We start from the raw sequence: 144179 nt of genomic DNA, 5'->3' as shown, positions 1-144179 counted from the left end.
TAAAAGTAAGATTTCGTAATTAGACTAAGCAAGTTCGTTCGAGTAAATTTATTTTGAGAAACTTAAATGCTAATATTATTATTAACACAAGTTCTTGCATAATCTATACTCTAGAGCCTTTTATAAGAATTTATTAAAACTTTAATTATATTAAAACATTCCAAAATCCATTAAATTCGCCTAACAAAAATATTGTCGTTCTTTTAATTCGTTGTTACGCCCAAATACTTTAAATTTATCCTTAATTAGAAACAAATTACCTTCAAACACAGTAGCTTTTTTTTCTATTTTGTTTCTCCTATTAAGCAAAACTGTTTTTTTTTTTGGCATTATTTCAATTTTGCCCTCTCTTTCTTTTTTTTTTGGCTAACACATCCTCGCAATTTTTGTTTTGAATAAAATCATAGCCTATAAACATTCCCAAAATATTCGAAATAATTTAAATTTTTCCTAGATTCTTTAAATTTAAATGAAAATGTGTAGATTTTTATGTAAATTTAAAATTATAGTGATAACATTGAAAATCAATTAATATAATGGAATTTGTATACTCGTATGTGTTATGAATTCGAACCAGTGGCTTAAAAAGTTGCACATTTCCCTTAAATAAGTGAAAACAAAATTATAAAATAGGTTTTAGTTAAATACCTTGCTAGTTTTTTTAATATTACAATTCTTTTATTATTTTATTAAATATGTCTTTTTTGCATACTTTTAAGGAAGAAAATTAATTAGAGTTTTAGAGTTAATATTTTCCCATATTAATTTTTATACAAATTTTGCTATTAAACAACGGACTAATTTCAAAAAATTAACTTCAAACAAGGAGCACAATATATCCTAATATGCTGGGCGCGGTGCACTGTTACCTCATTTGTAACATCTAGAACTTTAAACCATTCTCAATATAGTAAAGCAGGAGATGTATAAATTTCCTCCTAAAAAAATTAATTTTTAGCAAAAATGTAAGTAGAGGTAAATTTGGTTTTCCACTTAGAGAATGCTGAAGCTTCACAAACAAACGATTGAAGAACGATGGGACGGAAAGAAACTATTAAACACATTTTTATATTTTTTCAATTTTTTTTTTTTTGTGGAAAATTTTCTAGAACATTGAAAAATTATTTATTTTGTCGCCAAATATATTTACTTTTGTTTTCAATATTATTTGCAATTATCATTGGAAAAATTCATTTTAAATTTATTGAAAATTATTACTTTTGATAGAAAAATTGAAAATTTAGGAAAATGGGTAAATGCAATATTTTAGTATTTTAATAAGTAAAATATTTTTAAATATTTTGGAAACAAAAAGCTGATAAACAATTAGGAAAATAATGAAAATGGAAAAGTATATTGAAAGTTATGATAATTTAATATTTTATATCGGTATTTTGATCTTGGGTTTATGCACGACCAGAAACTCGACTTAAAACCCAACTTAATTTGCTTGCAAATAGGACGAATTCTAAATTAGGCTTGGCTATGAGTTTCCTTCTACGTTGGGAAGCATCTTTATTTGTTATATGTTAGGCCTATTTTGGAAGTTGCGTGTTAGATTTGAGCCAGTTGTTGTTCTATTAATATTTCTAGGATCGATTCAGTTCAGAGGAAATTTCCTCGTTTCGCATTGAGTGGTTTAAGTTGGTCTCATCCTCTCAGGGTGGCGCCATATAAAAATAAGCTATTGTTATGAGTCTATAGCAGACGTTGTAGAACCTTGTAGGATAATCGCCGACGTGGTTTTTATTCACCAATTGTTTTCGGGGAACATTTTTTCGATATTTTTATTGTAACAGGTGTCTTTTAGAGAGAACTGTAGGTCGGTAGAACTTTTTAATGTTCGTCATCACAATACGATTTAGGGTAGGAATGAGTCGTTTCCTAGCATGTTGCGTGTCGTTAATTCTTACTCCGATTTTTTTTAATTTGCGTGACAATTGTTGCTTGACCTAAGCAATTACTCTGATTTAATTGAAATAATTTCCCTAATATTAAATTTTAAAATATTGAATTAATAATTTAATAAAAAAAATATAACAGATTATTGAGACCATTTTAAATATACTTTCAAAATTTATGAAATTTAAATTTTTAATATTTTCATATATGGTTCAGTAGTTCCTTTTAACAAAAACACTCATCATTTACATGTAATATTTTTTTACATAAATCTTAATCAAATAAAATTAATTTTATTTAAAAAATTTTGCATAATTCTTGATTTATGAATTCTAGAACTTCTAAATACTAAATAAATTAATATTATTGTGCAGTAGCATCTGCATTCAAATTTTTAATTAAAAACAAAATTATTTTCTGAATTTATTGATTTTCAATAGATATTAAGATTTGATGTTGTACAAAACTAGATTAACACTGCAGTTATCCAAAATGTCATAGCCATGAATGAATAATTTTCATATCAATTTGAATTTATTATAAAAAATTTTATATTCCCTAAGGAATAGACATAGATTTTAACGATAAATTTTTAATATTAATCTTATAAAATTAAAATATTAAAAATATTATATTATTTTATTATAAGAAATCATAATTATCCTTTTCAATGAAAAGAAAAATTTTGAAAATTTCGAGCATAATTAATAAAGTACTGCAACATTTTCCTGTATTAAAAAATTCTGGGAATTATTCGGCTAAATTTAAAATATTTTCAATCGAATTACTAAAATTTTCAACGCAAAATTTATTAATTAATCGTATATTAAATAAAAAAAGAAATCTGCTGCATTACACGAATATATATTAAAAGATTATTTTAAATTTTCAATAATATTCACATTTTCAACGTGAGCCCCCCCCCCCCCCCAACTCCATCCTCCTAATATAAATAATAGAGCTCAGGAAATATTAAACACGTCATGATAATACCCATAGTAGTTTAAGGCTGCCAAAATTTTGTTAACCATTATTAATAATTTACACATTACCATATAGATTACAAGGTAACTTAGTGATTTCCATTGCTTTTCTTATAATTTAATATTAAAGCATACTAAATTCGGTCGATCATTTTGAATTTCAATTTATCTGTATTGTTTGTTTTTTTCTTCCTTTTCTTTTTTGGATAATCCTTACCCTTAATATAACCTTGAACGTGATATGGAAATTTAATGAAAAGAAATTTTTTCATTTGATTTTTCATTTTTGAAATTTCCTCCGGTTTTTTGTTTTGTTATCCCATTAAATATGAACTTAGGTCAGTTTTACTTATTTGTTATAATATGGCAAAAAATTTTGTAATATGACCTTTAAAGAGAAATTATATTGTATATGAATGTATATGCGTATATCATAAATCATAAATATTATGTAATATTAAAATTTTTTTTTTTTCTGGTAAATCTAAAAGCGCGTGCTGTGCCAAATATTTTATTAATGGAAAATATTTTCCATGTTATTTAATATTAATTTAAAATTTATTATAGAATTTTGAATGAAGATAACCATTATTATCTTAATTATCTTATTATATGTATAAATAATTGATGTGCCAATTGAAGGAAATTCACCGTTACATTATAATAAATGGTTAATTTCAATAATAAATGGTTAAAAGAGATTTAGTTGCCTTGAATTTGTGCATTGAGCTCCGGGATTTAGAAATTTTTATATTATAAATCTGAGTCCCCGATTTTGAATATATTAAATATAATGACAAATTTATTTCGAAAATCAATTTGGAAAATATCGAAATAATTTTTATAGCATTTTAATTTATCTAGCACGTAAATTAAAAGTAATACTATGAAACTACAATAGACAAAAGCAGTACCTTTTCATTTTGTTCTATTGTGTTTTTGTGTCTATATTCCATGAAGGAAGACACCAAATTTCTACCACAACACTTTAAATTAATTTGAGAGTACTCGTTCTCTTCAGTCTTTTTGTTCAAACTCTCTCCGTTTTAAGGCATATGTAGCATTTTTCCGAACTTCGGTCACTTGAATCAAAAAAAAAATATAATAAATTCTTTTATTTCTTCTACTTTTTACAAGAATCTTTCAGAGTTTTACACAAAATAAATCTTTCTTTTCCCAATTAACACTTTTCTTTTTTGAAAACATTTACAGCGTACAAATTTTTTCGAAATTTCACAACTTGCTAACTCAGAAAATAGTACGCGAATTAAAACTCGTCAATTTTAGACAAAATGGAGGGGAAGCGGTTGCCCGAATTTCCAAGGTCATTCTAAAATTTTGATAATTTTCTTCTAATAAGTGAAATTTAATATGCCTTCTTCTTAATGAAAATGAAAAACATATTATTGAAGTTCTACCGAATATTTTAAATCAAAGCAAACCATCTACCACAACATTTACAATTCTATTATGAACCTACTTAAACACATAATATAAAAATAACCCTTTTTTACGAAAAAAAATATCACACAACCGACCAAACATTTTATAATAGAAAAATATTCTTATCACAATTTAATAATGGTAATAATAAAGCATGTAATTGCACGTTATGCCTACGTTATACCATATACCTATAGAGTAAATTTTCCATATAATAAAAACAATAAAAAAAAAACGAAAATAACAAAAAAAAAATAGACACTTCACACATTTTTTTTCGGAATGTAGTGTCAAAAATATATGTAAGTACATTTATTATTCTGACACCAATCAGAAATTACAATCCTTGTATCTTAATAAAATGTTTCTAAGAAAAAATAAATATAAAGTTAGAATGCTATATTGTAGACCCACACCAAAATCTACATTCAAAAGAAAAAAAAAAAAAAATTGATAAAGCTACATTTAAACTCCCTGTGTGTGTGTGTGTTTGTATACAATCGAAAAATAACCAAATACTTGTATACATACATTCATGCACGTGTATATCTTAATTTACTTTCATCGTTCAATTTTGATTTGAATCACACCTTCTTATTATATTATACACTTTCCGCACTAAAGATTCTTGTTGAAACCCCAAAGCTATATGTATGTACCGAATGTTTATTGAAAACAATATTATTTTTTTTTCGTTGTCTTTTCCTTTTTTTCATATTCCTTCACTTGGTTGTTGATTTTCTGTTCAATTTTCTATGAAATTTCATAAAAGAAAACTCTGCGGGAAATTTGTAAGGCAAAAGTAAATTTGTACATTTTTGTACCAGTCATTTTACCAAAAAAAAAATAAAGAGTAGAAGCAAAATGTATGAAAACAGAATCCTAAAAATTCCAAAAAAAAAAGAAAAATTGCCTTATATTTACAACTAAATCAGCAAATTTTGCAGTAAAGAAGAAACACTGAAAAAAAAAAGGATTCTTGTAGAAATATTTTTGTTACATAAAAACGAAAAGGCTTTTTTCACTACAAAAATAAACAAATAAATATGAAATTGGTATGTCTAACCTTGGGATATTAACCATGTTGGCAAGTAATAGTAAAAATTATATTCAAAACTTGAATGGATAAATGCTCCAAACCCTGGTCGTAATTTAATCAGCAACTAGTTAAAATTGTAATGAATCACAATTTCAAAGAGCCACTGTACTTTACCTTGACTGCCACTTTGGGAATGTTGCTTGTAAGAAAACCTATAATTTACCCTTCCTTAACCTTCTTAAAGACCTTTTCCTTGACAAGGTCGTAGAACATTTTGTGACGAGAAGAGCCCTGCTCAGAGTATATTCATTCGAAAAGCGTACTTCCCCGTAGCTCATAGAATATTTCATATATTTCATTACAACAACTTCCATTTTCATTGTTTTTCATATGGTAAGGTCACAATATAACATTCAGCAAAAGAAACTCACGTGATATGACTTCATAGTATACATATTTCAAACTTGTTTGAACATATTTGAACCTCAAAACATTAACTAATTGGTCTTATTGACCTAACTAATTGCATTGACCTAACTAATTGGTCTTACATGAACGGATTAATAATATTGGCCTTTCCATTTTCATTTAAATTTTGTGTTAATTCTTCTGAGGCAACTTTTCAGTTAAGCTACTAAAAGACAGTGTCATAACATAAAAGTCATATCTGTGAAGATTACAGATAGTATGTTTTATGAAAACTAAGCTGCCTTTAATTTTAAATATAAAAATGGTATGAAAATGAAGCTGTTCTGGACTTCACTTTATACTGAAATGGTTATAATCTACACAATAACTACAAATTTATGTTTTTTGATATCGAACCAACTAGAATTGCAATTAGTATAGAATCCAATTAGAAGACTACAGCAATATCAAAATCACAAACTTTATTAAATTAAAAGTTTGTGTTGCATTCAACCTCATAATTCCATACAATTTGTAAAGAAATATTAATAACTTAAACTATATTACAAATTTATTACATACCTTCTCTAGCGTAATATTTTGCCATAACACCCATATGAAACAAAACTAAATTAGAAAGCAAAACCACAACAAAAAAAAATTTAACAACTGAACTGTGTATAAAAAGGCTTTTTTAGTCAAGACAAAATTTTACAAAATACATGAAACTTTTGCTTGCAAAATGGCAACAAAAAACACAACTCAGAAGAAGAAAAAGAGAATATTTTGCTAAACGTTTTTATTACATAAAATGAAAAATGTTACTCTTATAAGCTAGAATCCTTAAAGAAAGAAAAAACTAGAAAAACGTTTTTTTTTTTGCTGTTATTAAAAAATATTGGTAAAAGAAGAAGAAGAGGAGGAAAAAAAATGAATAATTCTGAACTCAAAAAATTCTATTTTTGTTATGTCATTTCAAATGGGTTAAAAAATATTAGATTTCTAGATTCTCAAATCATTTTGTCTCAATTTACTTCAGATTTAGACCAGAGATATTATGTATACTTGTTCTGCTCTCTCTTGTTATATAGTAAACTTTTTATACTAAGTATATTTGTAGTAGTTGCATAAATTTATTTTAAGGAATAATAGAAATTTAACGCCACATTTCAAATATCACATGTACAATATATACACATACTACATAATATTTTTTTTCCTTCAGATATCTTTTCAATTCTACCGCAATACAAATTAATAATTTATTAGTTTTATATGCAGATAGTTAAAGTTCAAAGTATTTTAAAGAAAATTGTTACTGATAAATAATCTAAAGAGAATCTGGAGTCAAATATTACAAATGAGTAAAATTTATATTTGAGAAGAATGAAGATATCAATGTCACTCTTATGTCATTTTTAAGTAAGTCTTATGTCAAATCAATATTAAATAAATAAATAAACAATATTTTTTGTGGGTTACTGCTCATTATTACTTATGAGTTGTTGTGAGTTGTTACATATTGTGAGTTTTTACCTTCATGCATATGAAATAGAACAAAGGCAATCCCAGTTCTCAATTTCAAATGAATGAAATTTTTTGAAAATCTAAAATCAAAATAATAAAAATTTCACTTTCACAATTGCAGTTTGTAAAATTTACAAATTCATTCGAAAATATAAAACCTACTCATACCAAATTAGCCTAAAATTTTATTCAAAATAAAATTGAAAATAAAATAAATACTTGAATAAAATCTTACTTAATTTTTATATAAAAGATACAAAAAATTTATTCTAAGTATTTTACTATATTATGAAGCATTTACATATGTTACATTCCTTAGAATTTTTTACAGAACAAAAAAAAAATTTAATCATTGGCTCAATGGGTTTTTCAAACCAAAATCCCCGCGGCCCTTCTGTTTTATGATTCGCGATCCAATTACATGATGACTATTTTTAGACCGCTGACGAATCTCAGTATTGTGTTCACAAGGAATCGTAAGACGCCCGAATAGGTCACAAAATCCTGCCTGAAGCACTTGAGCCGGGCTACAGCCTTACGCTGTTCATCTTCTCTCCTTTTTTCGTTCTTTTTATATGAACCATGGTGAGACAATGACCAATAAGCGCCCCATCCACAAAGAAATCAGCTCTCTCCTCCGCTCCCTGTGAGACCTCACAAATTTCTTTGAATGCATCATTCCTGGAAAACAAATCTACCAGTCAATCTTTTACCCCCCACGCCCCCCCCCCCCTCCATCAGTCAATCTTTTACCCCCCACGCCCCCCCACCCATCCATCAACAATATTAACGCTTATCACATTAAAATAGCAAAATTCTTACTTATATTAAAATATTTTCGATAAAAATTTACTGATTTTATGCCTGTGTAGAGTACCATAAACATTGTCATTTGAATCAAAATTCATTCAATTACGTTTCAAACGCATTTCAAATCAGATTACTTGTTAAAAATTTTCAAAAATAATTTAAAATATTTTTGAATTCAATAATTTTAAAATTATTACAAAAAAAAGCAAAAATCTCTCTCTCTCTCTCAGTTTAGTAAATGAACAATATTTCTTTCAATTACACAGAAAATATTACGACTATGAAGTCACAATAAATGAAAGATTTTTTTTTAAATATTTTTCAAATTTATTTTAATTTTCAGAAACTTTTCAATTTTAACTTATTTTTTTCAACGAAATTCAACTTGAATTCATTTTATGTACAGACATACATATAACATACATATTATTTTTGTATCCAAATTTTAACTATGGATGCATTCAAAACATCATAATATTTTTTTACAAAAAAATATAAATTACAAACAAAAATTTGTATGTAGTTATGTGCAATAAAATTGAAAAAAATAAAAAACAAAAAGTAGTTCAACACTGTTTCTGACATCTTGATATACAAATTGTACAAATTTTAACACATAAATTTTAGACATCGGTTTTATTTGCCAACGAAATTTTTAAAAATTTCTAAAGCAAAAACAAGATTTTCATATATATATATATATATATATATATATATATATATACATATATATATACATACATATATATATATATATTTGTTGGAATTGCATCTGACATTTTGGATTTTCATTATTAAGTATATATAATGCAGAAAATAATAATAAAGAAGAGAAATGTAATATTCTTTGTGTAAGTATGCGTAATTTATAAAAAAAAAATTAAGGCCACGCTGCATATAAATAAATTTGACTGAAATTAGCCGTTATAATACAAAAATTTTTAAGAACCGCAACAAAATTTATTGAGCGCAAACAAGAAGAACACGATAAATGAATGCAATATTTCATATAAGATTTAGTTTTCCATATACGGGTATATTTACATGAGAAATTTTAAGTTCTTTCATAATTAATTTTTAGTTTTATACTAATATAGTGTTATAAAATTCCGACATTTAACAAGAGTACATTGACTCTTATTCGAACGTTGAGTACATTGAGCTCATTGAGCCTTATCGTGTTTGTGTGCTGCCATCTTTATGTCGTGTTTTTGTTGAAATAATAAAATTTTCTAAAATTTCACAAAAATAACACTGTAATAAATATTTTGTATAAAACTTTATTAAAATACACTTTGAACGTAATTTTATTTGTTACGTATATATAAAATTTCTGCTTTCATATTTTCCAATCTAAAGACCTTATTTAAATAATTTTGCTTTAAGCAACAATAAAATACTTTAATAATATTTTTTTGTGTTTAACTAAACTTTTAAAAATGTATATGTACTATAGAACAGGAAAATATTATGTTTATTCTGACGAATCTATGATATTGGCACTTTTTATAAATTTTAAAATATAATAATAAAAATGATGGGCACTTGTTTACATTTTGTGTTTTCTGCATAGAAAATTTATTTTCGAATTCTATAGGGAGTTGAGAAAAATAATATGCATTTATTATCCATCGCTTCTTCATAAATAATGATATTCTTGCTTACCAAATGATATTCACTTATATTAAGTAAATGACGTCCTATGCATACGCCTTGTGACATGATTACTGAATGCGTGTTCTGAGCAAATACTAATATTTATTATAACCAAAAAATCAAATTCTTCGTTTACTATTAAAAACTCAAACATCGTTAGATCAATGTAGAGCAATTAACTGAGGATTTTCTCACTTAACTGAAAAGTGAACAGAATAGGGAAAAATCCAAAAATGCTTTTGAAAAGCAGATCTCGCATCCCTTATTATTTTAAAATAAATTGAAACTCAAACCTCTTTAATAAATTTTATTTTTTACTTCAGTCAATTTCAAACCTTTTTTATTTTAATATGTCATTGGTATGTCATTTTTTATACCCTGCACTTCGTGAAGGGTATATTAACTTTGGTATGGAGTTTGTAACTACTTGAAGGAGTCATCTGCGGTATGGACATATATATATATTCTTGCTCAGCGTAAAATTCTGTGTCGATTTAGACATGTCCGTCCGTCCGTCCGTCCGTCCGTCCGTCCGTCCGTCCGTCCGTCCGATCGCACGATAACTCAAAAACGAATAATGCAATCGACACCAAACTTTCACAAGTTTTTTCTTTTGTGCCAAGGACGAACCCTATTGTTATTGGACTAAGTCGGACAACGGGTTCGGGTAGCTGCCATACAACTCCAAGAGTTTATTTTAAATATTTCAAAAACTAATAAAGCTACAAATATAAAATTTTGTATACATGTGTCCAATTATATTCTACACATGCTCTAAAAATTATAATGGGATAGCCGCACCGGTTCGGGTGGCTGCCATACAACTCCAACAGCAAATTTTTTATATTCGGCAAAATAATAAAGTCAGATTCATGAAACTTGGCAGTCATGTGTCCAATTATAGGTCAAATATATTTCCGAAGTTTTGGAGGAACTGCTTGACAGGTTCGGGTACCTGCCATACAACTCCATAAGCTAATTTTAAATATTTGGAAAAATAATAAAGTTAGATTCATGAAACTTGGCAGTTGTGTGTCCGATTATAGATCAGATATATTTGTGAAGTTTTAGTGGAATTGCTTGACAGGTTCGGGTACTTGCCATACAACCCCAAAAGCTTATTTTAAATATTTGGAAAAATAATAAAGTCAAATTCATGAGACTTGGCAGTCGTGTGTCCAATTATGGGTCAGACATATTTCTAAAGTTTTGATGCGATTGCTTGACAGGTTCGAGTAGCTCCCATACAAGTCTAAAAGCTTATTCTTAATATTTGGAAAAATAATAAAGTCAAATTCATGAGACTTGGCAGTCGTGTGTCCAATTATGGGTCAGACATATTTCTAAAGTTTTGATGCGATTGCTTGACAGGTTCGAGTAGCTCCCATACAAGTCTAAAAGCTTATTCTTAATATTTGGAAAAATAATAAAGTCAGATTCATGAAACTTGGCAGTCATGTGTCCAATTATGGGTCAGACATATTTCTGAAGTTGTGGTGGAATTGCTTAACAGGTTCGAGTAGATCCCATACAAGTCTAAAAGCTTATTCTTAATATTTGGAAAAATAATAAAGTCAGATTCATGAAACTTGGCAGTTGTGTGTCCGATTATAGATCAGATATATTTGTGAAGTTTTGATGAAATTGCTTGACAGGTTTAGGTACTTACCATACAACTCCAAAAGCTAATTTTAAATATTTTGAAAAATTATAAGGTCAGATTGATGAAACTTGGCAGTCGGATGTCCAATGATAGGTCAGACATGTCCGTGAAGTTTCTATAGAATGATCTCACAGGTTCGAGTAATTGCTACACAATAACGAAAGGTGCAGGGTATAATTCAATCGGTTTATACCGACTGAAACGTTTTTACTTGTTTTTTAATAAAAATATCAATGCTCTTATCAAGGTGATTTTTTGATTAATCTTTCAATACTTTAAGTCATAATTCCAGACCTTCAAATATTTAAACAATTTTGAGTTAATAGACGCATTCTTTCTTAAAATAGGCGATGAGCCTACGCGTGGAAAAATATATATGAATAAGAAAATTTTCTTGAAATTTTTGGTACATTTTCAAAAAAATTTTAGAAAAAATATACGACTAAGTTTGACTTTATCTGTTTATCTATTCATTTGTGCATTGTTATCTATGTTCTTTATCCAATCAAGGCGGGAAGTATAAATTTACTATAAGTTTACCATTTTAGCCATTTGATATAACAAACCATAATTTTACTTAAACAAAACTTTCCCTATCAAAATTTAATATAAGCGTCTTTTTATCGTAAAGTATACCTTTTTTCTTATCGTATTTTTCACTTTTATTGTTCCTTACCAGCTCATTAAATTAGTAAATTTCTACAATGTTTTACCGTTCTGGTTATATATGATGTTATGGTATTATTCTTTTAAAAGTTAGTACGGATTATCGTTTTTTTATTCACCTGTTTCTAAAACTAGAAATTAAATCTTGGGATTCTAAGGCTTCAAGCAATCTTTAAATATGCCCGAACTACTTCCAAGTTCTTCATCTTATATCTAATTTTCAATCTAATTCAACAATATTATCCTAGTACTAGGCTCTTTTAAAAATAATATTATTATTTTAATATGTCTCCTAAAGGTATGCAATATAAATGGCGATAGAAAATTATTTCAGTACTCCATAGTTTTCATTATATAGACTTAAAGCCAAAAAACATCAAGTTTTAGATTTAATGTGCTAGCAAGAAAAGTGCTATTTTTCAAACCTTTAATCAGCTACTAATATTTTCAAATGTAAAGAGATTTTTTTTTTTTAAAAAACTTCAAAAATTTTATTTAATTTATTTTTTTTTTCATTCCATTAAAATAAAATTAGTAGGTATGTTGGCTTCAAGGTTAATTTACTTCGCTTATACTTATGTACAACAAGTTCTAAAGTTATTAAATTATAAAATGAAGGAAAAATATTGAAGAAGAAGAAAAAAATAAAGGGAAAATTTTTTACTGGGAGCCAAGTTGAAAAAGATTCCTTAGAAAGTTCTTCAAGAAGTTTAATCTTTTTTTTTAAAAAATTGACCTCTAAAATATTTTTTTTTAAGTGATTTAATAACTAGCAATAAGATTCGTAAGGATTCATTCTCAAAGTTTTTTTTTTTCTATTTTTATCAAAACAAATAAATTAAAAAAAGAAATATAAAAATAAAATGAAAATTTTTTCTTTGATTAACAATTTTTTAATATTTTTTTTCTTTCGAGTCAAAAATTCTTGAGAGTTCTAGGAATACGACTTTTTTTTTATCTTGATTGAAGATTGTTCTTTGAGGAGTTGAAATTTTTATGAAGTTTTGTAAGAAGTTTTAATAGAAATTCTTAAAAATTGAAAGTAGCTGATGTAAAGTATTTTTTTTTATATAAAAACAATGTTAAATTGTTCAAATTAATTTTTTAATTGTTAATCTATACTTAAAGAAATATTTTGTAATAACTTAGATGCATTGTTTAGATTGTTAATGTCATAGACAGAATTAATTTTATTAATTTGTTTTTAATTACAGCAAAAATTCTTTGCTTATCATAAATATTTTTTAGGTTGTTAAGTAGAATTTTAAAATTTTTATAATTTTAAAGCAGTTTCTAGGCTTAGACACATTCTTATCTGTTATTACTTACTATATTCATTGTTATTCGTAACAGCAATCGTTATGTGTACCTGTTATTCGTAATCCCAATCGTTATGTCTCGCCTTTAACTTCTCTTCGTATTATAAATTGTAGCTATAAAAAGCGAAAGAAGAGGAAGCTTTATTATAATTACTTAAGGATTTCAAACCACGATTCAATTGGAGAAAGAGAGAAGAGAAAGAAAAGAGAGAATCAACAACATCTTCGAAATAATAGGTCAACCTTTTCCACTTGTTTGTGTACATTTTTGGTCAATTATTTTGTAAAGAATTCCAGAACAAAAATTCCATCATTAGAAGAATTTAGAAAAAATTCTTTTCTGTAAACAAACAAATCTTTAATATAAATATTGTTATACAGATTTTTTACAAATTTTAATATTAAAATCAAGGTCACAACAAAAACAAAACTTTAAATCATTTAAAATTAGTTTTTTTTTAACTCTCTAAATTTATAAAACTCTGAAGTGACTCAAATTATTTATGTAAATAATTTCTAAGCTAAAACTCACTTATTTTTTTTTTCTTAAATACCAACACACATAAATCTCATTAGCGTTTTGTTATCCCTGCATTTTAATAATTATAATCTAAAAATATAATTTCATTATTATTATATAACTGTAGGTATACTGTGTAATATCATATTATTATTAGAAACTTAAGATACCTAAGCACGTATTTTATATATATTTTCTCACCGGTAGCTTCTTTTAAAAGTGTTTTTGTTAACACCAGTTTTTAAAGTAAATTATTCCATTGTGAAACATTATAATGATTTGATTTTATTTTTTTTTTTCTTTTTTATTCTCAATTCTCACCTCCCCACTTTATATTTTATTGTTTTCTCTTAGAGTATATCTACTACAATACCACATACTTGCAAAAATTCAAAAAAATGAGTGTCTACATTTTTTTTTTTTCTTAATGGTTTTGCTTTTTTTTACCATCATTTGTATACAAAAATTTACTGTTAAATTTTAAGAAATTATCACTCAAAATGTTAATGAATTAAATAAACACCTGATGCGACTCTATTATAATAAATACAATATTGTTATAACAGAAAATATTCTCAAGTAGGTATGTGTTCACGGAGAGAGAATATATGAGAAGTAGGTAGGTATTAACATCAAAAGAAAATAAAGTAAACTCAAGAATGGAAAAGAGAAGGAGAAAAAGAAATCGCTCGTTCTACTTTATATAAAGTGTGCTCTTTATAATTACTTTTAAATAAATAATTACGTATGCAAACAACCTGTATAATGAACATTAATACATTTTATAAGTAAATGGTAAATAATATAATACTATACATATAATTATTATGCATGTATATAAATGTTTGTTGATTTTCACCCTGTAATTTTGTGTAAAATAAAATGAAAAAAAAAAAATAACAGTGTGTTGGGAAATGAAACAACAAATTATTTGTTGTAATATAACGAAAATAACAACAAAAAAAATGTAATAAATCTAAAAGAGAAAAAAAAAGTTTGTAGTTAAATTACCGTAGGGAATAAATTAATAATGAAATCCGAAAAAAAAATTTTTTTGTTAAAAAATTAATTAATTTTTATAATATAAAATATTTAATTTGTATGTCTAGATTTTGTTTTATTTTTTTAAATGTTCTTGTTATCTTATATATGTTAAAATTGTGTGTGTTCATTTTACGTGTCATTATACACCATGCAAAATCTAAAGAGATTCCTTTTTAATTTTAATTGAATATAATTATTATTGTTATACGGGTATAGTTATTTGTAATGTATCGCGTAAATTAAACGATATGGTAAAAAAAAAAAATCTATAGTACATAAATTAAATTTTAGTAAAAAAAAAATAAATTTGGAAAATAATTTTGGGAAATTTTTTTTTCCTGTTGTGTATGACGCGCGTGTTTTAATTATAAATTTAAAATAGTATTTGGAAATGAATTAAGAATTTTAATTTAAATATTTATATATTTTAGTAATATTATCAGTCTTGAAAATGAATTATTTAATTATTTTTTAATTTAGTAATTTTTGATATCTTTAGGCATTATTATGATGTAAAAATTCAAGGATAATGAAAAGAAATCATGTTATAATTATTATTCGAAATTTCGTGCGTGTTATAATGTTTGTAGTTTTAAAAATAATGGGGAAGTATTTAATGATTTTGAGATTTAATTATGGGGAATTTCTTTAAACACCCATAAGCTACTGCTCAGATAGGTAAATGGAAGAACATGTAACGCAAAGAGTTACAAAACAGTTTCCAAAGCTAAGACTGGTTTCGCACAAGATACCTGATATTTCGCTGACGGTAGGATTTCGGGGCTGTAATAGGAATTCCGACAAGCCATTGTCTGATTGGCGAACATTCAAATAGAACGGGTCGAATCGCAAACTATTTCAGTAGAAGTTGCTGCGACGAAGAGGAGGAGGATATACAGTCAACCACATACTATTCTCATGTCCAATGCTAGCGAACTCCAATTCGATACCGGCCTACTTCGGTCGGACCACGGACTTAGCGGATATAAATATTAGGAATCTTAGCTGATTTGTGAGGAGCTCGGGCTGGTTCGAATGAGGGGCGGAAAAGAATAGATTCGGCGGTATCACAACGGCCCTGAGAGACCTATATGTACCTTTCAGGTGGCTAAAACTAACCTAACTAAACTATCCTAATTATGGGACGTACCTTTGTATCTATCCAATTGCCCTTTTTTAGTCTTAAGTAGTCTATAAGAACATTAGAGCATGACGTATTCGATAATAGACCTTCAAAAATTAGACTTTATTATACAAATTAGTTCTACCATTTCCTGGTTAATCCAGGAATGGTAGTGCAGTGTTTTTCTTGTATTTAATGTGAATTCAGATCTTGCTTCAGGATTTGTACATCACATAAAATACATTTCCATATTCCTTTACTATTAAAACTGGTCCCACAATTTTATAAGCCAATTGTAAAAGTATTATTATTTCATTTTCAGGCGTTTGTGACAAAAACAATATTAATTGAATTGTAAATTTTAATGTGTTATTGAAAATTGTCAACAAATCTCAAGTCCTGCGAGTTGACGTAAACTGAGCCTTGAACTAACCATTAGTATGAAAAAAATACCATCAGACAGACGATTTTATTAATTCTCATCTTCCTTATTTAAGTAAAATGACGGTAAATTAATGAATTCCGTGATTTTACAAATATTTAATCACAGTCACTTTTTATACACTTTTAAAATGAAAAACTTTTATTCTTTTTTTATACCCTGCACTTCGTGAAGGGTATATTAACTTTGGTATGGAGTTTGTAACTACTTGAAGGAGTCATCTGCGGTATGGACATATATATATATTCTTGCTCAGCGTAAAATTCTGAGTCGATTTAGACATGTCCGTCTGTCCGTCCGTCCGTCCGTCCGTCCGTCCGTCCGTCCGTCCGTCCGTCCGTCCGATCGCACGATAACTCAAAAACGAATAATGCAATCGACACCAAACTTTCACAAGTTTTTTCTTTTGTGCCAAGGACGAACCCTATTGTTATTGGACTAAGTCGGACAACGGGTTCGGGTAGCTGCCATACAACTCCAAGAGTTTATTTTAAATATTTCAAAAACTAACAAGTAAAAACGTTTCAGTCGGTATAAACCGATTGAATTATACCCTGCACCTTTCGTTATTGTGTAGCAATTACTCGAACCTGTGAGATCATTCTATAGAAACTTCACGGACATGTCTGACCTATCATTGGACATCCGACTGCCAAGTTTCATCAATCTGACCTTATAATTTTTCAAAATATTTAAAATTAGCTTTTGGAGTTGTATGGTAAGTACCTAAACCTGTCAAGCAATTTCATCAAAACTTCACAAATATATCTGATCTATAATCGGACACACAACTGCCAAGTTTCATGAATCTGACTTTATTATTTTTCCAAATATTAAGAATAAGCTTTTAGACTTGTATGGGATCTACTCGAACCTGTTAAGCAATTCCACCACAACTTCAGAAATATGTCTGACCCATAATTGGACACATGACTGCCAAGTTTCATGAATCTGACTTTATTATTTTTCCAAATATTAAGAATAAGCTTTTAGACTTGTATGGGAGCTACTCGAACCTGTCAAGCAATCGCATCAAAACTTTAGAAATATGTCTGACCCATAATTGGACACACGACTGCCAAGTCTCATGAATTTGACTTTATTATTTTTCCAAATATTAAGAATAAGCTTTTAGACTTGTATGGGAGCTACTCGAACCTGTCAAGCAATCGCATCAAAACTTTAGAAATATGTCTGACCCATAATTGGACACACGACTGCCAAGTCTCATGAATTTGACTTTATTATTTTTCCAAATATTTAAAATAAGCTTTTGGGGTTGTATGGCAAGTACCCGAACCTGTCAAGCAATTCCACTAAAACTTCACAAATATATCTGATCTATAATCGGACACACAACTGCCAAGTTTCATGAATCTAACTTTATTATTTTTCCAAATATTTAAAATTAGCTTATGGAGTTGTATGGCAGGTACCCGAACCTGTCAAGCAGTTCCTCCAAAACTTCGGAAATATATTTGACCTATAATTGGACACATGACTGCCAAGTTTCATGAATCTGACTTTATTATTTTGCCGAATATAAAAAATTTGCTGTTGGAGTTGTATGGCAGCCACCCGAACCGGTGCGGCTATCCCATTATAATTTTTAGAGCATGTGTAGAATATAATTGGACACATGTATACAAAATTTTATATTTATAGCTTTATTAGTTTTTGAAATATTTAAAATAAACTCTTGGAGTTGTATGGCAGCTACCCGAACCCGTTGTCCGACTTAGTCCAATAACAATAGGGTTCGTCCTTGGCACAAAAGAAAAAACTTGTGAAAGTTTGGTGTCGATTGCATTATTCGTTTTTGAGTTATCGTGCGATCGGACGGACGGACGGACGGACGGACGGACGGACGGACGGACGGACGGACGGACGGACGGACGGACGGACGGACATGTCTAAATCGACACAGAATTTTACGCTGAGCAAGAATATATATATATGTCCATACCGCAGATGACTCCTTCAAGTAGTTACAAACTCCATACCAAAGTTAATATACCCTTCACGAAGTGCAGGGTATAATAAAGCTATAAATATAAAATTTTGTATACATGTGTCCAATTATATTCTACACATGCTCTAAAAATTATAATGGGATAGCTGCACCGGTTCGGGTGGCTGCCATACAACTCCAACAGCAAATTTTTTATATTCGGCAAAATAATAAAGTCAGATTCATGAAACTTGGCAGTTGTGTGTCCGATTATAGATCAGATATATTTGTGAAGTTTTGATGAAATTGCTTGACAGGTTTAGGTACTTACCATACAACTCCAAAAGCTAATTTTAAATATTTTGAAAAATTATAAGGTCAGATTGATGAAACTTGGCAGTCGGATGTCCAATGATAGGTCAGACATGTCCGTGAAGTTTCTATATAATGATTTCACAGGTTCGAGTAATTGCTACACAATAACAAAAGGTGCAGGGTATAATTCAATCGGTTTATACCGACTGAAACGTTTTTACTTGTTTTCTGTTTTCATTTTCCCTCACTTTACACGCACATTGAATTACGAGTTTGTTATTAAGTCAATATTCTTTACAATTAAATCAGTAATTTTTCTCTACATATTTTATTAATTTGAATTGTATACGAATTGTATATACAATAATATTGTAATTTTACATATACATAACACTATGTATACTACTTGTCTTTCAATTATTACACGAAATCGAAATACTTACACACATACATAAATATACCATATAAAATTTGTCTTAAATAAATAAATTTTTCACTTATTTCCACTTCATTTCAATTTAATTTAAAATTTCAATTTACACAAAAAAAATTTTCAAAAATATTAAAAGCCAAAAAAGAAAAATAAAAACGAAGATCACAAACTATTAAATATTCATCTTGATTCTCCATAAGAATCAATATTACTTCCATATTTACATGTGCGTGAACATTTACTCAGAAAGAAAAATAACAAAACAAAGAGAATAAAAAAATTTCAAGTGAAAGAAATTACATTTTATTTAAATATAAATCAGTTTATTTTATCCTCAAGGATAATAATGATTTTTACGTTCACGCACACACACACACACACACACCCATTTGTATCTTCTGTATATTACATGAGTCTCACAGCAAAAAAATAAAAATCATTTCTGTATCAATTTAATTTTTCTCTATAAAATTACAACAATAACCAGTTTTCCTTTAAATGGGGATATTCTTGCCATTTAATATTTTAAAATAAAAAATTGAAACACTCTTAAATCACGAATTCACCATGAACACATGAACAGTAAATAAATAAATAGTGTGGCAATGTACTTGTGAATTCTACAAAACAACTCACTTTACTGCTTTCATTTCATTCATTCTTTATCACTTTGCTCGATTGTATATTTAAGTACCAACCTAAAATAAAATCATTTTTATTGTAATTTCGTATAGTTTGCATGGCAAATAAAATACGTCCAAAAATTTTAAGTCATTCTGTCAGAATACAATAATAAAAAAAAACCTGTCAACTCTTCTACTGTACACCCGCCATAATACAACATTTTATAAAATAAAATAAAACTTTTTATTTTATTTTGTTTTATTAAAAAAAAAATTTTACGCGCGGTAAAATGGTTTGTCTTTTGTAAGAAAAAAAAATTTTTTTTTTCTTCCTCTTCTTTTTCTTTTTTTATATACTTGCCAACTTCAACCAAATCAAATATTTAACATGAAAAACATTACCGAATTTAACTTTAACATGCGAAAAACAAAACAGAATTGAAATAAAAAAGAAAATAAAATGGAAAACGGAGGTTATTTTAATATTATATTTGTAAGGGTCCGGACATAAATTCGAAAGAGAAAATTTTAAATTTTAATAGGTCATAGAGGCAAATTAGGACATAAATAATGTGGTTGACTCAACTCTTTCGAATAGACTTGAATATTACAAAAAGAAGGTACTTTAAGTTATACAATGATTTGAATTGACATATTAGAGGTTTGAATTGTGAAAGGCCAAAATATAATATGAATAAGTTGAATATGAAAAATTAACCCATTTGTTACCACTGTACTAAATTATGGTATCAACTTATACTAAGTGTATACTAGTTTAAGAAGCTATTACGGTCACTGCCCTTCAAAAGTCTCTGGTAATATTTAGCCCACTGGAAAAAATTGGCTTTAAATATGTATTTGAGAATTCAAACAAAAATTATCAATAATTGATTTCTCTAGAGCCAAATATTAAAATGAATAATCTTTTCTCAAGTTGAGCCCTGGTCTTCTAATTGAAACCATTATTATTGTTACAAATATTAACAAATTCAGTAATGTTAAATTTTCAAAATTCTAAGCAACCGCTTCTAATACGATATAATAGAACCTAATTAATTCTTCTAATCTAAATTCTAAAAATCTTTAAAAAAATTTTATGATGAAAACATTTTCCAGACAGATATTTCAATTTTATAAGAAATTTTTATTTTCTGCATAATTTCTTTGAAAACCCTTTAAATGCTGTTCATTAACTTTGTGTTAGGAAAGGCACGTTTCTATACCTTAAAATGCAAAAAAATATATATATACTTAATTTAAAAGTCATAAGCCTATATTCATTATTAACTTTATATGACCTTGGGCCATTCAACTTTACGCAATATACAATATATTTTATGTTTACTTTATTATGTGTGTTTTATTAAGGACTTCAAAAAATTTTCTTTTAATAAAATTTTCTTCATCCTTTTTAAAGGATTCATTCGTTTTACTTAGGAACATTTTTTTTTTATTTGTAAATATTTAATTATACACGTTTATCTGTATATATTGTATAAAGAGAACAAAAAGGGACTTCTCTTAAGAAAAATTTTTCAAAAATTTAAGTGAAAAATTTAAAACAATTTTTAAAATTATTCTCTTTTTAAATTCATTAAATTTTATATTTCCACACTCATTTACTTTTTTTTGATTACCTTTTTTCTAATCTTTCAATTCAGCCCTTTAGTATTCATTTCTAATTCTTTCAGTTTATTTCAGTTTTTTAAAGTAAAAATATTATATTGAATTTTTAAAGAATACGAATTTTATGTACATATATAGCGCTAGTACATACATAGTTGCAGCAAAATGGAACAAAATTTATTTAAAAATAATAGAAAAAGGGGAAGTCATACGTATATGACTTTTAAGAGAAATTAATAAAAAAAAAACAGAGATATTTACCAGTAAATCCATAATATCGACTCACTTTTCGAATATTTTCAGCACTTTTCCAAAAACAAATTTTGAAAAAAAGAGATTATTAGTTTTACTTTGTTCATCCGTCCGTCCGTGGATCCGTTTACAAAAACTGTACACCCTTGAAGATAAAGAGCTAAAATTTCATATACACAGATCTTAGAGAAATTTATTTCCGCAGAAGGAAAGTTTAAGCTATTTCCTCCCCCCTCTCCAAGAGATAAAGCAACTCAAAGACATAAATATGCCATTTTTTGACTACTTATTTTAAAGAAACCATAAACACTTTTCAAATTTTGTTAACTCAGAAAAGCGACACAGCATACCTGCACTTTAAAAAAAAAAAAATTGCCATCAAAATTAACCGTTACCTAAAATTCGTTTTTTACAAATTTTTGATATTGTTTTCCTTCTAGACCTCAGTTTGCAGGGGTCTGAAAATTTTGCAGCTTTTAGACCCTAATAAATACTTTGTTTCGTTAGAAGAAATTTTTTTCACATCTCCATCAATTCTCAAGTTATCGCCTCTTGAAATTTAAATCCTTGGCACCTTGTATTTGTGAAACTGCAAACTTTTCCAAATTTCCGTAATGCTAACAATAAATTCCATGTCATTTAATGAAAAATATAATTATTTTTGTTAATTCTTTCAATTTTATTTTTATCTCATCCTAAATGTATGCAATATTTATAATATTTCAGTATATGAATGGAATTTGTTCACTTGTTCAAGAGAAAAATGCTACTTAACAAATCATTGGTTAGACACAACTTTATATTTTATAAGCTCCAAAGAAATGATAAAAATTTTAGCCAAAATTTTTGACATAAAACAAAATATTTTTTAACCTTGGAAAAATTTTCTACATACTTTTTAAAACAAAGTAATATTTAATTGAAAAAATATGGAAATTCCGTAGAGAGCAATTTTTTCTCAAAATTTTTAATAAATTCTCACATACGAGTATATGGAAGATAATTTAATTATGTATAATTTTAAATATCACAATATGTTAAAATGTTTTGAAGTACACAATAAATTTTTAAATTTTAAAAACGTATTCTATTAAACTTTTAAAGAAATCATAATAATGGTATCCTTTACTCGAGCCTCTTAATTTTTAAAACTTTAAAGAAATATAATCACATTTTCCGACTAAATAGATTAGTGTAGCATTTTCAAGCCCCACTTTCCAATCTTCAGTTATAAATGGCACCCTACAAAGTTTTGAAAAGAAATTTACTTGAAGTATGAAAAATCTTATACATATAAAGCCAAGATCTTATTAATCCCTAAAATCTCTTCGTTACCTTATCACTTTTCACTAAATTTTCTATTAACTTAAAGTAGCTCAAATAAACCCACAACACAATATGCAATCATTTATATATCAATTCAATTTCTCTCATGACATTCTAAATTGCCTCTTTAAAACAAAATTAAAACGCAAATCACAACATGACAGTAAACAAGCACATACAATATTCGTTTGTTTCTCTCCTTATTCCTAACAAAAATAAATTGTATAAAAATATAAAAAGTTATTTTGAGAATATAACAAATACGAGTATAACAATAAAAAAAAAATTTTTTTTTTGCAAAACGATTCTTGTCAAAAGAAAAATGTGTTTCTTTCAATATTTTAAATAAAATTATTTGATTTCAATTTATCTATTCTGGTAACATTGTAAACATTTTTATATTCAAAAATTAAAAGAATATTTGAATGGAATTCCAATCACTCCACAATTTAACCCACGTTTATATTATAGATATGTGCATAAATTAAAATAAAAATAGAGTGCATGAATTCAATAAGTATAATATTGAAAATGAGATGTTAATCTAAGGGGAAAATGTAGTACAAGCTGCAACCCCGGATATATTCAAGGGCGCTGCTGAATTCCATTAAATTTAATAAAGAAATATATAGATATAATTCAAAAATTTAACCCTTTCGATTTGGCTTTCGAATAGTGTGGAATCAATTACGTTTATATAAAACAAACTGTCTGTGATGAAAAAATTCGCGTTAAAATTTAGTGCGCCAAATCAGGGATGATTCAAGGATGTTTGGACTTTACTGCTACATATGTGTACTAGCCGAGCTGAAAGGGTTAATCAGAAACCATGAAAAAGGATTTCCTTTTATGCAATAAAGCTTCTATTCAAAATTATTATCGTAAAACTATCATAATTAATTTTTAATTTTTTTTAACTCGGTTTACCAGGTCACTTCTTCTAAAAGTCTTGAAATTTCTCCTCCATTTAATTAATATCAGTCTACGAATTCTCTATACCCGTAAGTAAAATTAATAATCAGTTAATATTTCCTTGAAAGAACAAGAAAACACTTGTTTATTAAAAATATTATATATATTCCAAAATCTTCACCTCGCTGAAAAGTTTCATAAACAGTCAATCAGAATTCCTCTTTCTCCTCTAAATTTCTCAAAAACTACTTCTGAATTTCTGAATAATTGATTGTTTGGTTCAAATGGTTTATCTACTTAGACTGGCTAGAGGGAGACTCTATTGGTATCATACCGTCCTGATGCCACTATGTCACTAAATTAGAGGCTTTCTTTAGGTTTTCTTATCATAAGTTTATTTTTTAAAGTTGCCATATTTTTGTGAAAAATTGCTATATTCTTATGAACCAACTAATTTTTTCCATAGTAACGGGTAATTACTTTTAAAGTGATTCTGCTTCACATGGTCTGGAGTAATACCAAAGCACCATCGAAGCAATTTTGAAGTAAATTCACGGTCTATACTCCACTTATGCCTTTTCTTTTCGATATTGTATAAAATTTCATGATAATCTTGTAAAAAGACATTATTTTTGTTTTGTTTAAAATATTTATGTCTTTACATTTTTGTATAAAAAATATTTTATTATTTAGATTTCATTTTAGAATTTATAACATTCATCTTAAAATATAATTCAAAATATCTATTTGAAAATAATTTATTTTCAAATATACGAGTACGACTTATATGCATATCCGCTAACATGAACTTAAAAAAAAAAAGAAAATTTATTCGTACTTGATAGGGATTTATAACGAATTTTACGCAATTTATTTCTTTAGATTTTTCTTAAATTTTCTTCTTTTTTTTGTTTCTGTTTTATTAAGATTAGATTTGTACATAAAAGAATAAAATGTAAGTGTATTTCATCGCGTTGAATCTAAAATATTTCTGTTTTCGTATATTTTCTCAAATATATAATGTATAACGTAAGTATAACGATTATGTACTTATAAAATATGCGTATGCGTTTGGTCTCATATTAAAATTCAGAATAATAATAAGATAAAACGTTCTATGAGTCAAATTAGAAAATTAAGGAAAATTTTAAAACTATTGTAATTAATAACGCTTGAAAAAATCTGGAATAAAATCGTAGCAAACCAAATAATTCGATATTAAAAGTTTTATGATATGGAAGTGTTTCTGCAATTCCCTGTACGTGGTGAAATGGAAAACGAAACGAAGTTGATTTCATATTAACAAGTGTAATGAGTTGTATCCCAAAAAATGTGCACAAGCCAAGCAACAAAAGAAAAACGCTTCTCTGAGAATAATCTATTAATTAAAATTCATACTGTAGTGGAAGTCTTTTAAACAATAATTTTGATCCATAAAATGCATTCATTGATATCAACATGTTATGTTTATTATCAATTTATTATCAATTTTCCAAAAATTCAATTAATACACTTAAAACATTTTAGTTTTAAGAAAAACTTGTATTAGAATAGAAATAATATAGATAAAAAAATTTTTTTTACCATCATTTTTCTTTGTCATATTATATATAAAACAATATTCTACAAGAGCATATTGACAACAAGATTATAAGAAAGAAAACAAAAACGAACAATAATAAAAAGAAATTGTAATAGAAAGAAGGAAATAGCTTTCATTCTCATACCTACTTTTCTTATACTCAAATTCCTGCCTCTTATATAACCTCTTAAACATTCGACTTCCTTGATATCGTAAAGGAAAAGCAAAAACAAAAATAAATATACATAAATAAAACCATCATTCTCTACTCTTAATAAATTCCCCACACTTTACATTATCATTTCATTCTGCCTTTCTTCTCACTCTCTCTCTCTCTCTCTCTCTCTCTCTCTCTCACTTTCACTCCTTTATATTTTGGAGTCATTTTCGATTTGAATAGCAATTTATAAAATAAAAGAACCGATAAAAGAAAGCAAAATTTATGTTGAGTGTTGAAATTGAAATACAATTTCAATATTGTGAATGAAAAACAATCGCATTTGCAGATAATCTTAGATATGAGAGAGAATTATATACATTGATAAATGTACTCTATATACACATAACTGTATATATATATAATTTATTTAATATAATATATACATTGAAAGTATTAACGATATTGGTTACTAAAATTCATAGTTAATATGAAAATTAGATCAGGGTAGTAATAGATATACCTAGATACATCATATAAGGATATTTTGAAATTGGATTTAATATTAAAGTATCAATTTAATAAAATATACTTTTATATACAATTAAATGAATAAAAATTTTAAGGAATTTAATATAATAATAAAGATAGCTATACAAAGATTAGATTTAAAGAAACGAGAAATAATTCTGAACGTGCTAAGATTATTAAAGCTTGATGAATATTAAAAATAAGCGGATGTTATATCTTTGTTCTTCCTGATTTAATTTTAAAGAAATATAGTCAATATAAGAGCCACCATACACTGTTTTTATCGAAAATATACTGCATATAGCTCAAGAAATTCGAAATTATTTTCGAGGACAGTTCTTTCAGACACATGGTCCAGTACAAATTCTTAAATAATTTGAAATTGTGGAATCACATTTAGTAATGACTTAAAATCACTAAATTTTAGAATGTAAAAACACTTCCTTTTCCATTTCCTTTTATCTTCGATATAGGAAACGAGAATTGTATAGACAACTTAATCTCAGAATTTTTCTGAAACAAAATTTTCATATATTCCTCTACTCTAATCACTTATTTTATTGTTACTTAAACCTAATGTACTCTTAACGGCACTAGATTTTTTTAAAATTATTATTTTAAAATTCCTCCTAAATGTATGCACAAATTTAATGATAGTAAGATAACTACTTTAACACAACAAAAACTATTATGTTCGTTTAATTTAGAACTCTAATTCTTTCTAAATGAATTTTAAATATAATTTTTTTTGTAGTGTATATTTTAAGAACCAGGAATCTAATCAACTGCATCTTTAATCTCGAATTTTTTAATTTTCATTATTTTAAAGTATAATATGGTATAATAATAAGAAGCAAAATTCTTAAACTAAATAAATTTAATTTAATATTAATTTTTAAATATTATTCTTTATAAAACTGTTAATCAAACCAACATAATAATTTTAATTACCCTAAAAGTAGGCAATATTACTTATTATCTCTGTTTTTCATCTTCTTCTTCTTCTTCTTTCTCTTGGTGTAGGCTTGACAGCCTGTTTGTAACTAATTAGCCTCCTGTGAGGTAGAAGTCCAGCTATCCATCCACCTTTTGGGCGGTCGTCCTGGAGGTCTGTTGGTGCCCGGTATTCCTTCTTTGGATATTTTTACGATCCTGCTGGTATCCATTCTAGATATATGATCGTTCCAAGCACGTCTTCTTTCCCTCACCCATCTAACCACATCTTGGATTTCTAAAGATTTCCTTATATCAGAACTGCGGACACGATCTCGCAATGTAGAGCCATTAATATTACGTAGAATCGCCATTTCTGCAGTGCGTTTGTTAGTTTTGGTTCTATATGTTTCTGATGTTGTTTCTGCTGCATAAGTCATAATTGGTCTTACACATGTTTTGTAAATTTTGACTTTTGATGTGGGGTTCATGTACTTATTTTTCCATATAATATCTTTCAAACATCCGGACACTCTTGCCGCCTTGTTTACTTGTGCGCGGTTGTCTGCTTCACGGTTTTGGTTTGAAGATATTTCCACTCCAAGATATCTGAAGGACATAACTTGTTCTATTATAATGTCGTTGATGGCTAATTTACATCTGATGGGATCTTTCGATACTACGAGTGATTTTGTTTTTTCCGTTGAGATCACCATGTTGTACTTTTTAGCAGATAAATAAAACCGATGTAATAATCTTTGTAGCTCATCTTCGTTTTCGGATATCAATACAGCGTCATCAGCGTAACATAATATTTTGATTTCACCTTTGTTTGTTCTGAAACTTTGTTTTTCATATTCAAGCTAAATCTGTGTTATATTGTTTTTTCTGTTAATGTTATATAAATTTTGAAAATAAGATACCAATAATATTAGCAATTAATCTTTGTTATATTTATAACTTGTGTGCCAATAACACAAAAAAAATATAACGTAGATCATATTCTATTCTTAGAAAATCGGATATTAATGATAAGAAAAAAAAACGGAAGAATTCTATAATAAATTGAAAGATTTATAGGATAACTGGGCGGCTATCCTTTTTTTTTCTTGTATATTCTATACATTATGTAACATTATCTTTTATGTAAAAATTTTTCATTCATATTGTATTGAATATCTTTTTATACTTTTCATTATATTTTTTTCTTTCATATTTTTCTGTAATATTGTTATATATACATCTCATTCATACATATACATTTCTATGCTGTTAGATTAGCTGTTTTGAGTATATGTGTTGAATTTCATATTTCTATAAGAATACATACAATTATACATATCATATTTTGTATACTGTATATAAATTTTGTATATCAACATATTATATAAATTCTTCGAAAACATAACCTAGAGTAACTGAAAAAAATTAAAAAGTTATTCTCATTATAAATTTTTCTTTTAAACTTAAAAAAATATTTCAAAACAGTACATTTCAATGTTGAGTATTTAAAACTTTTCTAAATTTTTGATACCGTACAAAAATCCGACATAATAGGCAACAATATTCGGATAGCTTTTAAATTTTGAGAAACAATTCCAAATTCTAATGTTGTGTAAACCATCAAAATAGAAAAATAATTTAAAGATAATTGGATTTATTTTGAGAAGTCTATCGCTCATATTAGTGATGTATATCGTAAAAAATTACATACATACTATTAAGTAAATGGTTCGTGTCTATAATAAATGGTTAAAAAGATTTTATTATCTTCGAAATCAGCCTTTATATTTGATTAAAACTTAATTATACTGAGACAAACGGTCAAAAAGGCATATCGTAATTTGTAATCATTTACGATATGTCTCTTAATTTGAGCAAGAATACCATTATCATCTTTAAAATAATCTGGTCACTATTGTAAAAAAATTTTTCATTATCGAACATAAAAATTTCAATATTCCTTCAAAAAATGAATTTGGAGGATTAATTTTTTTGTTCATTTACGGTCTATATGACAACCGACTTGGATAGCAGTTGAATTTTTAACGATTTCATGTTAAAATTTCAACTGTTATCCAAGAACCGATATTTAAGTAAAGAGAAACCGATGACTACCGGGGCTAATAAAACCAAATGGAATCAGTTTATAAATTTATAAAATTTTATAGAGGTAAAAATTTTTGAACAAAAAATATAACTTTAACTTTTACACAACATTTTTATTATACATATATAACAGTAATTCGAGTACAAATCAATAATATTATTACTTAAACAGATTTTATATGGATCAGTTACATTACTAATATAATTCACCTCAATACACACATAAAATTCAGTATATCATGAATAATAGAGTATATTTATAATCTATATATACCTACATTATTATATAATCTTTATTCTTATCTTCTCTGCTTCTACTTAAAAAAATTCCTTAGACTCTTCTATTATCCTTATAAAATTTAAGTTATTCAAGTACCAGAAATTTCTTCATTTTACCATTAGGAAAAAACTAAAATGTGTAAAAATTTTTTGAAATAGGAAAAATAGAGAAAAATTTAAGAGTAAGGAAAGTTCTTTTTTTTTTTGATAAATTTGGGTTAACCAACAACAAACTAAGAATCTAGAATAATCTATTTTTTCTATCATTTTTCTGTTTCTGTATAGCTTAATAATTTAACAAAGAAAACTCTAATATATCGATGAATCAAATTAATTTTCTATAAATTATTACTATTCTTGATTTTCTTTTAAACGCCTATTTTTGAAATTTATCGAAAAAAATACTTATAATGACAAAAATTGGGAATGATTCGTTCGATTTTCGAATGATAGTAGGATGAGAACAGCACAAAACTTACAATTGTAAAAGTTGGCATGCCTGAGTATAAATTAATCACTTCTTAAAATGTGACTTAAAGGTTATTTAGTTATTTTTGTAAACAGGGAGTTAAGATTTTGTTTTAGAAAAATATTTTGAAATTGTTGAAGCTATGTAATTTGGGTGTTCTTTAAGATTCTGTGAAAGAAAATATAAAGTTAAGCAATTATAAATTCCACACTCAAATAAATATTCTTACCATCTAATATTTCATAATAAGTCACAATACCGAGAATTCTAAGTCCTTAAATAACATTTCCTTAACTGAACTACAGTAAAAATCCAATAAAATTTCTATATGCTATTGTTTCTTTTGTGAAATACTTGGGAGAAATTAGTAAGTTAAATTTCAGAGAGAATAGAACAAAATTATTTTTCAAAAATAGCTACTCTCTATTGTAAACTTTATATATACGAGTATTATAAAAATTGTGAATTATAAATTTAATTTTGTATTTCAAAAAAATTCAAAACAAAAAAAAACTCAAAAAATTATTAAAATTACATTTAAATAAACCAAAACATAAAATATGACAAAATATAAAAAAAAAAAACACATAATGCATTTTTTTCCCACCAGCATTTCCCCCTTGCCTCTTCTTCCTCCCACCCTTTCCACACTCCGTCACATAAATTGCAAATCTAAAATTATTTTCTTCTTCCTTATCACATTTTTGCTTTTTTTCTATATTTTTGAAACAATTGTTAGAAAAATTTCCATTTTCAATAATTGAAATTCTAAAGAGAATTATCTAAAAGTAGAGTAGAGTGGCAGGAAAAAAAAAACATAATCTTTTTAGAGGAAAAGCATAGTAAGCACTCAAAATAAAGGACATTTAAAACACTTGTTATTATTATTACACAAGGAAGTAAATAACCGTTATTTGAAATTTTTTTTTTTAAGTTTTATTTTTTCCAAGTCTTTAAATTCTACTCGTATTTTCTATTTTCATAAGATTCTTGGTTCTTATATTCTTCTTATACCCTCCCGTTCATCCTGTTTATTTTAATAATATAAAACTTATATAGTGCTCGGAACCGGAGAGGGGGGGGGGGGAATATTGGAATTTTATTCCAAAAAAAGAATATTTTTCATTATGAAAACGTATACACAGAGCACTTAAACACAAAACAAAAAAAAATCTTATTTTCCTTTGTTTTTATTTTAAAAATATTAATAAAAAACTTTTCTTTATTCTCATCACCGCTTGGTGGAGCTACTATATAGTTGTTTTAGTTTTCTCTCAGCAACTTAGTTTTTTAGTTTTAAAATATTTACTAGACCAATACACACAGACACACATACACACATAATCAAGAAGTAATTTTAATATTAAAAAATAGTAGGGAAAACGAGTGTAGTCTCTACAATAAAAGAAAATTGAAGAGAATAGAGAAAAGATAAGAATTTTATTAAAGGATATTTTCTAAGATTCTTACATATTTTAAAGTTTGTTTTTTTCTTCTTTCGTTCTACTACATTTTTATGATAAAAAAAAATGAATTTAAATAAAATAGTAAAAAAAAAAAAAATAAGAATATTACTTGTGTGTCCTTAACCTTCACCAACAATGTATATGCATGGTTTAAGGATTTAAGGACTATTTTTTTTTCGTTTTATCTTCCTTTCGAAGAATTTTATTTGAGGGAAGAAAGAAAAAAATACAAAACTTTTCTGTTCCTTTGTCATTTTTTACATGTCCCTTGAGGAAAACTATATGCCTTTTTAGTGTCACATTTAAAGTTGAATTGGAAAAGTTTATTCTATTCTTTTTTTTTCACTCTATCTCTATGTTTGTTTTATAATTTCAAAAAAAATTTTATAATTTTAAAATGGGTAAAGAAAAAAGTAAAAAAAAAAAAAAAACATTTTCCTTTTACACAATTTTACTTTTAATATTTTTTAAGAATTGAAAGTTTTTCCTTTCAACTTGTGCTTTAAAAAAAAAAAATTTGAGTTTAAAATTTTATACTTGATATTTTTAAGATTTTCCTCTTGTGAAATTAAACTTAGTAGAAAAATATAGAAGAGAAAAATTGCTGTTGAAACTTTAAAATTTTCCAATATTCTAGACTCGGTACCTTGTACGTCTAAGTATTTTATGAGAAAATTCTTTATTCTTAAAAATACCTACTAAAATAATCTAGGAAAATTTGTTCTTACTTTAAAAGAAAAAAATACAATTTTTTTTAATATTTAATATTTTGTCAACAAAACAAGTTTTCCCTTTAATATTTTAGTTTTTAAATTTAAAGGAATTGATGCAGAAATTATGATATAAATTTTGTATATGAGATTTATCTATATAATAAGGAATTTATAAATCATAAGTGCCTGTTACACAAACGATTTATGGTGAATTATCTATTTTGTCAAATAAAATATTAAAAAATTTTAAAGTGAATCCATTAAAAATCTTTTTTTAAACTTATTAAAATTGAAATAACTTGAATTTATTAAAGAGAGCACAAATTCTTCTTCCAAATACTTTAAATAAATGAAAATTTTCTCATACAAGTACACATGAGAAAATTTTAATATTGAAAATATTCTAAAATAAAAGATGAGGAAGAAAATTTAATGAAAAAAATTTATTCAAATTTTCATATTCTTGAGAGAATTAAAAATATTATGTGTATACAAAGTGAAATTTTTCTATTAAGCTTAAAAATTTAGTATTATATAAGATGCACGTTGGGAAAAGAGAGAGAGAAAATTTATAAGAATAACTAGCAGAAAATTTCATCAAATAACGTAAACAATGGAGCGAGCCATGGCAGAATCTTATGTCACTGGTTCGATATGGAATCGAACCAGTGACATAAAGCGCTCTACTAACTGAGAATACCTACAGAGGTATAAAGAATTTTACGGAAAATTGTTCATTACATTGCGTTGTACTGTAATCTATATGATTTTACCTAGTATTTTTTATATAAGATGCTACATACATCTTCTATTTTAAAGACACAATCATAAGAATATATAAATAGATATTGTGCCTATTACACTAATGGTATTACTAATTACCAATACAATGGTGCAGTTGTTTATCTTTTTTATTAATTCTTATAAAAATAACTGATGGAAATTACTTCGAACAACTGCAGAACAGAGATGGATGATGTAATCAATAGAACGAGCTATTGCAGAGAAATTAATTAAAAAATTTTTTCTTCTTGAACTATACTCGAATCAGTCATATATTGCTTTCTAGATATGTGGTTGGTTACCGCGAATGCTCTACCAACACACAGAGCTGCAGAGGTATGAATTTATTTAAATTTTTATTTCATCTAAATAAAGGCAGAACTCTAATATAAATTACTATAATACGAGAAATTTTATTGCACAAAATTTTAAAGCCTTTTTCTTGACAACACCCTGCAATTTGTTGTTATACATCCATATTAATTTACTTAAAATACTCTTATAATCTTTGATACTGTATTCTAATTTCTCCTGAACCCATTTGTATTAACATGCTTCTAATAAGAGCATCTGGCCATGAAAAGGACAACACACTGTAAAAACAAATCATACCAGTATTTTTTTATTTTTCAAATTACTTTTAACAACCAATAGACATTCCGACAATTTAATTCCGATAATTTAAAAAAAAAAAACTAGAAATTTCTCCCTAGCCTACAAAAATTTTCTAAACATTCAAACATTTTTTCCAAATCAAACAATTTATAAAAAATGAACAACTAAATTTTTAAAATTAAAATGAAAGCAATTTAAAAGTGTTTCAATAAAATTAAAGAATTTGTTGATTGAGATTTTTTTACTATTATTTGCTTCTCCGGGATACAGGAGCCAAAAAATCACACCAAAAAATAAAATTATAAAAAGACGGACAAAAAAAAAATATAAAAAATTAATAAAAAATGAAAATATAAAAAAAAAATTTTTTATTAAAAAAAGTTAAGGATATGAGATCCTTTTTATACGGTTACACATTTATCCAGTAAGTAAAAATTCAATTGGATCACTTTAAAAAAGACCGGATTGTCAAAATAAGAAAGAATAAAATGTGTTTTTATCATTATTACCATTGTTAAAAATAAAACGACAAAGTTGTTCGACATTATCAAAGCTGCTATCCTTTTTCTGGAAATTCCTTTTTTTTTGAAAAAATTGAATTTCAATTGGAAAAAAAGGCAATAAAAGAAGAAAAGTAATAAAAGAAGAAGAAAAAAAAATTTTACAGAAAAGGTTACAGTAAGAATGGAGGGTTGAACAGGAATGTGGAAGGAAAAAAGAAAGAGCACAAATTTAATTTTAAAGTCTTAGAATTTCTAAAGTCTTAATGTTTTTGTTTCTTTACTTCTTATTATTTTTTTTCTTCCTTTAAATCTTTTGTTGTCTCAAAATATCATTTTTAAAATCAATTTTAATTTTCGTCTCTTTTTTCTTTTGTTCCTAGATGTGACAATTTTATTGAAATTTTGGTTTTTCTTCTTCAATATCTAATGCATTTTATTGAAATCTCTAAGAAGAGATGGGGAACCAAGAAAAAATTAACACACCTATTTAAGAAATATTTGAAAGTACTTGAAAAAAATTATCATTTATTGACAAGAAACTCTAATGTCATTTTATAGAAAAGATTTTTTTTTTATTTTTAAAGTGAAGTTAAAAATTTTAAGAATAAATGGGAGTTACTTTTACAGAAAATTTACTGGACAAAGAGTTGGACGCTGTTTGATTGCAGTTAATATTGAGTGTATCTACTGCTTAAAGTATTGCTTGTGCATTCTACATTGGAATAGGTTTATACTCGTACAAACTTCAGCAATTTTTTCAAATCTCTGTAGCTCTGTTGGTACAGCGGCAGTTGGTACAGGTATACAGTTGGTATACGGCACTTAAAATCACTCATTCGTACAGGTACAGACACAGACACGTTTAACTCTACCAATTCTAGTTTTAAATAGAATTCATTCAATTTTCATATTTTAATAACAATGCATTTTTGTCGGATTAAGCCAAGGTTTTCTTAATTCCATAAAGTGAATAACTTTTGATTCAAGTCAATAATCTTAGAATTACTCACATATTTTCATAAAAGAAAGGATATGCGTAATATGGGAAATAATATGAGTAATACAAGTAAATATGTGTAATAGGTTAAATTGAACTACTGACTGCACAGTAAATTCTTAATTTAATTACAATTACAATTTATGAAAGTAAAATATAATTTAAATGCCAAAAATGTGTAATGCATGTAAAAATAATAAAAAAAAGTATGCAAAAAAATGTTATATAATAGGTCACATACATTTTTATATTGATAAATTTTTAATAAATTTGAAATTTTCGCATAAATTTTACTAATAGAATTACACAGTTTTCAATTAACAAAATTGGTTGAATACAAATTTAGCAATACACAAAAATATTATTGAAAAATTCAGAAAAATATAGGTTAAACCTAAAAATATGCAATAATTTTTGTTTTAATTTTTTTTTTTTTGGAATAATATTTTAATTTAATTCATTTTATTTAACATTTAGGTAATATAAAAAATATCACAAAATTCTAAATGGAAAAAATTTTAAAATATTTTATTTTTATTGAATAATTAAAAAGTATTTTATGCAATATTTTAATTTTTATCAAATTATAATATGCAATATAAATAATGTACACGTAATTGAGGAAAACATACAAAAACTAAAATCAATTATTTTAATTACATAAAATAATAAAGCTCCAATTGAATATTCGAACACTAAAATTAGCCAATGAAATATATAAGAAATGCCAAATTAAATTGCAATCAATGAATTCCATGGGTAAATAAAATACACATTTCATTTTATATTTTATATAGCTAAGCTAAGGTCCAAGTAATGTACTGTTTAGTATAATTTTTTTTTTCTTACTCTCCTTGGGTGTGCAGGGCTTCCACTTGACATCCCTATCTAGTTCTATTGTGGGCTACTTTTTTAACTTAACTAGAAACTTGCGCTTTCTAGTTTTGTTCTTACAAGTCTCCGACAAGTGTTTCTGGGGTTACCGAGCTTTTTGATCCTTGTGGATTCCACTCTATTCGTGGAGCTTATTCCTGTCCGGCAATGTTACTTATAGGATTCTTTAGGGGATGTTCGATCCAGCTACACTTTTTCCTCCTCCTACATTCCTCCTCATTGCTAATAGTTTTCGACCAGTATATTCGGCATATTATTTTGAGGCTTTTGATTATATTGATGAAAACTTATAGCCTCTGTACGATAGCTTTTGATGTTAGCTAAATTTTTTATTTGCGAAGCAATTAAGAGTTAAACTTAAGAACACTTCATTCACATTATTCATTGTTATTTCTTTAATATTAAATGCAAAGGTTTGGTAAACTGTTGTAATACTAAGCTCAAAACTTTTGTATTTAAAATAAATTCAAAAATATTATTTTTTAATATCCTTTTTTCTCTGTTATCATAAGCTTAATAAATTGTACTAAAATTTAATTTTCTTAAACTTTACCTATTCCATGTATTTGGAATTTTTGTTTTAAGTTTAATATCGTATTTATTTTTTTATACACGATTACAATGAATAACATTGAACCATTAATAATGGCCCCTACATTAAATGAGACTTGCATTTTGATCCTGCTGTTTTTTTTTTTCTCTCATTTTTTTTATTTATTTTTTTCACCATCGTTTACATTTTGAACAATTATTGAAATGGAAAACTGCAATTAATTTAAATTTAATTTAAAAGTAAAATTGCGCGTATATTGTCAGAATATTTATGTTTTGTTTTGATTTTTTTTTCTCATTTTCCAGTTAAATCATTCGTAAATTTCCAATTTTTTAATGTCTTGTTTTTTATTTTGTATTTTTTTTTTGTTTTAATTAAAAAAATTGTATCGGAGAAAGCAAAACATAATATGCAACGAAATTATTTTGTAATCGGACGTAAAGTAACACCAATGTTATTTTTTCTTGTGCTTGTTTTTTAAATGTTTAATAAAATAAACTGAAATTAAAAAAAATAAGAAAAAAAAGATAATAAAAACAAAGTTAATTTTAAAAATGTAATTTTATTTTGAATGATTTATTTAATGTTTCTGTTCCACTTAAATTAAGCCAATTTTAGAATTTTATTTGCAAAAAAAAAATAAAGTTGTGTCAAACCAATGATTTGTAATGTAGCACTTTTCTCTTCAACAAGTGAAAATAGTGCTTTTAAAAACAATTTAGCTAGACATTACATTATTAAAATTATTTTCATTCATATACCAAAATATTTCAAAAAGTGCATACATTTAGGATGAACAATGTGCCAAAATACCAAAATATTTCAAAAATTGCATACAATTAGGATGAACAATGTATACAATCTTTGAAATAAAACAAAAAAAAAATTGAAAGAGGCGTTAACATAATGCTCGAGTTTAAGGGTCAATTGCGTGAGTTGAGAAAAGTAATCTTATTTTTTTAATGGCATGGAATTTACCGTTACCTTTATGCATTTACAGAAATTTGAAAAAGCTTGAAGTTTCAGAAATATAAGTTTGTCAAAAACTCAAATTTTACAAAATTTGAGCGGGGATAACTTGAGACTGGATAGTGATGGAAAAAATTTTCTTCTAACGAAATTTACTATTTGTAAGTGTCTGAAAGCTGCTAAAATTTCAGACTCTTACAACATGCGGTCTAAAAGTAACACGATATCAAAATTAAAAAAAAAAAAAACAGATTTTAGATAACGGTAAATTTTAGCATTAGTTTTTTTCAAGCTTTAAAACTATTTTTTCAAAGCGTTTGGAAAATTTGAAAAATGGTTATGGTTAATTAAAAAATGGCATTTTTAGGGTTTTTTGGGGGGTCTAACTTTTTGGAAAGGGCTAATCTCCCTAATAAATAAATATTTGCTGTATTAGACTAAAAAACGATTAAACTAAAATTAAAAGGATACGATTAAACTGTAAAGTAACACACGATGTAGGTTGTAGATTGCAAAGAAAGAGTAACAGTGCACCGAAATCAGAAAATATATAAATCTATTGCACCCTCAACTTGGTGTGGAACAAAGCCCTACAAAATTCCTTCGAGACCCACACTCCTGATAAATTCGAGCAACTTTTAAAGCTCGGCAGACTGTAGTTTCTCACGAGCCCTGCATTCTCACCGTAGATGTGTTGAGTGCAATGCCGAACAAGATACACACGATCGAATACACATAAAATATTTTCTTTAACAAAAATCAAATTTATATTGCACATTCATGACCAGTATTATCAACAATAAATTTCAATTACACGCAAAATGTACGAAAAATTCAAATTAATTTTCTTCTAAAAAAAAATTTTTATCAATATTATAATATACGAATGGAACTTGAAAAATAATTACACTTCCCAATTTACATCAAAAGTTCATCTAAAATAAACACAAAAATACTTTATTCTCTTATGAACGACATATTCTTAATTAATATTATGAACAAAATTCTATGGTTAACGAAACAAAAGCAAGAGAAAAAACCAAACTATCCTTACTTAACTTACCACAACATCAAGAAAACCAAACTAGGAAAAAAAATAAAAATTCAATTTTTTTTTTTAATTATTTTCAACATCTGCACTTGTAGAAAAATCTATCAAAAAAAATTTTTTTATAACTTTAGCAACTCATAAATATTATTATCGTATAAAAACACCATAATAACACTAAAAATCTAAACAGTATATAAAAATTTATAATAGTAGTATGTATACAAGAACATATAATAGTATAATGCCTGACGTAAATGAGCACACTTATACACACACACACTCATACAGAATATAACACTTAATTTAAGATAAAAAGTAAACTCTATTAATTTTTTTTTTTGTTCTTTTCGTTATTAATATTGAATGTCCTTTTCATTTATAAAATAAAATTAAATGTATATAGTAAAAAAATTTTATATACAAATATTGTATATTATGTGTATATACTCTAAAAATAATAATAAGGATTTATTGAATACGAATATAAGATTTATAAAAGGATATAATAAATATTAAATAAAAAATATTGTTTTTGTTTTTTTTTTGATATTTTCCCCCCCTCCAATTTCATTAAAGTCAATATTATAGCATTAAAAAAAAACTAATAATATACTAGTTTATTAATATAACATATATAATATATTATGTATGTAATAAACAGTTAATATATACAAGTATATACATAAATACATATTTTATGTCATATACCAAATTATCATAATATACTCGTATTGTATGCATATATTATATACTATGTGATATACAAGTATAGAATATATGAGATTGGACATAATATAAAATTTGAAATTCATAAACGGATAATAATAATGATCAAAAATCTTGTATGTCAGTATGTATAAATGTATGTGCATGTATATAGGATAATATTATAAGAGAAAATAATATCAAAAATCAAAATTATTTTGAAATAAACAAGAAAAAAAAAAGTATGCATACAATGTATTCCAGTTTAATTTTGAGAAGAGAAGAATAAAATAACAACAAAATGTTGTAATTTCAATGTAAAATACAAACTGCAATAATGAAATAAAATTAAAATAACATACTAGGGTAAAATATGCACTATTGAGCCCCTCCTTCCCCTCCGCACCAATAACGAGCCCTTATACTGCTTAAGCCGCTTTAATTAAGCTACATACATTTGTAAAAATATATTTTTTTAATTTTTTTTTTTAGTAAAAAGGGACATTCCCCTTTTCATTTTGATATATAATATGCAGAATAATTCATTCAGTACGCAATTGTAATTCAAAGTAACAAATTTTTTTTCAGTTTTGCGGAGTTTTTTTTGTTAAAAGCTGTATAATTTATTTTTTAATATTTTTGAAAAGGTATACCTAGTTTCGAAGATATATAAGAGTGTTAAGAGAGTAAGCGGAACAATACAATTCTTCTGAGTTTCTTCCAATTTCTCTAAATTCTAAATTGTCTTATTTTATAATTAAAAATATGAAATGAGCATATTAATTTTAGTTTTAATTTTAGTTATTAGTTTAAATTAAAAATTATTGAATATTTTCAATTTAATTTGAATAGCTTTGAGTTTCATATTGCAGTAATATGAATTTTTTTGCCCGATTCACATTAGATGTTAATAAATTTTCTAAATTAAATGCAAATTTCTAAATAAAAACCTTATAATTGCATCATGAATCTTGAAGAGTGATTTTAAATTTTTTATTTTAAAATCTTAATAAAATTTATTCATAATATTATTAAATTTCTTACTTATTCAATTGCATGAGTTCCTTAATGCATCATTTTAATTTGTAAATTGAAATAAGTTGGAAAATATAAATTTCTTGAATAACTCTTAAGAGAATTTCCTAAATAGAAATTAAATATCATTTTAGCATATTAAGGAACTCATTTTAAGACCGGCAAATATACAATCAAATGCTTTAGGGATCTATTACAAATTACGAGTAGCTTATAAATTTCCTGTATTGTCCTATAAAAATTTCTATTATCTGACCAGTAAACGATATAAACATTAAATTGAATTGAAAATCAAATTGGTCGTCCGAAAATTAAAAAAATATGCAGTTAATTGTAATTATTTTTTGTATACACTCTGTATTAAACAATATTTGAAAAACAAAAAATTTAAGCACAAAAAACAAAACACTGAAACAAAGATGAAAACCTTTATAGCTTGTACATGTAAATATGTTAAATGTAAAGTATATTATGTTCCGAAAAATACTCTAATCCTTATACAAAATACAAAAAAAAAATACTATGCACATAACTATTTTTACAATATTATTTAAATATCAAAGAATTTATATACCATATATACAAATATTAAGTATATATAGAAAAATATTATAAATCCTAGATTTAGTTACCATTTATGGTAGAATGAAATTTATCTTGCGTTATTTTATATTTTTTGCTTTTTCTCTTTTTCGATTTTGTGCCCCCCATATTTAGAGAACGAATATGAAAAAATTGAGAAAAATACGTGCTTTGTGACACATTTCCGAATCATAAACTATTATCTTAGAGTTTATCCCCATAATATGCATAAACATATTATGTACATTTTCTATATAATAGTAAACGATAACATTGTACGTTTATTTTTTTTTTGGTATAGGGTGTTATTCATTTTAATTTCAGAGTTAATAAATTGCTTTTTCGCAAGAACTAATTATTTTATTAAAAACAATTATTTTACTTATCAATTTTCCGTAATACTTGCGTGAAACGCCAAAACAATCACCAGATTGTTATTACAACTCTTCCAGAAAGTAGATTAACAAATATTCATAGGTTTACTCTAATTAATTAATAAAAACGATCATAAAAGCAGATATAAAAGGCTTCTTATAAACTTCAGTTAAATTAAAAGAAATCGAATAAAATATTACCATATATAGGCCTTGCCTGGAATTAAAAATAGATCTCGAGGAAAATTTTGAATTTTCAAATTTAGTATCAAGAAAATATTAAGAAAGCACATCGGTTATAAACCCTAAACTGGCCCAGAATCAAAACCAAAGTTTTAATTCCTGTTGTGCTCATTACAATTCCACACGTCTACGAAAATAACTCAGATATGTATATTGTACGCATTGAAATCGATTCACTTGAAATCGTCAGGAGAGTACCGGGCCGACCAATCGTAATCTTGCTGAATATAGTTTAGTAGCAGTTATCTACCGTAGAAAGATGATTTTCTGTTAAAATCTCAACGTGTCCTATTATATTTAATGGCATTTTGCAAAAGACACCGTGTCAACTGGAAGTTGTACTAAAGGAGTAAATTTTCCACTGAAATGCTCTTCTATTTATCAATTCTGTGGATGTGTCCTATTTTATTTTAAATTATTTCATAATTACCAACCATATACTCACGTCTTTTCAAAATATAATATCGTAATTTCTATACTTAATCCTATTAAAAGCTTATTAAAAATTCAATTCAAATACTTTTCCATGTTGTTTATTTGTTCTTATTAATTTTGTGTGTTTTTCTTGTTAGATACCCTGTATTACAAGATTTAAATAAAAAACATAAATTTATAAAACCCAAACATAAGTATTAAACATACATTTGAGTATTTCGAATTTTTTTACATTATTTTTGGGATCCTTGTAAAAACCAATTTCATTTAAGAAAAATAATAAAAATGTAAAAAAAAAAAAGTAAAAATAAAACATACACTGACATTATAATATGAGAACTAAACTGGACATACTGAATAAAGAATATCACCAAATAGTCATAAAAAAGAAAAAAGAAAGTACCACTATAAAAAGAGGGTTTGTGTATTATGGTGAAAAGAACATCAAAACTACATGGTATCATGAGAAAATAATAAAAATTGTTATTGTATGTATGTGTATGTATGTATGATAACTAAAAAGAGTTGACATAAAAAAAACAACAACCGTATACAGGCTCGTTATATTTCTAAAATGATTGCTTTGATTCAAAGGAATTGTATAGAGTCGTAATGTCTGGAAACAGAAGTCCGCAATAGAAAATAATTCAGAAATAAGTGTACCAACAAATATAATCAAAATTAATTTATTATATTTAAAAAAGGGAATAGGAATAATTCAAATTACCTGAAGTTTACTGTTAAAAGAGCAATTGGACAAAGAGTTTCTCTTACAAAATCGTTATAATTTTCAAATGGAGACGTTGAAGAGGGAATTGAATCTATAATTAATTTCAAATTTAATTTATAAATTTTAATTAACAAAATTTATATATTATTTAGCTTAGATAATTTTAAAGGATATTACAACTATGGGACAAAACCCTACAACACCCCACCCAATACCCACACTCCTAATGAATTCGAGTAACTTTTAAGACCCGACAAACCGCCGATTCTCGGAGTGAGTACTCGCTTACCCAAGTGAGGGCCCCGCATTAACCCACAAGGTATATGGCGGCCTTCTCGTCCTGGCTGCAATATCTTCAACTACTTTCACTTTCTAGGCCCAGTCTCCCCTCTAGATCTATAATGCTCTATCGAGATACCGGGGAGAAATCTCACCTAATTCTTGGTTAACACCATGATTTTACTAAAACGCCTTTGATCGTAATCTCCTGCATGCTTCTTGACTTTTCGAAGCCGCAGAAAGCCTCTTCAGTATTTCATTATAATATTACTTACATATTACTTAACTAAATGAATTTCTCATATTTTTAATTGAGAAACTCTTCTCCTGAAAAATTATGAAACAGGATAACAACTTCTTAAATAATTTTCTTAATCAAATTTCTAAGAAATGCTTCTGCTAGCATTGCTCAAAATTTCTTAATAAATTGTGTGAAATTTAAATTGGAACACATTTTTCATCATTTGAAAAATGGATAATACCCTCTCAATTTTCTCTAATAAATCGTAGTAAATTATAACTATAAGGCACATTTTTGAATTCAATATATTATATATTTACAACAGAAGGGTAATGTTGGAAACGGTAATTTCAAATGCGAAACATGATACGAGTAGTAGAACAAATTTAATAGATTCCAATTCAATTTTGATAATATTTCTTGCATATATATGGTTCGGCTATGTGGCAACATCAAGTTTTTTTTTGATAATCTTTTTAACACATAGTTTCTAAGTTTCTCTGACACTGTAGGACTTGCAAAATATTACTCCCGTATATATATAAATTCCCATTTTTTAAGTACAGTAAATACAGAACTGCAGTTTGTACAAAAACCAACCACATTGATTTTTGTTTCTCATTTTCTAAATACACTTACACTTACTTGAATAACCACATGCTTGTATAAAATACTTCTCTATATTTTAAAATATACAAGATTCTTAGATCTACAACCATGTCAAAGGAATTTATATATATATACAGAGATGATGTAAAATAAGAATACAACCATATTATTATTACAATATTAGATATTATCACATACAGAAAATATTGTGTAAAACATAAGGATTTTAACAAAAATAAAAATATCCTTTTATTTTTCTCTCTTTTCCTTATTTTTAATTTTTTGTTTGGTTTTCTCTTAAGTACATTTACTTTTGAATTTTCATTTGTAATAAATATACAGCATATATACCCACATAAATATAATATGGAATATATAGAAGGACACTAAAAAAAAAATGGAAATGAAAGTAGAAAATAAGAAGAAATATTAGGATATTTTCAATTATAAGTCCTAATTCAAGACACTTTTTCTCTCTCTTTTTTGTAAATTTTAAAAAAAGGATCCTTTTTTTTTGTCAAAATTAATTTCAATTCAATTTTTGTTCCCAGTAACAATTTAATATTTTTTATTTTATTTTATTTTCTGTTTTTATTTTCGTTCGTCTTTTTCTTATTTTTGTCCTTATATTTTGTAATTTAGTTTAAGTAAGAGATAAGGATCTCAAGGATCAAGTCAATTATATGTTGAAACAAAAATTTACTTTAATAAAACTGATTTTAATTGGATATGTTCTTTGTGAATTTTTAAAAATTGAAAAAATTATTATTTTGACTAATTTTATATTGTCAAATAAAGAATAGCTAATATAGAAATTTTTTGATTTATGAAAATTCTAAAGTGTAGGCGAAATAAAATTTAATAAAAATTTATAAATTTAATATATAATGAGATACGAGGGCGTTTTATTGACGTAATTATGCTAGGAGTATACAATAAAAATCGTACAGTTTAATATTTTTAAAGATTATTCAAGGAAACGAGGGTCGTGATTTCGACTAAATCGTATTGATGTTATATGAATAATTCCTCATGCTCTCCAACAATTTAGATGGCATTATACTCATTTGTTTTTTGAAAACGAGAACTGTAATTAATTTATATAATTTATTTATTTACAAATAACTGTCCAAAATATTTGCGGATTTATAGTTTTAACACCCCGACTTTAAATATTAATTTTCAAGAAAATTGGTTAATTATTTCTGTTTATATGCGCAAAAATATGAAGTCGGCTTTCAAAAAGTCCAATTGCCAAAACGTTATATATTCCAAAAATTGACCAGCCCGTGACATACTCAAAATAAACTCATATGTAGAATTTCCTTAAAATCAGTTCAACCGAACTTGAGATATGTATATGCGTGCACACCCAATTTTGACATTTAACCAGCAGACCGACAGGCTGTAGACTGACAGACCAACAGACGGACAGACAGACAGGTAAACCAAAAAAAACCAACTTCTCTACAAAAATAGTTTATTTACGCTTCCCTAATTGAATTTCCTAAGGAGAATTGCTTTCCCATTGAAAACCAACACTCGACATCCGAAATTTACTCGACAGCCATCATACGACCTGCCATATTGTATATGAAAAAATTTCGTTATTTAAACTTTTAAACAAAAAAAAAATCAAATAAAACCTTTAAAATTCTTTCTTTAAGGTCTTTTTCATTTTTTGCATCAAAATCAGGCTAAAGAAAAAATCCATTTGATTCAGATACTAAAATAAATCTAATCTTTATTCTACCATGTAATTTATTTAATGATAACGATATACAATAATATTATATTCCTACCATACACGTACTTACATATTATGGTACATATACGCATAACATTATTAGAAGTAGCACATAACATTCCTATATAAAAGTCGGAGAACCACTATTCAGTTAGTTCATTCAGTTCAAATCAAAATGGCATGATAATCCATCACCATCATGAACCCTCATTTTACGCAACACTTATATACACTTAAATCTAAAATACTAATATAATATTAGATATGTACATACATTTCTATAAATGTTATACGCATCTATAAAAACAATATAACATTAAAAACGGTTATTTGTCATTGCTCTTTCTATTGCAATATGAGTTTTTCTTAAATTCCAAAATATTATAATGTCTTCTTTATACAGAGTTTTTCAATAATATTTGTATATTTGGAACTACTTTTATTTAAGTTGGAGGTATTCTTAAAACAGTTCTATTTAGAATAAAATGTTCATCAAATGTTCTCGATATTCTAACTTCTACTTCATTTTCCTCACAATTGCTCCATTATGAGCATATATGATACGACGTTTTGTTGAGGCATATACTAAATGGTTAAGTTTCTAATGTTAATTAGAAAAATTACTCAATTTTAATATGTCAACATTTCAACATTCTTACTGTTACAGAAATACAAACCAAGAGCGTACCATCGGCCACACTAAGTGATCAATTTTACTAAACAGATTAGTGACGAAGATACTTAAACAGATTAAGTAACATTGTTATCAAGCGAGTTGCAATAATCGACCAGTTATACCAAAAGCAATAATTGTGAAATTTTACGGATTATAAAATTTTCTGAGGCATATTTGATGAAATTGTAAAGCTTTCTCAATAATTATTAGACGATAGAAAACTGATTTACAGCTTCACATATAACATTACAAATAATTTGAATTCTGGACACTTTTATTGAAAAACCCGTTAGAATTAAATTTTTGTATAACATTATAGACAAATGATTTTTTCTTTGAATTAAAAAAGTCTTATTTGTTTGAAATAGACGTACGTTCATTTACTTACTCTCCCCCAAAAATAGCAAACCAAAAAAATTACCGAAAAAGCATAATAATAATAAATAAAAAAGATTATACAAACATTCGTATATGTTAAAAAAAAAAACGGAAAACAAAAAACAATAAAAAGAAATGCGGTCTTTTAATTTGTGGACAGGAAATTAAAAATGACAAGTCATTGTACATACGAGTATAAACTGACAAACATAAAAATAAAAATATCCTATTAATATAGAGGTAGAGAAGAATGAGAAGACAAAATATTCCTTCCTAATGTTTTCCAATATCCCCCACAAAAAAAAAAAAAAAACAACATAAAAGACAAAAATCAGGTAAATCTTCTTTGTACCTTCCGTATTTTTCATCTTTCTCTAAACTCTTTCTTCTGTTTTTCTTTTTTATTGAGGTAACGCAGAATTATATTTAATGTTGTTCCCCATATTAGTATGAAAATAAAAATAATTATATGAATATAATATTAAAAAGGCAGTGTTCAACAACCTGTTCAATATTATGTATTAATGTATTATTAAAGTTATAAGTAGAAGGAGGCTATCGTTGAGAGAAGAGTTAATTCCTTTAATGCAGATTGGATGGAGTCGATGCAGTAGTCTTAATACAAAAGAACATGAATATTAATTGCCCGACATTAAAATTTTCAGCGAATGCAAAATATGCTTTCAATGCTCAATCAGAAGAGATAGAGCCTTTTTATGTAAAATTTAGAATTCTTTAATTACGAACTGCTATCAAATTCTCTGAATAAGAATTCAAACTGAATAAGAACTGCTATCAAATTCTCTTGCGGATATGTCCAGTTTTAAACTTGGAACAGGGATATTATAGGCAGGAGCGTGGGAAGACTACGATAACTCGCAAATGGTTGCTGTGAACTGAAGGATATGGCTTCTTGCCCAACTCGGTTTCCTTGGAATCTACGAAATCTATCAAATCTAGTATGATACATCACTGCCTATGATGTGAAAATCATATATTTCTTTTGCTCTTAAAGTGAAATATTTCCTTATCATGTTTTGAAATTTTCAACTAAATGAACTATGAGCTCTAATAATTACTTGGCTGAAAAATAAATGTCAAGGCAAACAAAAAGGTTGTCGACCACATCCCTTATTTTTTTTTTTTGTTTTTGAAAATCTCATATATTTTGTTCTTGTCATTTTGATATATATTTTCAAAATTCACTCAGGTTTTTTCTTTGACTCATTTCTGACTCTTCTTTTTTTTTTACGATCATAATAATTAATGGAGTGAAAGTTTAACATGAAATTTTATTTTTACTACTTGTGTACTTTAAATGACCATACCTTTAATAGAAAAATATTACATAATGCACTCTATGACTGAATTGAAACTGAACATTTCTTTTAATATTTTTAATTTTCATTGCAAATGAAATTTGAGATTCTAATGCAGCAAAATCATGTCAGCATAATATTAATGATTTAGCAAAGATTTATTACTAATAAGAATCAAATCTATTATACTATAATATTGTTGACTACAATGACTAAAACAATTATTGTCAAATTATGAAAAAATTTTAATTGAAAATTACCAAAAATAGTTAACAGTCTTGTTCTATACATCTGAAATATTATAAGAAATACCTAAAGCCCTAACTTGACTTTCAAATTTCTTTAAAAGTTAAAAGATAAATTCGGACCATAACCATAATTTTCATTTAAATTTTATTTGACTCAAATTCTTTATCAATGTCACATTTTTCACAAAAAAACTTTGTTTAACAACATAAAAAACAAATATTATAGGCATAACAATTTATATTATTATACATACATTACATTATATGGAATAACAGTTAAGAATAATAGTTAAGAATTACAATTTTTTTGTTGTTTAATTCTCTAATTACAGCAAAAAAAAAAAAGAAAGGACAAAAGGAAAATTCTTTCATACATCAATCAACCCAACCGTAAATTTGTTTTGTTAAATTCGAAATTATTTTCTTCTCTAACACATATACAAATACATCTATCCACAAAAATCCCCACATAGTCAAAAAAAAAAAAAAAAGTTTCCAAAAAGAAGTTTCTTCCCTTTGTATACAAGACAAAGTTACATCGTATATTCTCTTTTAATTACTAAAACAAATTTAAATATTATAGTTGTAATTTTTCAGTTGTTTTAAGCATACAAACTCACCTACAAAATGTAGAAATGGCTCTAGATATATATATGTATACCATGTTCAACTTTCGATAGTTAAAATGAAACCAAACCAAACCAAATGCGAGAAAAAAGTCCAAAATTTTTTGTTAAACCTTTCTTTCCATTTTTGTTTTTTGTTGTGCTGCTTGTGTTATAAAATGTAATCAAGAATTTTTTTTGTAATGAAACAAGTAAAAAAAAAAAGATGGACAAACATTAGTGTTTAATTTTTTCTATTTTTTTTTTTTGTTGAGGACTTCAATGAAATTGAAGCCGAATTTTGACTTAAGCACAATTCACTTTAAAAATTGAATGAAGTTATTGGGGACTAATATCAATTGTTATAATAAAGAGGATTTTTAATTGAAATTATTTGCTTATTGTGTATATTGCATACCTATAGGAGGAAAACAAATAATTTATTAAAAGAGAAGTGCTAATATTAGAGTCACATTTCAATGACAAATTGAGTCAGTTAAAAGATATTATGCAGTTAAATTTTTATTATAGGAAGAAATTTATATGGTACGTAATGATTATTAAGGTAAAGCTATGCCGTCATCTAAAAAATCTATTGAGTCTTATTTTTGCTCATACTTTTTTGATTAGTAATTTTTTCTGGATTTCATCAGGAATCTAGAGCTCAGGTTCATCTCAGAGCGATAATTCCGTAATTGGTTTCATATTAATGATTGGTAAGAAAGTGTAGCGATTTTTTTTCTGCCTATCAACAAAAAATTTATGATTCTAAATTTTGAAATTTAATGACTGTTAATTTTGGACAACAGTAATTCACTGGGGGGTTTAAGATGACAATTAATTTGGTAGGTAGAGAAAAGGCACTTTCATTTTTCTAATTTTTTTCTGTGTAATCAAAAAAAAATTCAATTTTTTAAAGGCTATCGATGAATGATGCTTCTAGATTAGTAATGCAGGGGATAACAACCATTTAGTGACTAAAATTTTTTCCAAAAATATAAAATTGCAGCTTTCCATCTTTAATAATAGAAACGAATTGAAAGTAAACACTGGAACAGGCAGCTACTTAGGTATTCACACAACGATGCTAATATCATTATTTTGTTTTCAACTTCATTGAAAACGTGCTAGAAACAAAATAGATAAAACTGTTAAATCTACAAATATACACACATGGATATATATATAATATGTATGCATGTATATGATATGCATATTGTAGGGTAGGTAAACTCAAAAGAGTTGTTCATACAATTAGAAAGGATAAAAAAATAAACGATTTATAAAAGTGATTATTACAAAGAAAACCTTATATAACCATGAATAAAGTGCCATGGTCATTTTAAAAAAGTCGACAAAAAAAAAATATTTCGGACTATTTATTAACTCTGTTATACTCTAAGTTTTTTTCTTTTGATTTTTTTTCTCTCTTTTTATATTATGTAAAAAAGAAAAATTGTTTTAAAAACAAAATTTTTCTAAATTTTTTGTTCAAATTTAAGTTTTGAAACTTTTTTTTTGTGGAGTGTTGACCGGGACGGGCGGGGAAATTGGGGCAGGTGAGGAGAATAAATAAAAAAGGAAAGCATATTTTAACATAGGTAACTTTTTGAAAAACAAGCAAGAAAAAAATTATGTAGACCACAATTAATTTAAATTTTGTATATTTTATTTAATTGTACACTATAAAACTCAATGATAAAAAGTTTAAGGTACATACGTTATGTATGTATGTATATACATGTTAAATATGAAATTTAAATGTGTTCAATTAATTTTTGTCTTTTAGAAAATTTTCAAAAATTAAAAACAATAAAAAATTTTCTAATATAACTTTAAAAATTAATTTAATTTATTGTTTTAAGGTGTATATGGTATAGAACCCTATTGGTACTATTATCCAGGATAATTCAGAAAATATTACTGTTATATTATTGTTTGCTATAGATCTATAGGTATTATATATATAAAATAATTTATTTAAATTTTGAAACATAAGTTATTTTGAGAATATTTTAAAAAATTAATTTTGCTCAAGGAGTTTAAGATTGATTCAAAAGTTTTATACTTACAATCTAAAAATTAATGAATAAAATCTTATAAAACACAATTAAAAGTTCATCTAGTTTCTCTGCTAAAAGGAATAATGCTATGATAATTTTCGATCAGTCCTAATGTGAGTGATTTGTTTCAATAAGCTGGAACAGTTAATGATTTTAAATCAAAGACTATTGATTCCATCATATTCTTCTAACGAACTTTCTCCCAGGATTCAAACGTATTTTATTCAATAATAATTATATCCGTACGAATGTGTGTTCGACGGGCTTACCAAATTTCTACAAATGATTTATAATAGTTAATACCGGGAACCTATTATTTAAATTGGCTCTGATAGAGACAGTTGTTGTTCAAGCATTATTTCAGAAATTATGGAAAGCACAGTATTGAAATTTCGCACAATTAAATATTTTCTTAAAACTGTTATATTTTATATAACTAGTTTAAATTTCCTGACCCGTGATGGAAACTTCGAAATTTAAATTTCCGTGATGGAAACAATTTCGAAAGTCATTATTCTTCATTTATTATGAAAACTACTAAAATTACAAGGCTTAATTTTATTATAAACGAATATGGTATTATGGCCATTATTTGTAGTAAAAATCATTCAGAGGGTATCAGTTTATGTAATAACTACCATATACACATAAAATAGCACTAAGGAGGTCATGTGAAACAGTATAACATTTGCCATACAACTATTAAAATTATACATTTGAACGGGTATCAACTCTATATATTTTCGTTTTAATTCTATAACTGTTATACTAGCGTAATTGTATTTTTCTCATAGCCTTGAATGTAAGTAATTAATAACATTTTACATAAGCTAAGTTCAAGGGTTTATTTTAATGTGTACACATAGCAAAAATGAAAAATTTCGAATGAAATCAATTTTATTTTCAATATAATTATTGAAATTTTATTAATTTATTCATAAATTCACGAAATTAATAAACTTTACCTCGCTATTTACCGATCTGCAAAGAGAGATAAAGAGCTTTAAAGTGATATTAGAGTGAAATTTAATTGAGGTCCAACATTGGGCACCAATTAAATTTTAAAATAATTATAATTATTTTTCATTACATTTTACAACGAATTTTAAGAGTTTCTAAAATAATGGAAAATTATTCTACAGCATAAATTTATATTAAAAACTTCTTGTATAAAAATTTCTCCTTCAAGAATTTTTTAAACAAACTTTAAAATTTCTATAAAATTTTTACATACAAAATTTTAAATTATAAGAATTATTATTTTTTAAAACAAAAACAAACTTTAAAATTTTAAATAATCGTAGATCAAAACTTTAATTTTGGTATAGTCACCTTCGATAACAAAATCATAAGAAAACAAGCAACACAAACAAGCAAGTATATTTTACATAATAATAACATTTTTATATTACCTAGTAACCCAAAATGTAAGAGTATCGAAAAAATATTATATTACAACGTACATAATAAACATTCAATCAAACATACACCATGACATTATAATAATAAATATAAACACAAGCGTGTATTATATTGTCTCGCTTCGTTCATCTATCAAAAATTATATCATCCCAAGTCATATAAAATTTCAAGGATCCTTTATTCCTTGAAATCCTTATATGTATACATACTACAAACATATATTTAATATCATAATATATAAGGTATTATTCGTTTTGTGTGTATATCTAACATATGAGTTGTAGTTATAGGCACAATATAGCTAAATAGTTTTAAATGCAGATCAGAGATTGAAAAATTTATTCAACCATAAAATTTTCCTTTTTATTTATAACAAATATTTTGAAGAAAAAGGTAGGGGAATGAATGAAAAATATTTGTTCCTTTTTTTTTTTTTAAATAAAAATTTTTGTATAAGGAAAAACTAAACAAAATTTAAAAATTTGAGAAGTCTGGGGATGGTTTGAGTTATGAAACACAGATAGATATTTACAAACACAAAATATACATATGCATATCCCTAAATAGTAATATGGAAACTGCTGCTTGTTATACAAAATTCTTTAGTATTAAATTTAATAAAATTTACGGTAATTTTTACAATATATTTTAAAGTAAGTTGGAATTCGAAAAATTCTTTAGACGAATTGAATTTTGCAAAAACAAGAGACTTTCATTCAAAAAAACTGAACTTTTATTCATGTTGATCGGTTGGCTATGAACCCTTGTGCAAATGTAATTTTCAATACAACAAAATTCTTTCCATGGGCATCTTCAAGCTGAACTATGAAATGTGAAAAATTTATTTTGCCACAAAGCAACGTATTTGTGTTCATTTGTTCATGACACGCCGCACATGATGATTCCACAAACTGATGTCTTTTTTTAAAAGTTAAAACGTAGTGAAAATAGAAAAAAAAACTCCTTTATTTCTGTTATGACAGATCAATAATTTTTATTCACTCTTCCATTAACAGTTTAGAACATCTTCAGTTGCTCGATTCTTCGACACATTGGTGTTATTGCATTATTCAAAGTGTACTATGAAATCTGTTAATAATTGGATGGACGACTGGCTCAAATGATTATGTAGGCCATCATAACCTTGTAGCATTTAGTTCAAAAGTTATTCAATTTATGACAGATAGTTCATCAGAGTACTCGTATAATCACCAAAACTTATGATTATAACCGCTTTAAATACCAAATTTTTAACTTCATATAAAAACTAACGAACACATCATGCAATTTTAATAAAACCGAATAACGAATTCCAATAAAACACGAAAAAAAATTATTTTAAAAAATTTTCAGATTTTATTTTTTCGAGAACTTCATTTCATTTAATCTTTATTATTCAAATAAGTAAATTAAAATTCAAATTTAACATTTTTTGTATACGACAAAGGATTAAAAAAATCCCTCTCCCCTCCATCCAAATTTCCCAACTCACAAATCCAATAATTCCAATATTCCTCTTTGTCCCCAATTTTTCTTAATTTCATATTTATTTAATGCACAAACGTACATACATTTACTCTCAACTTTTTCGTTAAAATATTCATTTTGACAAAAAAAAACCAAAAATAAAATAATAATAATAAATTCTTTATTTTTTTTTTTTTTTTTTGGTGAATAAAAAAGAATTTCCCAAATGAAAAATTAATTTTTGTGAATATATTGATCATTCAGCTAATGATGTCAGGATAATGTTTGAAAGGAAATAAAAACAAAAAATAAAAACAAACACATATTCGACTCTACATGAGCAAAACAAAAAACATATTTAAGTCAATTTGCACAGGTATACACACCGCTATATGTACATTATACTGTTCAGAATTTTTGTAACATCAATAGCGAATTTAAAATCAATTCCCATATCATATACAATATTTGAATGTACACACACAATATCATATAATATATTAATTCATATATAATTCAAATTATAAAGGGTGTTTTACATATGGTGGCAAGTAATTTCAGGGGTAATTCGCTGATCAATTTTCAACAAAAAATTGTACGGATGGGGGACGGGAGGGGTGTATATGTACTGATTTTCGAGCTATAGTCTGTTGAAAAAAAAAAGGTATCAGATTTTTACTGCTTATAAATATATGATCCTAACTTCGGAACCATGCGACATAGAGTAAACATCAGGGGCAAGTTTCGTAGGCGATTGACTGTTCTTTATTTTCGGCCTTGTCATTAATTTAATTTGTCAAAATCAGAATTTTCGTTTTTTTTTTTGACTCCAAATTTCTCGTAAATTTTTGTCGATAGTTTTGCCACTAAACCGTGATAAATGTGTTCCAAAAACATGCAAAACAGTTATTTTTCACGTTATGAGAAACACACTGTATATAGAGGCTTTTACCGTGATATTGTGGAAAAAAAACAAAAGCAGAACATAAGGAAAATAGAGGAAAATTTCAAATATTTAATCAAAAGAAACATAACAGCGAAATTGTTAAAACATGGCCGAGAATTGGTTACATTGTTATTATTGTTAAGTTTATTACCCATATATATTTTCACATACAACAATATATACATACATACATATGTGAAAACAATTTGCTCCAAATATTTTTTTAAGCAATTTTGTTTTTTTTTTTTTGCTCCCTTCTCAAATAAAGAAATAATATGGAAAAATAATAATAAAAACAAAAAAAAAAAACAGGGAAAAATAAAAATTGCTTTTAACATTCCCTTTTTAAATTCAATATTAATGGATACGACCATGAAAACAAGATTGTCAACATAATTTTTTTTTTTATTGGATATTTTTGTTTTTGGGGGTAACCCAAAATAAGAGGTACAAGGATAACAATAATAAGAATAAAAACTGAAAATTTCATTTATCTTATGCCACTTTATTTTTCCGCTACAGTAATGAATTTTGCATTAAAAAAAAAAAAAACAAACCCCCCATATAATTTCAGATGTCCTACTTTACGACAAATTGGTATTTTACTTTTTATACATTTATGGCTGCTACATATACTACATTATATATGTGTGCAATAATACATGTGACTCCTTAGAGTAAATACTTCTATTTTATTTTGGTACACAAGATTTTTGAAAAGTATAACAATATGTTAATACTATAAAGTTTATAACAGTATCAAAAGTATATAGTGGTTTTTCTTAACATTTTAACATTTCCTGGATATTACGAGAGAGGATGCGTGAAAAAAATATTCTAGCACGAACCGATTGCACTCTGATCAACTATATTATTAAAAATGTATTTCAAGATTCAATTTCAAAAGCATTCATTAGCTTTTAAAAATAGATATTAATTTATTAATATAGAAAAATGTATACTCGAATGTGTAATAAACAACATTAGAAATTGTTAAAATAAAAAGAGATATCCTACGTCGGGGACTCATTATGCTCGTAGAGTAGATATTTTTTCAATATTTTAAAAGAAATTTTGATAATCTACATGTGAACTTTCCCATTAATTAATTTATGTAACTAAACTATTTTAAAAAAAATTGGAATTCAGATAAATCATTTTTAATTTTAACATTTACAATATTATTAAGATTCATCTCCAATATTTTTGATACCTTAAAATACCATGTACGTTTTTCCTATTGTAAATTCGTAATTTTAATTAAGAACACTCGTTTTTTCATTGTATACTCGTATAAGAAATTTCATTAAATTTTACTAAATTATAAAAATATTGTTAATCTCCTAAAAATTATATATTTTATTAGAAATATATATGTAATATTAGAAATACTTTTTTTGATGTAATCACAGTACACTCACTGAAACACAAAATTGCTGGCGATTAATTAAAAACAGTCTAACACGCTTAACATCAACCCTGTTTAATATTATACTACTCGATTATATTTACAAAATTTTTGAAAAGACAAATTTCCATATACTTTTACACTTGCTCGAACTCGTTTAATTGAAAATTCACTCAATAGAAACACTTTTAAAATCACGAATTATTCTAAACATCAAAATGTCTAATTTCATTTAATTTCACTCGCTTAATATCACAAAACTAAAATTTGACAAAAAAAAAATTACAAAAAAAAAATCGATAGTAACAATTTTTACTTCATTCTTTCTGACAAAGTGTAATTCTTTCTATTTACAACATCATTCTGTTGGCAAAACTATTAAATGTGAGCGGAATTTTTTTAGAATGTACCTTTTTAAAATAGCAGCCAATTACGATTTTTCTATCTAACGTATATAAATATTTGTGATTTAAAATTGTTTTCAGCTATTTTCAACATAAGTACGTAAAAATATTTTATAAGCTCGTTTAATTTCACTTTTCATATATAACACAAAAAAATTGCATATCATACGGCGCATAAAACAATAATATTATAATTATCATAATTCAGGGTATTTTCTACTTAATTTCTAAGTAAAATATTTGACTTTACGAGCTTACTTCACAACAGTGCTTCATATCTGTTCTTTGTATCATCTAATATATTGAAATATCTGGCTTCTTCACTATATTTTGTTAAAGTAAACTATTGAATACTCAATTCAACAAAAAATTTCTTAAAATTTACAATTTGAATTCAAAAACCAATTTCAGCATATTTTGATAACAATAAGAGCAAATATTTCAAATAATTGTGTCAACCCCTCACTCAAGCTCTTTTTGTAAAAAATCACTTTTGATATTTGATTTAATCCATTTCCGCAAATTATATAAAATAAAATATTTTTTTAAATTTCAATTTTACAAAGGGGATAACAATTCTAAACGATTTAAATCTAAACCTCTAATCTTTATTGTTCCCTTTATAAATCTAAAACAGACAAGAGTAACCAGCTATGGTCTTTAGTAAGTTAAAGTACATATATACCAAACATCTAATATCAATAAACATAAATGACGTGACATAACCATATATACCAATCATATAAAATTGTATGTAAGGGCAAATAATTTTCACATACCATTTCGTAAATACTTAATATGTGTTTTCAGATATATTTATTATTATTCAATTTATACGTATGAATGGGTACGTATTTTATGGGAGCATTCATCTAGAAAAAAAGGTCCAACACCATTATATAGCTAATGTAATGTACATATATGAAAAATAGCATATTTATTGGTAAAAAAAAAAGTGAGAATGTGGGAAATTGAGAACACAAATTTTCTAGATGAAAAAATTTTAAAAACGAAATGAACTTATAATAAATGAACAGATTTTAAAAATGAAAAGGAAGGAGTGAATCTAGAATGCTAAATAAATTATTATAAAAAATATTTATTAAATTTATCGGACATTCAGTGTAATTATTAAGTGTTATTGTTGAAATATAAAGGTTATTTAGATTAAAACAGTGACTATATCAAAATCAAAGTGACTTGCCTTCTTATTTTGAGTGTTGATTAATTTATTTAAATTTGAAACAAGATACAAGGAACGAAGCATTGATAAATTCATAAAGGCAGCATTCTAATGTAACTAAATTGTTATATATTTGTCACTTCACTTACGTATTTGCAGAAAAATGTGATATTGTGTTGAAAGTGTCAAAGAACTGTGTAAACCATGCTAATTTACATGAATCTAATAAGAAATCTTATTGATGTACAGTGTACTGCAAATTTAAAGAAGACTTGAGCATGAAGACAGTATGTCATTTTTAGATTTTCTTGTCATTAAGGAAGAGGGTGGGGAGGGAAATATAGATCAAACTCTCACGACTTAAATTTTAAATTACATTAAAAAGCAAATTCTAAATAATTCAAAATATAATAAAATTATGAGACAAATAATATTATCACAATTAACATAATATTTTTTGCACACTTTATGTAGACAAATCGCTACCCACTCCCAGATCTTTATTTCCTCACAAGGCAAATATTCATCAGGACTTTCTAAATCTAATCTAATCTTCAATAAATCTGAAAATAATTGATTTCACAGGCTAAATATTTAGTGATGCATTGAAATCAAATATTCATATATCAAAACTCGTATAACAGAAATCAATTATTCGGAGAGATATAGAGGCTAGACTCGGCAATTCAATTGTCCGAAGAGTTATTCAGACTAGACTCCATAATTCAAATATTCACAAATATATTGGGGCGAAACTGCTTTTTTTCGACTTCTTTTTTTACCGTGATCAGCAGTTATATTCAAAGAAGTCATCAGAGACGTGGATAGAAAGGGTAAATCTAAAAAAAAAAATTAAATCAAAATAAGAAAAAAGTTTTAATAAAATTTTAATTAATTTTTTTTTTTAACAATTTTATATTAAACGATAACATTTTACAAATTTTAGAAATAGGTCTGCATTTAATTATTTTCAACAGAGGGGGATCGAGGCGAAAAAGGGCAATATAATTCTAAATGAGATGAATATGATTAAGTAGAAAATTTAATAAATGCTAATTAAAACTTTAACACCACTCGATTAAGTTGATTGAATTATTTTTTTTGTTCTTCCTCATTTTATTTCTCCTTGTCACACCATCATAATTCTACATTCTACAAATTATTTATAATTCGAGTGCCCCCATTAACCACCACCAATATGCATATTTAATGATTCATTTTATATTATATTTGTACCCCAATTACTAAATGAATAACTATACTAAAAAATTCAGTGAATTGTAAAATGAACAATAAAGAAGAAGGGAAACAGGAAAGGAAACCGCACATACAAATTTTACTAATATTTTTTCTTCCCTTCCTCCTCCTCCTCCTCCTCCTCCTCCTGCGCAATCAGTAATTTTTTTTCTAATTTTTAAGGAAAAGAAATAATTTTAATAATTTTTTTTTTGTTCTCTTCTTAGGCTTTCAATCATCACTCTCAGTCCTTCCCTTTACAAAAATATAAAAAAAACGAAAACATAAGAAATATTTAAATATTTTTTCATTCTTTTATGGAAATAAGAAAAGAAAACACGCAAAATCTTTAAATGAGGGTGATAGCCCCCTTTGTTTCCTGCTTTTGGTTCACTTTTGCGGTAATTGTACATTCCTTTCCATCTTATTATTTTATTAAAAAAAAAAATTTATATAAACCTTAATCTTCATCTCATCTGTACTATTAGAATTTTTTTTGTAGTAGGTAACCATAAGTATAGTGATGAAGAAGAAGAAGTTGATGAAAAATTACCATAGAAATTACTTTCAGGCTATATTTTTTTCCCTTTAAAATTCCTGACAATCTAAGTATGATTAGTCAATTTAGTAAGTCTCTTTTTTTTGTATTAAAAATTACCATTTTTATCATACTTTCATATTATATTTTTGGTGCAGTACTTTTATACTCTTATACTATATACGAATATTAACAGAATTATAACAATTTTCTACACATATATTTTACTGTTACAACATCAGGTTCTTTTCCCAAAAATAGCCTATATCACTATAAAGTATTACTTGTAGTAACTACTTGTATTATTCTCCATTGTGACGGTTGCGTTGGTAATAACAATATGTCCTCTTTTTTTTTCATCATCATATAAATTCACTATAGTAATTTCATTTTGAAAGAAGAAAGAAGAAATTGTGGAAAACAATACTTTCTTTATGGCTATTATATTACATTAGATTTCTAAAATACCGCAAAAATAAGATTTTCTAAGAAAAGTAACATAAAAAAAAAAAACTTAATATGTTAAGCCGCAAAATATCACGTCAGCCATATTTTAAATTGTAACAATTTTTTTTTTTTTGCTTTATTTAAGATTGAAAAACAAAGAAAGAAAACAAGAGTTGAGTGAAGATTCAAATAAAAAATGGAAAACACAAACAAATAAGATTATGCTGATCTTAATTCAATAAAATAAAAAAAATCCAGCAGTTGCCAATATATACACGAAAGAAAGCATAAGTGTCATTTCTTGATTTCCTGAATTCAGTCGGAATTCAACATCAAATTGACATCATTAGTACATCATGAAAATCATTCACAATGATGATTATTCCAAGTCCCCGGGAAAAAAATTTCTGAAATTTTATAAAGCTGTTTTAGCAATATGAAATTTTACGACTTCGTTCTGGCTTCTCCCCAGATCATATGCAAAGCACATGTATTATATGTTCCTTATATGTAGAATGCATTTCCTTACTGAACAGTATCAAAACCATCTTATTTCAGAACACACGAAAAATATTTTTACTTTCAGTCCAAATGATTAAGCCGCGTTCTTGAATCACTACAATTATTTATTATTTTCTGGCTAACATTTTAACAAAAACTTATAAATCACTACCTATACTAATGTAGAGGTAGCCGATAACTCAAAATTTAAAACTCTTTAAGCCTATAAAGTGTTATAATTCCCTAAAGGATTCTACACATACTACATTTTTTATATATTTTTCCCTTCAAGTAATCCAAGCTCATTCATCATAATATAATTCCATCAAAATTGACTATTGGTATTTTTGACGCAAAACAAAATTAAAAATTCTAGGATAATTCTATAACTTCAATACTTCACAAAAAAAAAACAAGAAAGCCACCATCTGTTGAATTTGTACCCAACAATTTTTTTCAAAAAATTTTTGCTTATTTTTAAGAATTACAATTCATAGCATTAAAACAAAGAAAGAAAGAAGAATCCGAAAAAAGAAAATTACAAAAAAAAATGTACACTTTTTAATCAAAGCTACTTTCTTTGTATTAGGATAACGGTTAATAATAAGGACAAAAAGATTTTCCTCACTTAAATTCAAATTTTCATTATAAAAAATAAACAGTAGAGAGAGAGAGAAGTAGAAAAAAAAATTACAACTTTATTTTTTTTTCTTCTACATTTTTTTTTCAGGATTTTTACTTCCGCATAACCGAAAAAAAACGTAACCGAAAACATTAAGAACTAAAAGAAAACATACATCAACAAACACCGAGGAAACCTGTAAAAATAAAACCCCTTGAAAGCATTGAATAAAAAAACAAGAAACAAGGCAAACAAAATAAGAACAAAAAAGAAAAACCTGTATGCAATAATCTGTTACGATGATACTCTAAGACTCTGTTATACAGCAACACAAACAATTGCAATAAAGTTGGGTCAAACCAATGGTTTGTATTGTAGCATTTTTCCCTTCAACAATCAGTAAAAATTCTACTTTTAAATACATTCTATGTATACCTATCACACTATTAAAATTATTTTCATTCATTTACGAAACTATTTCTAGGATTGCATATATTTAGGATGAACGATGTATGCAGTCTTTGAAATAAAGCTCGATTTTAAGGGTTAATTGCGTGAGTTAAGAAAAATAATTATGTTTTTTAATGTCATAAAGCTCTGTAAACATTTCCACGGACGGACGGACCGACGGACGAACAGAGTGAAATTAATAAGCACTTTTTTTCAAAAAATTTTTAGAAAAGTGCTAAAAATCTAGTGAGTATATAGAAAAATATGAGTTAAAAATGAGAAAAAGAAAAAAAAAAAGTAAAATTAGATCGTTACACCTGCTGGCATTTGTTTTTTTTTTCGGTTCTGTTCTGTTTTATCCTTGAAATTTTATTGGTTGGTATTGTAGATGTTGTTATTGTGGTACAGTTTTTTTCTTTTCTTCTATATATTCATCAAAAATTTAGTTCCATATTCATCTCCCTGTTTTCTCATCTTCTTAATAACAATTATATAAGAAATATTATTAATCATATTATCCTTGGGTAGATATTAGAAATTAGATTTGGAATTTTGTATAAGAAAAAAGAGAAAATTAATTGTAATGTCGCCAATAATGTACTTACATAGTTGTAAGCAGAGATTCACATAATCGAAATGGGGTACAAGCACTAATTACATTACTTGTTATTTTACGCGAGTAACTTAATCGTATAACAGTTTCAAAGATGCAAACCATTTTTCTATTATCTGCTCCCAATCTTAGTTTTTATATCTTGTGTTGAATTTTTCCAACAAACTAGCTCAAACATTTTCCGAATTACTCTTAATTTTTACAGTTGAAAATTATACTTTTTATCCTTGTTTCACCATGCCTTTTAAGATTCATTATTAAAAATATGTGCATAATATTCCAAAATAAACATGATTGTATAAGTTTTAACTAAAAACTCCACTTATGGTTAGATGAGATTGGTAAAACTAAAATTTCTTAAGTGCATCGGTGCCATGGGATTAAAATTCTTTACATTTTATTTTGTAATTTTTTTTATACAATCCACTTCAAAATAATTTTATATAACGTTATTTTTATATTTTATATTCATATTACTGTTATTTTTCTACCTTTTTTTTTTGAAAAAGAAAATGCTTGGTTTTTTCTTCAACAAGAAGAAAACAAAAAAAAAACATTAACTAAAATTAGTTTATTTTTTACGTGTATGTTTTCCTTTGGCTTAATGATTACTTAAATTAAGGTGATGGTTACTTAAATTAAGGTGGTGTAAAAAGGCAGCACTACTCAAACGATAAAAACTGAACTACTGCTTAAAAAGGTCCATGGCCTTGCAACAAGCCCAAATATGCGTGTGCTTAGAAACAGATCAAATACGCATTAAAAACTAATTACTAGCTTAAAACTAGGGTATTATTTAATAAAAATTATCGTAATTGAACAAACTTACTAGTTCATTATTTTAGTAATCAAATTTTAAATATTAATTTCAAACAAATTATTTAGTTCATTATTTCCCTGTATAGTGGCTAATATACAGTTGCTCATGTAAATTTAAACCGTATAGTAAACGTCCACTTCCCAACACCAAGTATTTGTAAAAATTTAGGCGATAGAGCTTAATAATGAAATTTCAAAAGAAGTCTATTGCTATTTTAAAACAATGACGAAAAACGTAAAATCATGCCGTAATAATATTAATGATTGAAATCGTTCCATTCTCGAAGTAAATTCCGATATAAATTTTCATAAATGTTATAGCACAGTCGAATTTGAGATACAAAAGTGAACATAAGCAGACTAACATACAGACGGACAGACAAATATACCACTAAAATTACACTTTCATTCCCGCAAAACGCATTTCCGACATATGAAATTTATGAGCATCAAACATGGCGACTGTAACATTTCTTATTGTATGCAATGCTTTTTTTCTATCTTTAAATTGAAAGTTTGGTTTTCTTAACAAGTTTATTAAATTCATTTAATTTAGTAATTGTAGTTAAACTTATATACACGACAACCATTTAATATTTCATTCTCATTTATTCTATTTTTCAGATCAAAATTACACAGGCACAGCAACGGGGAAATTAATATCAATTCACAATAGGTAACAAGTAAAAAAGAAATTGGAAAGGCGTCAATTTAATATTAAAAAATAATAAACAATTCATTATTAATTTTATTAAGTAAAAAATTTACAAATTCATTTAAATTGAATTAAAAAAAAAATAAAGATAAATTAAATAAAAGTACAAAACATTTAAAAAAAAATTCACAATTTGTCTTGGAATTTTTTTAATTCGAACACAAATAAGACAAAATTTCAAACTATAGGGAACTTAATAAGTGCAACAACCACAATTAGAAATTAAAAATAACACAAAAAAAATTATTATAGTTAATTAAATAAATTTTAAATAATTTTTTTTAAATTTGCAAATTAAAATTTATAAAGTAAAAACAAAAATCCCGCATACACATGCAAAAAATACATAAAAAATTTTTAAATGCATATCGGACCGAAGTTTAACAAAAAATTTATTTGGAATAAAAACCAAAGATGAAAAATTTAATGGAATTTAAACAATTTTTATTAATATTTAATTTTTATTCAATTTATTTACAATATTATATTGTTGGAGTACGTTCAATATCATCTTATGTAAGCAATAGTAAGTATAAATTTTTTAATATTGTTGTTTTCAATTCATTTGATTTGTTTTTAATAAAAAATTAATACAAAAGTTTATTTAGAATTTCAACATTTTCTTTTGAATTTTAAATTAAATAGTGTAAAATTTTTAATTTAAAAACTTCTGTTTTATATTTGTTTAATTTTCACTTCTCTATTGGAATCTATAGCAAATTTATCAACTAATTCCCAACTGAATATGTGTAATAGAATTTTTACATGAAAGTTGTACCAAAATTTACCAAAGTATTTTCCTCGGAAATTTTTCTAGCAATTAATTGCAAAATTTCGTATATGTATATAATGTCTTGGCATTATTTGCCCCATAATGGTGAAAAATAGCTCACAAATTCAAATTTTCGAATCAAAAATCAATGAATTTCTTAATGTAATCTATGCAGTAGAGATGTATAACGTAGAAACTAATTTATTCGAATATAGTATATCGGACATCCATTGCTTAGATAAGATTGTTATGAGAAGAAAAGATTATGCACATCGCCAAATGGCGCAAATGAAAACATCATTGAATCGCAACTAAGCAACTATCAGTTGCTAAGCAAACAGTGTCATCATTTATAGGAATGAGATATGCGTTAAGAAAAAAATAATAGATGGTAATAAAGACGAACAAGTAAAACAAAAAAAATATTACTATAAATTTGAATTTGGAAAAGATCTAAAAGTACCCTTACTAATAGTAGGATCAAATACCAATGAATTAGAATGAACACAACGCAACATTCTAGTGAACGACTCTTTTCTACCATGAATGATACCGAATATTATAGACAATTCTCTAAAATTTCTCACATTTTCCTTAATAAAGATCCGTTCCAATAATGAAGGAGCCACAATGGCTCACGACCCAAGCTGATGAATAGACATTATGTCAGCAACAAACCTACGCCTGCTCAAGGATTCCAAATCGATCAACATCAACCTAGTTTCATAACACGGCAATCTAAATGGATCAGACTAACGCAAACCTCTGAATTCAAAAAGCAGAAATTTTTTTTGAACAAATTCAATACGAAATATTTCTAAACCTACTTACCCCAAAAGTGTCCTAACAAAGGACACATACAAATTTTTTGAATCAACCAACTTTCTAGCCCAATTTCCAATTAGCCCTATTATCATATTTAAATGAGCACTAAAATCCAAACTGCGATTAAACATATGCATATGCCCAAAATAGACACAAAAATCTGTAATAATATGAATTTGTTAGGTCTTTTCCATTATTTGTAAATAATTTTAAATTTTTTCTTAAGTTGAAAAGAGATTTCTAATTTCCAATTATAAGAATACAATAATGAAAACGAACTTTTCAAGCACCTTATATAGAAGAGTTTTCCTTAAAGTCAACGTATTCTGAACGAAAAATTTACAAAGTGTCCTTTATTATCCAGCCCAGTTAATTCATATAAATACTAATTTTGATTTTTAAAATACTTTTTTAAAATTTCATGTTTTTCATTAAAATCATAATTGCATTTTTTGCGTTTATATTCTTTTCTGAGATCACAAGTCTTTTATGAGAATATGCATTTATTCTCATAATTCTACTTGCTAGTATCACAAAAATGTATTTATTAAATCTTAGAATATTATCTTTTAAAAAGGAAGAATAATTTTCTTAGAACAACAAAAACTAAAAAACAAAAAAAATAAAATATTCAAAGATTTTTTTGTGAAAAAAAGTTCAGTAAAGCAGAAAATATATGAAAATTAAATATGATGAAATTTTATTTTTTTTTTTCATTTTGCCCTCAGATATCTTCTATATGCATCATTAAGTAAAATGTAATATCCTTCATTTATGTATAAACTTTTATATTTTGTTGTTCGTTTGAATTAATATGCGAGAAATACAAACGAATATCATTGGAAATGAGATAGAAAAGGCAAGGATATTTTTTTTTTTTTGTATTTCTTTATAAATTTCTAATCTTTATTTTATTTTTAATTTTATTTTTGTTTTTGTCTTGTTTTCTATTCTTTTTAAATATAATCAATATCATGTGATATGTATTTTTGTATCAAGGATTCCCTTTTTCAAATATTATAATCAGTATTATTTTTTAAATGAAAAATCATCAACTTATTCTTACTTGCCTTATATGAGAGTTCGCAAATGAAAAACAAAAATTAAAAAATAAACAATGAAAATGTGCTTAATGTAAAAGAAAACAATTGACCTTCAAATATAATAAATTTCGAAAGGAAAATGATATCAGAATTTTTGAAAAATGGAAATTGACATGTGAAAATGAATAATGAAGCAGAATTTTGTTATCCTTATGTAGCACACTTTCATTTTTCTTTTGTATATTGTTTTCCTTTACTACTGTACTATGCATTTATATAAAATTTCTACTGAAGAAGGCATTCTAATTTTTCAGTTTAATTCATTAATACAGAAAAAAAAATATTCATTTAATTATTTAAAAAAAATTTTTTTTTGCGCCCCGCAGTATATGCAATATTTTGTGTTTGTTGTGTAAATTAAAGTTTAGCTAGCTATAATAAGAAATAAATAAAATATTTTCCTTTAGTTTTGTCATAATATATGAATTATTTTAATGATACCATAAAATTATTCTCCTCTTCATAATACCCTTAAAAAATTTTTGTTATAATGAATTATATCACATCGTATAAGTGAAAAAGATGTTGAATAATACAATGAATTGTTTAAAATTTTAACAATGATGGAATTATGATTTTATAAAATATTCAATAAATTTATTCAGAAACTAGAATAAAAAGCTGAATTAATTTAAAATAATTTTTTTTTTTTTTTTGAACAAAATGAATTAATTTACGGGAATTTAAAATAAGACTGTCGGATCCGACCTAATGTCATCTTATTTTAATTACATTTAATAGTAGAGAACCAATTGAAACAGTCGTTAAATACTTTTGATGGCAATTATTTTATTAAAGTTATTCATATAAAATTTAAGTTTGAAGAGCCAATAATTTTAAGCAATATTTTATTGTCATAAACTTTGCATTAGTCATTTTCTCATTCAAGAAAATTTTAATTGAAAAAATATTAGCTGCTTTTACTAAAAGATTCGAATCTAATTGAGAAAGATACAACAAAATTCTAAATATGCCAAATTAGACCCAGCAATACACGAAATCATATTCAAATTCATCTTCATATCTAACCGAAACTATATCAAATTCTTATTCGGAATACACACATTTCTAATACAAATTTTTATATAAGCATAGCCTATTGTTGCTAATTTTTCGAACCTTATTAAAATTTTTAGACAAAACGGATGATTGAATATTAATAATTGTCTAAATTTAAAAATGAATTCATATTACGAAATTTGTTTTTGATAATTATTATGGACTTATGTTCCCCACAGTATTGCCATTAAAAAGTAGTGCAAAATATTTCCAGGAAAATATGGGGGGCAATAAATAACATAAAGTATACACAGCTTAGTATTAATTTTTGTTTCAGTACACTCAGAATCGCTGATTCGTGCCATTTATTATGAATTTAGTATTCGAACATGAACAAATATCATTTTTAAAATTTTCAACACAAATATTACAATAAAATAAAATTGTTTAAATTATTTCCTAAGAAAATATTTTCTTCCTTAAATGTGCTTACAATAAAAATATGAAAAAAATATACAAAAAAATCCTTACTGATCCTTTATTTTATTTAAAAAAAAAAAAAACAAAATGTTGGTATTTTATAAATTATCATTTTCCCGTGAAATATTAAAGAAGAATTATATTTTGAATATTTCTTTCTTTTTTTGTATTATGTGTTATACAATTGTTCATATATTCCTCTCTCTAATACCGCACTCAAATAAACGAGTTCTTATTATATACATACATGTAAACAATATAACACATAATATATAGGGTAACATTTAAGAAATAAATTCAAATTCCATGAATTTCAAGTTATGATAATTTTCAGAACTCAATTTTCATCTTTTCCAATAAAGCCAAAAATTTTGGTTTTTTTTTTTTTATTTTCATGTTTTTTTATTTTGAAAGTTAAACCTTTTTACTTTGATACCATTATTGTACAAATTGTTGTAAAATGGTTTTTTTTTTTAGGAAAAAAAAATTTTTTTTTTTTGTCTCCTAGGAATCAAAACATTCATACATTTTTATATAATATCCTTTTTTTTTCATTTGATTTTTCTTGAATAAGAAAAATGAATTTCGCATGATCTAACATTTTGAATTTCTACTTGAATAATAATGTTATTTTCTTTTTTTTTTCTCTTTCACTCCTCTGTCTCTTTTAACATTCGTCACTTCAGGATAATATAATTTAGTTATATGAATCTAAGTATTTTTTTCATTTTTAAGGACACTTATAAAACAAAACGTTTTTGTTTTTCCCAAAAACCCATATAAAAAATAAATTTTACGTTATAATATGAAAATGTATTCAAAATTTTTAAAATTATAGTGGAAATATCGAAGAAAATTTTCTATGTAAATATTTGAGAAATCTTTAAATAAGGAATCTAAAAAGGATAAAGCTTAAATGTGTGACCAAATGTATCAGATTAAAAAAAGTTTTAATCATGCTGTTTTCGGTGATAATAAACATTACTTATTTAATATTATAAAATTTCCGTATTCACAAATCTAGGAGAATTGAGAGATATTTTGAAATCGATTGTTTTTTGTAATATATGTAAGAATTTTATATGAAAGTTTGCGAGAATGAATAAATCAGGCAATAGCGACAAAATTAGGTGAACTATAAACTAATTTCTGGTTGTATTAACATATATGTAATGAACAACACAGACTAGAATCGTTTGCATAAAATGATGATAATACAAGAATGCAATCATTGAGAATATTATTGCAGTGAACCTAGTGTAATATATGCCGTAACACCTTCAATTCAAATGATACCGTAACAGTTAAAATAGTATTCTTAATAGTGTAGGCTTTACGTAATATTTTTAACAGGTAGAATGTCACAATAATCAATGGCTATTCTAATCTCTAATTTCTTATACTCAAAATCTAATTAAAACTAATTTAATGGTAAAATCTCCTTCAGTCTTCAGATCGAATAGATACTATTATTGTAATCAAAAAATTTTTAAAGAAATTTCAAAAAATTAATATAAACCATAAAACTTTAATATTTATACAAAATTTTTTATTAAAACCACAAAATAAATTGAACGAAATTCCATCCCCATTTTAAATTAAAATATACATTACAATGACCTGGAAGCTGTTGCACCATAACAAACAATTTACTTATGATTAATTAATAATGGCTTATAAGTTCAATTGAAAAGTGATTAACTTAAAATTTCCGCAAAATATTAAAATCCATTCATTAATTTTTAAATATGAGTTCAATAACTGTTTTTTTTTTCTTTCATGAACTTAAAATTTAATTAAAATGACACCTACTGCAAAAACCAATTCATGGAAAAACTTTCAACAAAAACTGAAAAAAAAAAATTTCCCAAAATTCTTTAATAAAATTGAATTGTTTGTGTATTGAAAAATATTTATAAATAGAAAAAAGGATAGTATAAAAATAAAACAAAAAAAATACAAAATAAAGGAACTAAAGGAGGAAATAAAAACTATATTTGGGTTTATATTTTAACGGCAACTCATTTGTTTCATGCCCTTAATAAATTTTAACCTCTTTTTTTTTTATTTCAACATTAAAAAGAAAAATCGAGAAAAAAACAACAGGAAAATAAATTGAAAATAAACTTCGAAACTAACAGGCATAACAACAACAACTACACAATAATCAACACATTTTTAGCACCACAGGATATTTTTCCCGTTTTAAGGGTTTTTTTTTTCCCCCGTTAGAATTCTTTTTCCAATTATACCAACTATTTTTCGATTACTTTAGCTGTTCATCATTTTGTACTTTTTTTTTGTTATTAACTTTTCATTGTTTTTTTTTTCTTCTTATATCATTTCATTTATTTTAGTTTTTCTATATTTTTTCTCGAATATGTGTGCACACATATGTATATGTCTATAAATGTATTAGTTTTACATTATATAGAGTTCACTGGACATTCTTATGTTTATTCTGTTTAAATTTATTTACTATTATACGGAAAAAGAAAAAAATTGAAAAAAATTAAGACCCTAAAAATTTGTCTCTTAAAAATTATTTACCCAAAACAAACATAAAATAATAATACAAGAGAACACATACGTATACATATCAATAAAGTACATTTGGTTAAAGACTAAACGAATGGGAGTGAGTATAAAATATATAAAAAATTTACTATTAATAGATCTAAAGAATTTCGATGCATACCAAAAACATAAAAAAAAAAAAATCAAAAATAAAATTATAAGATCCTTTTGTCCTTTTTTTTTTATTTTTAATGTTTAATGGACTTTGAAGATCTTCTCTTTTTTGAGAAAAGAGAAAAATAACTTAACTTATAAAATAAAATGTTATAGTTAAAATGTTATATAGTCAATCATATTTTTGTTATCATAAGATTTCGATGGTTCTCAATGAAACTATAATAATATATAAAAGGCACAATTTCAATTGAAAATATTATAAATTTTATTAGAATTAATAAGGAATTTAAGAAAAATAAAAATTTTAATTAATATCAGGCGTTTAAATTTCTTTTAAGAGCATATAACATTAGGAGCATATAACACTTTGAACTGTAACACTCTAAACATATAAAATTTCCAACGTATTACGTATAATAGATATATTTTTGAGCGTATAACAGTTTGGGCGTATAACAGTTTGAACAGTAACATTTTGATTGTATAAAATTTCGAACATATATTGTATAATAGACATAAATATGAGCGTATAACAGTTGGGGCATATAATACTATTACCTGCAATATTTTGAACGCATTAAATTTCGGATATATAACTTATTTGAGGGTTTCTTCGAGCGTATAACAGTTCAGACGTATAACACTTTGAACGCATGACAAATTCATAATAAAATTTAGATTAAGATTATCATTTAATGAGAATAAAACAATTTTTTAATGATATTTTTCATGGAGAAAGCTAAAATTTTTCACATACTCACAAAAAAATATAAATTTTGTTGAGGTAGGGATATAAAAATTTCTAAACTGTATATGTAAAAATTCTCTTAAAATTTAACTTAATTTTCTACGTAAAATAAAAATAAAGACAGATTTTTTAACTAACCTTTAAATACCACCTAAAGAAATCTAAAATTTACTTTACTTATATAAAATATGAGAATTTTTTATATGCGTATAGGCATTTTTTTTTTTTTTGAGAGAGTAAATCAACAATTTTAATAAAAATAACTTTGTAGTATCAAATAAAATGTTATGTAAGACATATGATAAATTAAAAGGTCCCACGTGTCAAATAATTTAAAACATTGTTTTTTTTTTTGTATTTTTTTGTTTTTTGATGTCCTTTGCAATTTGAAGTTCATTTTTCAAAAGAAAATTTATCTAAGGATAACTTAGTTTTTTTTTTGAAGGATATGTAATTTTTTTTGTTTTTGTTATTTTGTCCTTTCATGAAACAAAACAGAAAAATATGCCATTTCTATTTATTATTCTCTTTTATTCATTTATTTTTTTTTTTGCTCTTTTTTGTTTTTTTATTATTGTGAAAATTTATTTTAAAATTATTTCACATTTATAATGTAATTTTAACCTTTTTTTGTTCTCATTCTTGAATTTTTTTTTCCGGTTTTTGTTTTTTAAACTAGAATTTATGTATACATAGGCCTATATAATCCAAAATGAATTCTTCAGGAAATGTAAGGATTTTTTTATTTAATTTGTAAATTTTAATGAATTAAGCAAAAAATATTTTGTAGTAATGAAGAACAATATTCTGGAATTAATTAAGAATGAAATTGTTAAAAAATATTTGCACTTATTCCGATAATTTCATTCTTATGTTTATATGCTTCAAATATTCATCTTACATAACCCAATTCGAGAAAAATTGTGATTGAGTATGCAAATTTTGCTAACATGAAAAATATCATTGGATTTAGTACTGTTTGCTGACGTATTATTATTTGTACTACTGTAATTGAAAGCTATTAGAAAAATTACGAGTCCTACAATGTAGCACACTAAACATAAAATTGAGAACACTTGTTGGTGCAATGGAAATAACAAAATAAGTACAAATATTTTTAAACCTACTTAAATTCAAATTCAAATCTATTATAAACAGAGATTAATTTCCCATTACAAACAATTTCATTGTTGGATTTTTTTTCTTTTTTTGAATTTATACAATTAAAATTTCCCTTTCACTTATTTAGTTTTCACATTTATTTCACATCCTTTTTAAACAGAATAATATTTATTTCATTATCCTTGACTCAATTTCTCTTTAAAATGAAAGTGAATAGAACAAAAACATAATATTATAAAATTTATTAGAAAATAAGAAATTTTCTATTATAAGCATTTAAGTGTAAAATACTTCATTTACACAAGCGTAAAAAAATTTTAAATTAAATAAAAAATAGTAAAAATGAAGAGAAAAAGAAATAAGACAGAAAACGAGAGTAAATATTTTGTGTTATACTAACAAAAAAAAAAATATTTTCATTAGTCCACTTTTTCTGCATTTCATTTTATATCTCAGGATTTAGAGAGAAAAAAAAATAAATAAGAATAATAAAATGAACGAAGAATTTTAATGAAATAAAAATTCTCATAAAATATTTTGCTTCTGTTTTTTGTTTCTGTTTTTTTATGGTCTTCATTTGGTCCTTGTTTTTTTTTTTGTTTAAATATCATTATAAAATAGATCATCATCAACACTGTCATTACTCTCATAAAATCCAAATGTAATGACACAACCTAATATCCTAAATTTTTCGACAATGAAAGAAAGAAGAAACAATAATAGAAAAATCGTTATCGTTCCCTTTTCTTATTATTCTCTCTCTCTCTCTCTCTCTCTCTTTATATACGCTGTATTATCTTGAAAGAAAGAAAATGGCCATGTTCAGTTTTGCCTATATATATATTTTCAATTTCATTTTTTTTTATTTTAAAAATCATCACGTTGTAAAAATTCGCATAATATTAAAAATGTTTAATAAACTAGAAAGAAAATAATGTAGAGGACCATAAATTTATTATTAAAGGAAATACTGGCCCTCTTGAATTTAATACTTGAGAGAAGGTACTTTTTAACAACACTTATAGAAATATTATACTTTCTAATGTCTTGTTTTAAAAGGAAAAAAAGGTTAATGTCCTTTTAAAATAAATTCAAATAAAATTTCTGAATATTTTTCAATTACCGTATATAATTTTCATGATTTATTTTTAATGTCCTTTGATTTTTTTTTTTTTGTCAAAATATATTTGAAAATATTTTCATTTTATAGATATAGATTTTAAATTAATATTTTAAGATTTAATTGAATTGAAAAGATTTGAAGTATCATTATAAATTTAAGTTCAATAAACTCATGTATCTCACTTAATAATTTTAAAAATTTTATGATAAAAATCAACAATTTCGATAAAAAATAATGAACTTTTCAATAGAATCCATTTGAACAAGGATTTTAAGTAAAATAATGTAAAACAAAATTAAATATTTTATTTCTAATAGAATTAGGGCATTCTATTCTGAGTAAGATGGCAAAGAGGATTGATATTGATATTTAATTGCACTTCGGGAGGAGTTTGGAATTAGTGTTGAGTAAGAGATTTGAGTGGTTTTTAATGATGTGAATTTTGTTATACTCGTAGAAAGTTGAAGAAAATTTGTCCCTTTTTAATGTAGCAGCAACTATACTGTCGTCTTATCATGACTGGCACAAGAAACTACTAATATTACTACCACTACTGATACTATTTCTAATAATACTTCTAATAGCACTAGTATACTATTGTATACCAGTATTGTTATTGCTACCACTACTACTGCTGTTTCTTCTCTATACTGCAATCGCTACCACTATTACTACTACTGTATATTAAAGTAATATAACTCTTTGTATATAATAAGTATAACAAATTTAATTTTATTAAAGATTAATAATACAAAATGTAAAGAAAGTCTTTTCAAAATGAAAAAATTTTAAAAAACTTTACTTTCAGTCTTTAATAAGTTGCATGGCATGCATTGATTTTGATTTTTTTTTGTAAATGTCAGTTTATTAATCCTTTATGGAACATAATTGCGTTAAAATAATTTTTCTAATGAGGAAACCACAAAAGAAAAGGCACAAAAACGAAGAAGTTCGAAAAATTACAATGTAAATAAAGTCTTTTCAAAATTAGATTTTTTAATCTAATATTACGCAAAAAAATAAAATGCAGCTACAATTGTTAAATTTAATACTTTTCGTGGTAGCCCGTAGATTTGGAACAGCCCAAAGTCATCGTTTCATAGAACTAATCAATTTTTCCATATCAATTTAATCCGAAATTTTGGACAATTTTTCTATAATATGTTTTATAAGGTCACTTTTGGATTTTAGTATACTTTTCGCCACACTTTACTTCAAGTGGGCCCAAAAATTCTCAATTGGATTAAGGTCTAGACTTTGGGGGAGTGTTTCGAACACTTTTGGGCAGTTATGAAGCAAACAGCTTCTTACCAAATAAGATTTATGCTGCAAGCGGTTATACCAATAGAATTTATAATAACCAACAAAACCAAATTTTTCGACTTTGTTTACCAGGTTCGTTTTTAAAATGTCTAGATATTGTTGCTTACCTATATGACCATCTTAAAAAAACAAGTATAACACCCCGTGACAACATATACAACTCCAAAACATTACAAATAATTTTCCAAATTTAACGGTTGGTATAATATTTTTATTGTTTGGAGCCTGTAACGGATTTCCTCACACTAGTTGATTCTTGGTTGTAATATAGCATAATTTTAATTTCAACACAGAATATAACATCGTTGCAGTAACGTTCTGGTTCATCCTTATAAGTTTCGGCAAAACAAATATTAGACCAATCGTAAAATTTGGAAAATTATCTGTAATGTTTTGAAGTTGTATATGTTGTCACGGGGTGTTATACTTGTTTTTTTAAGATGGTCATATAGATAAGCAACAATATCTAGACATTTTAAAAACGAACCTGGTAAACAAAGTCGAAAAATGTGGTTTTGTTGGTTATTATAAATTCTATTGGTATAACCGCTTGCAGCATAAATCTTATTTGGTAAGAAGCTGTTTGCTTCATAACTGCCCAAAAGTGTTCGAAACACTCCCCCAAAGTCTAGACCTTAATCCAATTGAGAATTTTTGGGCCCACTTGAAGTAAAGTGTGGCGAAAAGTATACTAAAATCCAAAAGTGACCTTATAAAACATATTATAGAAAAATTGTCCAAAATTTCGGATTAAATTGATATGGAAAAATTGATTAGTTCTATGAAACGATGACTTTGGGCTGTTCCAAATCTACGGGCTACCACGAAAAGTATTATATTTAACAATTGTAGCTGCATTTTATTTTTTTGCGTAATATTAGATTAAAAAATCTAATTTTGAAAAGACTTTATTTACATTGTAATTTTTCGAACTTCTTCGTTTTTGTGCCTTTTCTTTTGTGGTTTCCTCATTAGAAAAATTATTTTAACGCAATTATGTTCCATAAAGGATTAATAAACTGACATTTTCAAAAAAAAATCAAAATCAATGCATGCCATGCAACTTATTAAAGACTGAAAGTAAATTTTTTAAAATTTTTTCATTTTGAAAAGACTTTCTTTACATTTTGTATATTTGTTATACTCAAATTTTTATAATACAATAATAAGGTATACAAACAAAGTTTTTCTTAAACCATCTAATTTTAAAGTTATATTCGATTACCATGTAGTCGATTCCCAGGAAAATATAAAACCAGTTATCCCAGTTACACATAATATTATAAATATACAGGATAAATATTATAAATATACAGGAATACATTGTATATGCATACCAACAATAATCGGTTTTATAGCTGATTAACCTTCTAAAATTTATTTACATATACAAATTTTTTAATGTAGGTCTATATGTGTATATGTGAATCAAAATTTATATTTGATTACATTTTCGCATTTCTTTCCTATATGAATAATAATAATAATATGTTAATCCTGCGTTTATTTTTATGGAAATTGTTCAATTTTTTTTTGAATCCCTTCAGTTATAAAATAGTTATTGTTGGTAACATCTTAGAGTACAAAAATAAGGAAATTTAAAGTAATATTAATCACTGCTACTCCAAGATCATTTTATTAAACAGTTTACATTATATATATAGAAATGAAAGCCAGTCACAGTCCCTTTTGTGAACGCAACAAGCAAATTTGAAATATCATCAAGGACATGCTTATACTAGACTGTTATCACTGCAATGAGAAGAAAAATATTTAAAATTTCCTAAAACATACAGGTCAAGACATATGTTAATAATCTTATATATTAATTCGGTTCATAAATTTTAAGTGAATATTCGACAACAATTCAAATTTAAGCAAAAATTCTTAAGACCTTGTTCAAATTAAAGAAAATTTTTTCAAATTTAAATCGAATTTTCCTAAAATTCCATTAGGTACATACATATAATCCAAAATTGCGCCTATGTATAGTATAATGTCCTTTTTGCGTTTATAATTAAACCGAAGACAATATTAAAAATGCCTTAATATTAATAAATTATTAAATAATTTGTCTCTTTGCCAGAGCGGTACAAATGGAATAACAAATTTTCTATAAACATTTTATACAGGTCCTTTATATATGAATATTATCATTAAAAATCTCCTATCTCTTTCTATTTTTCCTAAAATTAACTATAGTATAGCTAAAAATCCTGGAAATAAATAGCAAAAAAAATATGAGAAGAAAAACGATTTCTTTAAATTTTCTTTAATATTTTCAATAAAAAACAAGAAACAAACAAATAATCACTTTATAGTGGAAAAAAAAAAGAACCAAAATATTTAGGAGTCAAAATTCAAATAACACTAAAATAAAATTTTATTAAAATGTTATTTAAATTATTGTATAACACGAATATTTTGTATATGTATAACATTTATACAAATAAAAAAAAATATATAGAGAAAGGATTTTGAAAAGCAGCCAAATAAAAAAAATGGATATTTTTTTATTATAATTTGCTTTCATATTTTTTGTCATTTTTTTGTTATTTTTAGGTTCTCTGACTTTTAGAGCTGGAATTTTTTTCTGTTTTTCAATACTGTGCTACTCTTTTGTGGTCAAAATTAAACGTTTTTGTAGACTAATAAAAGTAAATTGGAATTTTACATTATTAAAGATTAACTGAAACGGTATATCCTTTCAAAAAATTTTTTTTTTGGGTTGTTTTTTTCTTCTCTAGAAAGATTATTATTATTATAATTTCTTTTAAGATTAAAAAATACTTTTGAAATAAACAAATTTTGAAATGGATTGAAATTTATTTTTATTACTATTTTTTTTTTGTATCTTCATTTCTTCCCCCTTATATAGCATTATAGATTTTTGGCATACCACAGAACATTTTATTGAGTTATAATTTAAATTGAAAATCAAAATATTTTTTATGATTATCATCTACATTTATTCGTATAACCCAATTTTAATTAAATTAAGATTTGAAAGATAAGAATAAATTTTTATAATTCTAATTATTAGCTATTATTATTGTGGAATATTATAAAAATATCAAATTAAATTTGACTTAAAGCAAGCACTTGAAGGTAAAAATATTCAAATTAAAGGTGTTTTTAAGAAATTTTAATCATACAATAAAAAAACTTGCCGGTTTTACAATAAAAATTTCAATATGCAAAAATATCAATATATTCCAAAATTTTTTTATGTATAAAATAATTTATAATTTATAATATTGTTCAAAGATTAAAATAACACCAAAAATATTGAAATGTCCTGGAACAACACTATCGAAACAGGAAAGAAAAATTACCCGGAGTATTACATATAAAATTTTAACAGAATTAATATTGCAGGCAATTAAAATCAAAGTGAAGACTTTAATTACACATTTTGTTCTCAATAAATTTTGCAATAATGAATCTTAACATTTTCTCAGAGAAATATTTAAAACAAAAAAAAAAACAACTGTTTTTTAATAATTTTAAGTAGAAAGCTTTAGGTTAGATAAGCTTATGTGGAAGCGGCTACCGCAAGGTACACATAAGCCACTGGAGCCTGTTGTGATACCGTCTGATTCAAAAAAACTTCGGACTCAAAAAAATCAGCCTGAGCTTTTCAAAAACCGACTAAGGCCCCTTACATTTGCATTCACCAGATTCGTAATCTGTAATTGATTATCCATCTGAGAGATGGATTACCGTCTCCTTTTCCCCGTCGTCCCAACAGCTTCTGCAGAAATTGTTCGCACGGTGACCCATTATTCTGGCGTGTCCGCCAATAAGACAATGACCCGTTATGATCCCTATCACAGCTCTAATTTCTCAAAGCATATCAGATCCCTGGTGCGAAGTAGATCCTGCCTTGGCCAAAGTTGTCTAGTTGCGTTGCACTTAATTCTGCTTGTCCAGATTTCATTGGTTTGCTCCACTGCCGCATTGTGTAGCAGCTACCTGTACGTACCCAGAGGCATCCCAAGATTCTCCTCTTCAGGTCGAACTCCAAGAGTCTTTTGAAAGCTTTATATTCTTATAAAATTCATGTGAAACATGTATCTTTATTTTTATGTCATCCATCTATTCTGCAATTGTATGAAGAAATTTTAATTTAATTACTCTTATAAAACTTAATAATGAACTACACGTCGTATTGGTAATTAGAAATACATATGTTCAACACAGTTGTTAACATTCTCTCTAATTTCAAGTCACTATATGCTTATCCATTTTTCTCACAATACTCATCTCTGTTATATGTAGACTGTAATAATTATTTACAAAATAACATAATCATTCTAATTATTCAACTTTAAAGGATTTACGATTAAAACTCAACAGAACCAAAATTAACAAAAATATTTTGTAAAAAAATTTCTCATATTTCAATGTAAAAAAAAATTTCCATCTCGTCTTCTAACATTTCCATTTTATTTCCAGTATTTATCGTGTTAATGAATAAAGACTGATAAATTGACATGATCAAAATCATTTGAAATAGCTACAAGCAAAAAATAAAAACTTTTTCACTACAATTTTTTTTGTTCTATTTCTTAACTTTAACATACCCAGAAAAAAAAATAATAAGAGAAAAACAGTTGTCAAAGGCCGCCTTTATGTCGTCAAAATTCTATCAAAATCACAAATTAACAACAATAGAGAAAAATATTATAAATGTCTCAATTTGTCATTTAAAACTTTTCACATTTCGTTAGTCGTTATTTCATTCCTCATATCCTAACCCAACTTATATACCCAAACAGAAAAAAAGGAACCAACAAATTCCAAAAATAAAAGTTACAAACTTTAAAAAAAAAAATATGTATTTTTTTTCGCCCTACGTATGAAATGATATAACGATATGAGGTTTTTAATATTGATGACACTCTAATAATCACAAGATTTTGATAATATTCTGATGATATGAAATGATTTTTGTATATGGATGTGTGAATGAATGATGATAAATCATTTCATCATGATAAAAATATTATTTAGGACCTAAACAAGAATGAAAATATTTCAAAATTTTATTAAAGAGAATGTTTAATTTTCATATAGAAAATATTAAGGATTCCATTGGAATATCTTTCAAAATTAATCATAAAATTTATGATTTCAAATTATATGTTAGGAAAATATTAATATATGACTAGAAGCTTAATACTTAGACGTTATTTTCCTACGTTCAGAGAATTTTAATATTTCTATATTATCGAATTAATCTTTATTCACATAGGAAGGGCGATGCAAGTGCTATACATTTAAATGTCCATTTATATGTTCAAGATCATGCCATAACTGCATAAGATTATTGAGCTTACCTATAACACTCATTTATATTAAAATAAAATGTCTGCGTATGTGTTTCGTAATAATTAATAGATAATTTAATAATGTGGGCAAAAGAGAGAGAATTTAAATATTTGTAGCACTTAAAAAATAATATCTATACCTGCTATCATCATTTACACGAGGACTGCGGCGGTTTTTCAAATACAAAAGTGATTCCATTATATTAAAAGTATAATGCTGAAATCGACGCACGGCAATCACTCTAGTCTAAAATTTTGAATTTCAAGTGTCCAATTTTGAAATATTTGAAGCATAATTTCTATTGTTTTCCAATCTAGGAATCATCTCAAAACAGTTATACTTATTCATTCACGGATGGTCATAAATTAATGCATATCCAATACGCCTCAAGTACGCCTCGTAAACTTCCTCTAAAAAGAAAGGAAACTTGTTAAAACAAAATTTCAGGCTAAGGTAATAGAAACACTTCACATGTTAGACTAATTTCTAACAAAAATATCCCACAAATATCTTTGTCTACACCTAAAAATCCTCTCAGGACGTAAATTTAATCTGTAGAATGAAAGAAACTTTCAATAGTAATTCAAACAGCATCAAAAGCAATATTTATACTTTTTCTACAAATTATAAAAGGAAAAAAGTAAATATTTTCTAATTTTCCGAAAATTTTATATGGCAAAATTTGTACGTGTAATTTCCCCCACCCCTCGCCCTCCCCGCCCATCCGTAAAACAAAAAAAATTCCAAACTTTTCCAAAATAAAACAATAACTGTTTCAGTTATTTTCAAATTTTCAAATCCTCTAGAATAAAATAAAAATCAAACAATTTCAAAATTTTTTTCTATTTTCGGTGTTCGGCAAAAAAAAATGTATACCATTCTACATGTGCATACATGTGAAAATTCCTACTTCAGCTTGTGTTATTTTTATAACTATTTCTCAATGGTCTTTGTTTTATATTCCGAAAACTTTATCTTCTATGATAAAATGAAAACTTTTTACCTATTCTTATAAATTTTCAGTATGTTTTAACAAACAAAAAATGAAAATAAATGACTACCACAGGACATAGTATGTCTGCTCATCTACCAAATTTACAATCTTTTTTCGTACTTTTTCGACAAAATCATAAAAAAAATTATTCGTATGTCCGTTTGTCTGTTTAAAAGACAAAGGCTCCCGCTGAAATAGAAGGATGCAAAGGAAGATAATATTTACCTACCGAGGAAAAAGTGCTGTATTACAAACTATTGGTTTGATTCAAATTCATTAAATTTAGTTTGAAACCATTTGATTTTAAGTTCTTTTGTTATGCTCTTGATTTCTCCTTATTTTTGTAATATTATAAAATAATGGGCCCACTCGAATTGAACGAAAACTATAAAGTTTGCAAAAAAACATCTTGCAATATAGTCTATTAAAGATTTAGCTTATAAAAATTTAAGCAAATTGTTTGGAATAAGAGTTGAAGCGATTTTTTTGCAAACTTAATACCAATGTATGTGTCAAATTTAATACCAGCATAATATAATATTACAAATTGGAGTCGTCAACTATATAACAGTAAATTTTGTGTTACAATAAGTTGCAAGAAATTTAGAATTTCTAAAATGCTTTTACTGACTCTTGAAAGTTAAACGCATAATGTCCTTTTCCCAAAACCCTTCTAATCTTCATTTACTTCAATTCAAATAATTTTTGTTTTCATATTTTCAATTCAAAAATTTTTTTGAAATTTTCAATATTTTTTTTTTTTTTTTGGAAAAAGTAATTTCCCATATTATAGAGAGAAAATTATTCAAACATATTGCTATGTGTTATACACAATTCATTTTACAACATAAAATGTGTACAATATTGTTATGTGCATACATGTTGTATGACATTTTGTATGAGTAACTTATTATTTTTGCGTATGAATGATTATAGCATATTTTAGTTTTTACATGATCTAATCTGTATCAAGATTATTGAAATTTTTTTTTTCAAAAATATTAATTTTGATCAGCGTTTCAAAATCTGTATATCACAGAAAGTTGGCAAAACTTTTTATTGATTCTTTGCCAATAGACAGAAACGGCATAAGTCGACAGTATGACATTGACTCAAAATGAACTTGGGTTTATTATACACTTAGGAATGAATTTTCGGAGTTTGAATTTTGATATAGCTACTGAATTTCGCAAAAAAAAAAAATAGTTTAGAACGCAAATTTTCCAAATATCAAAATTCTTAAATTTTGAAATAAATGAAGTAAATAAATGTCCGAATTTTATTTAACAATTCAAAAAATTTTAATTTTAGCTTCAAACTTCTTTGAATTTTCATATCTGCTTGTAGTAGGATTTTACAGAAAATTTCCTGTAACCTTAATGTGAATAAGTGAATGCGTTCCCTGTTGCAATCCCATTCCAACTGTTGTCCATTACAATATACAACAAACATTTTTCATGGAACGAAATATTTCACATTTTGCTGTCGTTACCCTAAAGACAAGGTTTAAAAATCCTGAAATATACTATCGACGAATTTGCTATAGGATAAAAAATAATTTATTCAAATTTTTTAGAAAAACTTGATCCCAATTTTTGTATAAAGAATGAATTGGAAAATCTTTTGAGAATTTAAGCAAAATATTATAAAAATAATTTTTTTTGTAAATTTCTAAAGGAAAAAATTATGTTAATTTACTAGACAAAAACTATACTAAAACTACCTATTTTAAGAATATTATAGAATTCTTGACTTCAATATTGCAAAGACAATTTTATATTATTACTTGGGGTAGTTTAAAATAAGTTATTTGATTTTTAAAAATTGTGAAGAGAAAAAAATTTTTATTTGTGTAAATTTGTGATTTAGAATTTTCCAAAAATTCAACATTAATTATTCAAAGTAATAAGGTAAATGATTTGTCACTTCTTTTAACCAAAAAAAAATATTTTTCTTTTAGTTTTGAATAATTGATTTGTTCTAGAATTCTTTATCTTTCATTTATTATTCCAAATGATGTCAAAATTCTTGATAAAGGCTGTAAATTTTTTGGGTAAATTTGCAAATGTTTATTATTGTAAATTTCAAAACAAAAGTTATCATTATTGACTTGCTAGTATAGTAAAAATTATCATAAAAAATTAATTAGAGTTTTGAAAAAAAAATATTTTAAAAGAAAATTCAATTAGAATTGTTGCTTTTATCATCAACAATTGTTGCTTATTACGAATATCTTATGGACTATTGCAGTATTAGAGAAAATCAGGAATCGAAAAACAACGTATGACAGTAGATTCTATTATGAGGAAAATAAGAAATCACTACGGGTATAGGTTCAATAAAAATATAGAGCACTAGTCAAAAAGATGATAAAATTCTGAAAAATCATAGGCTCATGACTGTATACAATTTACTAAGCCCTACAAATTACCCAAATTCAAATTTATAAGACAACAGCAATGGGTTACTAAATAAAGTTTTTATACGTACCAAATGTAATTTTTTTGTAAAAAATGTAACAATGTACGTAGTTGGTGCAGCTAAAATTACCGAGCTTTTGTCAGAGGCTCAGAAATATTTACACTACTGAATGAAAATTCTGAGAAATTCTGAGAAATATTTACACTACTGAAAAGGTTCTGAGTATAAAGCAGGTTCTGACATAATTCCACAAACTAGTACGTACTTTGAGTTAAGGAAACATCCAACACTTTCAAAACTTGCTTTGCGAGGGATATTTATTTCAGCATCCTCGGCCGCAATAGAAAGATTATTTTTTTAAATTGCTCTTATATTCATTCAACTATCCGAAACCGCCTTGGAATTAAGCGGTCAAAAAAACTGGTTCATATATATTTTCTTTTTTGTTCAAGGATAGAAATATTTCAAACGAATATTAAAATTAAATAAAACAATAAATTATTTTATATATAATGAAAATTTTTTTTTAATTTAGCTTGATTTTTATTTTTACGTAGTAAATGTAGCAAATATAGTAAAAAATTCCATTTACTACTTATAGAAAATTATCTAAAGAATCATGTAAAAATATTACCTAAAGAATCTCTGAGACAAAGGAGTATGCAACCAAAAAAATATGCAACCAAAGGCTTGGCTACCTTTGATTTCATATTATTCACAAATTTCATGATATTGTATAAGCGAGTAATATACAACTATGAGTAATTTGAATTTATCTCTTTGAAAATCTTCAACAAATGAAACAGGAGGAAACTGGCAGAAATCTTGTAGCAAGTCAAGGGAAAACGTGAAGTTTGAACCACGACAAGAAAGTGTTTCTTGAACGCTATTATGGCATGTATATTATTTTTAATATCTTTGAACTGTCGTCTAAATTTTTATTAATTAAACGCTTAATATTTTCAAATATTTTAAAATATCCTGAAATATTTGCGTTTGCACTAACCCAACCTACTTCTTCAATAGTTGAAAGTGAAGAAGAAATTTAGTTGAAATAATATGGGTATAGCATGCAACAGAATCTTGCACACTTTACTCGCTACCTATTTATTCATAAGAAGACAAAGTATACAATTCATAGAGAAGGACCTAACAAAGTATACAACACTTGAATGAAGTAAAAAATTCTTGCAGGATATTCACAGAGAGAGCATTTGTTGTTTTCTTTTTTTATAGTATGACGGAAAAGCATTATCCTATTTCATGAAGTGAAATAAATTATTTCCATTAATTTGACAAGATTTCGTTTTTTTTTTTTTCTATTTTACTATCTTTTGTTTTCGTATATAAGCAAGAGTTTTGTAAAAATGCTTAAGAATGTTAAAGTAATAAAGAAAGTGCTTTTCATGGTCAGGAAATGATTATGTTTTTCTTTCTCTTTCTATATTTTTTAACTTCTAAGCATTTTATATTTTCTTTTTTTGTTACAAAATAATAAAATGTAATTTGAAGAATGAGAATATTTTGTATAGTTGATGGAAAAAGATTTTATAAGAGACTTAAATAATAATAAATAGTTTGGTTCTTTTAAGAAAATCTGTTTTAAAAAGTAAGATGTGCTACGATATGTAAATTTATATGAAAAACAAAAAGTATGTCCTCTTTCATAATAAATGTTTCGTTTGAATTTTCTAGTTAGATTTGATTGTGTGTATTAGCAGCATTCTTTAAATCTTTGTGAAGAAAATGTTCTCGTTAAGAAAAACAATATAAGAGGTAAAATGTTTTTATTCGGGAATATTCAGCACATAATTAATTTTCGTGACAATAAAATTGAAGTAATAATATGAAATTCAGCAATTACAATTTATAAGCTGAATTTCACATTTTTGTGAAGTCAGAACATTTAAGTAATCCTGTATTCAATTCAACTAAAGACGATCAATATAAAAAATTTTCTCACATAGTTCTCTGAAGGTTGACGCTGTATCATACTGTCTTTTTATACAATACAAATAAATGAAAAAATTTAGTGAACCTAATCTCTTAACTACACAGTATGCAGATGTTATACACTATTTTTGTAATACTGAAATTACTACATTACGAAAAATAAGCGGGAGAGAACGTGAGTGAGAGAGTGAACTACTATAATGATTTTAAAAAAAAATAAGAAGTAGAGTAGAGATAAGAGAGAAAAAAAATTGCAACAATAAAAATAATTTATTAGTGAATATCATAAAAGTGACAAATACTCTACTGTCAGCTTAAATATCAGGGAGTTTACAAAGAATTTTTTCATATTTTTTTTTGCTTTCGACTTTATTTTCTGTGCTTGCTTTTAAAAGCTAATATAATAAAAAAAAAGGATAATGGAAAATAGTTTTTTTTCCTGTTTTTTTTTTTATATTATAAAAGAATGATTCTTTTTTAATGAATTTGAATTACCCATGAACTACTTAAACATCATTTCAACAAATTTACATTAAAAACATGATTTATAATTATAAATGTAAATGCAAATGAATATTATAGTTGAATGTCAAAAGAGAAATGAAAATTTATTAATTACTAACCATTTTTATTTTATTTTTGTAAAATATAAAATAATACGATTTTTTTTTGTGTTCTGCTTTTTTTTTGAATTTAAAATGTGTAGTCAATTTTACATAGCTACCAGTGATTTTTTCCAGTGAGTCCATTTACAGAGTGTAATACTGCAAGACACAACAACTGTTTGAAAAATTTATATAAAATAGTAAATTATGTAATTTTTAATGCAAACAAACGTAAGAAATATGAATATAAAGTAAAAATTAAAGATTTTAACAAATAAATTTCGCAAGCAAAATCATTGCATATTGTTAGGGGACACATATAGAGAAATTAACGAAAGTTTATTAGGCCCCTTCTTAGTTTTTATTAATACACGAAATTAATTGAAAATCCTTGCAATTTTAAAACAAACCCGGTAATAATTTGGAAACGATTAGCTGTCTCTTGATTTATTTAAAATTTTGATTATAGAGTTTTCATTTTTATAGTAAAATCTTCCTGAAATTATGCAAACCAAAACGCAAAAACAAATTGCTAATTAAATAAATTGCTTACTTTCATGTTTAGATTAATAATCATAAGAAACTAATTCTATTTTATTGAATTATTGCTCATATTTTCACCAAATTCTAATGAAATTAAAAACGAACTAGAAATCAACAAATAAAATGTAGACAATAAATTGTAATATTGCATACATCAAGGGGCAATAACTATAGCGTATATTAAGATGATATTACCACTACTGAAACGCAATGATATTTCTATTTAAATCAAAATTTTAAAGAAATTTTGAATTTCTAGTCCAATGTAAAGAAACGTGTACGCTTAGTTTGTGTACTATAATCCATGTAAAGAATATGCAAATAATGTAATATAGATCCAATGTGAATTTATTGAACTGTTTTATAATAATGCAAAATAATTTTCATTTAAGAATAAGCCATGATCTCTGAAATTTCCAAAAAAGTCTAGTAACACTCAAAACTCAAGTTCTAAAATTTCAATTCCACTTGATTTAGTTGCAAATTTTAATTCATTGTAATCTCGTAATAATTTATTATAGTAAAACCCATATCGTATGCCTTTCTTCAAAACCTTTTTAAAAAAATTATTAAATTTTCAAATATAGACAATATTAAGTTTACTTTGCCTTGTTAGTTTCTTACATACATATTTCATTTCAATTAATTTAAAAAAACCCATGCTTTCTTAATTTTCAATTGATTTTTCTTAATTAAATTTTCATATTAATTTTTCTTTTTTCCTACCTACAAACAAATTACTTTACATATACATTAATAATAAATAACTTAATATAATCATAAAAAATATTTTCGTTTCAGATAATAGACTCGCCAGCTTTTAATAATACCCAATAATTATGGTCAAATCGTTGAATTTATAAAAACTTTTGCCATGATAATTAAAACTTCTACTCACTCTTTTAATCAATTGTCAAAAATAATTGCATATCAAAAGGAAAATTTTTGTTTGTCTTTACTTTCTTATAAAACACACCATATATGCCCTATTAAAATCCCCCGTATAATTATATTCACACCAATATTTTTGTATAAAAAAACCTAAATTATAATGCTAGTATAATGATCAAACCCAATATTTACCCTCTACTTGTTAAATTATCCATAAGAATAGCACAAATAGGCCCCCATCTGTTATTATTTTGTATATGTATAGGGTCAACCGATTAATCGTTTTTATGATGTAGAAGAAAGTTAAGGCGGACTATGTATACATGTTTATTTTTTTATGTGTAGGTTTATGATATACCCGTGTACATAATACATAATTTATTTATGTATACAATATAAGTAAAATGTTTACAGTTTCTTAAATCTTTAAAAGCCTATTAAGTTATTAAAAATTAATAATATTATATAATATACGATTGTATAACATTATAGTATATAATTGTGTTTGTATACATTAATATTAGAAAATAACATATTAAATTTTTTTTTTTCTTTCTTTTTTTTTTTAATTCCTTATCATTCATATATTAATAGCCATTTATATTAAATGTAAGCATTCGTACATACACCTACATATACACATGTGTACGTACAATATCGTATGTAATAATATATATAATATGATTTTGACATTTTGTTTTTCCTTCTAAAGAACTTCTTATTAACTTTTTCATTTTATTATTCTTCTGTTATTTTCTTTTTCCTCAAATTTTCACATAAGAAGCTGCTACTGTGATTTATGAATTTTTGAATGGTAAAATGAATATTTTGTATACAGACAAAATTAATAAAGACTTAATGAAATAATTATATGGAATACAATTATGTATACATATTTTATAACATAGATATACACAGAATTAAATTAACACAATGTTATTGCCACATGCATTTATATACATATACTTAATTATATAATTATTCTATCTTATTATAATATCAGAAAATTCGGGTCAGCCCAATAATTTGTTAAGAATAGCATTTTTCCTTTAAACAATTAAAAACAGTTTAATTCTCTTAATAACACAAATTCTAATTTTATTGCATATTTTTAGGGAGTATCAAAAAAAAAATTTAAAGAAAAATAGCGAATAGCAGAATTATTTAGAATTGTACGTAATAGGTGCTCTTATAAGAAGATATAATTTACCCCCACTCCTTTTCCTTCATAAAATGCAATGAATTTGAAAGAAACTAGTATACTCGTAGGAGGAAAAAAATCTGTTCAAACGAAACGAACCTCTTATTAATATCTAAAAATTGTTAAAAAATATCAGATTTCCACAACTTGTGGTAAATTATATGCTAAGAGAAAAACTGTGTTAAAAATTTTACGATTAATTTTAACTGCCGTTTTGTTGTAGCAATATTGACCATTTGAATTTAAGAATAAGAAATAAACAAGTTGTTTTGTTTCTGCTTAAGCAAAATTTCAAATTCCTTTGTGAATTTATTTCAAAATTAGTTGTGAAAAAATGGAATTTTTAGAACTTTGTATGGACCATAGCTGTGAAATGAGGAAGAGGGGCGTGCGGTTATAGTTATAGAGATATTCTTCTTTTGTGGGAACAGATCTCTCGCAATGTCTCAGTTGTGTTGTATTAAAAATGAGCTTTTTATCTTTTTTTAAAATGACTACTGGACTCATGCATTGAATGACATAATAACTAATAAGGACATATTTTTAAATACTATATACACCTATACTATGTACTACATGCATTATGTAATCAAAGCCAAATATTTTATTATGAAAATTTCTAATTTATATGCAATTTAAAATTTGATAAAATTTCAACACAAATATAATTAATATAAAAAAAATTTTTATACTATTACATAAAATGCAGATTTAGTCTTTAAAAATAATTAAATTTGTTTTGTGTATGTAAAAGCTTTCATCATAAATAAATTAGAATTTGCAATTTATAAAATAATTAAAGAAAATAAATATTAAATATACTGAAATTTTCTGACATAAAATTGATAATTTCGAAATATGGAAAATTTAGTTTTATTGTGCGAATTAATTTTAGAGATTATGGTACAAGGCGATCAATTTTTATCCGGTATAGCCCTTACATTTTATTGAAATACAATAACTGGCAGGAATCTTCTTGAGATTTTAATGAATCAGATTGAATGAAACGAAGAATAAATATAATTTGGATTTAGTTGAAATTTTAGTTAATTTGTACGTAATTAAAGAAATTTTATGTAATTTTATTCGAATTCGAAGCAACAACTCGGGATATTTCTTGAATTTTATCATTTAACTATGAAATTTTAGTACAGATTACTTTTCCTAGTTCGAAACACAATTTAAAAAATTTGCAAATTTTTGCTTTTTTTACAAAGTTTTTTTTTCAATTTTCATTCTTAAATCATGTTTAAAGCCAAATTAGATAAGATTTGGCAGGAAAAGTTTATATGGTAAGGAAAATTTCATTCTTTACCATTTTACCATAAAAAATTCTTTATAAAATAATATTTTCTAAGTATTACAAAATAAATTTAATTCTAGTCCAAAATTTTTAAGTCTATACGTACTATAAAATTTAAGATATTTGTTGGTATGTACTTAAAATAATAATAACCAAAATAATTCATTAATGTTTATGAGATTCCACTTAATATTGTCTGGAAATTTAATTTTTTTTTTTTATAACATAAAATAAAATACATGGTTTTATATAGCCACGTATACATACAAGCTCTTAATATTTTTTTAATAGAATTAATTACAATAATAAATACAATCATATTATAAACATTCATAATAATAATAATATATGCAATACTTGTACATATCCTTAAAACACAATAAATTTACGTACATATATAACATATACATGCATGTGGTAATATAAAAATATAAACATGGAATGGGAAAATTTTTTTGAAAGGAAAATCATGTCTTTATGACATGAGATTATGTTCTTCTTATTTATGTACAAATATTACATAAATATTCGAATATATATTACATATATATAAATATATATAATAATGGATAATATGGGGGAAAAAAAATAAATGAAGACGTGCTGAAATAAAAATTGTTTTATAATGAAATTAATTTTTAAATTAAATATTTCAATATATTTCTATATAATTATTATTAAAAATAGAATATCTTAAACAATAACATGGTAATGTTGATATTGATCGTATTGAAGCTGTGTAGAGGCACAGATTGAACTCATATAAGAATATGCTTTAACTTCTGGACTTAAGCTCAACTCGTTGAAATTCCGATATATAGTTTTCATTCATCAATTTGTTGTGGGTAACGCATTTGCTGGTTGTATTGAGTCGAATTTCTTGCAGGGAGAATCTCAATAAATTAAGGTCGGTCGAACTATTCAATATTCTGCATCATAGCACAAACTATAAGATGCAGGAGCCAGTGACATTATTTTTTCGTGACTGGCGTATTATTCGTCCTTTTTTGTATGAGCATTTGTAAGTGTGTACTTAAGGTCAGACTATACAGTAGCATTGATTTTGTTTAATTTATTCCTAGTTTTTCTGGCGCCGTAGTCATATACGTTGGGTTTTAGCTGCTTAAATTTTTCATTTACTTTTTAATATTCAATTAATACTACCACCAATTCTTTTCTCTTCCCACTTTCCTTTTTCTTTCCCTTCCCTTCCCATCTGTTATGTGTTAAGTGATGTTTATTTTTCTATACTTAAGTGCTTATACTAAGCAATTTGCCCATATAAATTAAGAAACTTTTTATGTAGTTTTTAGCTAAACTAGAAATAATAGAGCATTTTTAACAGAATTCTCGAAATCTAAAATTTAATAGGAATTAAATTTATTTATTTATTTATTTATGTATAGAATAATCACAGAATATTAAAAAAAAATTGAATATCTTTAATTGCGTTTTAAGGCTAAATCACAAGAGATAAAACCTTATTGATCGAATTTCGAAAATCATTAATTACAAATCTGAATAACCCTGATTTAATTTTAATACAATTTCAAAACTAATATTAATCCTGACTTTTAACTTTTATATTATTATTGGAAATAAAAGACATTTCCAATTATTCTAAAAATATAATCAGCCTCCTATTCTTAAAATTTGTTTTTAATAAAATTTGCAAATATGTAAAACTATCACATCGTTCTTAAATAATTAAAATATAATATGCTTTCAATAATCTTATTAAATATTCCATAGATTTCATACAAAGTCAATAACTATAAATGCAAAGAAAAATCTTTACCCATTAACCACTTAAAATTATTAAAATTTTCTTAATTTTATTGAAAATTTTTCTTTTGAATTTTTCTTTCTTATCAAAATCAAAAACAATATTTGAATAAGAAAATTTTTTTCTTATATTTTTCTTATTCAAAATGATTTTCAATTAAAAATTTTACAAAATAAAATTTTCTCTCCCTACATTAAATTAAAAATATTAATATACAAAATTTGCAATAAGCCTTTTTAATAACTTTAAAGTAATTAGTTTTTCTTTTAGATAATTATTTTAAATACCATAATAAGTTTAACCACACACTCATAATCCTTTACGTTAATATTATATTATATAATTGAAAACAGAACATAATATTATGCTGTTCAAATACTTTGTATATGCCCCCACAATATACAAGCGTCGATATTTTTACATTAGGATTCTTTCAATATAAGAAAAAAAAATCGAAACCACTAAAATTCACTCTTAGGAATTAAAGATCGAAAAATTACTATTTACTTTTACTTTATAAAAAGAGGAAAGAAAAATTTTTCAATTCAATATTTTTCTTTCTCTCTCTTTATTTCGAATACTCAAAGGCAATAAACCAAAATGGAATTTCTTTTCAAATACAAAGAAGTAAATAATTTTTTTTTATTAAAGGATATTATTTTCTCTATATATGAATAGGTCTATAATATGTTGCGTATATTCAGTGTATATGTGGACTTCATTCATTGACATATTAACATTGTTAGGGCGAACTCTATATATCTACATGAGAAATTAACCCACACAATATACGATCTAAACATAACATATGTGAGTGTGTATGTTTTATTTTCATATCTTATTTCGAAAATATTTTCTTTTAGTTTTTGTTTTTCTTGTTCTTTCTTTTTTTTTATAATTTCGGATGTTTGTGGTTAAATATTTTTCGTGGTTTTCAATTTAATTTCAAAAAGAATTGAACCATATTATATCTACGTATATTCTTATCCATTTCAAAAAATTTTGCTATGTATATATATGAAATGAAAGTAGTATTGCCAACCTATTTTATTACAATTTAAATTTCGCGTATGTACGTGTGTGAATATTAATAATTTTCTGAATATTGAATGGGCCAAAATTAACTTTAATTCAATTTAAATTGTATTCGAGCCCAGTGTGATCTGTCCTTCAACATGGTGCGGTTGAAATGAAAGTTATTGTTTAAAATAAGGGTTTTTGCAGAGGGATTATTATTATTATTCATTTATTAAAATAATTGAACTGGTTTATAAATCGAACTGAATATAAATAAATTGCTCCAAATCTTTACACAATTCTTTAATTTCCTAGAGTTAGTTGTTTTATTTTAAAACATTTAACTTTATTTTTTGAACTGTAGTGTCTAATATTACAAATAATAATCTATACGAATGAAGATTATTAATATATAATTTGTTAAATGTCATAATGAATTCAAATACGGCAGTAAAATGTATTGAAATTGTGTGAATTTCTAATTAAACTGTAGGAATTTAATAAATTATTCACAGGTCTCAATTTGTTCGAAATGATCATTTGTAAATAAAAAAATAAAACCCATTTAATAAAAAAACATTAAATATTTTTGTAACAACAATATAATTTATTTATTTGGCAATGCCACTACTATAAATCAAATATAAAACAGTATATTTTTGAAAAGGATAAACAGATTTTACCAAGATAATTACAAAATACTTATATCCTTATGCGAAAAAAAAAATATAAACAGAAGTAAAAGAAAGATAAAAAATTTCTTGTGGTCTATATAAGAAAATTTTTCACGATAAAACGTTGTTTTTTCTTTCCATCCCATAAGGATCTCACAAGGATCAGTATTAGAATTGTTTAAAGAATTTAAAATGAAAATTCTTACTACACATTATTATTTGTAATCTTGTTTGTTCTATACACCATTCTTCGAATTTCCTGCGAATCGCGGAATAAAAGTTGTAACGGTGTAATCGAAAAATTTGGTTTTCGAGTTTACTTAAAAGACGTTAAATGTTAAATGCAATTCACATATATATTTATTATTGCAAAAAGGAACAGCTGACTAGCTGTTCTTAAATAAAGTCTTATCAAATTTAAATACATAAGATATCTACAAGCTCTGGCAATAATAATGTAAAAAAAATAGAAAAAAAATGTCGTTCGATACCAGAATAAAGTTTTTATAATCCAAGCACTTATAATCCAAAAATTTGATATTGAACACATCACTAAATCTACCTCAGGATATAAATTTAAATTTAAAAAAACTCAAATATTTTCGAAAATTAAAATATTGGCACATATCACAGATCTGATGGCAAGGTAATACAAACATTATGTACTTATACATTAGTAGTGATGGTTTTAAGGTTAAAAATACTCAAGAAAATTCATTGAAAAGTTTAAAGAATTTTTTTTCATTTCTAAGGATAAGGATTTAGAAATTACCAATACAAAAGTATACAAAATATCTACATAATATGCACATATATCACATAAAATACACATTAACGCACACATACACTTATACACTTTAATAAATAAATGAAAAATGTGAGAAATTATGAGACCAAACTTGAAAATTTTGTATACCTATATATAAAAGGTGTTTTCAAGAATGAACGGTGAATAAGAAATTAAAAAAGGTATTAAAATAAAAAAACAAGGAACTTAACTATAACGGAACTTTTAATATTATATGTAAGTAATATGCGGTTAGACCTATATTAGAGTATACCAACCGACATTTTATGAAAGAAAAAAGAAATAAATTTCATTTATAAAGGATAATAAACAAATATTTTAGAATCGGCTCTTCTTATAACAAATTCAGATATTTCTTATTTCACCGGATATATTGTATATGTGTATGTATATCTATATATATATGTATAGGTCGAATATAATAAAAAAATAAGGATTTAAGTTTTAAAAATTAAATATTTTCAACTCTCTTATCGCAGCGGTAACAACCACCATTATCATCAACTGAAAAAAAAATGGAAAAAAAAGGACATTAGAAAATTTTAAAGAAAATGTTTGTATTTCTTTTTTTTTTTGTAAAACGAAAATTAATTATTTGGGATTTTTAAAAAAAAAAGGAGAATTTTTTCATCTTTTATAAAAATTACAAAAAAGGATAATAAAGTAAGAAAGATAATCACAAGTACAAAGTGTTTTAAAAAAACATTTCGATCTTTACCTATACGAAATTGTGTGTTACTTTTGAATACATCCAAAATGAAATTCTTAAGTGTGTCATTGAAATGAATAAATGATCTATCAACAGAAGCTTGATTCAAAGTATAGCTACCATTTATACAGAGTCTTCTTCAAGAAAATAAGAAAAGAAGCAAAGTTAGTTAAAAATTCCATTTTTGTGTTAAATATAGTTGGAACTGTAGAATACAACTTGATAGCGTATATCAAATAGAATTGATTCCATAGGTATTTGTAAGGGTAGTAATTAAACAGATATTCTTGGAACTGGAATTTACTTTAGAGGAAATGAAAATTAACCAGAACGCTAACGAATTGAATTTAAAAAACTAACAGTAATAAGAGCTGCTTTCAGTAATAGAAGCTAAGTAACAGAAATCAAAACACAACAGTTGTTACTTTAATAAGACGCAGTTTCGTGGATAATATGAATAAGATATCTGCCTATTTGTCATCTGAGCAGAAATCTACTATTTTTATATTCTCGATCAAATTCAATAGAGTGTTTAACTCATTAACAGAGTAATAATCTAGATCAATAATAAGAATTTTTATTTTCTTGCATCATTTCTCTCTTGAATTTACTCAAAATCTTTTTTGTTCTTAAAATTCTTTTTACTTATTTTCAAAACTCGTTGTACTATAAATTTCAAAATAATGAAAAAAAAAAACATAAATCAATAGGTGGTAAAAATTCTTATAAATTCACCACCATCAAAAATTTTAATATTTTGTGTATAATATTTTTTTTTTTGCCGAATGTTACATGATTTATTTCGGGAAATATTTCATTTAATTTTTGAAAGGAAGAAAAAAAAAATCAAAATAATAAATGTTAAGGATTATTTTTTATTAATTTTATGTACAAAATTTAGGTTAAGATTTTTTTTCCTTTCTTCTTTTAAAATTTTAAATTTGTTTTTTCAAAAATTATTACATTGATTTTAATAACCTTCACTTTATACAATTATAAAATTTTAAGTAAATTTAAGTACTCAAAGTAATATTTTATTTAATTCAAAAAATTATCAATGAAAATATTATTGATATAAATAAAATATAACAAATTATTTCAAAATATCAAAAAAAATATATATACAACCCACAACAATCACACATACAATTCCTTATTCAACATACAACCACACAAATTGATAATTAATAAAGCTTATGTATAAATGGTTTTATATTTGTATTTTATAATAATTTCTTTAAAAAAGAATTTTTAAAGAGAACCAATTAAAGTTTTTGACATCTGTATACCAAATTATTGGTAATAAATCAGTGTAATTCAAAATATATATATATATATGTATGATGTATAAATTTTGTACATGACATCAATTTTCTATATACAAGTCCTAATTCGTATTAATTCGTCCACATTATGAAAATTTCAATTCAAATACGAGATATGATGGTATCAGCTCTGTCAAACCCATATACAAATAAATAATTTCAAATGTCGGAGATAATATTGACATACAGTTTCATATAAATATAAATCCATAGAATCTAAGAATAAGCTTAACTGAAAATGATGACCTTATCAACAAATTCCCTACTCCAAAATTTCAGCTCTGTAGCTTTAATAGTTTACCTATGAAGAAATAGCTTATGAGGATGTAGATATCTACCACAAGTACAACAATATGTTCTACCACAAGTAGTCAAAAAATTTGAACGACTTTTATCAAACCGAACAACCCTAATAACATATTTGCTTCTGCAAATTTTCAAAACGATGCGCTGAATATTTTATGAGATGTAGTCAAAAGTATTCGTACGGATATAAATATTAGTGCCAAATATGTATATCGTAATAATAGCAGGGTATTAAACCATTCTTCTAGTTAATTCAATTTGCTAGTGTTTTTGCTAAATTTATTATTACAATTTGGTAAATGAGTTGTCTCTATTGCTTGTTTTTACTTACGTGCTATTGCATTATGAAACCAAAATACAAATTTCTCCTAGTAAATAGCAAGAACAAGAATATTTTAGAATAATTATATGATCGTAAAATTAATTTATATTAATTAGTATAATTATAATCATAATTAGTATCAAAGCTAATATTAAGAATTGGAGCTTGTATATTACGATAAACAAATATCGTGTAAAATCCTAGCAATATTAATTTACATAAAATTTTAAAACAAACACTAAAAAATATAAACAAATAACAGCAGAATAAAAACAACTGGAAAAATTTTTATTGAAAAAAATTTGAGAGAAATGCAAATTAAATTTTAATAATGGTAAAATGACCAGTCAAGAATAAAAAGAACAACATATTATTTTTAGTCAATTTAATTAGCTTTTCACAAACAAATTAAAAAAATGTCAAATAAAATCGGGATTGTTTACATATACACATATTGTACAATGTTACCACAATATACTATTCTCAAATAAAATACATAGAGCTGATTCATTGAAATCGGTACTCTCTTGCACATATAATATGCAAAAATTAAAAAAGAAAATTAAGAGAGAAAATATAAACACTTGTGACATAATTAAAACCAAATTCAATGCTACATACAGCATTATACTTCATGTCAATATTTACAATAATTTTCTTCCTCTTATTTACAATCATCCTACTGTTATCATTTTTCATGAACAGGCTATTTAAAAAAAAACAAAAAAGAAAAATAATTTAAAGGATCGCACTATGGTAGGTTTACCAGTATGATTTTTTTTTTTAATTTTTCTCCCTTTTATGCAAAAATATGTTTAATTGTCCTTTTTTCACATATGCAAATTATACATCAAATTTTTGGAATTGAAAACCTATGTAATTAACAAAAATATAACATCGTATATATACAAAAATTTCATTATGTAATACATGTACTCGTAATCCCAAACATAATTTCACTAGATCCCTTTAACATAGAATGCGTCAAAATTAATTTAAAAAATGCAGGATATTACAAAGTATGTTTAATAAGTTTTTGAAAATATTAGGAACGGGATGACCAGGTACTTCGATGGAGGAATATCAAATGGAATAATGGAGTTTTCAACTTTTTCTATTTTTCGCTCTGGAAAGAGCATGCCCTGGGTTAGTCTATGACATCATTGAACCATAAATCAATTTCTTTCATCATTAAGTTTACTAGATAGGTCAAAAAGTCTACCGTAGCTTTTTCTGCCAGGAGTTTTCCACATTGAAAATTATTGACCGAAATACGGCCTTTAGTTAAAAAAATGTAAAATTGCAGAAAACCTAGCTGTTCAAAATTAGAACTAGCTGGAACGATCAAAGATGGAATGAAGAAAGATGAAATGATCGAAATTTAAGCATGCTAAACTATTTAATCGATGATTGATTATATACCACCGTGTTGTTGTGAGTGCTATTTTTAAATATTAACATATTTTGCTGAATATCAAAGAATAATTTTAAGACTATCATTAAGGATAATTTCAAATTTTTCAATAATTAATTAACAGGAACGTTAAAACACCCACACCTTGTAAAACATCATTACAAAGAAATATCCAAGTTGGAGTTCGATATTTGAAAAATTGTAGTTTGATAGAGGCTCTTTCTTCCAAGTGAACATGGTCTAATCGGTTTCATACCAAAATTTTCTGACACAAATGGAATCTTACTCAATTTCATCAACTCATTGAAAAATCAAATTTTCTCCAGACAGAAATATTCACCATTTCTAAAAAGTATACAAAATCTATGAAAATCTCTCTGCATTTTTTGCGATTTATCATATTCAATTATAGTAATAGAAAAGATAGGCACCACCCCCTCTATCTTAAAAATTATATTTCCAAAAATTAATCAAACACCCCTAGTTTAGGAATTTAAAATATTCTAAATAAGACAAAATTTTACTAAAACAAAAAAAAGAGGAGAAAATTAATATAGAAAAAAGCATTTGCAATTAAAAAAGGTTTCCACATCGTATGTAATTTAATGATAACAAATGATATTCCCTACCAAAAAAAAAAAGAAACAGAAAATTAAATTTATATTATGGGAAAATAAAGTCAGCTTCAAATATTCTTAATATGATAGAAAATTAAACATTAAAATAGTTCACCATACACTGGAATTTCAATTCTTCTTTAAATACAATATAATGTTATACCGTATCTATATATGCCTATTTTACCATATTATAAACATATTTTGGTAGGTAGATTGGTAAAGTACATGAAATTAAAATTTAGGTTATTTTATTTTACTAAAATAACTATATAGACTCCTAATGTAAATAACATGAAAATTGTAACAAAATTGCGGTAAATACACCATAAAAATAAATTAACTGACCCGAAACAATTTGTGTAATTCTTCTTCTCTTTTCTCATTCTCCGTTTTTTCTTCATTTTCATTATTTTCTTTATTTTCATACATATATACATATTATATACATATTATAATTTTCCGGCAAATTTTATGTTGAAAAATTAGGCTAGGATATTTTTGTTATATTTTTCCTATCTTTTATCATATTTTTATTTAATTTTTTCTTTGGTACGTAAAATTTATATACACCATGTTCATTTCCATATAATAAAAAATATTGTTATATTGTATAATACATATATATATATATATATATATATTTTTTTACTACCTATACTTTATATTATAAAGGATGTCCTTTTCTGTTTCATTTTGGTGAAAAAAAAAGTAAACAATAATATTATTTATACTTACTTATTACATTAAATATCCTTTTAGTCTTTGTTCTAAATCCTATATTTTCTTTATATCTTCCTTATTTTCTCCTACACCATCTACAACCTTATAATTTTTTGTATTTAATTTGAGTAAACAAAAATGTAATATAATTTTATATAATTTTTTATAATTCACCTTATTATTTTTAACCGTATTATATATAACAGAGTATTCAAAAGAATAAAAAATGCAATCCGGTTATATACAACGAATAATTGTAAATTTTTTTTATTATATTTTCCTTTTTGTCCCTTTAATCCTTTCAAATATATTATTTGGTTTAATAATTTGTATCAAAGAATGCTATAAACTAAAGTACTATAAAATATTTTAAAAATATGTAAAGAAGGAACACACGCATACCATTTTAATTTTGATTTATTCAATAATTTTTTTTTGTTGGTTCTATCAAAAGTTGTAGGTATATGTGCATGCAATTAATTTATATAATATATACACTTAAATTATTACTTAACGTAGTTCCTCTCAATTGAACAAGTAGTTAAGAAATTTAATGTACCAAGGGTTACCAAACAATTTTCCAATAAATCAAAATCCAGGATTTTCTTCTGAAATTTCCTATAAGTTTCTTTAAAAAATTAGTTTTATTCCAAAATTCTATGTATATTTCAAAATTCTAAAATTTCATAAAAGGACCGAAAAGGCATACCTCAACATAATTGAGAAACTGTGATACTTTCACAATTTTTTATATACGGATCCTATGATACTTGAAAAATTCCTTATGCAACTCAATTAAAATTCTATCAATTCAGTGAGTTGAATTCGGTGAACTAAAAGAATTAAAGAAATTTTATTTGAAAAATAAAATTCAATTATTTCATTCAGCTGTAATCCCAATGAAGTTTTATCCTACAGTTTCATGCTATATAATAATATACACTCTATAAATTATACATATTTCATTTACACTTTTCTCCATATATAAATTACGATATACAGAAAATTAGATGGCACAATTTTATACTAATCTATTTCATTTTGATGTCTTCCATTATATAAGTTAAAAATTATTACTGTTTTCATTTTTCCATTGATAGAAAATTCCATATATAGTTGCCTTATTGACCCCATTTATTTCAATTTATATTATATACAGTAGATTATCATTTACTACACACAGATAATTTTATTACGTTAGATAATATTTTATAGTAATTTATAGGTCTAAAAATAAAACAATTTTATTAATTTTAATTTAAAAATTTATTATACACGTATACAATAAATAATTTCTATAAATATCGTACATTTAATAGCCTTAAAAGAATCTTAAAAATTTGTGATCAAAATCTGCAAATTCAATTCCCTCCTAAATATAAAACTCCTCCATGAAATCACATAAAATGGAAAAGTACAATAATAAATCACAGTTGCCTATATCGTAGGTAAAAAATAATAATTTTTATAATATTGGAATATTGTCATTATACTGTTAACATTAACACTAAAACTATACAAAAACATTACATACGTACATAGGTATAAAAATAAATTATGTTTTCGTCTTGTTCTTCTTTTTGCTTTTCATACACTTTTAGATAGTTAAAATGATTCATCACTTTCCATTTATAGATAAGAAAAAAAAAATTGTTCATTTTGTTATTATTAATGTCAGTAATCCGTCATTTAAGTTTATTATAAATGTCAAAATAATTTTTATTTTTATATAAATGTCAAAATAATGCATATACATTAAGTATATGTATTTTTTATATTGTTCATTTTGTAGTTTTCGTTTACGATATTATATAACATTTATAATTATCTGTTATATACCTGCAAAATGAATTGCCTCCGTGTATATAAAAATCAAAAGTATAAACGGTGTGACCTGTCGTTTATAATGTTATACACGAAATTCAATATAAATAATAAGTAGTAGTAGAAAGAGAGGGAAGGCCCGCCTGGCCACCCACATGAATACAATGCACCAAGCTAACAAGAATGCCTATCGGCCGCCCTCAATTTAAAAGCCCATAACTACCATGAATTACCTGAAACAAGGAACCTCCTTGAAGAATCTCGCTAAAGCTAGGCGAAAATTTGATATGCAGAATATGTGGGAGCTATCTTACAAAATTATCACACCCTGAGTTAAAATCTAACTTAATATGACTAAATATTCCTATAAATTTTTGTATATAGAAAAGCTAGTTTTAATATTTTGGCACCTTCTTCATTGTTTTACCAGTAACTTTTACCGTTGAACATTACCAAGTTCTCATAATGCATTTGGAAATCTGTTGCATTAAATTTAAACATTAGAGATCAAAATTCAATAAGTGTTACCTACAAGGTCCCAATAACCCAGAAAAATTAATTGGAAATTTTAAGTGAATAACCTCCTTTGATTAAAATAATGACAAATTTAATCCTCAAGTCATATTTTGAATAAATCTTAAGTATTAGGAAGAGTATTTTTGCAACTATCTAATGTAAGAAATTTCACATATACTATATTTTTTAATAAATCATAATTCTTTTAAAATTCAAAGCCAATTAAATTACCAAAACTTTGTTTTTATGCCTTTTACAACAAATACTCTGAATAAACACATATAAATACTTGTCCATTTATTCAGAATTTATTTCTAATTTTTTTTGCAGTATAGACGCGTAAATTTGAATTTCTTACTAGAATAAGACCAAAATATGAGTAATAATGCCACGAAACACACTAATATTTTAAATTCAAAAATCTACGAATTACTGCTTTGTAGCTTACTATATTTTCCATTTAGCATATTATTTAATTTCCGATTCCCGGACCGAATTCGGAAAAAATTTATGCTGGCAACACTCATGATTGACCTCATATCAGCTGATTGATTTCAACATTATCATATATGTTTATAAATTATTCATCTAGTAGTATGGTTATCCCAAAAGTAATTGACTCATGTTTCTAACTTTCCTAACTTCAAATTCTCCTTATTTATGAAAAAAAAAAATATGTTATAAGTTTCAATATACCAATACACATAAAAGACGAATTAAATATAAAAATAATTTTTTGGTATTTTTTTGGAAAATATAAAAATATAATAATATAGGTAACAATCTTTTATACATCATCCCTTCGAAAAGGAAAAAAATGAAAAGTTTATAATAATATAAGGAAGAAAAAAAGGACCAAAATTTCTAAAAATAAAAACCAAAAAAAATTCAAAGAATTGAAAGATCTCTGAAAATGTCCTGCCATCTTCAAATTATTTAATTTCCCAAGTGACACTCATTTTCTTCTTTTTTCTTACATCTATACATAATATATAACATAAACATATATCTCTTTCCTTCTTATATATTTAATTTTGTATATAAATGTATGTACTAATATTTTGGATGGTTCGATTTTTCGTAACTACCAAAACACAAATTTTGCTTTTTTTTTTTGGGAAAAGATCATTTTTGCATATTTTGTTTTCTTATATAAAAGAAAAATTATTTACAAGATTGAAAAGGAATGTCTCTGACAGTTATATTTAGAATATTGAAAGGTGTAATATCCTTACATAAAAGGAAAGTAAAATATATATATATTTTTTTTTAATATTATTGAAGAAATATTGTAATAAATTAGCATAAAGAAAATATTGTTGTAGAAATGGGGATGATTAAAGAAGGATTTTAATATTTTGTTTTGTTGACATAACATTTTCAGCACTATATACTTAATAAATAATAATAATATAGTGTTGTACAATATGAATTTGATTACATCTACATTTTTACATTAAATATTTATTTATATAAAGTATAGATATTTAGATGAGAAAAATGATATTTTATTTTATGGATCACAGAGTTTCTCAATAATTTTTATATTTATTTCACGATATAAATCAAGACCGTATATTTGAGAGTCTAACATAATACTGCTAAGTAAGCTCGTAACTCATGCTCGTAAATGGTACCATTTTGAAAATTTCTTGACACATTTATTTCATTTTCTCAAAACTTTAATGTCATTGAAGCCATTTTGATGGTGGGAGTGTGGTGAGGCTACAATAGGTCATGAATGGCTGCGGTGGCTCGGGGTGATCTTCCTGCCACACTCAGTTCCTTTAAAATTTAATCTTGTCATCATTGCTTTCAAAATTTCAAAATATCTAAAAATTAATAATAAATTGACCTAGTTACAGATGTAATTTATATACAGTAGTAACTTATAAAGTGTATAGCAGTGTACAGTAGTGACTTATGTTATTACATTAATCCTAAAATTAATATTTTTACTAAGTAATACGTAATTTAAATGTTAATCATTTATTGGCGCTAAAATAATTGATATTGATGACACCAATTGAGTAATGGTATTTATATGAACGCCAAAAACCGTCATAATACCTTATGTAATATTTCTCGTTTAAACTCAATTTATTAATGCGACCCCAAAAAATATGCAATTTTATCGATTATTTAAATAAATTTAAATCATAAAATCAATTAGCTAGCTGAATTAGCTGTTATTTCTTATTTATGTATTAGAATTTTCAGAATCATAATTTCATCATAATTTCAGTTTTAAATGAAAAGTGAAAAGCTTATTTCCCATAATTTGGCATATTACCGCGAAACAGCAAATATCATACAAAATTATCTGTTTAAAATTAATATATTTAGTTAAGACACTTCCAATTTTCGCTTCTTCATTATTTTTTCTGTCTTTTATTTGCTATAAATTTGGCGCAATGTGTGAAAATCTAGTGTGTGTAATAAAAAACTAAAATTTTCAAAGAGAATTTACTTTAAAATATAGCATGCTCTCAGAATTTTTTTAAGGTCCCAAAGTTTTTGGTTCAAAAAATTTGTGTGATAAGGTAGAATTTCACGGTTAAGAGTGATAGCTTTGGAACGGCTTAAGTATATCAAATGTGTAAAATAAAAACCCAGACCGCGCAAAAAATTTCAGTTTTACATTTTAAGATATTGCACAACAATTTAAATATTTCCTTCCTCTGTAATAATGTTGTACAATACGCCATTTTTTTGCCAATACTCCTCCCATAGCTATATTTAATAATATTTACAATATGTACGGATACTAATATTTTTAGGTCATTTGATACACGTCCTTTTTTTTATCTAATACCTTTTATTACTATTGAAGATTTTTCATTGACATTTTTTTTTTGTACACTGAAAAAAAAAAATTTTTTTTTTCATATTTTCTCTTTGATATTTTCTAATAATTTTTTTTTTCGAATTTTATTTTCAGGTGTCATAGATAAACCATATTTTGATGACGTTAGCCCACGTAATATAACGAGTGTAGTGGACGAGACAGCAATATTAAAGTGTCGTGTCAAAAATAAAGGGAATCGAACTGTAAGTCATTATAATTTCAAAAAAACAAAAAAAAAAATGGAAAAAAAATAAAATTAAAAAAATATCCCATCATAAATTTTAAATTACTTTTTATTTTGACATTTTTTTAATGGAAATTCATCCTTTTTTTTTTATTCTAATATTCCGCGATTTTTTTTTTTTTTTTTTTTTTTTAATTTTGAAATATATAGCTAGCCATTCATATTGAATATATTGAAAGAAAAAAAAAAGATAAAAATTTGAATATTGTTTTCATGTATGTATGTACATATAGCATTTGAAATTGTTCGATATTAAAATATCATCAAATCAAACTACGACAATCGATGTCATGTACATTGTACATAATATAGATTGTCAACAATTCATGTTACAATTAAACTCACATAATAAATAATAATCATAAATATATCATGAATATTTTATGTTGATTAATAAATTACGAGAACAATATAAGCCTTAATTTACTATAATTTCTGTCCAATTACATATAAATTATCAATATTCCTCAATAGAACATGGAACAAGTATCTCAACTTTATAGAATTTTATAGAAAATTTTATTACGTGCTACTGAGTTTTAAATAAAATAATTAATACCGATAAATTAAAGCTAATAAAATTTAAAACGAAACCTTTAAATTTCATTATACATTAAATATTTTGGTGTCACCCTAAAAGTATGCAATTTTATCAATTTTAATTAAACTTAATTTAAAATGAAATTTTACTAATTTAATGTAAAATTTAAAAAGAAAGCTGTTGGCTAGCTATTATTAATATTTCTATTAGCTAGCTACATAGCTATACACAAAATATATAAACTTAAATAAAATAAAGAACTAGGAAGCAAGCTAATGAGCTTAATAAATTTCTTATTTCTTTGAATTTAAACGGATTTACAACAGAAGTAAAAGAATTTTATTTGCCAAAATATTCTGAAAAATTTTAATTTACTTAAGTGATTTGCTTATAAATCCGTAATAATTAAAAATAGTGTTATAATTGAACTACATACTTTATTAATTTTTATATTAACCATTTAAGTTTCAAAGACTACATACTAAACTTTCAACACAGGTTCTATTGTTAAAATAGTTCCATAAAAATCATGTAACTTTAAAATATATTTTGCAGACATGAAAATAAAAACCAAATAATTTCAATGCTAAAATATTCTGAATTTTCTGAATAAATAATTGGAATAAATTTATTATAAAATTTTTATTTTCCCTTAAAAATTTACAATATTTATTTCAACCGCACGTGCATTTTACCAAACAAGATTGTTTTTTTTTTGCAATATGAGCTAAATTTTATATTCTACATTAAATTATTAAGTGACTGAACTGTTTTCAATTTATTTTTTGGCTAAAATAAAATATTTAAATTACAAAATCAAAAATCAAAAGAATTTTATAAGGGAATAAAAATATTATTCAAAATTTTGGCAATATTTATGTCTGTAAATGACGATTATTACAGCAATGCATTTATTTATGACAAGATAGACCGTCTTAAATAGTATTTCAATATAAAGAATAAAATATGAGAAGTAATATGAAGAGTATGAAAATTATACATTAAAATACAGATATTTCTGATTTGCTAACTAAGAAATATTTTGTGCTTTTATAAAGAATTTTTGATTTTTAGTGTGATTGCAACTACTTAAAATTACATATATAATTCAAATATCTACAAAAAAGTCTTTTTGAAATATTCAAATGCCATCTACAGAACAATGAACTTTAATATTTAAAAAAACTTTAAAAATATTCTGTACAAATTGCAAAAATTTCCGCATCAACTTAAATGATCAAAGAAATTTAATAATAAAAAATTTTCTTTAATCAATATCTATACTAAAATATTAAGCAGGAAGAAAAAACTAAGCTATTTAAGAACTTTATTATAGAATATATAGTTTACCTCTATATAGAACCAAAATGACAATCAAAACCTGAACAGAATACCATAATTTTAGCTATGTAAAATCGAATGATTTCCCCAACACCAACACAAAAATTGTCCAATTATCTACTTTTTCTATAATGTGAATTAAAAGAAATACCGCGTCAATTTCCAATAAGTTGATAATATTAAAAAATATTTTGTAAAAAAAAAAAATATTGTTACGCTATTATCATCGAAGAACTTATAATATACACAATGATAGTAATTTTATGCATAAGCAAGGTGTCCGATGAGCTATATTCTAACAATGAGCTATATTCTACACAATGTGCTCATTGTGGCACAATGAATTATATTCTGGCACTATGAGCACAATGAGAACATTTAGCCATTTTAACTGCCATAATGAGCCGTTATCAAAGATCTTGTAATGTACACAATGATAGTAGTCACATATATAAGCAAGCTGTCCGAGAATCGACGGTATTCCAGAACCAGAGCAACCAATAATAGAATAGATCCAGAATTCGATGAGCTATATTCAATTTCTGTAATCTCAGAAAATATAATATCTATAAAAATCTGAATTCAAACATTTAGAAAATATCAAACTTTCCACAAAAAATCAAAGTTTGAATACTTTTCACAAGATGAATTTTGGGGTCTCTGGCTCGAGAGGGAGAAACGAAAAACGAAAATGTGCCAATACAAATTTTGTTCATCTGGACGAATTTGCTCGAGTCTCGGACACCCTGTATAACCTACACATATAAATATTTATTAACTTTTATAACAAAAAAAAACTTTTATAACAAAAAAAAAAAATTTAAAAATTTTTTAAACTTTAAAACTTTTTTATTCACCTTATTTGTTTTTTTTCTCTCTTTCTCTCTCTCTCATTCTCTCTTTTTTTTATTCAAATTTACAAAATATTTTCATGTAATTTTAATTCATTGATTCGAAAATAAAAAACATAAAAAAAAATACTATGTATAAAGGTTTCATGGATGAGAAAACGTGATCTGCATATTTTAACAACAAATATATATACATATACAGGTGATCAAAGATTTTCTGTAATACATACACCTGGTAGTGAAGACTGGGATCTTAAAATAGAATATGCACAATTAAGAGATAGCGGAATATATGAATGTCAAGTTAATACTGAACCAAAAATTAATTTAGGAATATCATTAGACGTTGTTACAGGTAATTTTAAAATATTTTAATTAAATTGTTAAATTTTTTGTTTTTTTTTGAATCATTATAATTAAATTAATATTCTTATACTGAAATCTTCGACACCTTGAACAATATGTATTATTTTAAACTGCTTGTGTAAGAGAATATAGTTAGAATCAACTACGTACTTGAACCAAATAGTATCATAATGCGGAGAGTAACATAAAATTTTCATGCCCCTGAAAGTATGCAAATTTCAGTAAAAAAAATATTAAATATGTTTAAGCAGTAAAATATTAAAAAATTTTAAGTATTGAAATACAGAACTTGAGACAGGATGTTTTTAATTGCATTTCTCTAAATTATTAGATTTGATGAGTTTTTAAAAATATCAGGACAATCCAATGAATTCCACACAAAATTATTGAATATGAAATTTTTAAATACGTTTTCTGACTAAACTGGGATTATATTCATGTCCAAGAAATTCGTAATTTTTTCCCAAATTTTCTTCAAAATAGACGCTTTTCATTCAAGTTATTTACGAAGAAGAGGTTTACAGAATACTCTTCTGTATACAGAGTGCTCTTTAGAGAATGGTCTTCAAAGTCTGCTGTACAATTATTTTTATATATGATTTATGAGATCAATTGACCCCGATATATATGGTCAAAATAATTATTGCTCGCTTCCATATAATAACAAGACGAAAGAAGATTTGGGAGTTTCTTAAATCGTAATTAAATTCGACAATTACCGGAACACCTACCTAAATTAAATATTTTTTTTTTTCAACCTTCCATCCATATTTATTTCCAACATAAATTTATTTCAATGTTATTCCACTTTCGCTATTTATATAACCTGTTTGATATTATCATAATTTAACCTTCTCAATCATCACTTTAAAAATTTCAACTTTAACGAAGAACGAACGCTGCATGAATTTTTTTTTAAATTATTCTTTTTCATATTGTTGTTGTTCCTCTACACTTACACACACATTAATTAAATACTTTCTTTTAATTTTTAATAATTTTTTTTTTCGAAAATGTAAGCAAAACCATGGAAACATTTAACCTACATAAAAAAAAAGAAAAGTAGAGAACCTCAACTGTTTTATGTCAATGCTTTCTAACAGTTTTTTGTTAACTTTTTTTTTCAAAAAAAAAAATTTTCTTTCTATATTGCAAATCAAAAATAATAAAGAGGAACTTTGTTTTTTTTTGTTGCTTTTTTTTTACCTTAAAAGTCATGCTTAGCTACTCATACAAGTTGTTCACTTATTTCAAAGCAAAAATCCACTTATTTTTTTTTTTCTCTAGTTTCATATTGAACTTAACAACTTTCCGCTACACTAATTTCATTTAATTTAGAAAAACATAAACGTTTTAATTAATGTGGAAAAAAAAATATGACAAAAAAACAAAGTTTAAAATTTTAAGAAAAAAAAACTATTTTTAATTCTAAACAGTTTGAATTTCTTGATTTCTTGGCGAAGAACAGACGATTTTTTTTCAAAGTTCAGAGTAGAAAATAGCGGGGAGAAGGATAGCAAGGATAGAATTGTAAAACTTAAATGCAATAAAATTGTGTGATTTTCATATCAAAGAAACTTAAAAATTAAATTAAAAATTTAGAATTACTTTTGCTTTTTTATTAAGTTTCTCTACTTCTTTCCTAGTACAAAAGACATTGTTATACTTTGCATTTTAAATAAGACTGTAACAATGAAGAATTTGTTTTAACCAAAAATAAGAAGAGAAAAACTCGAAGTTGAAGGTTTTATTAAGCAGAGGTGAACAAAACAAGAATCTTTTATCCTTAAAATTATAACTTGGAAAAAAGGCTCTATTTTGAATAATAAAGAATTTGAATTTTACAAAAAGTTTTGACGGAAAAGCGAATCTTTGTTCAACATTAAGGCAAGTTTTTCCATTGTTGTGTCATCACAGAACAAATTTTTTAAAATTATTAGCAGAACTCATCCATTTTGCCTGATGTCTACTTAAAAAAACAGATTACAGTAAATTTAGAAGCGATTTGACGCGGAGAGGAGTTTTTGGCTTCTTTAGGATATTTTCATTTACTGCATATACAACCGTAACGTTTGTAAATATTTGTCAATCTTCCATTGCATTTTGTCTGAAAAGATCTTTGAAAATTTATTCCGCAACTGCTCAATACCAGTTTCTTTCCAACTCTCCGCATAGACAGTCCAATACCTTTTCTTCCGATATTCAACTAATCTAGAGCTGCTCTCATTTTTTCTTTATTATCGAGTAAAAAGTGCAAAATAGAATAGAATTTGCTGATATTTTGTCAACAAATAAGAAAAATTCAAGCAAATAAGAAAAGAATTTTCAGTCAATATTTATAAGAAAAATATTATCCAAACTCTGGGAGAGTAATCTCTTTTTCCATTATAATCCTCCACCATGTTTTTTTTCTTCTTCGATTTACCTTAAATATAAAATAAACAAAATTAAAAAAGTATAACTGTAATTCTGCTAAAATTCTTTGTTTTCTCTTTTTTTTAATTAATATAACAGCCATCCCCGATCCCAGAGATGTTTACTCGCAGCCCCGATTCTATGATGTTAAAGGTAAGTCAATATAATTTTACATTTTTTTTTAAATTATTGTCTTTTTCTTGAAAAAATAAAAAATAACAATATTCTTAAGGATTCTTAAGGATATATTGCTATTTAAAAAAGAAATTGGAAATAAACTTTCAAGGAATGTTCTGTTTCCATTATATTGTAACTCTATGTAACACTCATGTAATAAAAAATTTTAACACCAACCAATTTATTGTTGTTAACTATTTACAAAAATAGAAAATTACACCGACATTTTGTTCTACCAAACAGTTAAATGATTATAAATTTCATGCGAAGTTAGATTAAAGATTTCATGGGATAATCAGAGTATTTAGCAAAAAAATTTTGTACTCCCAAGCTGTTGGCATTATTTGAATATAACGTAGTTGGGTGCGTCTCTACTCGGGAAATGGGCCTTGGGTGAACCTAAATATGAGACATGATTGTGATTTTCTTTTAGTCCATTTTCGTCTCATACCGCTACCGAGAAAAAGACAAAATGTCATTAAGCTAAGAATGTTAAGCTTCTGAAGGAAAAACAATATTGTTTTTGTATCTGAGAAAAAAAAACACGCTCTATTAGATAACTAAATTTGAAATCAAATGTATTCATACATATATAGAGGTAAATTTCACACAAAGAAAACTGGGTACATATTTAAAAGAAAACCTACATATTCAAAAAAAACTTACATATTTCGAAGACACTTTATGTCCGTAGATTATATTGAATTCTCTTATAAAATTCATAGTTAAAATTCTAAGGTGCAACTATAATTTTATTTGTTAATTAATTGTGTTCAAGAAAGAATCCAATGATAAAGTATAAGTCACATTACCGCACTCTATTTAAAAAGTTTTAGCAACAATTCTTTACTTAACAATTCTTTTTTATTTCCATACTTAACTGATTAATCTTAAGAAAGATTTATTTAGTTTTGTTACAATTTTCTGTTATATAATATAATTACATTTTTGTGTATTTGAATTATTTCAACCAATGATTAGTAAATATTTATTTTGTTGGAAAATTTTCAGGTATATTGTAAGCAAGTCCTTTATATTTCATGAAAAACAATAAAAGCTGAAAATAATATTCTTTGTATCTAAAACAAATCATTAGTTACCAAAGTGAGCCAATAATCCTTTTTAAAGTAGATTTTTTATTTTTACTTTTTCTATTTCTTCTCTCTCAGATTTTTCATTTGAAATAGATGTGGTATAGAAGAAAATTGGATAAAAATTTCAAGACAATTTTTTATTTACCTTTTTTGTCTCTATGACCACATTTCTCAATTACTTATTTGGACTATTTTTTTTTTTTGCTATAATTAAGAAAAAAGGAAATGGATTAAAAGTAAATAATTTGAGATAATAAAGAATTTTAACTGCAATATAGAAAAAGCTTGAACTATGCATTTTATTTTGATTACACCATTTAAAATTTCTTTGTTTAATTTGTAATGTCACGACTGGTTAAATAATAACATTCAATGGGGATAAATGGTAAAGTAAATAACAAGGGAAAATCATCGTTTAATGTAAAATTTTCCTTAACTAAAATTTGTGAAATTCAAAGAGAAGAAATTAAAACCATCAATTATTCTCCATTTTGCAATGAATGTTGCATCAATATAAAATTAAATTTTTCTCTACGTGCTCCACTAGTTTTTCCGAGGAAGATAAAAGCCCATTTTTTTGTTACGCCCTCGCAAAAAAAAATAATTCCCTTTGTGTTTACTGCAAAATACACTGTCTCAGAAGCCACTGGCTCTCATTAAGCGTACGATTACAGGTAACCTACTTAAGCCACCCGGTTTTCTCGAGAAATCTATCTAAATCTCTGATACTTATCTGAAGTACACCCTAGTCAGTTCGCGAAAATCGATACGATTTAGATAGCACATGATTCAAGAAGTGTAACTAGCACTTGAGTGTGGGAGGGAGTCACCAGGTCTAACTTGGGAAACGCTTTTAATTCGTCTTTCTACTCCCAAAGGCGATCCTACTGTGGGGTCCTCTTAATTTTAAGTCTTCCTCTCGACATTTCACATATATATCACTATAGCATTCTTAATGATGATATAATTAATCAATGCAATTTATTTTTGGGGTTATCAATGAAAGTGAGATTGTTAAAAAATTCATTCGTACTGCGGTTGGATTTAAAATTCTTAATCGCTTCTGTATTTATATTCTATACTATCAAAAATTTCAACACTCTAAACTTAAATTTAATATGAGATAAAATATTACCCTCCTAATTTCACACTCAATTAACTGTTATATACAATTATATATAATTATATATTGATTTTTAACAATTAATTTAACAATTCAATTGGTATACGAAAAAAGGCAAAAAATTAATTTTAATTATTTTGTTTTCTCAGAAATTTTTCAACAATAAATAACAATTTAAATTAATAAAAAATATAAGTAAATAAAATTTCCTTATAACTTTTATATAAAAGAAAAATTTTCTAAACCTTTCATTTATCCATTTTTTTTTCCATAATATTGAATTAAACACAATCAAGAAGATAACGACACAAAAAAGAAAATAAAGAAAATTCAATTTATTTTCTTAAAGTCATAAGATTAATCTAATATTAGGCGCTTCTTTCAGATTTAGCACAATCTATATTTATAGAGGCAAATATGTATAACAGCTTCTTCAAAATAAAAATGTTTTTTTTTTTCGTGATGAAAATGAAAGAAATTATATATTTTGTCTAAAAATGATGATATTCTTTTCTAAACAGAAAAAAAGTTTTAAATAAATCCGGAGGAGGATAAAATGACCTTGTCTGAAAAGAAAAAATGAAGAAATTAATTATATAACTGATTCAAAGTGTAAAAAAGAAAAACAAGAAAAAAAAAACAAAAAGGGATTCATAAAAGTTAATTTTATTTTCTCATACTTTTTTCACAGAAATTTTCTTTTTTTTTTCTTGTTTTTCTTGTTTTTCTGAGAAAAATTTTTACAAAATTAAATCCATTGAAGGCCTATCATCTTCTAACCTAACCTACATCATTTCCTTCCTTTCATTTATATATACATACATACATTATAATAATAATAATAATAATTATACTCATACTCATACATATTGTATGACATACATATATGTATAACAGTTCATTCATTTATACTCACGTATATTTGTATAATTTATATTTTTTTAATTAAAATATAATACACAAGTAATTATAAATTATGGTTGAAGAGATCATCTTCAGAGCTATTTTGTTTCTTTTATATTTTATATATATTTTTTTTTTCATCTCTCTCTCTCTTTTTATACCCTGCACTTCGTGAAGGGTATATTAATTTTGGTATGGAGTTTGTAACTACTTGAAGGAGTCATCTGCGGTATTGATATATATATATATTCTTGCTCAGCGTAAAATTCTGCATCGATTTAGACATGTCCGTCTGTCCGTCCGTCCATCCGTCCGTCCATCCGTCCTTCCGTCCGATCGCACGATAACTCAAAAACGAATAAAGCAATCAACACCAAACTTTCACAAGTTTTTTCTTTTGTGCCAAGCCCTATTGTTATTGGACTAATTCGGACAACGGGTTCGGGTACCTGCCATACAACTCCAGAAGCTAATTTTAAATATTTGGAAAAATAATATAGTCAGATACATGAAACTTGACAGTTGTGTGTCGAGTTATAGGCCAGATATATTTCTGAAGTTTTGGTGAAATTGCTTGACAGGTTTGAGTAGCTCCCATACAAGTCTAAAAGCTTATTTTAAATATTTGGAAAAATAATAAAGTTAGATTCATGAAACTTGGCAGTTGTGTGTCCAGTTATAAATCAGACATATCCGTGAAATTTCTATAGCATGGTTTCACAGGTTTGAGTAATTGCTATACAACTACGAAAGGTGCAGGGTATAATTCAATCGGTTCATACCGACTGAAACGTTTTTACTTGTTATATATCATTTAAGTATATAGTCATCAGTTGTCGCTCTTATACACAATATTAAATATATAAAATGAATATTAATTTTAATTTTAACAAAACAAAAAAAGATTAACAGTGTACCTACTTTAATAAGTTAGGAAACTTTAATGAAAAAAAAAGTATTTTAGTAAAAAATATAACAGTTTTATATACAGAGAGCGTCAGTGGTCGACAACATTAAAATTAATTCCACTTGCTGTGGTTTTTCTTTTATAACAAATATTTAAGGTTAATGATATTTATTATATTATTTTTATTTATATTTACCGTTATCTTAAGCCGGGTTTTTTTCTTGAAATTTGTGATATCGTTTTCCTCATAGGGAGTAAATTGAAGAAGCATGAAATGTTCGCTTCTTTTAAACACATAGTTTTTCGTTATAAAGAAATTTCTTTCAACCTTCATCCCCTCAAAATTCGTAAAATAAGAGCTTTGATTACTTTATATTAAGAGTAATAATGCAAAATGTTAACAGTAAATGTCATGCCTTCAAAAAATATAATTATTTTCAAACAACTTACTTTCTTAACAATGGAATTCGAATTCATCCTGAATTTATGCAATATTTTAATATAATTTAGTATATAAATGAAAGTGATTTAAATAATGTAGTACATTGCTTTTAAAACCAGCATTTTTGCTTGTTGAAAAAAAAAGTGTTCCATGACAATACAAACCTATGATCTGAATTCATTTCTCACGATCTCAATTTGGAAAAGATTACCATACACTGGCATATTATAATAAATATTTTGTCATATTCTACTTCATTATGTAACTTTTCTCATTTTCTCTTCTCGTGTTATTGTATTTTTTTTTTGTCTGTAGTGTATTTATTTTCACGGTATGGTGCCTTTTCTTAAAATGACATCTTGGTAAACAAAAAAAAACAAAAACGAATGTTGATGGATTTGACATTTTGAATGTAAATGACTTTTACAAAAGGCAAATTAAATCATTTTATTCCGTTCATTTTCATTACAAAACGTTTCGTAATTTATCAATTAAATGAAATTTCCAAATGCAAAATGAAAAAAAGAAAAAAAAACACATTTTAATAATAAAATGAAAATTAGTTAATTAAAAAGTGTGGAAAAGAAATGTAAAGCCAATGACAATGTTTTTGAATGATTTTATCTTTAAGAAATCTTTGATTAATATTAATGGTATGAAAAAATTATATAGAATTTATGTAAGGAATGAGATTCAAAAAATGTTATTGAAAGCACGTAATTTTAAAATCATTAATTCTCATTATATTTTAATAGGCGATTTTTTTAATTATACCGGAATTTTTTTCATCTGCATTTTATTAAACTCTAATTACTATTTCTTAGTTATCCTTTATTAGTTCTATAACAAAGGTATTTCAAAAGGTATTGTTCAACAGGTATTGTATCAAAAATAATTTAATCTCGTATTTCCAAACTACCCATACTATCTGTCCGTGATGTATCCTCTATATCAATGTATTCAAACCGAAAAATAAAACGTGTTATCAAAATCTTACCTTCCTCAAAATTTTGATTATTCCCTTACCATATTCACATTTCAAACTAAATTTAATCAAAAATAATATAGAGGAACCATTCCATAGCTATGTAATAAAAATAAAGAAAATATTGAAAATAAAAAACAAAAAAATTTTTTTTTTCTCATTACACGCTCATAAATTTTATCCTGTCTATTAAATTCCACATCAATGTTATGTATACGAAAAATATTCAAAATTAATAAAATGTTTGAAACGAGTAAGGATGAAAAATGTTGTTCCTCTTTTATAAAAGAAAAAAACCAAAAAAGTAGCAAACAATATTGTTTATGTCAGGCAATTAAAAAGTTTTACACATTAAAAAAATTAAATAAGTGATTGAAAAGAAAATATTTATGTGAAATCAAATATAGATCACGAGATTTATGGATTACATGAATATTTTTTTTGAAAAATTGAATTTGTTTTTAGTCATAAAATGGAATATAATAGAGGAATACAATAACAAACAGTGGTATGATAGTCGAATTTATGTGAATAACAAACAGAGATAGTACAATTGTACGAAAGGCAGTACAATTGGAAGTAAGGGAAATTTCCTTCATAATAACTGGGACTAAGAGATTGGGACTGATTTAAGTATTGAAGACTGAATCTGAAAAATCTAGGAAAAAAGAAAATATCTAGAAATATGTATATGGAAAATATCACAAAGCAAGGAAGCATATCGAAGATAGTGAATAACATTTTTAATTAAAATAGGTAAACTTCTTGGAAACTATTATAATATGAGATTCCATTCCAACATCCATATAATATTTCTTTCCAAATGAAAAATATTCCCCAAAGAACATGGAAAGAAAAGCATCCTTCAATATTGTAGTTGAAATGGTAGTACATGTAAATCACATTAAATTATTTCTTTTCATTAAAATCAATAAGTCTTATGATTTTTAAATGATATTTAAGAAACCATCAAATATTTTTCATATATTTTCTCACACAATATTTTTCCAACGTTGAAGAACAACAAAAACAACATACATAAAATCTACGTTATCTTACCCGTGTAATCAATATTTATTTTTTTGGTGACGAGTATATATACAGATGATACACATGTGATAGTAAAATATAGGAGTATAATAAACGATAAAACAGAAGTAATGCGTTCTATGCCAACACATTTTTATAAAGTTAATTATCACATTAGAGCCTGTAAACATGTTTAATATCATTTTTATTAAAAAAAAAATTCTGAATCAAATTTTTTTTTTTTTGTAAAAGGTAAACGTAAAAAAAAATTCTAAAAAAATTTATGACTCATTTAAAAAAAAAAAAATAATTTTTGATTCGTTTTTATCATTTCACATAGGATAATATTTTTAAATGAATCTAATAATATACTAGGAGTTCGAGAAATAATTGAAAAAATTTCTGATTTATTGAAATTGTGATGTAAATTTGTAAAATTTACGGCACCTGCAACGCTCAATAACAAGTTTACATAATTTAATTCCATATGCAATTAAACTTTTTCATGTCGGCTCGTTAGATCTTCCACTTTTCCTATTCTTCTATAGTTGACATTGCAAAATTAATGTGCAATGAATGCCCTGTTAATTCTACCAATATCCGTCTACCATGTTCGGAATAAACTTTCTTAAATGGAATATGCATATTGTCCTAACCATCCTTCATTCTAATGACGGTTAATCTTGGAATTTCAAGACACTTTTGAAGCTCAAACTCTTAATATACCACGTCATTTGCTGTCTTTTTCCTTTACCAAAGTAATTCACTAACTGATAATCTGAATCAAAAATATCATCTTCCTCAGTGATTACATTGAAACTGAACTTATTACAACAATTCGATAGAAGTTATTAAATTTTTTAATAAAAAAATTCTTTAAATTTTACTTTAATTCTATTTATGTATATTTTATTTTTAAATCTCACAAAATTCCTAAAATTTCAAATTAAATTTCAATTTATAAAAATTGAATTGATTTTAAATCAACAACCGAATTGATAATTAAATTTATTACAATTGAAAATATTATACGTGAAATACGCTAAGATATATGAGATAATTTAACTATTGCTATGCATAATGTATGTATATATACTAAAATATTTGTTAAATAATTTCAATATCGTAATTCATAAATTTCATAGTGGTTTTAAATTGCAAATACATACAGATATTAACATAATATTTTATAAATACAAAATAAATATCAATTAATATAGTCACTGTTATACAATAACATATAACTATATAATATATAAAGAATTTTTATCGGATTAATTGGATGATTCGGTAACACACACCTTATACGATGTAAATTTAATTCCACCTGTATAGCTATGGTTTGTAATATTTGAACTGAAATCAAAATAATGTAATAAACATAAGCCATGTAATCTTTTATAGATCTCATTTCTCTCCCACTCCGTCTCTCCTCTTCAGTACTTGTAACTTGTGTACATTAAAAATATATATGTAGATATACCAAATATTGCATATATACGATATTTTAATAGCAAATAATTTTCATGATGATTTTTCATCTTTCTATCATTAAATTACTGTAAATATTTTCATTCATTCGGAAAAGTATAACTCTTACTCGAAAAATATATATTTTTTTTTCTGTTTTTCTTTATCTAATTTTCATCAACAAATAGAATATACATATACTCGTACGCTTTATAAAATGTGTAAACGTATGTGTATGTGTACTTAGAATTGCCATTACAATCTATTAAAGTTGACTACTGTTATACACTTATCTATTCTTACGTTATATTTACACAATATACAATATACAGCGTCTTTAATAATCACAATAATTTTAAATCATATAAGAAGTAACAAGTATATACATGCGTGCACATAATATATACGTTTATATTGTATAACAAAAAACGAAAATAATATAAAAATATATTTATGATGTTTTGATGTTTTATGAATTTTCCTGTTTGTTTCACACATTTTCCTATTATAGATTAAATTATATTGTATATGTATATAATACATAAATTTATTTTGTTGCCATACCATTATGTTGTTGTTATACTATTTTATTACACGAAATATAAACGAGTATACACAGATATAATATTAAAATTATAATGAGGTAGTAAATTAATAACATGTTTTTATATGTATATCTATATGTAGGCATGTTTTAATAAAATATTAGAGGATCTGAATGTGTGTATAATCAGTTATATTTAGTATGTATATGTATAGAAATAGTGTTCCAAAAATTCTCTTCGAATATTCAAAAAAAAAAAAGTTGAAGAAGTTTTATATTATATCAGAGTATTACAATTTTTATCAAATTTACCGAAATTGGTGTAAAATTCTGTGCTAGACTTTTTTAATTTTTCCAATGTCTGCTACTTATAATTATACCTAAGAGTAATTAATTTTAATTATTTATTAGTATAGATTTTTAATATTAGACGGTTATTTGGGGAATAATGTTGATAAATATTAATACATTGTCCAATTAAGCATTTTATTGAAGAGCTCTGCCAAAAATATTCTCATTTTAAAAATGATTGTTAATATTTTAAAATCATCTTACGCCAGAAAATATGTTAAAAATTACACAATTTTTATCCGCATTTTCAAATTTTAAGAGATTAAAAATTCATTGTAATAAGTGTCATATAGAAGAAACGGCATTGAAATTTGAACTTTTCCACAGATTAATTTCATTTAGCACCTTATATTTTTATAACTCCTATTAGAATTTTATGAATTTGTTAAGTTTTTTAGGCGTATTCAACTGGCTCACATTCTGCTGGGTTGAGGTCGGTTAAAGGTCAGAGAAATTTTCTGTTGAGGCTGAAATTAACGAAATTTGATTCATAGTCTTTCATTAAAAAACATTATTGAGAAATTACCTGAAATATAAATTTATAAAATACTTAGGGCTTAACCGTCTATCTAGCTATTTTACTCGGCAAGTGAGAAAAAAGAAAATAACTATCACATATTTGTATAATGTAATTTTCGAGTAAGAAGAATTATTCAATATTGTGTATCCCCCTTTTTTCTAAAATACATATATACAAAATTTATTCACTTTGTTTTTGAATGTAAAACGTTCAGACGATAATTTGAGAAAAAATGAAAGAACCTACTTTAAAAAATGATTAATCTTATAGTAAAAAAGAAATATTGATAAATTTCCATTAGAAAAATGGAAAATTATCAATTAAAATTGAACAAAAAGCAAGATACACGATTAGACTGTTAATATGAAATTTAAAAAATATATTGAAAGTCTCATATAAGTAAAAATTTGGTAAAAATCGACTTTATTAACTAAAATATTACTGAGATATTCTAGCGGAAATTTTTCCCAATAATATTCACTCTTTCTCTGTAAGCTTTGATTGACCACATAATCATTGCATTCTTAATTGGATATTTGAATATTAGAGCCCAAACATTTTCCAGTGTACTCGCTCTCATAAAAATTTCTCAATAACACAATTAACAATCAGTACAAATTCCATGCATTTTGGAAGCAAGGAACAAGAAAATTTTTTATCATAAGAGAAAAATAATAATTTCTATTATATTTGATTGATTTGATTCGATTTTTCGAAAAAATAAATAAGAAAGGGTACTTTATCTCTGTCAGGATCTTATTTAACTTGACTTTTTTCCTATATTTTCTATATTTCCGATAAAAATCACGATAAAATATTTTAACCAATAAAAATGATTTTTCTTAAGAAATCACGGTAATTTTTTTTCCTCCTTGTTTTTTTCATCAGTTCCTTTTTCATAATAAAAATATTACATGAGAATTGAAACAAAATAAATGTAAGTATGTACGAATTGTATGTACAATAAATTTAATTTATCTATTTTTCTATATATTTTATATATACATTAATAAATACAATGCATATAATATAGAAAATAATACTGTAAGGACATTTTATAAATTTATTCCTTTCAAAATTAAATATCAACTATATTGTCGGTTTTTTTTTATCTTCATATGTATATATTTTAAATTTATGTATATACATACATATATCTGACAGTATACCAATCTAATTTTATTACTTGAACGTTCAAAACGCATAAATTCTAAATTTTTTTTTTTTTAAATAAGTTTTATACCAAATATACATTAAATAACTTGATCGTAGTTGTATACATACAATATATGAGTAATAATGTATAAAAATTTATTTGCAGTTATATAAAAAATATTTATATATAATAATATCTTTCTTATTTCCAATAGGTTCCAACACATAATAAATATTTTACTAGAATGTAGAATAATAAGTGTTCCCAATATGTACCTTATATACACCTAATTTAATGTTATAAAGATATTTTGAATTGAATGAAGCTTATATATAGGTTATAAATTTTACTTTTAGTACAATTTTTTTTGTTTTCGTTGTTAAAAAGAAGCTCTTAATATTGGCACAATTATAATGGAAATCTGACATTTTTATAACACTATAAAAATATAATGAATTTCTTTTAACACATATAGATTTTATAGGAGCTATTATTATATATAGTTCTCAGTTGTACTTAAATTCAATTATAGTAGGTGCGAATTAAAGGAGAAATTTATTTAACTTCCTTAATATTTTTATATACTCAATTTTAGTTAGAATAGTTTAATTAATTTGAAATTAAACTTTATCATCATCATCATCATTATATGGTACTACCTTTTGTACAATCATCCTCCGACGATTTCTGTCGATTGCACATCTTCTCCAATTAGTAACGCCAGTTCTTTTTTCCTGTTCTGGAACAAGGAACTGGCACTACCAATTCCTGTTCTATATTATCGTTCCATTTGAGCCTAGGTCTGCCTCTACCGCACATGTTCATAAGTGTAGTTTTCATTATAGACTTTGGTAGTCCTTGATAATTCTTTGACTTTTGACAAAGTGTACAAAATTTTCATCCCTAAATAGATTAAGTAGCTCTATATTTGATTTTTTGAAGTAGTTCTATATTCTGAAACCCGCATATTAATCTTAATAAAATAAGGGGATTTGGACGATAACTTGTAATATTATTTTTTAACTGTAATGCGAGGACATTTTTTACATTTTACCGATTTCAGATTCAGTTCTTCTATTTAAAAGACCAGTACAATAACCATTTGTCAGGTAATAACAATTACACCATTGATTACAATTAAGTTAGTGAAGCAATATTCATTTATTATTTTAAACATACGCCTATGAAAATTTATTTAAATAGCATTTCAATATTTTATATAAAATTCAAAATAGTTTAAGTCACAACTAACTGGCGCAGATTTCCCTTAATCAATATTCTAGCCAACTAAATCCAAACAATAGCAGGATAAATGTTTTTAGTTGAAATTGAAAATTCACACATATGTATTTAAATTATTTCTTTTAGTTATACGAAAAGAATAGTGTTATTGTGTAAGTGCAAGACTACCACATTATTAACCGTATAAATAGAGAATCACTCTAAATTACACGATTCTTTTCTAAGTATCTGCAAAAGAGCACACTCTTTCCACTATTTTTTTTTTTTTTTTTTTTTTTTTTCTCCTTTTTCTACTCCCTTTGGGAGCATAGGGCATCCACAAAGCTTCGCCATCTGACTCTGTTTTGCGCCATTTCTTTTATTTCTGACCATGATTTTCGGGTGCCCCCCACTTCTTTGTTCACAGATCTGCGCCATGTCTCTTTTGGTCTGCCTATTTTCCTTTTACCCTGTGGGTTCCATTCAAGGGCCCTTCGCGGGATGTTACTTACTGGCCTTCGGAGTGTGTGACCTATCCAGCTCCACTTTCTTCTCTTGATCTGGGCGTACACTGGTTCCTGCCCCGTTAAATCCCATAGATCCTTGTTACTAATTGTTCTAGGCCAGAATATTCTGCATATTGTTCGCAGGCATCTATTTATGAAGGTCTGCACCCTATCTGTATAGCTCTTCTTAATCAGCCATGTTTCGCTGCCATACAGGAGCACCGATTTTACGCACGCGTCAAAGATTCTAATTTTGGCGCCCCTCGCCAAGTGAAGTTGCCTCCAAACCGCCCACAGTCTTCCGAATGCCATTCTAGCAAGTTTAAGTCTGTTCTCTATGTCTCTTTCAGGACCCCCATCTGTAGTAACTATACTACCCAGGTAGCTGAACTCGGAGACATCCTCTATGGTTTTGTTATTTATTTGAAGAGGTGTTGTTGTTCTCGCATTAATTCTTAGGCATTTCGTCTTGTTTATATTTATACGAAGACCAGCTTCCGCGGCATGTCGTTGTGTGTGTGTGTGAGAAGAGCTATATCATCCGCATATTCTAGACTCTCCAATCTATCTGTGAGGGTCCACTTTATTCCTCTAGCAGAGTTTGTTGTTTTCTTCATTATTTCATCAAGCACTACATTGAACAGGAGGGGAGAAAGTGGACATCCCTGCCTGACTCCTGCTCGCAGCTCTATTGGGTCGCTCAATCGCCCATGATGAAGCACTGCCAATTCCGCTTCTTCATATAGTGCCCTGATTATATTTATTAATTTCTGAGGAATTCCTCTAGCTGTCAGGGAGCGCCACAATGCTTTTCGGTCAATCGTATCGAAGGCCCTTTCAAAGTCAACGAAGGCGACGTATAGCGGTGAGTTCCACTCAACTGACTGTTCTATTATTATCCTTAACGTGTTAGTCTGGTCGATACAGCTTCGTCCCTTTCTGAAGCCCGCTTGTTCTTCCCTGAGGTCCGCTTCTATTTTATTTTCTAATCTTGTGTAGATTATGAGTGCAAGCACTTTGACAACAGAGTTTAGTATTGTGATGCCTCGCCAATTTCGGCATTCTGATAGGTCACCCTTTTTTGGTATCTTTATTATGATGCCGCTTTTCCAGCCTCTAGGTATACTTTCTGTGCTCCATATTGTGTTCAGGATTGGAAGCATAGTGTCGGCTATTGTGTTAGCGCCTGCTTTCAGGAGTTCTGCTGGTATTCCATCGAGACCTTCTGCTTTGTTATTTTTCAGTTTTTGGATAGCATCAATTATTTCTCTTTTGCTTGGCGGGCCCTGATTTACTCTGTTGGTGTTGCCGCTGCCCTCTTGTGGACGCTGTTCCTGCTGATACTGCTGGTCGCCATTGTTGACCTCCCCGAAGTATTCCTGCCATCTCTGTAATTGTTCTTGTGTGGATGTGAGTGGCCGGCCTTCCCTGTCTCTTTCCACTATACTATATTATATTTAATAAAAATTATAATAATTGTATGTGAATTAAAATTAACACATAATTTGCACTGTATAAGTCCTTACAGTTTTCTTGTTTCACCTGTTTGACTATTTAAAATGAAATTTTCTTCTGTATTTGGGTGATCTATTTACTTTTATTGGAATAATTTACCTATCAATTACCTACCAGATACATAATATGTACAAAATTCTTATTACTAGAAATTTTGAGTTAAACCTTGTTTCACTGCCTCACAATACCGAGGAATGTCCAATATTGTGAAGCAGTAAAACAAAATTTTCGAATTTTATTCAAATTTTTAAAATGTGGGATAGAGGGGTCAACACATAAGACCTCCATATTAAATACATTTTTTATATTTTATATTTAATAGAACAATATACAGGCCAAAATTTTCTCATAAAATCAGTCTAACAAACAAGAAGTGCATGCGAGTCAAAAATTTTCGATAAATCGGAATTAAATTGGATAGATTATATTTATAATAAAAAAATAGTTTTTTTTTTGTAAAATAACTTTCAAAAATTTAAGATTTATTAAAACATTATTCAATACTTACATATATCTAATATATAAGATATATACAAGATGTAGATTAAAAAGTAAGACTTACTTAATCACAAGAAATTGATAAAATAATAAATTTATTAATTCAATAAACTTTAATTTCCTTTAAATTTTCGGTATAGCGTAAATATTTATTTATATTTAATATTATTTTACACATATATATAGAAAAATAATTCAAGGATTTCATTTTAGATTTAAATTTAAATTAAAGAATTCAATAAGGATTTTGTTATACTTTATATTAATGAAATAAATATCAATAAAATTAAATGGAATAAAGTGAAATCTGGTTGTTCTTTCTTGTAATTTTCAAAATAAAAATAAAGATTTTATAATAAATTTATATTCATACACACATATTGTATGTAATTAGAGAAATGTATAAACTCCTGAATGCGTATCAAATTTTCGATACATACATATTTTATTTTGTTACCAAATACGTATATAAGATTATTGTATAATAATATGCAGAAATTTATATTAAGGCGCAAGTATATTATAAAATTATATATATATAAAAATCCTATAAAACATAAACAATTACCGTTCGTATATCTTAAGTAACAATATTCTCGCCCATAATCAATGAAAATACCATATAGAACAGTAGCATACTGAAGCAAAAAAAAAGCGAAAAAATAAAAACTAAAAAATACTGAGACAACGTATAGTTTATATAAGAACATAAGTGGAAAAAATTGCCTCATTATTTACAATGCACATTAAGGTTGTCCTATAGTGTTTCCGATTCATTATGTGGTACAGAATACAATCTAAATCGTCAACTATGTAAGCCTTGCTTAATTAAAATTAGAATATTAAAATAGTTTAATAAATTTTGTATATATATGTATTTACAATAAGAATGATATAGAATTGAAGCCGCACAGGAAAAAACTGTTTATACTCTTTATTCATACACAGATTTGTAGATCTATGAAGACAAAAATTAATGACAATGAAATAATGTATTGTCTTTAAAGAAATCAATTGTATTGTCTCAACTAAAATCCTACTCTAGCATCTTTCGAAATCTAAATCATTTATTCAAGCCTATACAAACTTCTAGTTCAAAATTTTACGACCATATTCTCATAAGTAAATATCCGTCTAATTGAGTCTCTTCTACCGTAAATGAAATCTCATACACGTTCTATGGCGAGTTGAAAAATTCAAAATATGAATCCCTCATATATGAGTTATTCAAATTTTTTTAACTACTGCCTAAACCCAAAATCTGCATTACCAATTTTATGTAATTTAGAGCATTACAATAATTATCTACATTATACTCATCGAAATTTATTTCTCAGTCTCTTAAATTCCATAAAAACGGCAACCCTATTTTTTGTATATAAATATTGTTACTTTTGTATATACGCGAAATTCATTTTACTTATTATTTTCTCAACATCATATTTTTTGTTTGTTTTCTACACACTCTCTTTTGAAGAAGATGTTACAGAGAGTAAGAGTGATATTGTCAATGATGATGATAAATATCCATTGTTATCATGATCAAACTTATTATAATGATGATGATGATGATGGTAGCAGCAAAATGATGATATCTTCCAAAATAAAAAAGTCCTTGAACATTATTTTCTCCTTCAAAGTTTTATATTACTCATAAGTTAACATTTATATTATTATTGTTATAAATACAAGTGTGTATATGCTATTCACATGCCACACATTTTATATAACATTAACAAATATTATATATCAGATATATATATATATATATATGTTTGTACATTGCTAGGCATATTATGTATATAAACATACATTATATGATTTAAGCCTGTTATATATAGGGTAACATAATAAGCAGAAGCAGAAAAAAAACGAACAAAATAAACAAGAAAAGAAAAAATGGGTCTTAAGAAAGTTATGGTGTTCATTTTTAGCACATATGATGACAGACTTATTTTTATTTTGTGTCAGCTCAATGCTTTTAAAAATAAAATTTATTTTTCCCAATAGACATTAGTGAAGCATCTTAGAAATTTTTTTTCTTTGAACACATACAACACAACCTACATATTTTAAAAAACTTATACTTAACTTTTGAGAAAAGAGTCAAGTCAGAAAAAAAAAATAATATGAATTTCTCGACTTCTTCCTCTGCCTTTGTTAATGTTAAGAAAACATTTTAAAAGCTATAGAAGATACAAAAGCAAAAACATAAACCAAAAGTAGTGATAAAATCACGGGAAACTAGTGTTAGAGGAAAGTAAAAGCATTGCAAATAAAATAATTTTCATTCTTCTGTTACAAAATTATGGGAACTTTCAAGTAATCATCGCATTCAATTACATTTACTAAAATATGTAGAAATGTCAACATACTTACGGGCGCAATCATATAAATTTATTTTATCATATAAATTTTTTTTTTTTGTGTGTGTGGTTTTGTGGTCTAGATTTCAAGGACTCAATTTATTGTAGTTTATTATTACACACATTTAATATGAGGGAAAAAACAAATTATTCTTTTTATTTTATTACAGTCGAATATGCTTTAATGATGTTGTTCTGAAGTTCTAAAGTGTGATCCACTTAAATTTGGATTTGTTATTTAAAATTAGATCGAATTTACACTAAGTACTTGGAGTTTATGGCAATAATAATTCTTTAATTTCAACTGGGACAATATTATATGGATTTTATTGTAACAAAATTATATAAGAGGTGCACCAAGATGCTAGTAACAACCGCATTTCGTATGAATTTCGTGTGCATTTAAAGATGAGATATTTAGTCACATAATTTAAATATCGAGGCTTGTTTTCCTTTCCTCTTCTTCAGAAGCTTAGTGTAAAGGTCATTTAGATTTGATGGAACCTATAAGGTGGGAGTTGCTGAGCTGTTAATGTGTTTTCATTAGTAAAACACCCGGAAGTTCCGGAATGGGTCTTGTTAAAAATAAGAAAAAATTATCCCCTTTAAAAAATAAGTGCTTTTAACTGTAAAAGAACTGCCCTATAATTCAACAGTTTAATAAGCAATTTGACAATATTTCAAGACAAACAGCAACTTTTTATGTTCTTCTCTGAAAACCATAACATTTTGTTGAAACCAAAATTTTCACTTAAAACCTTATAAAAAAACAAAAGTTGAACTTTCTTTGGAAAATTGTTATATAAGAGCACCATATGGGTGTAGCATTTCACTCTTAATACGACATTATATACGAAATGTATCTCCATTCACTTGTATATAAACTTCCCCATCCATTCCGTTCCTCCGTCTCTCTATTCCCCGATTAAAGACATTTACATATACAATGAGCGTTATTTTTATCCCAAAGTATCAAATGTCCTTAAATTCATTTCAGTATTCACATGAACATCAATTTACAAAAATGAGAAGATATTCTTATATAGAGACACGAAAAATGAAGAAAAAAGACAAAAACAAAAAAATAAAACAAACCAAAATAAACGAGAACACAAATGAGAAAGTAAAATCACTGTTGATCCTTCTCTGATATTTTATTTAAAACAATAAGTTAAAGGATATTAAAAATGGTAATAAAAATAAAAGTTTAAGTTACTTTAAAAATAAAAATAATGAAAAAGAGTATATAAAAATACAGCCAATAATTTCAAATAATTACGATTTATTTATTAAGAATTTATTTTTTACTTAAAATTATTTTGGAATATTTTTATATATATATAAAAACGATATTATATAGTTTAATTCTATGTGTGTGTATGTTAGTGAACAAGGACACCTACCCTCAGTTTATTAATATTTTATATTCAATTTTGTTTTATTCAAGTTCTTCATAAATTTTAAGTTGAAATAAAATTTTAAGTGAGATTTGAAAAATTAATAGTTTTTTAGGTCAGTAACTTTCTGGATAGTCTTGGATATTTTCTAAGTCCGATAGAAGTTATTAAAGCAAAAGAAAATATTATCGCTAATTATTGTGAGTGTAATGTTAGCCAACTAATTTGCGACAATGGACGCCAAATTTTCTTAAATAAATTTCACAATTTCATTAGCATTATTCAAGTGTTAATTGGACTAATAATCGACTATAATGCTTCGCGGACAATTACGAGAAGATATTTCTTAGAAAATCTAATTAATCTAAACACAGAACTTTTCAAATAATAAATTTCTTGGAACGAATATTTAAGATAGTTAAATTTTATACAAAATTTATTTTATATTTTCCATAAGAATCACCTTAAACCTTTCGAGCCGGCTTTCGAATAATTTAATCAGCACATATTTAACATGTAGGATCTATTTACTCTATTTAAAACAAACTGTCTGTAATGAAAAAAGTTACGTCAATATTTAATGTGCCAAATCATGTAAAAACTGAATGTTACAAAATATAACCAAACACAATGCCATTTTTAGCTTTTAAGAATGTATAGATTTTACTGGTACATAATATGTGTACAAGCCGAGTCGAATGGGTTAAACTAAAGTAACTATGGTAATTGGTATTGCAAATTTAATCCTTTTCAATTTTATACACTAAAGATTTATATATACATATTGTCCGATTATAAATAATATTTTATATATTAAATTTCTGATTAAATAACCTTATAGTTTATATATTTTTATTGTTCATAGCCAATTAACATATTCAAGCGGATATTTACAATTTCATTATTAATTAAGTATATAATTATTGAAGTTCAATTAATATTAATAATAACAATATATAATTTAAGATAATATGATTTATTTTATATATATATATATTTTTTTTATATATAATATAAAATAATAAATTAATTATATAATAATTTTTTAAAAGAATTTAATTGAAAATTTATTGAACATAAAAATTGCAATTTTACGTTATCCATTAGAGTCTCATAAAATACTGGTATAATATAAAATGCTATTAAAATAAATTCCCGGTACAAAAAAAAAAAAAATTTATTATAAAGAACATATAAATTAAATTTAGCCCAACATTTTGGGATTATAATGTTCATATAGTGATTGATGGCATTTTTTTTCCATGCAATTTCAATTTGTAGGGTATGTTGTTATACCGATACTACAGTGGCTCTTTCTCTTTTAAAGAAATTTTCCAAAATATTACTATGGAAATGGGGTATTAGTGGGGGTTATTACGAAAAACGAATCGCAATAGTTATTCTAAAAAAATTTATTCTAGACACAAACCATATTAGACTAATATGCAAGCAAGAATTGATTTATGTTTACAATAATGACATAAAATTTTCTAAAACTTCCGTTTCTATGCCATATTGAATATTTTATTAAAAGAAAAAATTATTTGATGTAATTTCGAATTAAATGAATAAATTAATATTATCCTGGCTCATATATTATTTTATGAATATCGTTTCATATTCAAAAATTCTAAAGATAATGCGGCTATTATAAGTGACTTCACTAACATAGTAAAATATTAAATAAAATCCACCAGAGTTTTTCAGTTGAATGTTGAAAATTTATTGTCTCGTTCTACAAATATCACTGTAATGAGAAAAATAACTTTTAAATTTATTAATCTGTATTGCAGAGATTAATTGTCATAGCACTGCAAACGAATACATATATTTTTTTACCACAAATTTTCATTATCTACATTCTTTAAATTTTTTTTTTTTTATTTTTCTTCAAAATTATATAGGTCGGCAACGTGTTAAATGTCATACATTTAAAATAATTTAATTTATTTATTAATTGTGTTGTTTATTAAAATTGCAAAATATGTTAAAGTAACAAAATACAATAATATTATTATCATTCTCCTATAAATATGCAATCAATATTGTAATCTATTATGATATACAATTAAAATATTAATGGTTTGGTTACATTATTATTTCCATTAAAAAAAAAAAATTTATTTATAACAAAATAATAATAAAAAAAAAATAAATAAAAGCAAAGTAAATTAACGAATTTTAATTAATTTAAACCATAACATGTGAAGTGAATTTTCTTTTTTATTGTTATTGTTTTTCCCACGCACTTAAACACAATTTTTACCTTAAATGGAATTTTACAATATTTTTAATGTTTTTTTCAATTAATTTATTATTATTTTTCACATCATTTTAATTATTTTACATATTACATGATTAATATGAAATTTATTTATTTTATTCATGAATAATAAATTATTGAAAATATTGAGAAAAATCTTTAATGTCATATTCATAGGTGAAAAATTATTATTATCAAAGAATGATACTATACCTGTAATGCACTCTAATTTACAACATTTGACGATATTTTAGGTAAAGATAGGTCTAATAATATCCCTAAATTTTAATAGAAACATTGTTACTGAAAATCTCATTGTTTTTGTTTATTTAATATTGGGAAAATCACAGTCAAATTCAAATCACAAATAAATATATTTGTATTGCCATTTCCATAATTATTGAAAATTTGGACATTAAAATTAAAATTAGAATTTTATAATAATTAATATGAACCAATATAATGAACCAAATTAAATTTGCACACACAATTTAGAGAAGAAAATTTCTTTTTTTCTAATTAAAGTAGAAAAATTTTTGAAAGAAATTTTCCTTAAAAAGTTAAAAAAACAAACTATTGAAATTTCAATTCTTTAATTATATTTGAGTTTAATATTCCTTTTAAAATGAATTCACTTGACTTAATGTTATGACAACTAGCTAACTATGTACCGTATATGAAAGAAAATCTTTTAAAAAATTTTTATTTTTAAAATACGAAAATTTATAATAAAAAGAAATTATTCTTTGTCTTCAAAATTGGCATACGATATTAATTAAAGTAAGTAGGAAATTTTAAATTTTTAAATTTATCTTTCAAAAAAACTCTTTTAGAATATTATGTGAACATAAATCTATTACATAAATACTCCGGACTCTATTGATTTCAATTGAAAAAAACTAATTTAAATCCTTTTCATTATCCTTTCACATACCTGAACTTTAAACTATTTTACTTTTAAATGAGTTCTTAATAAATGTTTATATATCTAGACAAAAAATAACATTTTCATCGGGTGAATATAAAATATATTAACAAAAAAATATTTCAGTTTCAGAATTTATTATGGAAAGATTGAGATTTTTTTTAAAACATAAAAGCCTTATACTCGTAATCTAATATTTTTTTTTTTTTTAAATTCTTAGAAAAATTTCTACAATTGTAATGGGGCTGGTCTACAATTCTTTTTGCGAGTTACGGACCTGACAAATGTTAATGCCAGTTATTTGAACCAGTTTACAAAGGGCTCGGGCTAGTTCATGTAAGGCTGGTGATATGGAGATCCGGCGTTATCACAAAGGGTTTAATTGGCCTAAGTGTATCCTCGGATGGCAACGTCAAACTAAACCTAAACCTAAACCTTGGCTCTGTATCTACGTTTACAGATTTCGGTGTTTTTTGTGTTTGTTGATCAGAAAATATTCTACTCAAACTTCTAATTCATTATGATCTGTGACGTGTTTTCTATGGCAATGACTACTTTTATAGGTGTATTATTTACTTAATAATGGGTGTTTTTATTATTTATGGGTGTTTGTCCAATATATTTACCGCTACAATCTCCACAAGCAATTTCTATTGCTCTAAAGCCATTTATGTTTGCGACATTTCATAAAATTATATTAGTATAAAATTGCATAATTTTAGGCAAACAAGTCAAATTCAAACATTAAAATTTTATGCTGTAAATATAAAAAGTGGAATAGCCTGATTTTCAGCTTTAATGTTTAGAATATATTAAATTTGAAAAAAATAAAAGTGGGGAAGGGGGAGGCGAGAATTGGAATTCGAACAAATATTGCAATGCGATGCAATTAAATTCATGATTAAAAATCTCTTTCAAATTAAAAATCTCTAACATACCCTGAACCAAAAATCAAAAATTGACAATATTTAATTTCTTTTATAGAACTAAAATTTAATTTCACATTAAATTTTGAAAGACCAGAAAAATTTTTCAAAATTCTTTGAATTTTATAAATCATTATTCTCTTTTAAAAAAATAAAATTTTATTTTTAGAAAAACAAATTACATTGAAATCCTCATACAAATTTGAAAAAAAAAATCCTTACTTAATTCAAAATATAATTTTTTTTCAACTTATTCAAGAAAATCCAAATTAAATTACTTAAGAAATGTCTACGCACCAAATGGACAAGGCAAATATTCTATTTTTAATTTTATAATATTCTTTTTAATTCAAAAATATACCCACTTAGACACTAACCTTGCACTAACATTTTTAAGAGTTTGTACATCTAATCATATATATACGCATAATATCCTTACTTAACACAATTATTTTACAAATATATGTATATGCAGACTCTTCTACAATTATTATATGTATTAATAATGGTCATCCTAAATTTTTATTTTACACCTACTTAAATTAATAGGATTTTCATTGCTCATTATTTTAATTACATTATAATAAACATACTTTTACATATAAAGAATATTTGAATTCTCTATTTTTAAATGTCCTTGACACTACTCCTACTTGTACTATTTCTAGGTTTTATATATAAAACCACAATATATCTAATATGAAATGAGAAATATAAAAATTATTTTATTAAAAAAAAAAAATTATTCTAAAAATAAATTTTAAATGTAAAATTTTCAGAAAAATTAGACAAAAAAATATTTCAAGCTCTGAGGTAGATTTTCAGTTAACATAAAGGTATTTAAAATATTTTCATGTGAATTTAAAACTTAAAATTTGCTATGACCAATTTTCAGGTTATTTTTAAATATAAAAGAATTAAAAATAAAGATTTGTTTTTATAATAGTATTAAAGATTTTTATTCTAGGTTAATGTTACCACCCAAAACACAAGTACTAGTTATATAAAACAATTCAATTTTATACTTTAAATTTCACGTTAATCTAAACTGCTATTCATTTTAATGATTTTAGATTAAATAGGATTTTCTGTAGCAACAACCTTCCCTGGAATTATCTGTTATAACTTAAAATAAGCATATAATTTAAATTATCTGTCAAAAATGTATAGGCCTAAACTGAGTGTGTATTGTAACTAAATTGTATGGTTGAGAGTGCCGATCAAAACATAAATTAAAAAATTGTGATCTACTTCTTCCGTGATTAAAGACTTCACTTTCGTATTCAATCCAATTTGAAACAATCAATTCTCTTTCTACTTAACAACCTTAAAATTCGACGGATTTAGCTTTGAGTTGTTGACATTATTCTGCATTTTGACAGTAAATTTTTGAAACCAAATAATGCCCATAAAATTTATTTAAAATAATTATAATATTAATCAACATTGATTCCCACCACCATCGCTTTATAATTATAGTTTTTCAATTGTAATTTTCGTGCTGACAATATGAGAGTTGATCTTTCAAAATTCTTTACACGAAAACGATCTGCTTTTTGTCACAAAAATGCACTACGTCAGTAAGATTTCAGATCAAAGTATTATCGGTCAACATGAACTCAACCTAATTCGTATTCAAAATCACCCCTAAATAATTAGTTCCTTTCTTTTGGACATCTCATTTTCCCCATATTCTTATATACAATCCTTACTAATTTGTTTCTTCTAAGAATTAAGAATTATAAACTTCGTGTATTTTTGATAATTGAGTTCATTGATTATTTTAATTTACAAATAATTTGATTATTTGAATCGAAAATTAATCAAATATATCTACTAATATCTTATTTTATTTACAAAATTATTATTATTATTTTGATAATAAGATTATTAAAATTTACTATAGTGTCCTTATATATCCTCGATATTAAAATAATACTTCCTTTTCATTATTATAGTTAATTACGTTATACCAAATGATAAACCTATATTCAATTATAATTCTACTATGATTTATTTCAAGATAACAACTTAGATACGATACGATATAAACATTCTGACTCATTATCATTATAATCATTATATTCATTATCTTATTCTTTTACCACTTTAACACTAAAATATAATTAACTAATCAAATTTACACCTACCTATTTACTGTAATTTTCGTATACATACAAAATATTCTATATAGCTATGTACAGTGCCGCCATTTGAATTCTTTCAAGTGAAACCAAAAATAAAAACAAACAAAAAACGTAACAAGTCTAGTCCATTAGAAAAAAAAAAACGAAGAAACAAATGAGATTTCCATTTAAAGAGAAACAAAGAAAAAGGACACTCAGGATATTTGAAATGATTTTAGTTAATGAGGGATAACATTATACAAAAAAAAATAATTTGAAAATCAATTTAGAAATTATAATCAGTATTTTCCGACTTTTAATTACATTAATTTTTGATTTCAATTTTAGATATTCAGTCACTAGCAAACTAAATGGTTGTTTCAAATTTTTAATTTAGAAAATTCACCATTTTCTCAATTAAAATTCTAATTCAAACTTCTGATAACACAATTTCTGCATTTCCGATATAAAATTATGGGTTGTGTGGCTAGTTAATATTATATAACAGTTTTAATTCTAAAAAGGCCACGAAGAATTCAGCAAGACGACGCATCAATGCCATATTTCGGCTACTTCAGTTTATTAAACGGGAAATTCATATACGGCCGAGGAATGAAATTTTCAATCTCATTCACTAACAGCTGTCCCAAATACCTTAAAAAACTGTTTTCTACATAATATTTGCAGCCTATCCCAAGGTGGCATATTCGTAAAAGAAGAAAAGTTAAAAAAAGTTCCCTTCTTTCTTATTTAACAACAACTTCTCAAATTTATATTGTAAGAAATCGGTTGCGATCCTACAATTCCCTACATATAAATTGTTATCGTGAAGAGACTTATAACGATAAGAAACAAACTATCGAATTGTTCGAATAATAAAACTAAACCTCATCTTCCTCTAAATTCTTTTTAATATTGTCAAATATTAATCTAATTATACCAAAATAAGTTAATCATTCTGTCTGTAGAATCATGATTCAGAAAAAGAGTAATTTTTAAAGTACCATCCGCTGCAAAAATCTTCCTTTTAAATTAGAAATAATATTTTTTTGAATTGTCAGAGTTTTATGCAACAAGGGACTATATTACACACTTACACAGAACTCTTTTATCTAAATAAATCTGCAATATTTGAAACTATTCCATAACATCTGACCAAATAGGACATACGCATTTCCTATAAATATATAAAAGAAGATGAGAAGCTATACAAGAACGAAAACAAAAATATGAACACATTTACCGTTATAAAAATGAAATGTACCGTTTTCTATATATAATTGAAAAAATTGTTGTTTCATTTTCATATTTTAAAATTTAATTTTCTTTTCTTTTCTCTTGCTATTTGAAAATTGTCATTATCATTTAACATTTAGTGATTTATATATGTCCTTTTTTATAACTGTAATTTTTATATTAGAATATAGGTATATAAGGTTAACTAAGCGTATATAAACAAATATATATTTTTATATATACAAATATTCTATTATACAAGTTTATTCAATTGAAAATTATTTTTATATTTATAGCGGCAAGAGCCAAAATCCTTGGATCAACAGAAGTCTTTGTTAAAAAAGACAGTACAATATCATTAGGATGTACAGTTAATATTCATGCAAATTCAGTTTTATGGTAATTTTATATAATTCTTATTTATAATTTTATTTTATTTTATAAATTTCTAAAAATATTGAAGAATTTTATTTATAAAATTTTTAAATACATCTTTCCATTTACAATTAACACCATATTTTAATTACAATATAGTGTAGGGAAAATATTGTTGTATAATAATTCTATTTTTAATAATATTTGCCCCCGCCTAATTCTTTGAAGCCCTAAAAAACTTGTACGTGTAATATAAAAATAAAATTTTTTTTGGAAAAATATTAATAACTCAGTGGGTGTTATATAATTTTCGACATGGAGGCTTTTTTACGAAAATAAATGTCTATACACACATTATAATAAAAACATACTATGTACACCTGTAGGACATTCATTATTCCTATAATTTATGATAAGGATTATTATGATATGCTGCCTATAGTTATATAAATTTTATTCACAGTGTGATGTTAAAAATTTCCGTTAATAATTTGATTTTTCACATCATAAAAATTTCTGTAAAAATATAGACTTTTTGTGGTTCTTTAAATTTTGATTCACAAACTGTTTATACAATTTCCAATTCATAATAATAATGAATTCTGGTCTCAACCACTGCTTATTTGAATTCAATTTAATATAACAACCGATAAGTGAACAAAAATTAATTAAAGCGCGGCATAATCACATAAAAGAAATATTGGTTATTAAGGAAATCTCCCTTATGGACAGCACTGCGAGTTTTTCCGGAGTAATTTATGAAACTATACGTTTCATATTGAAATGCTGTTATACAGTATTAAACACTGAGCTATGAACTTTAATATTAAGAATTTAAGACTATAATTTTCTATATCATGCAAATTTAAAACCTATTTTCCATAATATAAACCCGTTATCGTTCTTATATAGACCAGGGTATTAATTGAATAAAATAAAGCGTCAGAAATTTTACCTTTTTTTGTTTTCTTTGACGTACTTATTTTGATTATTTTTTTTTTTTTCAGGTATCATAATGATCATGTAGTTGATTTTAATTCAATACGTGGCGGTATTAGTTTAGAAACAGAAAAAACTGATTCAGGTACAACAAGTCGATTATTATTAACTAGAGCATCACTTAAAGATTCTGGAAATTATAGTTGTGTACCAACAATGGCAATACCAGCATCTGTTCAAGTTCATGTACTGAATGGTAAATTACATTTATAATTGAAAATAATTTTATATGCTTTAGTTGATATACATATATAATGTATTTGGTTTAAGTTTATTTTATGTTTAAAATTTATTACAAAATAATTGTACTTTAAATATCGACAGGATCACCATATCTCAATATAACCATGAGTTCTAGGTGCAATCATTAATTTGCTTTCAATACAAAATCCGGAATTAATATAAAATTACATTCTTGAGCTTCTCTATTCCTTCACCACTTCAATGTTCTGGCAATCCCTACAAATTTCCTATAACATAATACACAAAACTTTTATCATCTTACCCCAAAGATATTTCGTTATCAAAGTACTTATCACGAGCCAAGATCCTTCCTATCCAGTACCAGCAAAACTTTTTTCACAACAATTCGCATGATAACAATGTCAAAAGTGAACTAGTACCAACATGCAGTTATTGTAAATGCCATACTTATCTCCTTTACCTTACCACACAGAAGTATAACAATAAAATAATTGAATACAAAACTGATTACAGTCCTGTCTTCCTCTTCCATTGTTCATTTCTAAGTTAATGTTTTACGAATAATTAAACGCATATTCAATTATTTTATTAATAGTGAGATCTTGAATAGTTAATCAATCTAACAATTCATGTGTGTATATTGTATTTAAAAAAAAATCTTATTATTTTTTTCAATAATAAAAAATAACGATAATTATTAAATTAGCCGAAAATTTTTCTGTAAAAAAAAAAAATCAGAATTAATATTAAGTACACGGTGTCCCCTGGAGTTTAAAATAATTATTAGTCAAGACTATAACTCATGCTCTGAATTTTCCATAATAGTATAATTGAAATTTTGTATAATAGTTTTCATAATAATTAAAATTTCCCAGAATATCAACATAACAATATTATCATTTAGCAACGAATATTTTTGATCTTTACGAGGAACCAGTTACTTCCAATCCTGGAGGTAACGAGTACTAAAATAACGAGTACTTAGTATTCGCAAATCTCTAATATACAATGCAGTTAATGTTAACTGACACAGCATATATGAACGCATATTATAATAGACATTATTTTTATTATAATTTTTATGAATATTTAATTATTAAATTTGCAAATTTAAAATAACATTTTTATCTCTGCACATAAAATGTATTAAAATTTCAGAAAACTTTCATTCAATTTCAAAAAAAAAAATTATCTATATACAAATGCATTAATGAAAATTTCTCTATTTAATTGTATATGTAATGGTTTACTTTATATAAATAAAATATATTTAATCTAAATTCATTCGAGAATAAATTCATTTTTATAGTACTCGTATAATATTTTATAGGATATTATTTTAATTTATTTTTAATTACATTTTTGTTTTTATACCCTGCACTTCGTGAAGGGTATATTAACTTTGGTATGGAGTTTGTAACTACTTGAAGGAGTCATCTGCGGTATGGACATATATATATATTCTTGCTCAGCGTAAAATTCTGCGTCGATTTAGACATGTCCGTCTGTCCGTCCGTCCGTCCGTCCGTCCGTCCGTCCGTCCGTCCGTCCGTTCGCACGATAACTCAAAAACGAATAATGCAATCGACACCAAACTTTCACAAGTTTTTTCTTTTGTGCCAAGGACGAGCCCTATTGTTATTGGACTAATTCGGACAACGGGTTCGGGTAGCTGCCATACAACTCAAAGAGTTTATTTTGAATATTTCAAAAACTAATAAAGCTGTAAATATAAAACTTTGTACACATGTGTCCAATTATATTCTACACATGCTCTAAAAATTATAATGGGATAGCTGCACCGGTTCGGGTGGCTGCCATACAACTCCAACAGCAAATTTTTTATATTCGGCAAAATAATAAAGTCAGATTCATGAAACTTGGCAGTCATGTGTCCAATTATAGGTCAAATATACTTCTGAAGTTTTAGAGGAATTGCTTTACAGGTTCGGGTACCTGCCATACAACTCCAGAAGCTAATTTTAAATATTTGGAAAAATAATAAAGTCAGATTCATGAAACTTGGCAGTTGGATGTCCGATTATAGATCAGATATATTTGTGAAGTTTTAGAGGAATTGCTTGACAGGTTCGGGTACCTGCCATACAACTCCAGAAGCTAATTTTAAATATTTGGAGAAATAATAAAGTCAGATTGATGAAACTTGGCAGTTGTGTGTCCAATTATAGGTCAGACATATTTCTAAAGTTTTAATGGGATTGCTTGACAGGTTCGAGTAGCTCCCATACAAGTCTTAAAGCTTATTCTTAATATTTGGAAAAATAATAAAGTCAGATCCATGAAACTTGGCAGTTGTGTGTCCGATTATAGATCATATATATTTGTGAAATTTTAGTGGAATTGCTTGACAGGTTCGGGGACTTGCCAAACAACTCCAAAAGCATATTTTAAATATTTGGAAAAATAATAAAGTCAGATTCATGATACTTGGCAGTTGTGTGTCCGATTGTAGATCAGATATATTTGTGAAGTTTTGATGGAATTGTTTGACAGGTTCAGGTACTTGCCATACAACTCCAAAAGCTAATTTTAAATATTTGGAAAAATTATAAAGTCAGATTTATGAAACTTGGCAGTCGGATGTCCAATTATAGGTCAGACATATCCGTGAAGTTTCTATAGAATGACTTCACAGGTTCGAGTAATTGCTACACAATAACGAAAGGTGCAGGGTATTATTCAATCGGTTTATACCGACTGAAACGTTTTTACTTGTTTATTTTTTAAATATCTACTATTTGTAATAAGCATATAATACACAAAACTTATTCATAGTGTATTATTATGCTTATAGTATACAGGGTTTTCATAATTTCAGGGATGATCCTTTGATTAATTTCCAGCAAAACATTGTGTGGGTGGGGGAGATGCAGATATACTCGTTTTCGAGTTACAGCCTGTTACGGTATAATTTCGGAACCACGCGACATAGAGTTACCATCGGGAGCTCGTTTTACAGTCGATTGATTGTTCCTTATTTTCGATTACACGATCAATTTGATTAAAGCCATAGTTTTCGAGATAAAGCTCGCCAAAGTCAGATTTTTTGTTTTTTGTAACCCATATAACATTTTCCCATATCTCTCATAGTTTTGCCAGTAAAACGTATTAAATGTATTTAAAACCAATGAGCAAAATGCAAAAAAATTCAATTCTTTGCTGGAAATTGATTAAAGAATCAGTCCTGAAATTATTTACCAATGTATACGAAACACCCTGTATATTATATCACATATTATAATATAATATTTTCTTTCTTGATGCTTATTATATATATAATAATTTTCATAATAATTTTATTATATATATTAATATATAATTGAAACAGGTGAACATCCTGCAGCAATGCAAACTGGTGGCGGTTGTGGTAAAAACTGTTTGCATAGTAAATCATTTTATTGGAATATTATAGTTATATTGTATATCCTAGGAAATATACATTTAATAATTATAAATTCAGGTAAAAATAAAAAATTAAATCTTATAATTTTATATTTATTTTAAAAAATATAAAATGTAATAATAAGTAATTAATGGGTAATTCTCCAAAAAATCAAACAAATTTTCAAATTTTTCAAAAATTAAAAATCCTAATCGGAATTATTAACAAGAGTAATATGTCTGTATGTAAAATAGAATTTGATTAAAAATTGTATAATGCTCAAATAAGTGTGCTCTCATATTTTAATTTTTTTTATTCGTTAAATATAATAAATTAATTGGAAATTTTGATTTTTAATATTTTTGAGAAATCTAAATCATTGTTTTATATAATATATGCAAAAATATTTTTAATATAAATCTAGTGGAATCGAATATCATTTCAAATAGATTGTAATTCCATGATAATATTTTAATTTTATAATTTTTAATAAAAGTAAAAAACTGTTGAGAACAAGCATATGTTCAGTATTATAATTTTTAACAATTATAATAGATATGCGAAAATTTTCGGTACTATGAACAAATTTACAATGAAAATTTTATTAAAACCCATTGTAGTATTTTAATTTTTCATGCGTATTAGATGGTTAAATATTAACGATAGCAAATTTAAAATTTAATTATTTACAAATTTCTTTCACAATATTACGGCATTCAGATCCATTATGCAAAATTCCTTTAATATAAAGCATGTCTTTATACAAATTCTTGAAATATACTTGGAATTTTTCATTCAAGAACCGAAAACCATACCATTACAACACTTCATATTTCAACTCTCAAAATCAAACATTATTCTTAAAAATATTGTTATTCTATATCCCGGCCCTCTAAAGCAGAAACAGAGAATAAAATTTCCCAAAATTTATAAATAAAATTTGTTTATTGCAATTTAATATTAAAAATTACTATCAAATTAGTAAATTCTCTCAATTTCAAAATAATATTGCCATTATTTTAGATATAAACCAATTGTTATTACAATATTTTTGTTTTTTTTTTGGAGAATTACATAGTACACTATTTAAATGCATTTAATATTATAATTATATAAAAATTTATATACTTACATAATTAGTTTAATATATTTTAAATGCATTTATAATACACACATTGTATATGTAAATTTAATATATAATCAATAAGTTTTTAAATATTTTTATATTAATGTACAGAGTTTTTCATTTAAGGTTTATCATAATGTTATAATAATTATAATAACATTATAATTATAGAAGAGCTCCATAGAGAATGTTCTAAGAATTTTCTGAAATATTTATATGCGAAATAGTAGTAATACGAGACTAATATTGAAAACTAGACAATATTGTACACACAACACTGAAAACACTCAAAGTTTTAAAAATACTCAGCTTGAAATATTCCATTTTATGGAGAAATTTTTCATTTCTAAATACAATTGAGCAGAAAAAGAAGCACAATATAATAATTTTTAGAGTTCTCTCACTCATTCTTTGCATTTTTGACCAAAGAACAATGTAAGAAAATCCCGTTATACAAACGGGAACAATAGCTCTCAAATTTATGAGCAACTATCATCTACTATGGAGCAATTGGAAGCTTTGACCTGGCTGTTCAGGCAATGCACAAATTAACATTTTTCCCATTTTATAACACCAAAACTCACCTTAAATAGACCACTCTGTACTTTATTTTTTTTTTTATTTAATTATCTATATAAAATAAAAATCAATTTTTTTCTTTTTTATATTTTCTTTCTCTCTTTTTTTTTGTATTCTCTCATTTTTTTCATTTTCATCGATCCTATTTACATAAATAATATTTATACAAAATATATTTTTATATTATTTTTATATATACATACAAAGGAATTATTTAGAAGCTACCAATGGTCATTATTTTTACTATACTGATAAGATTATACAAAATCCGGAATTATTCTAAATTTCAACATAATAAACATGTAACTATCTTTATATATATATAACAATATAAATGTGCATATACATATGTATATCTATATATGTATTGAATAAAAGAAAGGAAAATTAAGGATGATTAAAGGATACAACAAAAATAGAATTATTATTTTTTTTGTTTTGTTTTTATAATAAAAAAAAGAGGAAAAAGCAAAAATTACATAAAATTTGTTTACTACTCCCATATATATACATATATATATATATATATATATTAGCAGATTTGTACAAAAAAAAATTGTTATACATAATATGTATAAATATGAATATACAAGCTTGCATATATACAGGATGAGTATGATAAAAAAGGATCCTGGATTTATGAAAATAAAAAAGGACAAAAAATAAAATCTTCATAGTATACAATTCTGGTATCCCAATGAATAATTTTTTTTTCAATATTTTTGTTGAATATATTTGTAGTTTCTTTGGAATTAAATGATTTTTAAAAAAAGAAATTGAAAGTCTTGATTTTTAGAAAATAATTCAATATTTTCTTGAATAAATCTTGGTGATTTTTAAAGAAATTCCCTAAAAATAAAATTCTTTAAAAATTCCAAAACAAATTTTTTACCGCAATTTATAAAGTAAAATAAATAATTGAGAATTTAAGAGACTTTTATTGTAATGTCATAAAAACTTTATTTACCCTTAAATTTTTCAAATCTCACACATTTAATGAAAGACAAAGGGCCAAACGTTTGATTAAATTCTTCGTTTAAGATTTGTTAGGAGTGTAATTGAAATAGAAGAGTACTTACCTTCACAGAACATTAGTTCTTTCTTC

The 144179-nt window shown here is 25.4% G+C and overlaps 2 protein-coding genes across 2 annotated transcripts; one reads left to right on the top strand and one right to left on the bottom strand.

Moving 5' to 3' along the window:
* Positions 1–27296: 27296 nt before the first annotated feature.
* On the bottom strand, positions 27297–59820 carry LOC129617092 (uncharacterized). Its single transcript, XM_055532499.1, has 3 exons — positions 59745–59820; positions 42689–42782; positions 27297–28023 (listed from the first exon to the last, which is right to left on the bottom strand). The coding sequence occupies exons 1-3, from the start codon at positions 59818–59820 to the stop codon at positions 27297–27299; spliced, it is 897 nt and encodes a 298-aa protein (XP_055388474.1).
* A 4018-nt stretch (positions 59821–63838) lies between these two features.
* LOC129618326 (zwei Ig domain protein zig-8-like) lies at positions 63839–143372 on the top strand. Its single transcript, XM_055533096.1, has 8 exons — positions 63839–64153; positions 105044–105153; positions 108069–108282; positions 110808–110861; positions 136685–136787; positions 137771–137958; positions 141316–141447; positions 143282–143372. Exons 1-8 carry the CDS (start codon positions 64042–64044, stop codon positions 143290–143292), a joined length of 924 nt encoding a protein of 307 aa, XP_055389071.1. The 5' UTR covers positions 63839–64041; the 3' UTR covers positions 143293–143372.
* The last annotated feature ends 807 nt before the right edge of the window (positions 143373–144179 follow it).

The sequence above is a fragment of the Condylostylus longicornis genome, unplaced genomic scaffold (genome assembly GCF_029603195.1).
Source record: "Condylostylus longicornis isolate FDR11 unplaced genomic scaffold, ASM2960319v2 ptg000006l, whole genome shotgun sequence".
NCBI classification, from domain to species: Eukaryota; Metazoa; Arthropoda; class Insecta; order Diptera; family Dolichopodidae; genus Condylostylus; species Condylostylus longicornis.
The sequence above is the reverse complement of the archived record's forward strand: the minus strand, read 5'-3'. Positions and strand labels throughout refer to the sequence as shown.

Bases quoted from the DNA above. Each gene is read 5' to 3' on its own strand.
- LOC129617092 (XM_055532499.1), bottom strand. From the start codon at position 59,820: ATGAAAAAAAAAGAGGACATATTGTTATTACCAACGCAACCGTCACAA. The intron at 42,783-59,744 runs GTAATACTTTAT...AATTAATTATAG, and splicing joins AATACAAGTAGTTACTACAA to ATTCAATTCCCTCTTCAACG. The intron at 28,024-42,688 runs GTAATTTGAATT...ACAAAGTTTCAG, and splicing joins CTTTTAACAGTAAACTTCAG to AACAAACAAAGGTGAAATCA.
- LOC129618326 (XM_055533096.1), top strand. From the start codon at position 64,042: ATGAAAAATTTAATGGAATTTAAACAATTTTTATTAATATTTAATTTT. The intron at 64,154-105,043 runs GTAAGTATAAAT...TTTTATTTTCAG, and splicing joins ATCATCTTATGTAAGCAATA to GTGTCATAGATAAACCATAT. The intron at 105,154-108,068 runs GTAAGTCATTAT...CTATGTATAAAG, and splicing joins AAAATAAAGGGAATCGAACT to GTTTCATGGATGAGAAAACG.